At 35.5% G+C, this 137,505-nt stretch overlaps 14 protein-coding genes, 2 long non-coding RNA genes and 1 other non-coding gene across 24 annotated transcripts; 8 read left to right on the plus strand and 9 right to left on the minus strand.

Annotated features, from left to right (window-relative positions):
• Window positions 1–15,831: 15,831 nt before the first annotated feature.
• Window positions 15,832–17,112, minus strand: LOC127064363 (uncharacterized). The gene is made up of 3 exons (XR_007781660.1): window positions 17,060–17,112; window positions 16,578–16,650; window positions 15,832–15,926 (listed from the first exon to the last, which is right to left on the minus strand). It is a non-coding gene; the product is annotated as an uncharacterized LOC127064363 (long non-coding RNA).
• A 1,737-nt stretch (window positions 17,113–18,849) lies between these two features.
• LOC127064817 (39S ribosomal protein L32, mitochondrial) lies at window positions 18,850–20,163 on the plus strand. The gene is made up of 4 exons (XM_050996392.1): window positions 18,850–19,032; window positions 19,203–19,454; window positions 19,540–19,679; window positions 19,801–20,163. Exons 1-4 carry the CDS (start codon window positions 18,942–18,944, stop codon window positions 19,918–19,920), a joined length of 603 nt encoding a protein of 200 aa, XP_050852349.1. The 5' UTR covers window positions 18,850–18,941; the 3' UTR covers window positions 19,921–20,163.
• LOC127064813 (protein spindle-F) lies at window positions 20,097–22,762 on the minus strand. 4 transcript variants are annotated; one of them, XM_050996385.1, is made up of 7 exons: window positions 22,423–22,762; window positions 21,942–22,195; window positions 21,574–21,850; window positions 21,237–21,501; window positions 21,061–21,152; window positions 20,767–20,959; window positions 20,097–20,680 (listed from the first exon to the last, which is right to left on the minus strand). In XM_050996385.1, the coding sequence occupies exons 3-7, from the start codon at window positions 21,799–21,801 to the stop codon at window positions 20,388–20,390; spliced, it is 1,071 nt and encodes a 356-aa protein (XP_050852342.1). In that variant the 5' UTR covers window positions 21,802–21,850; window positions 21,942–22,195; window positions 22,423–22,762; the 3' UTR covers window positions 20,097–20,387. The 4 variants fall into 4 exon arrangements, with proteins under 4 accessions (XP_050852342.1, XP_050852340.1, XP_050852343.1 ...); XM_050996383.1 differs by lacking the exon at window positions 22,423–22,762 and adding an exon at window positions 22,275–22,418; XM_050996386.1 differs by lacking the exon at window positions 22,423–22,762 and having other exon boundaries at window positions 21,574–21,822; window positions 21,942–22,327.
• On the plus strand, window positions 22,441–26,825 carry LOC127064815 (pyridoxal phosphate homeostasis protein). The gene is made up of 5 exons (XM_050996390.1): window positions 22,441–22,489; window positions 22,762–22,861; window positions 25,500–25,857; window positions 26,336–26,577; window positions 26,644–26,825. Exons 2-5 carry the CDS (start codon window positions 22,790–22,792, stop codon window positions 26,716–26,718), a joined length of 747 nt encoding a protein of 248 aa, XP_050852347.1. The 5' UTR covers window positions 22,441–22,489; window positions 22,762–22,789; the 3' UTR covers window positions 26,719–26,825.
• Window positions 23,504–25,305, plus strand: LOC127064811 (signal recognition particle 54 kDa protein). Its single transcript, XM_050996380.1, has one exon. It carries the CDS (start codon window positions 23,508–23,510, stop codon window positions 25,026–25,028), a length of 1,521 nt encoding a protein of 506 aa, XP_050852337.1. The 5' UTR covers window positions 23,504–23,507; the 3' UTR covers window positions 25,029–25,305.
• Window positions 26,826–26,945: 120 nt separating the features above from the next.
• On the minus strand, window positions 26,946–28,151 carry LOC127064814 (myosin regulatory light chain LC-2, mantle muscle-like). Of its 2 annotated transcripts, none has more exons than XM_050996388.1 (5): window positions 28,008–28,151; window positions 27,664–27,918; window positions 27,424–27,590; window positions 27,224–27,316; window positions 26,946–27,138 (listed from the first exon to the last, which is right to left on the minus strand). In XM_050996388.1, exons 1-5 carry the CDS (start codon window positions 28,059–28,061, stop codon window positions 26,946–26,948), a joined length of 762 nt encoding a protein of 253 aa, XP_050852345.1. In that variant the 5' UTR covers window positions 28,062–28,151. The 2 variants fall into 2 exon arrangements, with proteins under 2 accessions (XP_050852345.1, XP_050852346.1); XM_050996389.1 differs by having other exon boundaries at window positions 28,011–28,129.
• Window positions 28,152–28,227: 76 nt separating this feature from the next.
• LOC127064809 (uncharacterized) lies at window positions 28,228–46,711 on the plus strand. Of its 2 annotated transcripts, XM_050996376.1 has the most exons (20): window positions 28,228–28,330; window positions 28,454–28,644; window positions 36,579–36,801; window positions 36,876–37,041; window positions 37,117–37,336; window positions 37,411–37,690; window positions 37,810–38,256; window positions 38,342–38,581; window positions 38,649–38,739; window positions 38,816–39,066; window positions 39,140–39,314; window positions 39,390–39,661; window positions 39,715–39,826; window positions 39,899–39,985; window positions 40,080–40,214; window positions 40,294–40,568; window positions 40,659–40,783; window positions 40,847–41,002; window positions 41,069–41,531; window positions 46,563–46,711. In XM_050996376.1, the coding sequence occupies exons 1-19, from the start codon at window positions 28,278–28,280 to the stop codon at window positions 41,155–41,157; spliced, it is 3,588 nt and encodes a 1,195-aa protein (XP_050852333.1). In that variant the 5' UTR covers window positions 28,228–28,277; the 3' UTR covers window positions 41,158–41,531; window positions 46,563–46,711. The 2 variants fall into 2 exon arrangements, with proteins under 2 accessions (XP_050852333.1, XP_050852335.1); XM_050996378.1 differs by lacking the exons at window positions 28,228–28,330; window positions 28,454–28,644 and adding an exon at window positions 35,921–36,341.
• LOC127064816 (myosin regulatory light chain 2) lies at window positions 29,778–32,932 on the minus strand. The gene is made up of 5 exons (XM_050996391.1): window positions 32,788–32,932; window positions 31,067–31,297; window positions 30,673–30,856; window positions 30,520–30,592; window positions 29,778–30,457 (listed from the first exon to the last, which is right to left on the minus strand). The coding sequence occupies exons 1-5, from the start codon at window positions 32,788–32,790 to the stop codon at window positions 30,304–30,306; spliced, it is 645 nt and encodes a 214-aa protein (XP_050852348.1). The 5' UTR covers window positions 32,791–32,932; the 3' UTR covers window positions 29,778–30,303.
• LOC127064818 (uncharacterized) lies at window positions 34,372–35,872 on the minus strand. Its single transcript, XM_050996393.1, has 6 exons — window positions 35,745–35,872; window positions 35,549–35,665; window positions 35,397–35,480; window positions 35,303–35,335; window positions 34,673–35,239; window positions 34,372–34,543 (listed from the first exon to the last, which is right to left on the minus strand). Exons 1-5 carry the CDS (start codon window positions 35,870–35,872, stop codon window positions 35,032–35,034), a joined length of 570 nt encoding a protein of 189 aa, XP_050852350.1. The 3' UTR covers window positions 34,372–34,543; window positions 34,673–35,031.
• On the minus strand, window positions 41,550–46,709 carry LOC127064812 (choline-phosphate cytidylyltransferase A-like). The gene is made up of 8 exons (XM_050996382.1): window positions 46,561–46,709; window positions 45,650–45,758; window positions 45,398–45,514; window positions 45,167–45,318; window positions 44,830–45,051; window positions 44,550–44,717; window positions 44,058–44,179; window positions 41,550–43,943 (listed from the first exon to the last, which is right to left on the minus strand). The coding sequence occupies exons 1-8, from the start codon at window positions 46,669–46,671 to the stop codon at window positions 43,841–43,843; spliced, it is 1,104 nt and encodes a 367-aa protein (XP_050852339.1). The 5' UTR covers window positions 46,672–46,709; the 3' UTR covers window positions 41,550–43,840.
• Window positions 46,712–53,810: 7,099 nt separating the features above from the next.
• LOC127064810 (importin-5) lies at window positions 53,811–59,934 on the minus strand. The gene is made up of 9 exons (XM_050996379.1): window positions 59,779–59,934; window positions 58,589–58,738; window positions 57,965–58,191; window positions 57,793–57,889; window positions 56,988–57,553; window positions 56,547–56,655; window positions 54,494–56,241; window positions 54,184–54,403; window positions 53,811–54,092 (listed from the first exon to the last, which is right to left on the minus strand). Exons 1-9 carry the CDS (start codon window positions 59,857–59,859, stop codon window positions 53,997–53,999), a joined length of 3,294 nt encoding a protein of 1,097 aa, XP_050852336.1. The 5' UTR covers window positions 59,860–59,934; the 3' UTR covers window positions 53,811–53,996.
• LOC127064916 (small Cajal body-specific RNA 8) lies at window positions 57,639–57,768 on the minus strand. The gene has a single exon (XR_007781870.1). It is a non-coding gene; the product is annotated as a small Cajal body-specific RNA 8 (non-coding RNA).
• Window positions 59,935–60,334: 400 nt separating the features above from the next.
• Window positions 60,335–61,321, plus strand: LOC127064889 (ubiquinol-cytochrome-c reductase complex assembly factor 2). The gene is made up of 3 exons (XM_050996533.1): window positions 60,335–60,546; window positions 60,800–61,080; window positions 61,212–61,321. The coding sequence occupies exons 1-3, from the start codon at window positions 60,476–60,478 to the stop codon at window positions 61,235–61,237; spliced, it is 378 nt and encodes a 125-aa protein (XP_050852490.1). The 5' UTR covers window positions 60,335–60,475; the 3' UTR covers window positions 61,238–61,321.
• Window positions 61,079–62,885, plus strand: LOC127064888 (probable methyltransferase-like protein 15 homolog). The gene has a single exon (XM_050996531.1). It carries the CDS (start codon window positions 61,087–61,089, stop codon window positions 62,257–62,259), a length of 1,173 nt encoding a protein of 390 aa, XP_050852488.1. The 5' UTR covers window positions 61,079–61,086; the 3' UTR covers window positions 62,260–62,885.
• Window positions 62,273–69,842, minus strand: LOC127064887 (C-1-tetrahydrofolate synthase, cytoplasmic). 3 transcript variants are annotated; one of them, XM_050996528.1, is made up of 13 exons: window positions 69,785–69,842; window positions 67,508–67,579; window positions 66,645–66,980; window positions 65,774–65,866; window positions 65,561–65,702; window positions 65,334–65,445; window positions 64,522–65,087; window positions 64,141–64,444; window positions 63,838–64,055; window positions 63,289–63,752; window positions 62,918–63,170; window positions 62,622–62,807; window positions 62,273–62,543 (listed from the first exon to the last, which is right to left on the minus strand). In XM_050996528.1, exons 1-13 carry the CDS (start codon window positions 69,808–69,810, stop codon window positions 62,454–62,456), a joined length of 2,862 nt encoding a protein of 953 aa, XP_050852485.1. In that variant the 5' UTR covers window positions 69,811–69,842; the 3' UTR covers window positions 62,273–62,453. The 3 variants fall into 3 exon arrangements, with proteins under 3 accessions (XP_050852485.1, XP_050852486.1, XP_050852487.1); XM_050996529.1 differs by lacking the exon at window positions 69,785–69,842 and adding an exon at window positions 69,422–69,453; XM_050996530.1 differs by lacking the exon at window positions 69,785–69,842 and adding an exon at window positions 67,668–67,787.
• A 15,164-nt stretch (window positions 69,843–85,006) lies between these two features.
• On the plus strand, window positions 85,007–88,374 carry LOC127064692 (uncharacterized). Its single transcript, XR_007781771.1, has 4 exons — window positions 85,007–85,239; window positions 85,532–85,603; window positions 85,853–86,205; window positions 86,284–88,374. It is a non-coding gene; the product is annotated as an uncharacterized LOC127064692 (long non-coding RNA).
• A 449-nt stretch (window positions 88,375–88,823) lies between these two features.
• LOC127064793 (uncharacterized) lies at window positions 88,824–105,133 on the plus strand. The gene is made up of 3 exons (XM_050996349.1): window positions 88,824–91,519; window positions 91,803–91,839; window positions 92,512–105,133. The coding sequence occupies exons 1-3, from the start codon at window positions 91,314–91,316 to the stop codon at window positions 92,644–92,646; spliced, it is 378 nt and encodes a 125-aa protein (XP_050852306.1). The 5' UTR covers window positions 88,824–91,313; the 3' UTR covers window positions 92,647–105,133.
• Window positions 105,134–137,505: the final 32,372 nt, after the last annotated feature.

A 137,505-nucleotide genomic window follows, 5' to 3' on the forward strand; every position in this document is an offset into this window, starting at 1 on the left:
AGAGTCACCGTTCTTCTAACACTCCCGGGAGTGTTCGGGCGCGATTAAAAGTCCTACCGATATGGACTACGTTTGATAGCTAAAAACGAATAAATGACCGGTCGTGCTAGTGAGTCGGTTTATGTGCTGCCGAGTAGTGTGGTTTGCTATCCATAAGAGTGGGCAGATCCTCCTTCAGTTAGCCGCCCGATATCTTGGTTAGTGCATAGAACGCCGCGAACGCGAATTTAAAGTAGAGTCACCGTTCTTCTAACACTCACGGGAGTGTTCGGCCGCGATTAAAAGTCCTACCGGGGACTTCGTTTTATAGAACGTCGATTATTTGATCACGCCGGTCACGCGAATTTTAGAGTAGAGTCCCCGTTAGCCCGTGGGTCCCCAGATGCAGCAACCTCCAAGCGGTGGGACCTGGGTCGGTAGAACTTGCAATATATTGAAGTTGTATCTAAATTACATCAAAAGTTTATAACTAAATTATATATAGAAATTTAAATAATTATATAGCGCAAGTACTACCGGGCGAATGGCTGCATATTAAACTTAAAACAATTATTTTTAATTTTTGGTTAAATTGTTGATCAAGTACTCTATCTTCTATCGGGTGGGACCCTTGGGAGGGGCCCTCGGGTGTGGGCCTTAGGCGGGTATGGTTCTTTCACTAGGGAAAAATCGAACTCAATAATGGTACTCTGATCTTCCTCGAGCGAAATGATTTTCGAGATGCAAATACTCTACGTTTCTTTTTCTATTTTTCTCTACATCGTTTCCTTTCCTTTCTTCTTTTTCATTTATCTCCACATTTTTTTTTACTCCTTTTCTGTTTCAGGTTAGATCATCGAGGGAGCAATCATCGAACGAGCGATCATCGAGGAATGGATCATCCTGAAATTAAATTTTTACAGGGATCTTTTTGAATATAAATGTCTTTTTGCATATAATATTACATATAATTTTTGCTCTTATATTTACTTTTTATTACATTTTTAATTCTTGCTTTTATATTTAATTCTTATCTTTTTAATTTTTACTCATATTTTACTATATATATATATATATATATATATATATATATATATATATATATATATATAATATTCTTTTAAATATATATAATATATTTTTTTAAATATATATAATATATCCTTTTGTCCTTTTTCTGTTTCAAGCTAGGTGATCGCTATACTTATCGTCGTGGGATTTTTACACGGGAGTTAAAGGAACCTCTCTGCATATAATCTATATTATATGCAGGAAGGGAATGACTCCTTGCTTCCGTACGCGAATGATAGGGAAAACACTCACGCGCGTGACGGCCGGCACGCGTATGGGTGTTCGCGATCGCGAGATTGTCCTACCGAGGACTACGTTTTGATTTTTGAAATCGAAATGTAGACACGACCGGTCGTGTCTCGAGGTATCTGAAGCCGACGGTGTGGACGGTGGAGTAATCTGTAAGCGGGGTTTTATACATCTCCAGTTTGCTGAGAAGCTCGAAGCTCCCGAAGCGAAAAGGCATCTCGGAACGTGGATTTTAGAGTAGAAACCCCGTTAGCTCGTGTATTTCCACGTACCGGAAGCGTTTCATCGACCAAGGACCATGGAAGGATTTAGATTTTTATACGGGTGTTTAAAGAATCTTTCTACCTCAGGCGTGGAAGGATTTCTTTTATCCCGTTCGGGCAAGATAGAAGAACACTCGCTTACGTCGGCTGGCAAAGGCGTTGGTGTTCTCGGTCGCGATTAAGTCCTAAATTGGCTCTAACGAATTCAACATATTCGCGTGAGTGTTTCTGGAATGCTCGCGTAAGTATCGTGACTGCGGTAAATTCAATTTTGGGTTCCGGCGTTTGTCGCGAAAGCAAGACCGGTTGTGCTCAAGTGGTGATCGAAGCTTTCGATGTTGGATAGTTGAGCTATGCGTAAGTCGGTTCCCAAATGCGGAGACGCATGGGGCTGCAATTTTAGCATTTGGAGGCTTGAATTCGTTGGGAATGGAGATCGCCCCGTTGCTTTGCTTTCTTGATAGTAGTAGAAATAGTAAAGAGTAGAGCCACCGTTAGTTCGTGGGTCTCCAGAAGCAGCAACCTCCACGCGGTGGAACCTGGGTCGGAAGTACTTGTGATATGTCGAAATCTTGTAGGCTGCAAGTACAACCTTGCGAATGGCTGCGTTCTTCAAGATTTTTCCAAAATCTTTTCTATGAAATTCCAATTAAACATCGAACTTCGTGCATTTTACATTGTTTCATACATCTTTCCTATACTCGGAAATAAAAACTCAAGGTTCATTATTCTAATTTCTTTCGGGTGGGACCTATGAGTTGGGCTCGTGGGTGTGGGCTTCTGTGCGGGTATCCCCCTTTCAGTATCGAAAAATCGAGCTCGATTTTCGTACCCCGGTTTTGGTCAAGTGTAGCTACACTCTATGTCCATCTTTTCTTTTCCCTTTCATCGTTCTCACACGTGCACGTGTTACTTTCCGGATATGCCTTCTTCTTTCTCTTCCGAATTCTATCCCCCTCACATGCGCGCATGTCCCGGCTTTCTTTTCTTCTCTTTCTCTTCTGCTTCTCCTCCAGTTCATGGACTTCGACATATCGGCGAGGGTGATCCCATAAATCGTCGAAATGTTCGTTTCATAATCGATTGCTAGACGCGAATACGGGTAAGATAGGAAGAACTCTCACGCCTGTGTCGGCGGGCAGAGACGTGGTGTTCTCGGGCGCGAATAAAAGTCCTACCGATATGGACTACGTTTGATTGCAAAAACGAATAAATGACCGGTCGTGCTAGTGAGTCGGTTTATGTGCTGCCGAGTAGTGTGGTTTGCTATCCGTAAGAGTGGACTCAGCCTCCTCCAATTAGCCGCCTGATTTCTTGGTTAGTGCATAGAACGCCGCGAACGCGAATTTAAAGTAGAGTCATCGTTCTTCTAACACTCCCGGGAGTGTTCGGGCGCGATTAAAAGTCCTACCGACATGGACTACGTTTGATTGCTAAAAACGAATAAATGACCGGTCGTGCTAGTGAGTCGGTTTATGTGCTGCCGAGTAGTGTGGTTTGCTATCCGTAAGAGTGGACTGATCCTCCGCCAGTTAGCCGCCTGATTTCTTGGTTGGTGCATAGAACGCCGCGAACGCGAATTTAAAGTAGAGTCACCGTTCTTCTAACACTCCCGGGAGTGTTCGGGCGCGATTAAAAGTCCTGCCGACATGGACTACGTTTGATTGCTAAAAACGAATAAATGACCGGTCGTGCTAGTGAGTCGGTTTATGTGCTGCCGAGTAGTGTGGTTTGCTATCCGTAAGAGTGGACTGATCCTCCGCCAGTTAGCCGCCTGATTTCTTGGTTAGTCCATAGAACGCCGCGAACGCGAATTTAAAGTAGAGTCACCGTTCTTCTAACACTCCCGGGAGTGTTCGGGCGCGATTAAAAGTCCTACCGACATGGACTACGTTTGATTGCTAAAAACGAATAACTGACCGGTCGTGCTAGTGAGTCGGTTTATGTGCTGCCGAGTACTGTGGTTTGCTATCCGTAAGAGTGGACTCACCCTCCGCCAGTTAGCCGCCTGATTTCTTGATTAGTGCATAGAACGCCACGAACGCGAATTTAAAGTAGAGTCACCGTTCTTTTAACACTCCCGGGAGTGTTCGGGCGCGATTAAAAGTCCTACCGACATGGACTACGTTTGATTGCTAAAAACGAATAACTGACCGGTCGTGCTAGTGAGTCGGTTTATGTGCTGCCGAGTACTGTGGTTTGCTATCCGTAAGAGTGGACTGATCCTCCGCCAGTTAGCCGCCTGATTTCTTGGTTAGTCCATAGAACGCCGCGAACGCGAATTTAAAGTAGAGTCACCGTTCTTCTAACACTCCCGGGAGTGTTCGGGCGCGATTAAAAGTCCTACCGACATGGACTACGTTTGATTGCTAAAAACGAATAACTGACCGGTCGTGCTAGTGAGTCGGTTTATGTGCTGCCGAGTACTGTGGTTTGCTATCCGTAAGAGTGGACTCACCCTCCGCCAGTTAGCCGCCTGATTTCTTGATTAGTGCATAGAACGCCACGAACGCGAATTTAAAGTAGAGTCACCGTTCTTTTAACACTCCCGGGAGTGTTCGGGCGCGATTAAAAGTCCTACCGACATGGACTACGTTTGATTGCTAAAAACGAATAAATGACCGGTCGTGCTAGTGAGTCGGTTTATGTGCTGCCGAGTACTGTGGTTTGCTATCCGTAAGAGTGGACTCACCCTCCGCCAGTTAGCCGCCTGATTTCTTGATTAGTGCATAGAACGCCGCGAACGCGAATTTAAAGTAGAGTCACCGTTCTTCTATCACTCCCGGGAGTGTTCGGGCGCGATTAAAAGTCCTACCGACATGGACTACGTTTGATTGCTAAAAACGAATAAATGACCGGTCGTGCTAGTGAGTCGGTTTATGTGCTGCCGAGTAGTGTGGTTTGCTATCCGTAAGAGTGGACTGATCCTCCGCCAGTTAGCCGCCTGATTTCTTGGTTAGTCCATAGAACGCCGCGAACGCGAATTTAAAGTAGTGTCACCGTTCTTCTAACACTCCCGGGAGTGTTCGGGCGCGATTAAAAGTCCTACCGACATGGACTACGTTTGATTGCTAAAAACGAATAAATGACCGGTCGTGCTAGTGAGTCGGTTTATGTGCTGCCGAGTAGTGTGGTTTGCTATCCGTAAGAGTGGACTGATCCTCCGCCAGTTAGCCGCCTGATTTCTTGGTTGGTGCATAGAACGCCGCGAACGCGAATTTAAAGTAGAGTCACCGTTCTTCTAACACTCCCGGGAGTGTTCGGGCGCGATTAAAAGTCCTACCGACATGGACTACGTTTGGTTGCTAAAAACGAATAAATGACCGGTCGTGCTAGTGAGTCGGTTTATGTGCTGCCGAGTAGTGTGGTTTGCTATCCGTAAGAGTGGACTGATCCTCCGCCAGTTAGCCGCCTGATTTCTTGGTTAGTGCATAGAACGCCGCGAACGCGAATTTAAAGTAGAGTCACCGTTCTTCTAACACTCCCGGGAGTGTTCGGGCGCGATTAAAAGTCCTACCGACATGGACTACGTTTGATTGTTAAAAACGAATAAATGACCCGTCGTGCTAGTGAGTCGGTTTATGTGCTGCCGAGTAGTGTGGTTTGCTATCCGTAAGAGTGGGCTGATCCTCCTTCAGTTAGCCGCCTGATTTCTTGGTTAGTGCATAGAACGCCGCGAACGCGAATTTAAAGTAGAGTCACCGTTCTTCTAACACTCCCGGGAGTGTTCGGGCGCGATTAAAAGTCCTACCGGGGACTTCGTTTTATGGAACGTCGATTATTTGATCACGCCGGTCACGCGAACTTTAGAGTAGAGTCACCGTTAGCCCGTGGGTCCCCAGATGTAGCAACCTCCAAGCGGTGGGACCTGGGTCGGTAGTACTTGCAATATATTGAAATTGTATCTAAATTACATCAAAAGTTTATAACTAAATTATATATAGAAATTTAAATAATTATATAGCGCAAGTACTACCGGGCGAATGGCTGCATATTAAGCTTAAAACAATTATTTTTTATTTTTGGTTAAATTGTTGATCAAGTTCTCTATCTTCTATCGGGTGGGACCCTTGGGAGGGGCCCTCGGGTGTGGGCCTTAGGCGGGTATGGTTCTTTCACTAGGGAAAAATCGGACTCAATAATGGTACTCTGATCTTCCTCGACCGAAATGATTTTCAAGATGCAAAATAATCGTTCGGAATTCTATTTTTCTCACGTTCACTTACGCAAATACTCCACGTTTCTTTTTCTATTTTTCTCTACTGCGTTTTTTTTCCTTTCTTCTTTTTATTTTTTTCTCCACTTTTTTTTTACTCTTTTTCTGTTTCAGGTTAGATCATCGAACGAACGATCATCGAACGTGCGATCATCGACGACTGGATCATCGTGAAATTAAATTATTACAGGGATCTTTTTGAATATAAATGTCTTTTTGCATATAATATTACATATAATTTCTGCTCTTATATTTATTTTTTATTTCCTTTTTAATTTTTGCTTTTAGATTTAATTTGTGTTATCTTTTTAATTTTTACTCATATTTTACTATATATATAAATATATTCTTTTAAATATATGTAATATATTCTGTTGTCCTTTTTCTGTTTCAAGTTAGGTGATCGCTGGACCTATCGTCGTGGGATTTTTACACGGAAGTTAAAGGAACCTCTCTGCATATAATCTTTATTATATGCATAAAAGGTATATCTCCTTGCTTCTGTACGCGAATGATAGGGAAAACACTCACGCGCGTGACGGCCGGCACGCGTATGGGTGTTCGCGATCGCGAGATTTAGTCCTACCGAGGACTACGTTTTGATTTTTGAAATCGAAATGTAGACACGACCGGTCGTGTCTCGAGATGTCTGAAGCCGACGGTGTGGACGGTGGAGCAATCTGTAAGCGGGGTTTTATACATCTCCAGTTTGCTGAGAAGCTCGAAGCTCCCGAAGCGGAAAAGCATCTCGGGTCGTGGATTTTAGAATAGAATCCTCGTTAGTCCGTTTATTTCCAGGTGCAGCAATCGTTGCGTCACCCAAGGACCATCGAGGGACTCAGATTTTTATACGGGTGTTTAAAGAATCTTTCTACCTCAGGCGTGGAAGGATTTCTTTTATCCCGTTCGGGCAAGATAGAAGAACACTCGCTTACGTCGGCTGGCAAAGGCGTTGGTGTTCTCGGTCGCGATTAAGTCCTAAATTGGCTCTAATGTATTCAACATATTCGCGTGAGTGTTTCTGGAATGCTCGCGTAAGTATCGTGACTGCGGTAGATTCAATTTTGGGTTCCGGCGTTTGTCGCGAAAGCAAGACCGGTTGTGCTCATGTGGTGATCGAAGCTTTCGATGTTGGATAGTTGAGCTATGCGTAAGTCGGTTCCCAAATGCGGAGACGCATGGGGCTGCAATTTTAGCATTTGGAGATCTTGAATTCGTTCGGAGTGGAGATCGCCTCGTTGCTTTGCTTTCTTGATAGTAGTAAAAGTAGTAAAGAGTAGAGCCACCGTTAGTCCGTGGGTCTCCAGAAGCAGCAACCTCCACGCGGTGGAACCTGGGTCGGAAGTACTTGTCATATGTCGAAATCTTGTAGGCTGCAAGTATAACCTTGCGAATGGCTGCGTTCTTCAAGATTTTTCCAAAATCTTTTCTATGAAATTCCAATTAAACATCGAACTTCGTGCATTTTACATTGTTTCATACATCTTTCCTATACTCGGAAATAAAAACACAAGGTTCATTATTCTAATTTCTTTCGGGTGGGACCTATGAGTTGGGCTCGTGGGTGTGGGCTTCTGTGCGGGTATCCCCCTTTCAGTATCGAAAAATCGAGCTCGATTTTCGTACCCCGGTTTTGGTCAAGTGTAGCTACACTCTATGTCCATCTTTTCTTTTCCCTTTCATCGTTCTCACACGTGCACGTGTTACTTTCCGGATATGCCTTCTTCTTTCTCTTCCGAATTCTATCCCCCTCACATGCGCGCATGTCCCGGCTTTCTTTTCTTCTCTTTCTCTTCTGCTTCTCCTCCAGTTCATGGACTTCGACATATCGGCGAGGGTGATCCCATAAATCGTCGAAATGTTCGTTTCATAATCGATTGCTAGACGCGAATACGGGTAAGATAGGAAGAACTCTCACGCCTGTGTCGGCGGGCAGAGACGTGGTGTTCTCGGGCGCGAATAAAAGTCCTACCGATATGGACTACGTTTGATTGCAAAAACGAATAAATGACCGGTCGTGCTAGTGAGTCGGTTTATGTGCTGCCGAGTAGTGTGGTTTGCTATCCGTAAGAGTGGACTCAGCCTCCTCCAATTAGCCGCCTGATTTCTTGGTTAGTGCATAGAACGCCGCGAACGCGAATTTAAAGTAGAGTCACCGTTCTTCTAACACTCCCGGGAGTGTTCGGGCGCGATTAAAAGTCCTACCGACATGGACTACGTTTGATTGCTAAAAACGAATAAATGACCGGTCGTGCTAGTGAGTCGGTTTATGTGCTGCCGAGTAGTGTGGTTTGCTATCCGTAAGAGTGGACTGATCCTCCGCCAGTTAGCCGCCTGATTTCTTGGTTAGTGCATAGAACGCCGCGAACGCGAATTTAAAGTAGAGTCACCGTTCTTCTAACACTCCCGGGAGTGTTCGGGCGCGATTAAAAGTCCTACCGACATGGACTACGTTTGATTGCTAAAAACGAATAAATGACCGGTCGTGCTAGTGAGTCGGTTTATGTGCTGCCGAGTAGTGTGGTTTGCTATCCGTAAGAGTGGACTGATCCTCCGCCAGTTAGCCGCCTGATTTCTTGGTTAGTCCATAGAACGCCGCGAACGCGAATTTAAAGTAGAGTCACCGTTCTTCTAACACTCCCGGGAGTGTTCGGGCGCGATTAAAAGTCCTACCGACATGGACTACGTTTGATTGCTAAAAACGAATAACTGACCGGTCGTGCTAGTGAGTCGGTTTATGTGCTGCCGAGTACTGTGGTTTGCTATCCGTAAGAGTGGACTCACCCTCCGCCAGTTAGCCGCCTGATTTCTTGATTAGTGCATAGAACGCCACGAACGCGAATTTAAAGTAGACTCACCGTTCTTTTAACACTCCCGGGAGTGTTCGGGCGCGATTAAAAGTCCTACCGACATGGACTACGTTTGATTGCTAAAAACGAATAAATGACCGGTCGTGCTAGTGAGTCGGTTTATGTGCTGCCGAGTACTGTGGTTTGCTATCCGTAAGAGTGGACTCACCCTCCGCCAGTTAGCCGCCTGATTTCTTGATTAGTGCATAGAACGCCGCGAACGCGAATTTAAAGTAGAGTCACCGTTCTTCTAACACTCCCGGGAGTGTTCGGGCGTGATTAAAAGTCCTACCGACATGGACTACGTTTGATTGCTAAAAACGAATAAATGACCGGTCGTGCTAGTGAATCGGTTTATGTGCTGCCGAGTAGTGTGGTTTGCTATCCGTAAGAGTGGACTGATCCTCCGCCAGTTAGCCGCCTGATTTCTTGGTTAGTCCATAGAACGCCGCGAACGCGAATTTAAAGTAGAGTCACCGTTCTTCTAACACTCCCGGGAGTGTTCGGGCGCGATTAAAAGTCCTACCGACATGGACTACGTTTGATTGCTAAAAACGAATAAATGACCGGTCGTGCTAGTGAGTCGGTTTATGTGCTGCCGAGTAGTGTGGTTTGCTATCCGTAAGAGTGGGCTGATCCTCCTTCAGTTAGCCGCCTGATTTCTTGGTTAGTGCATAGAACGCCGCGAACGCGAATTTAAAGTAGAGTCACCGTTCTTCTAACACTCCCGGGAGTGTTCGGGCGCGATTAAAAGTCCTACCGGGGACTTCGTTTTATGGAACGTCGATTATTTGATCACGCCGGTCACGCGAACTTTAGAGTAGAGTCACCGTTAGCCCGTGGGTCCCCAGATGTAGCAACCTCCAAGCGGTGGGACCTGGGTCGGTAGTACTTGCAATATATTGAAATTGTATCTAAATTACATCAAAAGTTTATAACTAAATTATATATAGAAATTTAAATAATTATATAGCGCAAGTACTACCGGGCGAATGGCTGCATATTATACTTAAAATAATTATTTTTAATTTTTGGTTAAATTGTTGATCAAGTACTCTATCTTCTATCGGGTGGGACCCTTGGGAGGGGCCCTCGGGTGTGGGCCTTAGGTGTGTTTCGTTCTTCCGCTGAGGTGTGTTTCGTTCGAAATTTCATTTTTCTGACGTTCACTTACGAATATTTCCCTTTCAATATATGCTTTCATTCACTATATTGATATTGAATAATTTCATTGAATATATGATTTCAATTCACTTACAATATATGCTGACTTTACTATGCAAAACGATATGAATTGTAATATATTAGTATAGTATTTTAAATAATAATCTATTAGTATATTTGTTTTATTCGTATTTATTTATAAATAATCACGAAACGATATACAATGCACCACCTACCACGAACACACAGATGCAAGGTATATCGTGCGCAATCACTAACGCTATGACAGTCACCAATATAGGAAAACTTAAAATTAAACCCATACTAACAATTTCTCACTCATACGAGTAACACCTGGGAACACGCATTGAGGAGAATGCAGAAAACATGGGGGGAGGGGAGGAAGAAACAGGAATTAGTTTGTTAAAAGCTGAAAACCCTGATCTAAAAATTTATTAACCTATTCTAGATCCTACGGGCTATGAATCTACAAGTCTCTTTGTTTTTTATTAGCAATGATTCTACTCGACTTTTTTCTTTCAAAAACAATGACTTTATTGAGACTTCTTTTATCAAAAAAATTAATTGAATATTTATTTAATTTTGTATGAAAGAATAATCAAAAAACCTCGGACGATTCCTTTTAACAAGTGGCTGTTCTAATTAAAAAGTTAAATCATGAACTACTGTTCATTTTCCAGAATCTATCTGTCGCGCTTGTCTTCTGTTCGTTTTTTCTTGTTCATCTACATCGATACATCGAGATAAATCGCGATTAAATAGACCAAGTACGAAGCAATGCATAAAACGTATATTACATGCTTTTTTGACGAAATCGAAAAAATTGATATCCAATTTCACTGCTAATATCGCGAGCAAATACAAATAAAAAAGTGCTTATTAATTGAACTATTAATTAATCCAATCTATGAAACAAGAAGACCCTATCCTAAATTAATAAAATTTAATTTTCTATGTATGCAAAGTCGAAAATAGATTATATTAGCGAATTCAACGATGATCATCTGAAACAAAACGAAAATATATAATGCTATAATACAATAGAAGGTAATATAATACGCCCGTTTGACGTACCAGTATATAAATGCATTTTTTATTTCTATTATCAATCTATTTCTATAAATCATTTAAACGCGTGATTCTACATTTTGATATATGATGCAATCGAGAAATCGAATAATTGAGGAATCTTGAATATATACTATCAATAAAAATATAAAATATGAATTGCTTTTTTATAAAATACATTATTTAAACAAAAATTATAGATATCATTAGATCAACGATAAAAATTGTAAAGGCAAGATAAAAGATAATTACTAAGATGTTAATGTTCATGATAATTAAGTTTCAAATTTTAATTAAGAATTTGTGCATTTTCTGATAAAAAATAAAACATATGATAAGACAATCCATTCTCGAAAGATATAGCAGCAACTGGCTCCTCTTAATTACTTGAAAGCCTAGACGTAATTTTTTATTCAAACAAACATTAATTTACACATACAATTTTGTTATCAATAATATATATATATATGAATAAAAATATATGTTGCATATGTATATATGTATTTAATTTTATGTATTGAATATGTATATATATACTATAATAATGAGTTTGTAAAATAAGAAATTAATTTACTTATATCTCTATTGAGATACGAGCAATAAACAAAGTGGAAAAATAGTTAAAATCATCATGGAACACAATAATTTTTGATTGAATTTAAATGTAGCCATTAGCTCGACAGTACTTACGTTATTTATTTTTATCACATATCGTAAGTAATATCGATTTCCAGGTCCCACCGCATGGAGGTTGCTGCATATGGAGATCCACGGGCTAAAATAACATTCTAATTAATCACGTTTAATAAAAATCTTCTATCGACCCGATCGTGGTCGATCGAAGATTCATCAACCGCGATTTTGCCCTATCCTACCCGGGAGAAAAAGCTTGAATTTTTTACTAATAATCTTAAAAATATCTTTACACGATCTTGATATAATTAATTCACGCAATATGATATACATATAATTTGTATATCCCGGAAATATACAACGTACATGTATTTTATAATCACTACTATGTTACATTTATAATTAATATATTATGTTATTGAAAAATTTGGAGATTTAAAAGTTAAATAAGGTAATTGAGAAAATTATGAAACAAAAATATGTTAATTCATAAATAATTGCCACTTTGCAAATAATGGCATTCATTCATGAATCAAGTGTATATATATATATATCCAAGCTTTTTTAAACTATCTTAATTACTAAGCGGCAGATAATTAACTGATCTACCATTTTTGTCTTAAATTAGCCTTAAAAATAAAAACCTTAAAACTAGAATCCTTAATAGTACTATTAAGAAAGTGCTAAAGCGTAAAAAATCAAACATATAATCCCAACATGTCTTATGAATTATTTACCATGTCTTATAAATTAACATGCAATAGAATTATATTTTGAAAAAATAATTACTTACTAATATATTAGTTTGTAAAATAATGCATAATATAAATTATTCTGAGTTATATATATAATTTTAGTATTTAGTATACTTTATATTATTCTTTGCAATTAATATTTTGAATTTATTCATTATCAAATACCTGAAAAATTAAAAATAGTGTATATATAATGAGTAAAAACGAACAAAATAAAACTGCAAGAGTATGCAATTTTATTCTACATGCTGTTGATATTATTAATATAAAAAAAACAAACCACACATAAGATGTATGCAACGAGACCTGAAACACATATAATGAAACATTACATTAATAAACATCTTCAAAATGTTTGGAAGTTCCTACAAATATTTGAATATAATTCCTGCAATTATATTGATTATAATTAATATTGAAATTATATAAAGAATTTTTAAAGAAAATATCTTTTATATAGCAGCCAGTTTAGGCGCTCTAATACGCGAAAATCGAAAAAAAAACTAATGTTAACAAATCCAACGATGTTCACCTGTAACAAAAAGAAAATATATTAATCGTACAATCAATATGCAAAAACATGAAATGTAACAGCACGTCCATTCGACGTGTCAATATGTAGAAGCACTTTTTTTTCCTATATATTTTTATGAATCCCTACATCATGTTGTTAAAAAAATGTTAACGCGTGACTCTACTTTAGCAACATTAAATGAAATGATCCATCATCTCCATCTGTAAAAATTATTACTGACGAGCAAAATGACAACGTGGTAAAAAAAATGTGATAAGACTACGAGCCATTATCAGAGGAACATGTTATGATCCTCTGAAAAAATGACTCGTCGTCGATAGTTGCCCTCTTGAGCCACAATATTGTGGGGGCCTCTTCGGCATATAGCCTCTTCTTTGCTTCGTGCCCTAATCACTGCTTTTTAAGGGCATTCCCTACTCGCGACGCAAGAAAAGTTTATGCACCAAAAAGTATCCATCGTTCTAACTGTGTAATTAAAGAAATCAACATAGTACTCCGGGCTATGACACAGAATAAAAACGTCCCTGTTCTTGAAAACCTAACACCGTGTCCCTAATCTTATTTACGTAATTAATTCTTCCTTTTTGTCAACGGCAAAAATAAAAATTTTTACGTAAATCTTCGTTTCTAATCCAATGACATAGCCGTAGCAATATGTCAAAATCAGTAAGTACAACAGCTTGAACGACGATTCGATGTTATCTGACACATATCCTTGACTACGTATTATTTCATATTTTATAAATATTTAAAAAATAAAAAAATTAAAAATAAAGGTATTATATATCCCGCGAAATATCCTAGCCTGTGGACAATCAATGGACTCGAAAAAACCATTGACCGTGCACATTAACACAGGCACATTTACTCGAATGCCCCAGCAGATATTTATTCTAATCGATGAACCTAGAATACTAATTCTTCGCACTTCGGTGTATAAGAAATAATAAAAATTATAAAACTATGAAATCTGTGATATATCTTTATATATGTATATATCTATATAATAAATTAAATATTATAGAAACAATTATTACAAAAATCATCATTCTGCGAAGAGTTAATATACTTAATACTAATTATCGAACATATTCAAAAGCCTTTAGCAATTCGAAAAAAATGAATTTCTAAACAAATGCAAAGACTTTCAAACTGTTTGATAATAATATATCACGCAATACAAAGTGTCAGCAAAATATGGAAAAAAACTGAAATTGAAAAATATTAAAAATATTAAAATTGGCTGAAACTTTGCATTATTTCCGAAGACGATACTTTCCACTCCTGAGTGGAAATATATCATCCGGTCCTACCTGCTTAAAATTAAAAACACAATCACACAGAAAATGGTATGCTACCTGCCTGCCTATAACCTATATTTAAAAAATAGCAAAGCATTCACACCAACACACACACTCCACGATTCTCTCACATACCGCCAGGGTGCAAAAGCCTAAACTAGAGAGTATGCCCCGGGGCACCTCCGACACCCTAGCTCAAACGCGTATGATTTATAAATTAAGGAGTACGTACCAATTGCTGTAATCGACTGTCATGGCTAATGATTATTGCGTAAATGATTAAAGCAAAGAATACTAATATATACCAGTATATCAACATACTAGTAATATACGAGTATTTCCATATTTCCACGAAATGTGGTAACTCTACTATGCAAAACGATATTAATGATAATATATTAAATATGTAAGATATATAATTATTTAAAAATTATCGCGAAACGATGTACTATTTCACTACCTAACACGATCACACAAGCGAAAAGTACATCGTGCGCAATCACTAACGCAATGACAGCCGCCAATAAGGGGAATTTAAAACTAAACCCACACTAACTGTTTCTCACCCATACGTGTAACACCTGGGCACACGTATAGATGAGAACGCAGAAAGCATGAGGGGGAGAAACGGGAATTAGTTTGTTAAAAGCTGAAAATCCTGATCTAAAAATTGATTAACTTATTCTAGGTCCTACGGGCTATGACTCTACAAGTCTCTTTGTTTCTTTGGCAATTACTCTACTCGACTTTTTTCTTTCAAAAACAATGACTATTGAGACTTTTCTTTTATCAAAAAAATTAATTGAATATTTATTTAATTTTGTATGAAAGAATAATCAAAAAACCTCGGACGATTCCTTTTAACAAGTGGCTGTTCTACTTAAAAAGTTAAATCATGATCTACCACTCGTTTTCCAGAATCTATCCGTCGCGTTTGTCTTCTTGTTCTTGTTTTTCTTTGTTCATCTACATCGATACATCGAGATAAATCGCGATTAAATATATCAAGTACGAAGCAATGTATATAACACAGATCATATTACATATTTTTTTGACGAAATCGGATAAATTAGTATCCGATTTCATTACTAATATCGCGGACAAACACGAATAAAAAAGTACTTATTAATTGCACTATTAATTAATCCAACCGATGAAACAAGAAGACCCTATCCTGAGCTAATAAAAATAAGCATGCACGATAGATGTAAACAATAAAACACATAAACAAATAAAAATGTACCACTCGCGAGTAATTCCAAAAAAGGAATTACTCACGGTCGCGCTCGTCAATAATTTATTTAAAAAAATTACAACCAGTGACTCTTGCCGATTCGGACCTTTCATCCTCGGCATGATCGAGCACTGGAGGGACTTTAAATTTATTTACTCACTACTTAAGAAGTTCTGCGATGGCTCCAAAACACTCGTCCGCGATTTAGGTCGAAATTGAGGATGGATGATTCGTTGTTGGTTGAAAATGAGGTAGGTCGACATCGACGTTGGTTGAAATCCTCTTCAATGATGCACTGATTCTAATTCGCGATAGTTATTTATTGACGGACGGTCACTGAATTTATTTCGTGAAAAGCTACTCTGTTTTTATAAATACAGTCTGTGCGACTGTTAAAAAAGCAAAGTACTTCGCGAACAAACACTGATTCTAACGACTGCATTGCACGCAGTCCATGTAAGAACATTTATTGTTTAAATCGCGAAACGCGTACGAACAAACACTGCTTCTACTTCGCGATATTTTTTTAATTTTAGCGACACGAACACTCGATTACTTCATTGCTACGCGCGCGATCGCAATAAAGTTCTGAAACAGAAAAATAGAAACAAATTAATTTGTACCAGAGTTCAAGAAACTGTATCAATTATTCAAGAAATTATCGAAAGTTTGAAATGTATTAAAATATGCAGTTATTTGCTCGATTGTGCTTGCTTCGTATCTTAAGATACAAACTCAAACAATATCGATTGCCCAAGTCTCACATTTGGAGGTAACTCCATATAGAGACCTAATTGTTAATAAAAATATAGTAAATTACGTCATAATATATAATAATTCTAAAATGAAATAATAGCTGCAAGAGTAAATTCAATGAAAAATAACCTAAAAAGTATACGAAATCCTATAGCATCATACGAAATAATAAAATTTCTATAATATTAAAATAATCGTAATAAAGTTAGAATAAAAATTTTTCATAATAAAATACATAATTAAAACGAAATTAGTACTTTCGTAAATCTGTACTCGTTCAAATATTATACAAGAGTAAAGATCTTTCCTCTGACCTTTAGAGAGTTCGACGCTCGACTGTTTTTGTTTTGATCTCAGTCGGTGAATTTCTTGAAAATATATATATACAACAGAGTAATACGATCTCCATGTCGTATATACCTATTTCTTTCTATTCGCTTTATTTTCTATTATGCCTTTGTTATTAAAATGAGATAGACTTACCCATCGTATCGAAGAGATGTATAAACTGGTGTATTCAATGCTCTGTATTCTACCTCGTGAAATTCTTGGAAATCTGAAAAAATAAGATCGTATTATTATATAAAATAAGTCAATTGTGCGTATACACAAGTAAGGTGTGTGTGTGTGTATGTGTGTGAGTGCATATATATAATCGTATATGAAGATCGAATTTAATACAAAATATCAATCGATGACAACTATTAACGCAAAATGATTGATTAAAATATCGTTAAAAAGTGAGAGAAGTATCGATATTATGAAAATAAAGCAGGAAAATTGAAGAAAAAGTATGACGCAATAGCTCCTCGAGCGATCTACGAAAGGCCGATTTTATTTTCGCGAATATCTTTTAAACGCGATGATGTCTCGACTTGCGAACGCGGCCTCTTACAAATCGCGTGATTAGCTATCGATTGATATATTGGAAAGGGGTGTATGTTAGATAAAAATATTCTAATTACCTGTAATTATGCGGAGCACTGTGTACACTTGTCACTGCGTCTATGATGGCGACCAGACTACTGGACTACTGGGAAGTGGACCCCGTCCGTTGTTCTATTACGTCATCACAGGTACTATGCTAGTCAAATCAAATATTATTTCTTTCAATTAAAAATAATAAAAAATATAATATAAGTGCTTAAATAATACGATATGGATAACAAAGGTAAATAATTCGAATTTTAAACATAGACAATAATTTTCTAATGAAACAATTATATTTTCTAAAGATATAGAAACGTTAAATAAATACGCACTTGTATCACAAGTACCTAGATTATCCCAATGCTTTATATATTACGCGCGAAATAATGAGCTATTGTTAAATCAAAATAATTCGATGGATGTATTTATGCGTATATATATATATATATATATATATATATATATATATCTGTATATATGAGTACATATATATTTTATAAACACATGAAAAAAATAATACTTCTTTAAATTTTTATTTAGACATATCGAATAATTACGTAATTTATGATCGAAGTAATGTATCGATAGATTAGTATCTGTCAATAATAATTGTACATAATTGAGAATCGAAAAAAAAGGAACGAAGAAATGATACATATGTAAATAATTGGCTTTAGAAGAAGCAGAGGAAGCTGCAACGAACAAGAAATTAATCGGAATAAGGTAAGAAAAAAAAAAAGATTTAGTCTAGATTTTCGAACATTACCGATCTGTAAGTATTAGAACATTGACCAATATCATTCTTTGCAAAAATATCTGTATTTAATCGCAAAATATACGTACAAAAATATTTTCTCTCGTATTATCACACAGATGCTGTACACATTCACACAAATACATGGAATCGAGCATAATGATGAAGGACATTGTTTCCAATCTGTGATTCTAACCTATGTAAATTGACACATTGTATACATAACTTTTTAGAAAAATTTGTACTTTCAATGCAAAGATAAGTACAAACCAATACTTTTTCATTTGTTTACATACATTTACTATATAGCTACGTAAGAATTTCGAATTAGTTTTGTATTCCGACGAATAAACATCGAAGATCTTCAAAGACGAAATTAATATTTTCCACAATTTTTCTATTACTTAAACAGTTTTTAATGTTCGCGGAATACAAAAAACTAATATTCAAACAATAATACATTCGTTCAATAACACAAAGACTATAACATACGAGAAACAAAATAATTTCGTTTGATTTCTAAAAACGAATAAAAGACCGGTCGTTTAGTAGTCTGTTTATATGCTGTCGAGTAAAATGATTCGCTATTTGTAAGTGGAGACTGACCTTTTTCGAATAAATAAGTTGAATATATGAAAATATATCAAAATTCTAAGTTAGTTTTTTAAGAAAACGCACAGAAAACTTTTCTATTCTTTTATTTCTTTTTTGTTTCGTGACTACATTCCGACGAATGAACTTAGAAATTCTCAGAGAATGCTATCGGTGCAAGTGATAACGAAAAGTTAATGCAAGAAAAATATGATCGAAGATTGTTATCAATTGTTTTAATTGAAACAATAAACAATTCTTTTTTTTAAGATACCTAATGTAAGTTCTCGCCACACATACCAGATTCATGCGACACGTACATTTGGATAAATTAAACTAGAAATAAAAGGTATAAAATTTGTACAACAAATACTTTTCAATTAATTTATCTTTAAAAATGTATAATTCATTATATGGTTTTTTCTTGCTTTCATCAAATGTAATAAACAATAGTGTTTCTCTATTGCGTTTGTAGTTCATATTTTGTCCATACGGTATCGCTAAAGTCATTCGCGTTTCGAGCACGAGGTAATAAATAAACTTAATTAAATTCGTCATAGAATTTTTACATAATGGCAGTTTCTATGGTAAGAAGATTAACTTCTGCTTTCCGAAAAATTGAACAAACGTTGAACATAATTTTTAATCGTAAATTTCCTCCAGGTAAATAAAAATTTCATCGATATTTTAGGTTAATATTTACTTTTATATATGCATGTATGTATTTATATAAGGAGAAAGGTAAATTATTACATAAGCTACATTATAATATCTGCTCTTTAATGATCAAAAACATTATCATCTTTCTTATCAATTTTCTTTAATTTCTTTAGAAGCATTATATGCAATAGATTGTAATGGCTTAAATCTTCCATGTAATGTAAACAATCGTAGTCGATTTTCTCTAAAAGACATTATTGGAGATGGATTTTTATGGGGAGTTCCAACAGTAAGACGTACCATTGAAAAACGTATGAGTAGAAGATTTGGAGTTCCAAAATATAACTGGAAACCACATGTTCCAAAAACTAATCTTTTGATGTGTCCTAATTGTGGTAGTCATCATGAAGCTGGGCTTTTATGCGGTGATTAGTTGAATTCAGTATTAAATATTTTAATTTTAATTTAAAGTACATAAATACTTAAAAGTGTATGTACATTATTGCGTAGGATATTGTTATGAAAAAGTCAAAATAGAAACAAAAGAGATGCAAGATGCCATTCAACAAAAATTAGGATTAAGTGCAGTTGAGGAAGATGTTATTGTTATTTATGAAGGAGAAAATAACAAGACAGAAGAATTCTGGAAGGTATTTCAATAATTATTTGACTATAATAATAATAAGTATTTTAGGTTTATACTAATATAACAAATATGTTTATTTTACATTATTTTAAAATTTGATTTGTACCATTAATTTTTTTATTTAGAACCAAAAAGTAATAGAGATGCCAAAGAAACGACCTGAATGGTTTCATAAAAATCTTCTTGAACCATCTACGGTTGAACCTTCTGATAGTAAGGATATAAAACCTCCACAACTTGCTTAAAACAATTTAGACTATTTTCAAAAAAAGTTATTTGGACATCTATTGTATCCCTTTTTTTTAATGCCATTTTAATCATTACAGAAATCTAATTTTCATAAAACAATTTGTAATATCTTTGTAATGTCAATGTGTTATTTGATTTGATCTAGAAATATTTTTATTGTGAAAATAAGTAGTATATTTGTAAATAATTTCTATATTCAGCATTATGCAAGATACAAATATATAATCTATAGTAAAATATTTGTTGGCTATCCATTCTGTATAATTGATGCAATAATATATTAACATTTTATAGAATTCACTGATTGAGAACAATGTTATAAATAAGGCAAATAGATCTTTGAAAGTTATCAATTATTTACATATCTTACTATCTTGTACTTATCAACAGTAACTTAGACTGCATTAATAAATTGACAACAAATTTTATAGAATTACTTTTCATCACTTTTCTGTACATAGGATTAATGTATAAGTTCAAATCCATCTACAGATGTGTCTTTTGTAAAATGACTTAAAACATGTTCATGAAATTCTGCAAATGGAATAGACTTTCCATAGAAAGATCCACATAATGGACAAATTTTATCATTAGTATCTGAATTTTCAGCAGTACATTTTTCTAAAGATAAACTTATAGGTGGTAAACTTGTTTGTGTTGAACCATGTTCTTGAAAAATGTCACCTGAATTAAATTGTATTCCTATATGCACAACTTTTTTATTCGCATTTTTACGGCAACCATTACACATTCCTCCTATAAAAATATTATATGTTAGCTTACAAAATGATACTTTGAAAGATAATAAAAAAGATGTTATTTATATATATGAATTTATATACCTCTTTTAATTTTTTTCATATTCTGTATAGCTCTTTTCAATCTGTTTTGTTGTGCTAATAAGGCATCCTTCGTTTGTGATAATCTTACATCATGTTGCTTTAATTGTTCTAATGAGTCGGTATCAGAATCTTCTGGGTAAGTGAAACCAATATTTTGTAAATTTAAATCAGCATTGTTTTGTAATTCTACCATCTAATACATAAAATTATTGTATTATTTTTATATAATAAATATTCTTGATAATTAATTATATTCTTAAGTTAATGGCTTAAAAAAGAACACTTCATATTTACCTCTGCATACTGCTGTTCAAGGTCTGATTTTTCCAACATAATACTGTTGATTAGTTTAAGTGATATTTCTTCCAAACTTTGTTCCTTGTCACCTATATATATATTTTATTGTTTTTAATGTTGTTTAAAGAATATTTTATTTTAAATTAGCTTAAATTATACGTTTTTATATATACCATTATCTATACCCAATATACACTTATTTGTTTCTTGTTTAATAGGAGATGGAATATTATAAAAACTATGTGACATTATATCGAATGGTTGAGTAGAAGGATGCTGTTTTAATGCATCAGAAATTTTTGTGAAATGCATTTCTAAAGACTTATTAGCTTTTGATAATCTAATTAGTCTGTTCCATAAATGACGATTTTCTGCAGCAACCATAAAGACATGATGAGTTAATTGTGATTTTTGTTTTTTAAGATTCTCTACTTTTTCCTGTAAAATATGCTAATATATGAAAACAGACAATTTGAGATATATACAAATGCTAGGAGATACAATACGTACTTGTAAAGTTTGAATCACAGCTTTGTCATTACTATTGACTTTTACAATTGCAGTAGATCTATCGTTTCCACATTCCAGCCTTAAGCATAAATTTTCTTCTTCTACAGCAGCTAATCTAGTTTGTAATTGTTGACAACGTTCTTTCATCGTTTTGAATGCGATCAACAAAGCATGATAAGATCCAAAATTATCATTTTCAGGATTATCTTTCATATCCATTATATTCATGACAGTATTTATTGTTGTGTTCTAAATCGCATTAAAATTTACACAGCAGCTTGAAGATTAATTTTTAAAGATTAATTTATATCAAGACAAATTCGTATTACGCTTTGTGTTACAATTTGTATAATTTTTAATAGCCTTACTTTTGATGACAGGTCTTGCGTTTTTGTATTTTAAAACTCTCTAGATATATTTTTATAATATTCTATCATTCGTAGCAATAGAATAATCACTGAACATTTCACTTAGTTGGATACTTAGATGCATACGTCAGATGAATGACATTAACTAAACTTTTAAACATTGTTATCATCCGTCAAGATTAATTTTCACGCTGTCATAGCATCGATATGTTACAGCTCGTTGTAGCATTAGTAATACGAATTAATGATTCTCTCTGTTGACATATCAAAACTTATATGACTGTCAGCTATATATATTGCCAAGTGCAATGATAAAAATAATCTAATTCAAACCATTTATCATATGAAATTTTGCAATATCATGTTTTTTACAATGTTTTACGGAAACTTATCAAGGAAACCAAATATGTGGAACAGAATAAAAATTTTAGTTCTCTCCCGCTATCGATAGGTTCGCTCACGTTCTCTTAGTTTCACTTACGTTCGCTTAGGTTCGCTCAGATTGCGTTTACTCGTCTTCCTAAATCATAAAAGCGATAAATTCGAATGTAAGTAATAGAAGAATTTTTAATGCATTTGAAGGTACTTATTTTATGAAGTATTATTTTTATATTCAAAAATTTTCGTCTTTTCATAATATGGTAATATCAGTCTCCAACTATTTAAAATATTATACATTATCTTTCACATATACTTGTAAACTATATAGATAATATTCTAAAAGTAGTTTGAATCATTGTTAACTAAATAATGAATTAAATAATATATATCAACGAACTGATTCAATCGCATAATTTTGAGAATTTGTTATTACTTTTAGAGTTGTTAATCATATTAAAAAGTACAAAATGGAAGACGTGGTTGAAGGTCTGAAATCAGTTCGTGACAAAATCATCGCTGCATCTGCTAAACGAGAACCGGTATGTCGCCATTTTGTTGTTAAACAGATAAAAGGCGAAAAAGCGTAAAAAAGTGGGAAGAATACGTATATGACCACTGCTATGTTTTTTCGTAAAAATATAATGTTAACTTTAAATTCAAGTCATTTATTTCAATCAAATCCATTGTCCTTGGTTATACGTCATATGCACATACATACAAACGTATCCTTTACAATTCTATAAAAAAAGTTGTGTTTTGTTAGGTCGGTACGATACTTTCCATTATTTTATAAATATTTTATGCGTGTGCATATGTATTTTTTTTTTTGTATCAGAGGTTATGAACATTGTATGTATTTTTTGTTGTGGTCACACAGATGTATCATGGCGATTGTGAATGATAATCATTAAAGCAAAATACGAACAAAGTAGAGCACAAAGGTTTCACATAACGGGTTTACACATTCTCAGATATTCACAAAATACAAATCGGCATTTAAATCATTTTACTACAAAAATTGAAGTATCGTGAGAGTCTTACTTATTGTATAATCAATGACTAACCGGATGTGTCGTCATGTCGTGTTGGCCAAGTTGGAATAATCTTGACATATTTTTTCAACGTCAATTTTCTAACCACTAAACAAGAATATTCGTATTGAAGAGTGAAAATAAATAAACGAAAATGGTCTTAGCCGACCTAGGACGTAAAATTACGTCGGCTTTGCGGTCGCTTAGCAATGCGACCGTAATAAATGAGGAAGTATTAAACTCTATGCTGAAGGAAATATGTGCAGCATTGCTTGAAGCTGATGTAAATATTAGGTTAGTCAAGAAATTAAGAGAGAATGTTCGCACTGTTATTGATTTTGATGATATGGCTGGAGGTCTTAATAAGCGGCGTATGATACAAAGTGCTGTTTTCAAAGAATTGGTGAAATTAATAGATCCTGGTGTTAAAGCATATCAACCTGTGAAAGGCCGTCCCAATGTGATCATGTTTGTTGGCTTGCAAGGAGCGGGTAAAACAACAACTTGCACCAAACTGGCTTACCATTATTTAAAGAAAAATTGGAAAGCATGTTTAGTTTGTGCTGATACATTCCGTGCAGGTGCATATGATCAAATAAAACAAAATGCTACAAAAGCAAGAATACCATTTTACGGCAGTTATACAGAAGTGGATCCTGTGGCTATTGCTCAAGAAGGTGTAGAAATGTTTAAGAAAGAAGGCTATGAAATTATTATTGTTGATACCAGTGGGAGACATAAACAAGAAGAATCATTATTTGAAGAGATGTTACAGGTTGCTAATGCTGTTCAACCAGATAACATAATATTTGTAATGGATGCAACAATAGGTCAAGCATGTGAAGCTCAAGCTAAAGCATTCAAAGAACGTGTAAATGTTGGTTCTATAATCATAACAAAATTAGATGGTCATGCGAAAGGTGGAGGTGCTTTGTCTGCTGTTGCAGCAACACAAAGTCCTGTAATATTCGTTGGAACGGGAGAACATATAGATGATTTGGAACCATTTAAAACAAAACCATTTATTAGCAAGCTATTAGGTATGGGAGATATAGAAGGACTTATTGATAAAGTAAATGAATTAAATTTAGATGATAATGAAGAATTACTTGAAAAAATTAAACATGGTCAATTTACTTTAAGAGATATGTATGAACAATTTCAAAATATCATGAAAATGGGACCATTCTCACAATTAATGGGAATGATTCCTGGATTTAGTCAAGATTTTATGTCAAAAGGAACTGAGCAAGAATCAATGGCCAGGTTAAAGAGACTTATGACTATTATGGATAGTATGAATGATGCAGAATTAGATAGCAGAGATGGTGCCAAATTATTTAGTAAACAACCAGGAAGAATTGTGAGAGTAGCACAAGGTGCTGGCATAACAGAAAAAGAAGTAAAAGACTTAATAACTCAGTATACAAAATTTGCAGCTGTTGTGAAAAAAATGGGTGGTATCAAAGGCTTATTCAAAGCAGGTGATATGGCTAAAAACGTTAATCCAACACAAATGGCAAAATTGAATCATCAAATGGCAAAAATGATGGATCCACGTGTCTTGCAACAAATGGGTGGTATGCCAGGCCTTCAGAATATCATGAAGCAATTGCAACAGGGAGCAGCAGGTGGATTGGGTAATTTAATGGGAGGTTTTGGTGGTAAATCTTGAAAGAATGATGCAGGCAGTGCAGCTACTGCCATGACGTACTGCCGTACACAGCCATCAAGAAAATGTCGAAGAATTTAAATTGCCATCAACAGTACTGAAAAAAGGATCGTACTACAAATATATTCTGAATATATTTTACGAGCCTTGAGATTGTGCAGAATTAACATCGAGTGAAAAGTCACTGATGTACCATTTTAAATAAACTATTAATTTGCATATTAATTTGACACAATAAATGTTTTAATGTACATGCAATAAATTAGATACCACAGGGAAAGTGTTTTATACATCCTTTCTTATGATCCTTTTTTATGAAAATAGTTGTAATATCATCGTATTAATGAAGTATTTTATTCAAGTAATGTTAATAGTAGTTCCATATTGACCTCGCATTTCATGTATGCAAGTTTATTATTTATTTACGAATACATCTTTATAAAGAAAATAAAAAATCTTAATTTGTTTTCCCAGGAATATACCTATTTTGAACCTCGTTTAGTAGCTGTAAGCAAATTAAAGCCTCCAGAGTTGATTGTTGCTGCTTATGAGGCTGGTCAAAGACATTTTGGAGAGAATTATGTTAATGAATTGAAAGAAAAAGCATATGATACATCTATCATTGACAAATGCAAAGATATTCGATGGCATTTTATTGGACATTTACAAAAAAATAAAGTGAATAAAATTATAAGTTTGCCAAATTTATATATCATTGAAAGTGTTGATAACAAGCAACTTGCAACTGCAATTGATAATGCATTTTCAAAAGTAAATAAAAATAACTCACAATTGAAAATTATGGTACAAGTCAATACAAGTGAAGAAGAAGGTACAATAAAATATTTTATGTTGTACTCATCATATTCCATTATTATAACTAAATCTAAGAATAATTTCCATTTTATCTTCTCCATATATTATAGTAATAGTTAACAATTTAAACATATTTCATTCTATTCCAATTCTCTTGTATAATTGCAATATAATATGCTTAATTTATAATAAAATATTATTGCTTAATCACATTATTTATATATTTCTTTTCTTATACTTTACTATGTGTTATTTTATATATTCTAATTTTTCACAGGGATATAATATGGTTGGTTAATGTTTATATTCATTTTAATTTTTTATTACTGATATTTAAATTCAGTTGTACTAAAAAAAATATTAATTAATGTTTTTTATAATAGTGATATAAAAATTTATTTATGTTAATCATGTTGTAACAATAAAAATAACATGTAACATTCGTATTCCATTGAAGCGTGTATAACTGTATTTATGAAGTTTAATGTTTTTAGCAAAAAGTGGTTGCAAAGTAGAAGAAGTATCAGAACTTGTGAAGCATATTATGGATAACTGTAAGCAATTGGAATTTACTGGTCTTATGACAATAGGTATTTACGGATACGATACTTCAAACGGCCCAAATCCAGATTTTCTATGCTTGAAGAAATGTAGAGAAGAACTATGTAAAGAATTAGAACTTGATTTAAAAAAAGTGGAACTTTCAATGGGGATGTCTACCGATTATGAACACGCGGTAAATTTATGAAACATTTTATCTACACGAAATATAAATCAGGCAAGTTAATTAAATTTTTTATAGGTATTACTTGGAAGTACAAATGTAAGGGTGGGTACTGCTATATTTGGCGAGAGACCGAAGAAGGGTGCTCAATAGTACTTATTATTAATAATATGTAAAATATATAATTGATTACTATAATGAAAGAGAAGATTTTTGTTTATAAAATATACTTAATATATTGAAATAGTCATGTAATGTAATTACTTTTTTTCTTATTTTGCGATAAACGAAATTGTATTTCCAGAATTTGGATACACAGAATATCTTCGTAACTAACATTTGATTCTACATAATATTAGCGAATATCAGAACTATGTTTTCTAAACATTTTCTAAATTTTTCTGGTATTGTCTAGCTTCGGCAAGATTTTGAAAACCACAGATATTGTTGCTAAATTTAATATAATCTATCATTGCATTACCATCTTGCAAATAAATTGGTGCTTCCTCTAAGGCACGATCAATTTCCTTAATCGTAAATTTGTCACCAAATTTTTGAAGATCATCTCGTATCCTAAAAAAAGAAAAAAAAAAGAGAAAACAATATAATTTATTTTCATACTTGTATTAATTTTTTTTTTATTTTTAAGACTCATCACTTGTTTTCTGGAATCATTCCGATGTTTTTCATATCCCAAGTTGATAGTGCAGCAGTAATAACTTCTTCAGGGTCCATTTCACTAACTTTTTGTCTATTAATAAATTGTATGTGTGTATATACACACATAAATACACACACACAAAGTTAATCTTGTTTCTTCATATTATTTTTTACATTATATAGTATTTCTTAACTCACCCAAAAAGTGTAATAAACGCATCGAAGTCAATCGGAGTCGGTATTTCTGATAGCATACGTTGTAATTGCTCTTCAGATACGTCGGGTTGGCCCATGGTTATGAAAGTAAACTTTAAGTCTTCTAAATCAATGATACCGTCGCAATTAAAGTCAAATAATTGAAATGCCTGAAAAAATACACAATCCGTATGCGATTGTTACAAAAAAAAATTTTAAATTAGAACAAATTAAATAAGTTACTTCTTTTAACTCTGACAATTTGATCAGATCACTTTTTCCTACTTCATTTCTAATCTTTACTTCTTTGGGTACTGAAACAGCATTGAAAATCTTCGATTTCTCCACGGGAATATTATCTTGTAAATTTTCTGTTTTTATAGTTTCTGTATTAGGTTTTTCTTTTTCTTTTTCCTTTTCTTTTTTCTTCTCTTCTACTGATTCTTTAACACTCTCCTTCAATTGTCCTTCAGCTACCTTGGATGATTTTTTCTTTTTCTAAAGATAACATTTGAACATTTTTTATATTATTAATACCCGGTTATTTCACTGATCTAACATGTATAGTTGAGAAGTAATATTTGTACCACTTTTTTTTCTTGATTCTCTTTATTATTTTCTTCCTTCCCAGAATCCGGCATTTTTATTTTTTTTTTTTTCTATACTGGATTAAATTATGCTCAAACGACTATTTTGATGGCACAAAAACTTTAATAATCGACAAGATGTTTAATAACTATTAATTTATATTATCGTATTTTCATACTGTCCAGAAATTAGCAGGTCGCGCTCTTTTATAGATCTAAGATCGGCCCCCTCCATTGATACTGGTACCATCTCCAGTGAAATCAGTTTGGATGTCACAAAATATATTTTCCCAGGAATATCGTTTAACATGTTCATCGTCATGGTAATTTTTACATATCAATTTTTTGTTATCAATAAAATGTTTAAGCCTCGCTGTTCTCAAAGAGGTAATAAAGAAGACGTAATAGATATTACTGATAAAATTTTTTTTAATTAATGTAATTAGTATAAAACTTAGGAAGAAGCACTCGCCAAACGTAAAGTGCGTCACTTGGCACAAGTGCTTTATTGGGATTTCCGGTTTTCCACCTGTCTTTATGGCCACGTCCATGTGTCACTTTGCTTGCAACAGTACAACCTCTTCATTTCATCTGCACCCACTACGAGGAATACTTCGATCATCGGACTATCGACTTGGTAAGTCGTGCGTTTGAATTAATCTTTGTATTTTCTAAAATAGTACTAAAAATATATTTCTTTCTATAGAAGTATTATTAATTAATAAATGAATCTTTTTAAGTTCCATTATGTTATAAATGTATAATTTGAAAAACAGAACTTTAATAATAATTATCTACACGCACGATATTATTATTTCATTTATTTTCATATTACATTTGAATTGAAATTGAATTAGCGCCATTTGATACCTGTATCATTTCCATTTGTTATTAGAGCTTATTAAATTTATATGTGAAGTTTAAATTATTCAATCAATGAAACTGATTTCTTTTAACTTTTTTTTAATCTTTCAACATATTTTTCTCTTACATGTATAAGTATATAATGGTAAATGATTAGTATTCTATTGATTTTGATTCTTATTTGACTAAAACTGCAAATGTCACTTCCTTTTGGCGTCATATTTCATTTAATTTAACACGATCGTTTAATGGTTTATTTATTTATTTCATCATCATTTATTTCATGATGATAAGTAAACAAGAATTATATCTAATTTTATTAATATTTTCAATTTAATTTATTTCGATTTTATATTCGTTAGCGATTTTATATTGAGATCCGTAAGAGAAACTTGGTCTAGCGTAAAGAACTATGAATTCTATAAAAAAAAAAGTAAAAAATGGATATATATAGTGATGCATATCATATACATATATATAGTAATCGTAGGCAAAAATTGTTACATCTATCACATGTCATATGTAGGTGAATTTTATTAACTTCTCTGATATTCCAGAAAATTTCATGCTAGTTTGATAAAATAGTTGACCGGTGATGCTCGTGGCAGGCGGTGTACATATTAATTATTTGGGCGTAGTTAAATTTAGTCAAGTGTCATCAACATATACTTTGGTACTTAGCCAAGCGTTAAACGAGAAGGAGTCTTTTTTAGCATGATATAAAAAAAACTTATATTACATTATTAGATAAAGAAAACATTCGTAATTTGGGTCAGGTATTTTTAGTTCAATTCTTTCATATGATTGTATCTTTGATTTTCTTTTTCTTTGGAATGTAATTTCGATTTCGGAATAATTTGGGAATGAGTGTTTTTTGTAATAGGTAGTTCGCTAAATGAAAGACCATTTTACATTTACAATGTATTTGAAATATTTTAATATACCACAAAAATGTACTTTTTATTTTTGTCTGAAAATTCAGAAATCAAACAAGAATAACACTGATGTGACAAACAACCAGTTCCTCTCACACACAAGATCGCTCGTAATTCCTTGATGACTACTGCACAATAAGAGAGTCGTTTCGTTATGGTGTTTTAAAATACTTTTATTATATGAACGATAAATATGGTATGACTCGAAGTCTCGTTTATCCTCAGATTACGCAGTAAGTGCACACACCATGAAAAGAATTCTGGCAGATAATGTGTGTTCTCAACGGATTGAGATCGTTCTTTGTACATGTCCCTTTGAAAAAATTAAACCTCTGCCATCAAAAATAAGATAAGGGAATGCTAGGCGTTAGATTCGTGCCATACTTTTTGTCGTTATGTTCAGAAACGGTCTCGGCGAACCTGACGTAACAAGAGACTTCGTTTGCAATGAATAGAAATTTAATGTGTTTCTTTTTCCGGATGTCAGTAATATAAGTTTAATCTTCTTCTTCGTCGCCTGTGCCAGTTAACATGGCGATAAGACTTTGTGTATCGATGAAACCTTTGTCATCGATGTACATATGATCGTAGGATTCATCAACTTCCTTCGCGGTAAATTTGTCGCCGTAGGTCATCAAGGCGTGCCTCAGTCTGCAAAAATGATATTTCGATTTAATATTAATTGTTCTTTATCAAGTTTATCAACGACTTACCTTTCTCCATCGATTTTGCCATTCTCGTCAAAGGTACTGAAGGCATTTGTTACGACGTCATCGTCATCAGCGCCTAATAGAAAAACATTTTGATCAGTATATTCAAGAAGATTTTGTCTAATATTTTAGAAGATTTAACTTTTGTTTAATTACCTGATCCTGACATACGAACAGCGAATAGATTCAACAATTGGGTAAAGTTGATAGGTGCTGGTGCCTCATTGAGCATCTCATCGATTTCTTTGTCAGTGGCAAGACGACCGACCGAGTCGAAGGCCATACGCAGATCATTTTTACCGATGATACCATCCTTGTCGTGGTCCATAAGCTGGAAAGCCTGTAGATCCAACCAAATCAAATTATGCATGTTTGTTGGCAATTATCTTATCACTTTAAGACCCGAGTTTAGAGATTGACACAAAAGACATATATGTCTCGTCTCGTTTGAATTGAAAATCCCTAACTTTCTACTAATTGGTCTATGAAAAAGAAAGTATGCTATTCGTTCATCGTATCTTTCTTGACTTTTTTATTCGAGCAAACGTACCTCTTTGAACTCAGCGACCTGTTTCTGAGTGAACATAGAAAACACACTGGAACCGCTACGCTTAGCCCTTCGGCTACCGCGACTGCTCGCCCTTGCGGATCCAGATTCCTTAGGAGTACCAGTTGGGGTTGGTGGTTTTTCTTCAGCCGGTGCTGGCTCGGGTTCTGGAGGAGGAGGCGCCGGAGCTGCCTCTTCCTTCTTTTTGGTCTTCTTCTTCTTTTCCTTATCCGCCTAAAACGTATGATTTTCTTGTCGAATTAAATACTCCTCCGTCACAATATTATGATTTCTTTGAGAAATCAGTTTAATTTTTTTTACGTGAGACTAGTTTATGAGTTAAGATAATCGATTAAGTAAATCGATGTATTTATCATCATGAGAAGAGATCATCTTGAGATGATACCGACGCAACAGGTGGTCCCTCGTAATTTTATATATTCTCAAAAGTTTGTATCGTGTCCAATTGGAACTTGTTACACATGTAGAACGAAAACGGAGTACTTTGACCATAGATTTTGAATGAAACCAAGCGTTTCTTGAAACGTCTCTAAGATTAGACTTCATTTATTTGTTCGTTCTTGTATTTGTTTAATTTCAAAAGTGAGATATCGAATTAATTTCAAACTTATACATACAAATATTGCCAATGTTTTGGTAAAATTAGAACGTAATGCATAATTTTGTTCTTATGCTTTTTAAAGTATGTTGTAAATACTGTTTTATCACTATAGTACGAAAGGAGCTTTTTGTGAATTGATAAATTTAAATTCTTCGATAGAAGTTATGACTCGATCCGAAAGTCGCTAGGGAAAATTCAGAAGGCATCGTTTGCTGATACTAAAAATAGAACCACCCTATTAGTAGTACTGTCGACATGAAGCCAAGACGTATATAGACCGATCGTCTCGACAGTGCGCCGCCTCTCGAGTTACGATCATTACATAATTCTGATATTTTTATAAACAGCCATACGTAGTTGAAGAAATACTTGTTCGTTTATTATAGATTAGTTTGACTCTATAAAATGTAGAAATGAATGCTTCTTTGAATGATCTTCCTATAACTTTTTATATGAAAGAGATGAAAACGATGTTATAATTGGAAATTTGTTTTAGATTTGTCATTAATATAACGACATCGTCATCGTCTTGACGAATTTGCTTAAAAAACATGAGAACAATGCCAAGAGCATGATACATGAAATATCTTAAGAATTCAGAGGAGTTATTAAGAAAAATATAAATCCTTATGATTTTTCAGGTAAAGATAAATAATAGATACACCATATTCTAAAGGCTAATCAAAAGATAAACGGAAGTGGCACCAAAGTATGAAATGGCGAACGGCCAAGAGTCTAACGGAGACCACTCTTGCACTCCATTAACACAATTCGTGGGCATGGAGGCTGCAAGCTGCACTCCATTCATCGATACGTCACTTGGCATATCATTTACGACACACACCGCGTAATCCATCGATCGATCATCCTCGTGGAATCCAACGTCGTTGTACGACACGTCTTGGCATCGATTCTTCGGCCACTAATCAAGCTATCACGTATAGAAAACATGTTGCGTTCTTCCTTGATCTTCCCGCAAGGTAGAAATATAAGTTTAAATATTATACTTCGCAAGAAATTCCATAAAAAATCCTTTTTTTTTCCGCGATTAAGTTTTACGGGTTGTAATGGTACCTCGTTAACAACACCGGTACCTACTTACCATATCTACAGTTGGTTTCTAAGAGGATTGTACGAGATGGTCACAACTAACCAACTGTCCGAATCATAGAGGTGAACTTGTCTAAGTAACTTTGGTGGATTCCCCCACCATCGTGTGCTGCTCGAGCAGGGGTGCCCAGCCCGGGTACAACGCCAACGCCTATCTGACCATATTTAGTGCGAGCCACCTCAAAATAGCGAACCTTTCGACGTTTCGACTAAAACAGTTTGCCGAGGACCGTAGGAACGGCGGCGCGACTGGTGCCTGTCTACCGCCCTCTTCTTTCGCGCTACCGGGATTTGCTTTTCAGAACGAAAATATAAGTCAAGGGTGCCCCTGGAAACGAACGAAGATAACGGATGACTCCATTACCCTTCGTATACGATCGATACGATCTACTACGTTTATACATCGATCAGGAAGAAACTTGGTTTCCTCTCTTTGACTTTCCGCACACCCGCCATTAGCAATATCTTGCGACTCCATATTGTTGATCAGCCTACAGGTTTATTTTGGTTCTCACGCGAAACTCTCGGATTTTTCTCTCGTGCGTACGCGATGGTTCTTCTCTGTACTTTTGTTTGATCATACGTAATGCAGAACTATTCGGCTGAACTCATTTTTAGTTTTTATTTACGGATTGGAGATGGCAAGATGAAAAAAAGGACTGTTCGACCTGTGTTGCGTCATGGTTTACGGTTTTAGACTTATTTAAAAAGAAATATAATGTTTTTTCTAATCTGTCGAAGTGAATGATAAATATCCTCTATGGTTTTTTTATATATTGGCATATGGTAGAATTTTTATTTCAGCCAATTAAAGAATTGTAGTTTTTGATGATGACTCATTATTTTTGGCTTTCGTTTTCGATCTGTACTCCGATATCCAAAGCACGTGGATACCAAAAATAACTGCCCGATATTTGAGAGCCACGACATGCCACTGCACTTTCATGATATCGGGTAATCTATATACATTTTATTAACAATAAGTGATTAATATGGGCATTATGATCAAAGATTAAAATGGTCGTATAGCTTGATAAATATTAATTATAAAAAACTATCTAAAAGGATGCAACCCTAACACTGAAATTTACTACCATGCCCGATTTTATTCTTCATTATTTATAATGCCTACATTAATTTCTTAATTCATAATATATATATATATAATCATTTAAAGAAGATGAATGGAAAGTATCACATTATTTTCTTTTAATAAAATACTGTCATTTTCTTCCCAATCAATAAAAAGAACGATAATTTTTTTGGTGTCGGAATATAAGGATTACATAATATTATGTTTCCATCATATCAAAGTACAAATAGTGAGAATTATTGTCGCTTCGACAAATATTTAAAATATTATACATATCGATCAAAACAAACGTTTCTGCGGGGCCTTCTTTTTATGAAATTTCGTTTCGTCAAAGCGAAATTCTTTCTTCCATTTATAGATTGTCGTAAGCACATAGTCTTTGTTGATGCGCTTTTAAAAATATTTGAAGGCTGGCTAAAATATATGAGTATAAACATAAAATTCTATAATCTATGTTAATTGCATTTTTTAGATAACAAACGATAACGGAATGATTCGATTTTATATTGTATGTAATAACATTCTTCACATCTGAATCATACACTCACACATACACACTTACTTCTTATCTCGGCCGAATTCAATCTTGGAATCCGATTTAGAGACTTCATAAGGTGACTGTGAACATTTGGCTGCACTTGGATGCTTTGAAAACCTGTTAATAAAAAAATATTCATATAAGGATCGATAAAAATCGATTTATTCTACATCATCTTTCTTGTAAATTCTCTTTCTCGTAAACTTGGCAATTTAATAAAAAATATTCAAACAATATAATTCGTACTTGCTGATAACTTCAGTAATTGTCGAGTTATTCGTTTGCATTTCATCTATCTCTTCATTTAATTCCGTCAACGTATTACAAGATTCGAAATAGGAACAAGAATTTGACGATGAACATACGGATTTGGTTGGGATTGTTGTGCCATGTTGCAGCAACGGCATGCACGCTGCACTTTGCTGCATTTTCGTCCACCATGCCCAGCCATCCGAACGATCGAGAGCTTTCCTTCAAATATCGTCACCGTATTTCGTTGATCGTTATCTTTTTAATTGGCAAAAGCGCTCTTCGAACGCTCATTATCAAACTTAATGCAAAAAACTGAATTTCTAATGAAATTTATCATTAAAGGATTATGGTTTTTAAAGTTTTATTGGAACATTTAATAAGGAACACTTGTAACTACTGCTGGAAGCTGTCCAGTTTATGTGAAAAATAAATTTTGCTGTCAAACAGGCGATCCATGTAAAGAATAAGTATGAAAAGTAGATGATAAAATACACGTCTCTGTGATCCTGTGGTTGTGTGTGCTCCAAGGTCCACGAACGAACTTGATCCTTGTCTGTACAACTAAAACAACAAAGTATGAACTAAATATTTATACAATTATAAACAACGATAGTGCTCGCTTACCATATGAAATTATTGTCAATCGTAGTATTTAATCTGTAATGTAATTAAAGATATTATGCTACTGATAATAAAATATAATATGATTTATACATACATTTCATTTTTAGTTTGCCGATTATTGCAAATATTTGTCATAAAACCAGTTTCTAAAATGCGGCTATGAATATTTCTGTATTTACTGGAAGAATCATTCTTTTTGATTACATGCAAATATTTTCTATGATTCACGTAATATTTGTTACTTACGTGCACCTGTTACAATCACATTTACATTTAATGTTTTTGCCTCTATAATTGCAACCTTCAAAAAGTCGTTTTTTTCTTCTTTTTAATCGTCTCGTTATTATGTCTTTTTGATAATGTCTAATAAAAAATATTCATTAAATAATCTTTTTAATTAAAAATGTTAAAATAAAGATACGTACGATAGATCATTACTCACACGACTTTGTCGATACAGTTTCCTATATAAAATGTAATGCATCGTAGTAATTTAGGTATAAAATCAAAAGTTATAAATAGTTTCATCTTATTACAAACAGGTTGTAATTCTTCTTGACTATTAATCATTTCTATCCTCTTGTTTTTGATATGACGATTAATTTTCAGATCCAAGTAAGGTTATTTTATTAACATTCAAATTTTTGACAGATATCTAATGATATTTATGCAATTAACTGATAGTCAAATTTTATTTTTTCTCGAACAATAGGACAGATCTTTCCGATAATTCATAAAAATCATTGTTTATTGTTTCTTCGGTTTGAAAATCGTTCCTCAGATGACATACCGCCAGGTCCCACTTTCCTATGCAAAGGTCATCGTTCTCCTCTTCTCAAGACTCCCACCATACCCGTTTAAAGAAATAAGAAAGTACGAGGCGTTACCTTGACTGGCCACCGTTGTAAGTCTACAGTTTTCTACCGTATGTCGAACCATGTGAGTTAACGATTCAAAAGATCAATTTAAGACAAAGAAAATGCTATAAAAGATCTTTAATAATTATCGATAATGTGGTGGCTTTTTTTATTAAGTTATGGTGAGTGAAAGCGCTAATGTTCGTCGATATACAATATGATCGTTGTAAATTATCCCTCCTGATATATTATCAAAAATCATAATATATTAAAAATACACGCGAGGAACAGATTTAAAAATATTTATTCTGTTCAAGGTTTATTTCACTAGAATTATAAATTCGATGTAACTATTACTACTTTAACTAGATCTAAAAAGACAATATTTGGTTTTAAAACATTCCCATGTGTGTATACAGTGATATCAGGAAATGCACTCAAACTAGCAGCTTATATATCCGCTGGTGGCCTTCATGGAGAAGTCCGTTTTGAACAAAAAACAGAGAATTCGATAAGAATTCGATTCGCTTTACAAACGACACTTCAATATCCAGATCAACAATGGTTCTGGTCTATTACACAATTTCCTGTCGACTACACAGTCATAGACGATCGATGCAGTCGCCGTCATCTTGGGGAAAGGTATTGGAAGTGTGCTTATATATTTTTGATTAAATATATTTCTTCAAGTTTTATAATTGATCTATTGCCCGTAGTATAATCGATCTGACGGATCTAGTTGGTCCATTGGAAATGCCTGGGAATGAAACAGGTTCTGTTGAAGTTCCAGGTGTAACTCTAACTGGCGAAAAGGGATTATGGGGTAAAGGTCTGTTACTAAAAGACTCCTATACGTCTAGAGTAATCTGTGCTTCTATCACGGTAATTCATGATATTTTTCTAAATAAAAATTTTCTTTTATGTTAAACAATTCTTTTGATAATCGCCGGACCTTAGGTTTTTGAGAAAAATACAGAGAAATTCGCCGAAGCTCGTTTTTATGGTCCAGTAGCTGGAACAGTTTGGTTTCGATGGCTTGGTGGTCAAGCTGGTGACAATATTACCGATACTATCATTTACGCCGATTTGTATCATGTCAATAACCAAAAGTTACAGATAGACTATACAGAACATCACTGGAAAATTTATGTGACTGATATTTTTAACATTGGCAAAGGTAAAAAATGAAATATATTTTCGTCTATATAAGTCAATTTTATTAAGTATATAATTATTTTTAATATGTTTTAGATAAATCAAGTTGCAATATACTTCAAACCGTTTTTGATCCAGACAATGCTGGTCCTGGTAAATCTATCGGTGACGTTGACACGCGTTTAGGTAAAATAAAAGTTGCCGTAAAACAGAGTCCAAAATACAAGACTTCTTATAGAGATCCAGAATTATCACTCCTACCGGCTGATCTTCTTGGACCACATCGATTATTGTACTTAGTTATTTTTCACCCGACGCACGACGACTCGTTTTTGGCTTGTGCCAAGATCAATCATCGCAAACCGATTCTTGCCAAGTATGATTGGACGGAATATAGCTACATTTTTCTTTTGATATTAATATATATATTTAAATTTATCAGTACTGTAATTTTCAGCATAGATCGTAGTAAAAAATAAAAAATACATGTTTCAGAACACTAATTAGCTCTCGTGGCATAAAGGGTGAGGTGACATTAAGCCAAGAGACTCCGTTTAATCCGACATGGATCAACATATCTCTGATACCAGTCAATTTAGAAACCAGACTGCGTTATGCTACCAAAGTAGCATATTACAGGATACACGAACTACCGCCTGAACCAGCTAAGTTTTTAGAAGATGTCGGAGAACCATGTTTGACGACTAAAAACATGTACAATCCGACTAAGATCGACGAAAAGACAGTACCACCAGCAGGTTTAGGAACTCAGGATCAATATAGCATTGGTGATTTGTCAGGAAAGCTTCAAGGTCGCAAGGAAGGATCTTATCATACTGATATTTTACCTGGAAGTGCAAAATTGCATGGTATCTATTGGGACGTATATCTGCCACTGTCAGGGATTCATAGTATCGTTCATCGATCTCTTGTGATTCACAAGTAAGATAATATATTGGAATAATAGGTTCTCGATATAAAATTAGTTAATAATTTTGTTTTTATTTTTTTTTTTGTTTTTAATAAGGTATAATGAAACTGATAATAAGGGTATAATACCGTGGGTATGTGGTACTTTCGCTCTTCATTTACCACAAAATGCAGGACAAATGCCTATGTTTACGGCACAAGTAATTTTTAGATATCCGATAGTAGGAAAAATAATATTTCGTCAACCAAAGAACAATCCTGAAGCTGATACAACTATTATAATTGAAAATCTAGTTCATGCTGATGGTAGTGCATTGAATAACTCAGCCGAGCATAGGTAGTAGATGTTAGATAAACGTGAAAGTAAAATATATGGTAGAGATTGTAGTATGGATCGTTTTCAGATGGATGGTACATGATAATCCTCCTGGAAAAGATTATTATAATTGGACTGGCAGGTGTCTAAGCGCTGGTGCCCCTTATAATCCTCATAAAGTAATGATTACAAAATTAATTATCTTTAAAGAAATTTTACAAATAACAAATAATCAAAAGTATAAATATTTACTAGATCGACTGGGATCCAAATCAAACAGAATATTGTTCAACAGTTGAAGTCTCGTTATGTCGATTGGGTGATCTCACGAGACATGGAAAACTCGAAATCGCTGGGAAAAAGCTCTATGGACCTCTATTAACTCGAAAGCTTTTCACAGATACGATGTTGCCACTTTCTGGACGAAATAGTATTTTAGGAAAGAGTTTAGTAATTTACGATGATCATGGACCAGTCGCAAGAGGAGAAAGACTCGCTTGTTCGACGTAAATCAAAGAAAAATTTCATTGATTCATATAAGATTATTAAAATTAAACTTCAATAAAATATTTTCTACAGGATCGGTGGATTATATAGATTAAAAGCAATTGCTAAAGATTGGTTTGGTAATGGTGAACCTGTTAATATAAGAGGAAAATTGGAGTTCATTCAACAAAGCGAATACGATGTCACGGACATTGAAATTAATCTTGAAGGACTTGGTGGAAAAATGAGCGGATATCACATACACATGGTAATGTATTTCAATATAGTTTTTAAAAGAAATAATATTGATATTTTAAATGTTTTAAATATTTTATAATCGCAGACTCCGGTAGAAATCGATTTAGAATTCCCTTGTGAAGCTACATCTTTATATAATTACTGGAATCCGTTGGGTGTAAATTCTAGTAACATTCCAGGCTCTAAAGAAGGTACATCGGATCAATATGAAATGGGAGATCTTAGCGGAAAATTTGGTACTCTAGATAACAGAAAAAAATATACAACGAGTTATAACGACACCTTGCTTCCATTGTTCGGACCTAGAAGCATTTTTGGTCACAGTGTAGTAATTCATAAAAAAGACAAAAATTTAAGGTAAAATATTAGGAGCAAAAGAGTATACATAATAACATTATTTATTATTGTAGATGGGCTTGTTCTACGATAGAAAGAGGATATGCACCATCTGAAGCGGTAGAATTACGAGCAATTGCTTCGTTTCATCATCCACAAGGTTTTGCATACGGTTACGTTAAAATGGTAATATAATATTTATTATTAAATATAAGTTAGAATCTTAATAAATAAATTAAAATATAATCATTATTGTAGTCACAACTGGCATATAAAGATGGTAGCCAAAGTGAGACAGTGATTGAAGTGAAGCTACGACATCCGGGAAATCATGATCGTAATATTGTAAAAATATAACATTATTTTTTCTTTTCTTTATTCTGAAAAGTATATTTCACATATATAGTATGTATAATATGTGAGTTTCTTTATTTAACAGACAAGGAATCACAATTGGGCTATATACGTTAATCCTGTTGGAGTGGATGCGGCTGTAAAAGTAAAAGATACTAGATGTGTCGCAGGTGGATACACATGGAATCCTTATTTTACTCAATTAGCAGATCCTTTGAACGTAAAATTATTTGTATTTTTCTTGTTCATACATCGCTGATTATCTAAGCGTATTAAATAACAACAATAATTCGAAACAGGAAGATCTATACAGACAAGAGTGTGGTCCTGATTTGCCTTTAAGATGTCAAGTAGGAGACATTTCATCTCGTTTGGGACCAATCAATATAGGAACGGAAAGACGAGTTTTCACAGATTCAAATTTTCCATTAGATGGACCAGTTTCTGCGATGGGAAAATCGATCGTTATTATGGACAGAGATTTTGGAAGTAACAGATTTGCTTGCGCTAATATCGAACCGGACAACGATATAGTAAAATATGCAAATATAAGAAAACCACCTCGTTTTGTCGTGTAGATATATTTTGTAAAAAAAGAAGCAATTCAAAGCAACAATTATTTTTAAAAATTTGCTATATTTTTTTTTTTTTTTTTTTCTTTTAGAGCACAATTCTTAGAAGATGTAAGAAAAGTAATGGGTATTCCTGAATGGATGTTATCTATTGATAGTAGAAAAACTAAAATATTACACAATGGAGCTTGTATTCAATTTTTGATACACTTTAAAGGTTTGTATCAATTTGCTTTTTGTTCGGAGATGTTATTTTATATATATATTTTTTGATATTTAGGTCCAATAGCCAATAAATTAGAACAGGATTTCAGTAAATTAATGTCGACTGGAAAATTAGAAGCTCCGAGTTTATATATACCTGGGTATATACAGACAAAAAGAAAAGCAACATTGGGGCATCGGCAATGCGGAGTACGAGATCCTAATGACAAAAGTATGAAAAATAATTAGTACCTTATTACTTATTCCACATCAATTGATAATAATTAAATGGTTTCAGATTTTAATTTGTTTAAAAGCGGTTCCATTTTCCGCGCATCAAGATTGCTTACAATACTCCTACTAGTCTTTGTAAATAGACTAATTTAATATAAAATAAAAATGTTTGTTATGATCTCATTTATCTATATACTTTCTTATAAATTCAATATTCGATAATGTAAAAAGAAAAGACAAAGATTATATTTCGCGCCACATTAGTGTGAATTATTGTTTCGATTGATTGTTACAATCGATAGTAACATTGACCAATCCGCTTCAAGTAACCTAGCGATTCATTTCAGAACATAACCTACTTTGTACTAAACAATAGTAATAGTATGTAAACGTAAAAAAAACAGTGAGCACGTGGGGATATGAACGGTTTTAACAAATAATAAGTCAGTCTATCGTTGGATCCCGATGACTAAGTATCGTGTAACGAGATAGTGAACAGTAATAGTGATTATCGTAGTAAATAATAGGTAAGATAAATATATAAATAAATAAATATATATATATAATTAAATATATTTTACGACCAAAATATTTTATATACGATAATAAAATATATTTATTAATTACTTGTAATAAAAGCAAAGAGCGATGTCAATTGGCGATTGTTAGAAACTCGAGGCGTAGATTTTTGTCGATGAGACGAAACATTATTCGTTTAGAAATTGAAGCTTCAAATTGATACAAATTATATCAACAGTTATCAAACGAAAGACTTCTTTATAATGTACGTCTTTACAAAACAATCTTTCACATAAAAGCATATTTTATAAACAGATTTTTTACGTGATGATTTTTTATATTATCAATTTGAAACTATTATTTACTCGTTTCATCGATCGCAGTTATTGCTTTGAGTTTTCAGCGATCGCCACTTGTGTCGTTGTATATTGTTTAAATAATGGTAAATATGTATGTATATATATATATATTTCTATTAAACAAAAATAAAAATACAAATATAAGCAAAACTATAAGAAAACATGCATTCTTTAATCGAAAATATAGATATGTAGATAAAGTTATTTATTAAAGTTTTATTTATTCTATTTAATATTAGTTATTTACTAATTATTTAAACATATTTATATTAAATTATTTCATTAAGAGAATTATATGCCTTGAAAAGATATTAAGATATGGAAAAATTTACCCATCTGCCATAAAGTTGTTTGATTTGTAACTTTTAAAATCATGATTAAATTTAATTTTTTAGTAATAAATTCACTATAAATAATAATGTTTATCCTCTATTTAATAAATGATAACAATTATATTGTTATCATACACATTATTGAAGACAGTGATATTCATATAACAATAATGGTTATTGCATTATAGGCCAGTGTAAATATATGGCAATATCAATATTAATATATAATTGACATTGCATTATACAACAACTATCTTATTAATATCTTCGAAGGCATTTATAATACTCAATATATGTACTCCAGCTACAGATATTAGACTGAGGCACAGGTGATATATTACAAGAAATGGAAAATTTGTAATGCATGCAATTACATATGTTTTTAAAAGATTAAGCACTTCCATTAAACATGATATAATGTTTTTGAAAAGTATTAGTTTCGAAAATATTGAACGCAAATATATCTATAAAGAGGCACCTTATAATTTTTTTGTCATAAAAATATTTGTCGTATTTAGTTTATGTGAAATTGTTTTGTTTATTTTTGAAGATGAACTTGTTCATTTTTGTAATAAATAAAATCTTAGAAACCTCACTATAAAAATAACTTTGTTATATATTGCGTTCATTACTTATATACAAAATGTTACCATGATTATTATTTTTTATGTTATTCTTCTTAATTTTCTCCTCAGTTTAGAGTAAATTTTATAGACTTTAATATGTCTGCATATATAAACTATTATATTTTTAATGTACCATTTTTATTATTATATATTTATAATAAATTAGTATATATTGTTCAATATAATTAATATGAATAGGCTCTATAAAACAATGTTTCTTTTATCCTGGAAGTATTATTTATCTATTTTTTGCATACTGGTTCATTTGTTAATAATAATCATCATTTCTATGGTCAATTATATTTTGTAAGATTTTATATATATATATATATTTATTTATTTATTTTATAGATCACTTCTAGGGTTATGCGTTATTCGCAACAATGTAAAAGTAATATGTCTTTATAGATGAAATATTTACTCTCTATCTAAGATATCTGTACAATGAGACATAAGATTATTCTACAATATGTTCTGTACAAAATTGATGATAAAGTAAGAGAAATCGTTATTGAATATATGTATACATAGACCAGTTCTTTCTACAGATTATTTGTTTAAAAATAAATACTGGAAACAATATCTTGTTTAGTACATGAAAGTATAAATACTAATATATGTAAAAATATTTAGAAATTTAGAGTAAGTAAATAATTCATTGCTGTATTAGGAACATAATACAAATAAATAATACCACAGCAACAACTGAAAAAATTATAAATTTGATGTAATAGATATCTTAAATAATCTACATATCTTTTGTAGATTTAAATGTCTATATTCCAACTTGCATAATTCATAATTGTACTAAATTTCCATATAATAACAAATGTTTTGCTTTATGTATAGTAGTTTTACCATACAAAAATTATGAAGCAAAGTGCTATTCTCTGTAGAAACAGCTTATATAGCTGTATGAAAATATGTCTAATGTTAAAAAAAAATAGCACACTAATTTTGGTCGTAATAAGAAGATACATTGCATTTATATAATGATTTATCACTTAGATTGTAAATTTTCTTCTTCATCATCACTATAATCATCGCTTAGATATTGGGTACTTTGTGAAAATTCGTAGCGTCCAGTCTTTTTTGGTGGAGGACTATAAATGCATAATATTTTTTATTACTTTAGATTCATAAAAGGCTTATATATAATAAACTATATTACATGCATTAATTAATTGATTGAAAAACATTGTAATGTTGTAATGTACCTTGTTTGATCCTCATCGTTGTTGCTACTATTACTACTATTTGGACTGCCATCTCTTTTTGGACTTGCTGGAGGTGAAAGTGCTTGCATCAAACGTCCTTTACTTTCATTCCAAATTGTTGACTGCAAAAAAAGAAAAAGTTAAAAGTAGAATTAATCACTCATCTATTTTTCAAGACTAGCACTTGTTTTTCATTGTTCTGTCAGTATGTAATATATATTAATATGATAGAAGTACTATAATAAATACCAAATTTGTTCTGAAATATTTTATTTTATTTTTACATACACAATGGTATGCAACGAAATTGAAATAAGAGATCTTCAAAGGTGTAATTTTTCAAAATCATTATTCATCTAGGAATAAAAGAGAATTCATTTGTATTGTTATATAGAATATTTTTTATTCCTTTTGTGAACATGCTTTATATTGAATTATTAAGATAAAATACAAAATAATTAACAGGATAATTCCTCCATAAATACTACCCACCAATCTTCCTTCCCTTCCGAATAATAAAAGAAATGCATCAATAAAGTCTCGTGATTTTTCTTCCCATTTACTAATCATGTCCATACGTTTTTCACCTATGTTTTCCATTACTCGTTTACCCTTATCTTTGAGGTCATCAAATTTATTTTGTAATCGAAATTTCTTTTCCTGAAATTACAATTTCTTAAAAACTGCTTTTTCATAATTTTAGTTCAAAAAAACTTGTACTACTAGAATCAGAAACTTCAAAATATATTAATGCTCCTTGTAAATGACTTACATTAAGGAAAGAAACATTGAGTTCTTTGGCACTGTAACCCCGTGCTAAATTTCTTCTTACATAAATATCATAATCTTTAACAATTCTTGCAACAATATCTGATGTAGATACTCCTTCTGTTCTTTGTGTAGCTACAAACATACCTTTAGCTTTTAATGCAGCATAAACATCTGAACCATCATCTGTCATGTAAGGTATGTCATCATGTGCTACAAAATCGATCTATAAAAACAAATGATTACAACTTTGATATAGATGATATAAAACATGTATTACACATATGATTTTTACTTTATACAATTAATAGGAATTCTTTCTTGTAATAAATAAAACATACTTTATGTTTCTTAATGAAATCATCATCTATTTCCCATGGAGCATCCCTTACTACTTCATCCACGTAGCGACAATGTCTTACTGCATCATATCTTTCAGCATCTGTCATAACAGTTCTTCCTTTTTTGCTATGTGTTAATTCATCGTTGCAAACTATAAAATAAAAATGAATAAAGAATTATAATAATCTTTAAATTCTTTAAAAAATTGTAAATAGAATCGAAGATCTCACCTCCAACAATGAGATATACATTTGGAAATATATTTTTAGCTTGTAATAATTGTCGAGCATGTCCCTGATGAAAAAGGTCATATATACCATCAGCATATACTCTAACCCTTCTGGGTGCTAAAAAATATATCATGTTATAAAATACTGTAATGATATAGTATAATTATAAAAGTACAACTATGATGATAATGTTGTTAAAGTTACAACATGCAAGTAATAAATGTCATTACATAAATATTTTTATAAGCCAACCTTTTCCACTACGTGCCATTCTTAATGTAATTTGAGTATTATAATCGCTTGCATCTCTCTCAGCAATTGCTTCTGGATCATCACTGAATGGAGCCTCTTTACAAATTGACTGAAATAAATTTAGATATAATTTCTAATTTATTTCAATAATAATATAACTTAGATTTTTAATTTAAAGTAACTCAAATTTGAAAATTCCTGCAGATTATAAATTATAGAATTTGTTATATTAATATTCTAACTTATATGCTTATTAAAAATTTCATATTGTAGTTTTAGATTTTTATATGCATTTGATTATTATAATTATGTTTATGTGATCATTACATTTTTTATTCCCTCAAGACATTGTATCTAACAATTCATCATTTTTTAAAACAAATAATTCACTTCATTTTACACATAAAATAGAATGTTTGATGAAGTTTATCAATATTAATGAATGTTTAATCAAAGTGTAACAAAAATATATTTAGACTTCTACCACTTGTAAAGTTTTCTTACTTGACATTTATTTATGTCAATATTATGTCATGTTCACAATGTTATCAGTTGATATTGAGTTATATGCTTTCTGTTGACTAAATAAGACATAGTACATGTGATTTTAGTTATAAATAGTGTCAGTGGTATTAAGAGCATGTGTATGCGTGCACGCGCGCGCGCGCGTGAATATGTAAACACATACAAATTAATTATATATTATCAATTGTTAATATCAATCTATATATAAAAATCACTTTATATTTTCAAATATGAAATTGAATGTTCTAAATTGATTAAAATCAATGTTATATGTGTATAGAGTATTGTATAGTATTATTAAATATAATTTATATCTTTATAAATAGATAAAAGATTTAAATAGTCACATGTTTAGTGGAATGTTATTTAAGAAATTTATTACTTACAGGATTGATGGGGGAATTTTCTCTAGAAGAAGACGTACTTTCTCCATTATGATTATTTGTATGTGATACAGAGTTCAACATAGTTTCCTCTCTACAGCGCTTCCTTGACATGATTTTATAATAGCAACTTTAAACCCATGAAGTGTCCTTTACACTAGAATTAAATACACACATACATTCATTTATAAATTATATATGACATTTTAAAAATGTACATGAATTAATAAGAAATTATAATGATAAAGACATTAATTCTACACTTATTAAAAATAGTAAATGGAAAAAATTTACTAGTACATGTTACATACAAAGCTGTGTTTACTAATACATGTTACATACAAAGATATATATATAGATATATATTTAACTTGAATAAAACAGATATATGTTTCTATCTACGATTGAATTGTTTATATAATGGCATACCTGTGCACACATGCAGGACACATATATATTATATTTTGTGCACAAATAAATTCGTACACAAAAAGGAGAGCCATGAATATGTATAGTGACACCACTGGAAAATATATCTAATATGTTGAATTTATTTAAAATTTATATATATACAGTGCTATAAAAAATTTTTACACTTTTTCAAATCGAGTAATTGTACTCCTAATTATACCAAAAGTTTTAGATATAGAAAAATTAGTGTACTATACGAAGTATGTGAAAAATGAAAAAAAGAGAATGTTTTTTTATTATAACAGTGATACAAAATATAATATAAGCAATCTAAAATATTTTTTATTAAAAACTTTTATAGAAAATCAATACACTTGAGAAAAACTAAAAAAACTTATTTTATATTTTTTATCATTGTAAAATAAAGGTAGAAAAAAAATCTTTTGTGTTATGCTTCGTATATATAGTACATTAATATCTCTATATCTACTTAAATTTCAAAGTTTTTTGTTTAATCGCTATACATAGAAATAATTATTTCAAAACATGACTAGGCACTTTTGTGACCAATTGTAAGTATACTTATATCTGTCAAATATAGATTTACAGGATTATATTCTCTACAAAAACATATATATATAATATTATAAATAATTCCATACAGACATAAACCTGTGATGCAAAAGAACAACATAGACTTGCATTGTATATATTGGTGATAGGCTTTATATATCATATAAAACATTTAATTTATATACGTATCTTTTATTTTTTATTAAATTTTTTCATATACTCATTTACAATTGTTTACTTCGCTATAATAAACAGATTCTATATTGATGAATCATCAGTATGAATTTTAAAATGACTAAGATGTTATCCTATTTGAATTTGTTACTAAAATATGTTTCTTTTATATTTTTTATTTGGAATAATTTTTAAAGTTATGCATATATAGTTTTAATGATACAAACATGACGCGTAACTTCAAGGAAAACGAATGAAAACAAAAATCAAACCGTTAGGAATAAAAGAACAATGCAGCAGCAGCACATTGAAAGATAGCTATGATACTTGCACATTTAACGGTTATGTATCGTATTATATGATTATCGTATAGAATTTTTTCAGTGATCACAATTCAGTCTCGTCGAAACCAACGAAAATTTGTATGTATATAACTATACTAACCTTTTCACGCCCTAATTTTCTATCTTCTAATTTGTTGTGTCCGATAAATTTTGACTACGTACGCAAAATTTTTATAAAACGTGAAGCGTTCAAAGCAATTTCTTCGAGTATATTATTAAAAAGGGTTGCCACAGATACTTTTTACGTGATTCATTGAAATTCGTGTATTTTTTAACGGAATTTTAAGTTCCAATTTTATTGTTGCTCCATGATAGATCAACAGCTGACCTAGCAGACGTCAGTAACAACGCTTGTCGTGGATATATATACATATACTACGAAATATTCGTGTTGAGGCAGGGGCGGAATAACGGTACTATGAACCTAGGGAGGGGGGGTCATAAAACAAAGTACTGTTTAGCAGATACTCTCTTTCTCTCGCTCTATGCAGATATTAGAAACTTGAAATGTTTCAATCCAGGTAAAATATTTGTTTATTCATTAATATTATATTTTACTGATAGAGGAAAGAACATCCGAGAATAAAAGTAACTTTCAAAAATATAAGTGTGTATATATATATATAAAATAGATTGTCCCTAACTACATTACCCTATGATATGCATGATAGTCTTTTTTACATCGCAAAACAGACATTTTGTGAAACGGAGCGCAATGAATGAAATTACATCCTTGCTTAGGAATGTAGATATCATTTGCCGATGATACAAATGGTGTCACGTGATCGAAAGAGCATATCAAACCGGCCTGCATTTCTCTTTTATTTAGCTTAATGTTTTCTTTCTTTGTTTTTTAATTCATAAAAAGCATATACGATGAAAGAGTTATTTTTGTGACTGCATTTATACGTGTTTTGGTGTTCTCGAAAATTAAATGTATTTTTATAATAAATATCATTCGAAATGTTTTAATATCATCAAACACTGATAAACTATCGTTGCTTTGGTCATAATAAAAAAATGTAGATAAACTAATTGGTAAAAGTAATATTAAAACTGCATGTTAACCACGCCCATATCTATGTATATACGATATGATATATATATACACACACACACTAACACAACACAGGTGCATTCTTTTTAACAAGATTAACCCTTTTTTTGCGAAAGCATTGCGCCGACCGATACAATCCTACGTGAAATATCACTTGTTTATGCTCTCTTATATTTCAGCTGTGTTGGGTATAGTAAGGTTTGATTTCTATTTGAAAACACAATCAAACAGTAGAGATTGATTAAAGTTAAAAAATTGTGCATAAGATTATGTCTTGTTCCGTTGAAAGCATTACAAGTAATATGCATTATCTTCGCATTAGGTTAAGTTATCATTGTTTATTATTAATTATTAGCTAAAAATAAATATCATAGTTATTTAAACTGTTTTGAATCCACCAATGTATGTAACATATCCTAGAAGTTATTTTGTAACGAATTCTTATTCTATCGACTATAATTTATGCATAATAGTCGCTTGTCAGTCAACTAGAGCATGCTGTTCTTCGAAAGTCGCGTTTTTTTTTTATCCGAATTAAAATGTAACGTTCTAGTTGGCAAATAATCAGAGATTTATTTATTAATACACAACGTTATTAGCTTAATGTGACTTCATAGTAATAATAATCTGATATGTCTATAATCTCACATTCTGTAGAATACGATTTAAAAAAAGAACAGACCTCATGATTTTTGGTAGGTTATCTAAACATAACATTTATGATTCGCTGATAAAATAAGCCGGTGTTATTACGAATGCGAGATTGTGTTAATTTGAACATTCCTGGCTTCTTTATTTGGAATTAATCGCAGGACAACGTACGATTTTTAATTCAACTTCATCACTGTATAATAATAGCAAATTACATAATAGTAATTTCTTTTCAGTCTAAAGCATAAAGATAAGATAGATATTCGACGATAGTAATTAATAAAGTCTATTCAATTAGAAATTATTTCGCCAAACATTAAGCAGCACATTTAAAACACGATTTTTCGGCAAATTCCGATGGCATGTGAAACAAAGGATAATTTTTCGTATTACCTTTTGAAAATTGCCGCGAGCTTTGCCACGAACTCTGGTGACGAATATCACTACTTGCGCTTTTGGGATTTCTATAGGTCGAGCATGCGTTTGTGTTGAATTAAACTTTTTGCCAGATCGAAGCAAAGTCGAATAGTAGTGCGTTAGTGCTGTCAAATCTGTTGTCGCTGATAATAATAATTCTCCTTCGAGTTCGTCCGGCGTTATCGAATTTAGCCGAAAAATTACGAGCGCACATAAGAAACTTCATTCGTATACTTCATTCGACTGTCGACGCGTGCGACAGCAACACGATACGCTCCGTCTTTCTCTATGTTTTCTCTCTCTTGCTCTTTTGCGGCCGGAGAAGGGAACAACGATGACGTAAGATCGGATGATCGTATACGTCATGGATGTAGGATTCCACGTGCGCGCGTCTATAAATTTGAACGGAAAAGATCATCGCCCGATAAAATCAATCATTTCATGAATTTCTCGTACATTTGCATTTCAAGGATTTCGTCTGTTCGATGTCTAGTGCTGTAGATTTTTAATTCATTACATAGAATGTTTTTTACTATTACAATTACGTGATAAAGAATGCAAAAAAAGAAAAAATTTCGATTATAAATTTTTTATGTACTTTGAAGAATTCAAATTAGTAGTCTATTCTTATTGTCATCATACTGTTTTAGCTTTCTTTTTTTGCTTCTTCACGTAGCTTTTGTAATTTATATTTTTGTTATTCTGTAAACGATGTTAGATAATATAACTTGTATCATCATTTTGTTTCTTATTTTTTATTTTATTATTTCTACGTTCTGTCGAAAAATATTTTTGCCCGTTTCTTACCGTTCGTTTTTTGTAAATGAAGAGCATATAAATATATATGTGTGTGTTTGTGTGTGTGTGTATTTATCCATATTATTCATACATATATTCATCGCTTATATTAAATAATTAATTAATGCAATTTTATTAATGTGAATAATATATATCAGGTCATGAATATATACATATATTCATGGCATGATGTATTTGTGTCATTAATCTTGTCACCGAAAAAAAATTTCATCGACCATGCATCAACTTTTTCTTTCGTTTATGTACCTACCGAAAATTGTATTATTTGCATTATTAATCATTTATATTATAACGTTTTTAAAATTCGAAGAAAGAAGATATCCTCTGTCTTTTTTTCTATATGTTATAAGTATGTATTTATACTTAATAAGAAATATTTAAAATTCAAGTTAATTATATATGTACATGATTAGATGCTTTTTTTTATACTCCGTCACAATATGGTCTTACGCAAACAATTTTAATGGAGTATTTTTTGTCCATATCAATTTTTTGTTTGATATTTCTATGCAGTAATAAAATTGAGATATATGGAATTATAATTATATGCGTTTTAAAAATGAGATCGCTATAAGAATTGCTTTAGAGGTACATATATGTATATTATTGCACAGTTTGATATGACGCCAGCATCAAATCACGAAGTACATATAAGTACTCGTGTTGCACAGTTTATATTTATGTATATGTGTTGTGTATATAAGTACGTATTAGAGTCGGATGTTTATAATTGTTTTGAACTGGCCGTATACCTGCAAAACGATACATCGTTACTTAAAGTGACTTTCGTAACTTATGCAACGGTTGATACAAGTTAAAATTTTTTTACAATTTCCGAATATCCGTGTCAATTTTTTACAAACGTAACCAGTAGCCGTATTTCGCAAAGTCATTAATCTTTTTTATCATGTAGAATTTCTATGAAGTAGAATGATGAAATGGAATATAAGATTTTGCAATCTATAGAAATACTTATATTTTATATTATTTTAAATAATTCAAATGCAGTGCAAAAAATAGAATGAAAAATAAGATCTAATGACTAACTAATCGTCCGTATTTCACTTTTATTTGACTTTTATGAATTTCATTGATATCGCAGATAACGGTAGGGAAAAGAAACGAACGATTATAAAGCTGAAGTTTATTTTTACTTAATAATAACTTTAAAATAATCTCTATATATATATAATAAGAATTATAGATATATATTTCTTACGTATTCATTTTTTTATTCCTCTTTTTGTTGTTATATAACGCATACGCAGTCTCTTTTATCGTTTTTGATAAATGTTACAATCGTTATGCGTTTTATTAAAATCGTGATTTGATCTACGTAAAATTATGGTTAAGGCAATGTTTGCCATAGATTATTTATATTCGTAGTCAAATAGTTCGACCCTATATACTTGTTAGATATTTATATACTTTGTTGTATTTACACATAAACGTTTGACCATTATCACTATTATTTCGCGCGTTATAATAAAAAGAATGTCACCGTTTACGAGTGTTTACATTATAACTACTCACAAATTTCTTCATGGTATATTTTCCATCGCAAATTTTAATGTAATAATACATATTACAGGATTTATAGTATATAAATAAATAGCAACAAGAACAGGGAGTTTGTTTAACACTATTTCTTATTCAGTCATTTTTGCATAACGTCTCTGTTCACAATCCTTGTAGGTTTTTTTTTTTTTTTTAATCTGTAATGGAAAGAAACGTAATGTCTTAATAGTGCTACGTTTTGTTAAATTATAAAAAGAAAAAAAAATAATAATAAGAATAAAAAAAGAGGAATAAAACACATAAATATAATCATAGAAACATTAATCGATTATAAAATATACGCAGTGTTGTTATTTAATTTCCAATTGGTAAATAAAAGGAGGAATATTTTGTTCATATAATCTGTTTGAATATAGTTTTTTTTTTTTTTTTTCATCAAAATTCGATTTTGTAGATATAGTTAATTGGGCAATAACATTACGTTTCATTCGAAAGGCAATCGTATACAGTTCCGTCCAACCTCAACACTGCAATATTATCGATATTATCATTAAATAACATTTACTGTGTATCTAAATTTAATAATAAAAATATCTAAATCACAATGTCACGACGTTATTTCAAAGCGATGTGTGTTGCTTTTTTCCAGTCTATTTTTATATATTTTCATAAGATGTATCGTTCTGCCGAAAGAACCGGCGTGCAGTTCCAGAACAATAGATGCAATAAAGAAATGTGCGAGATCGCAGTGACAAAAACATCGTATTTCTTATAATTACATTCGCATAACAAAACTGTGTTAGTGTTCGTAAACACTATTTGATTTATAAAGCTACATTTTCCTTTTACAGATTTAGCATCACTCGAGTTTCAATATTAGAGAATATTTCAAAAATTTTAGTAGCTCTCTATCTGCCTTATTCATGTTTTTTTTTTTTTTTTATATAATATATAATTATACAGACACAAAAAAAGATTAGCAAAAGAAGATCCTGTGTATATACATCAGATTAATATCGTTATACAATTATCATGGAAGAGTATTATTAGAAAATTTTTTTTCAAATTCGTCAATGCAAGTTCTTTCATAGTTGTGACCTTTACATTAGTATATTACACGTATATTAATATACTGCATCGGTCAGCAGTGAATAAAATTATCGACTTAACGATTTGATTTTGCAACAATCCCGAATACTAAAATTAATGTCGTTAAAGAATTTGATGATGCTGAAATATACAATCAACAATAAGTAGATTACTAATAATACGTTAAACAGTTAATATACCTGTCTGTTTGTTGATAATTAGGCTGGAGCGAAAATCCCATAGGTACAATCTAGCTACCTAAAATCTCGGTAATTTTCCCATAATAAGGGTACCTTAACGCGAGTATGGTGTTTTTTTTTTTTTTATTATTATTTTTTGTTTTCTTTACACTAAAGTGTTAGAAATTTAACGACGAAAGCAGGGGGCTAATTGGTAGTCTGTGCACTGAGTGCCTCACTCAATGCCTGTTGTTGATCTGTCGTTAAAGCATTTATACATGCTTGAAACATAGATTCGTTGTTCTGAAACAATATTACAATGATGATTATTCTATCTATCTATTTATTTAAAGTAAATAGATTTTATGTTATTAACATCAATGTTATTTTGTACTTGAATTTGTCTAACGATACTAAGAATCCTGGCCATAACCGGATTGTCTGTAGGCACAGCATCTCTGTAAAGGGCTTCAGCAAAGAAACTTATTAATCTAGGTAGATTTGCATTATTTGGTCCTAAAACTACTAAGTGATTCGCTTCGATTAAATCACATAAATATCCATAAACATGAGGAGCTTCATCTTCGTCCTCTACAACCGGCAGCCAAGACAGCCTATAAAACGTAGTAATAAAGATTATTATAGCAATTGAAATTTTGTATTGGTTTTAATGTCTTTTTTTATTCATATAAAATGATATTTACCAGTGTGGAAGAATCTCATCTACGTTGATAGCTTTGTTATTATATTTAAGAATTTTTGTTACTGCTGATATAGCATTTTCTGTAGGATTAACATTTTCCGGTGATCTAGATTCTGGATCATTGATAACTTCCATTAACCTTGGTAATGCTTCTGCACATGCTTGAGCAAATGCTTCTCCTCCAAACTGTCCTAAAACTCCACAACCATATGCCGCCGCTTGTCTAACTTCAGCAGATTTATCTGACACATATTGGATCATTGGTCGTAAAAAGAATTCTTGATATTTCGCACAATCAGGACCTCCAAATTCTATTACATCATCAAAAACACACAAAGCCCATTGATGATCTGACCAAGATCTATCAGGGTTTAATAATTTTACGAAGTGTCCACAAATTTGATCAAAGAATGGAAAAAATGATGATTTGTGTGTAGTAAAAAGAGCGTGTAAAATATCTGCAATTTTACTCAGAGTGTATATGTCTTCGTTATCTTCATCCTCAAGTTGTTCTTCGACTACTTCATCGTAATCTTCATCTTTTCGTTTTTCTAATCGAGCTACTGCTCTATCAAAGTGTTCGTTGAGTAATTTGTCCAAAATACGTAAAAGTTCTGCCATAGGTTGAGCACCTAAGCAACCAGCTCCCAACGTTTCTATACATTTGGCCAGAGAATATAACAATTCTAACAATACTTCAGATTCTGGTTCTGTGTCTATAGCTTTTAATAAATCAGGACAGATATAAGCCCACATTCCTTCTAAATATTGTGGTCCTTTGATTTTTGCACAATCAAGAAGACATGGTAAACTTGATGCAGCTGCGGTACGTACACCATCGTGAAAATAGAATTTTAACATAGGAACCATAAGTCGCACTACCTCTTCGGCATAATCCGCGAAACCTTCTTTTAATTGACGCGCATAACAAACTAACATTTCACATGCAGATGCTTTGTCTTCTAGACCAGCAGTTTTAATACCGAAATTTTGTTGTTCTCCGAGAGAAACAAACTGCCAATCAAGATCTCCTTCTATACCTTGCATATCTTCATTGTCTAATAATGCAACTTCTGGTTTCATTGCCGCAGTACGTAGGACAGGACCCATTACTAAAGGCAAGTATTGTTCAAACTGTTTTCCAAGAATTTTGCAAATACGAACCCAAGCAGAAATTAAGTAACTTGTTTGAGGATCGTCATCAGGAAGATCTTCCGAATGTGTTTTTAATAACATGTCCATCACTTCATTGGCGTCGGCAATAAATTTTTCTGGGCCAACAGCTACACCTATGAGACTGACACATTCAATCGTCTTTCCTCTTAGCATTTTGTGTTCTGGTAGAGTCGCATTTTGAATTATATATTTTAGACAAGGCATTAATCTGTCATAATAAGTGACAAATTGCTCTTCACACGTATCGGCAACAGAAGCAATAGTTGTAACAACTTGTTCCAAAACAAGTTTAGTACCCTTCTCTACTAATTCTTGAAATTTAGCAGTGAGTATCGATTCAAGTTTTGCCATAATACCATCAAGGTATGGAGTTAGTATATGTTTTGGACAATCCTCGCTAAAATTTACCAATGCAGCTCCTGCATGAGCCTGTACCCTAGGATTTGCATTATCATCCAATACCATAAGTAATCCAGGTATAACTTTATCATGAAATTTCTTTTCAAACGTAGGAGCAAAGTCTGTTGACATTTGTCCTACTGCATTACAAGCTGCATATCTAACACGAGGATGCTAAAAGAAAAGCAATAGAAATTGTACAATGAAAATAATACAAAATATAACTTTTATCATATTTTTGTATGTTTCAACACTATGACTATCTTTGTTTCAAAATAATCAGCTCTCAGAAACTTCAAAGTCAAGATTATGAAATTCATGTTGCTAAAACAGTGACATGAATACATATATTAACTTTTCCATTATTCTGCCAAGAATGTTATAACATTATTTTCAAAATTTTGATGATGCAGTTCATTCCATTCATGGCCTTTTATTTTCTACGATAACTCAGAATATTCTAAACTAAAACAACTTACAGGGTCTTGTAAGTATTGTATAACACCTTCCATAATTTGTGGCAATATAGCTTCCATTTGTTTGTGACACCCTTCACCAACAGCAGATATAGCCATGAGAGCTGCATGTCTAAATACAAAATTTCTTTTGTTAGTAATTTAATAATCAATAATTTAATAAATGTAATAAAATAAAAGTGTTTGTTCCAATGCTATGATGGTAATTTTTTATTAACATCAACTCTCTTAAAAGGAACATGCAATGAGAATCTCCGAATTCTATCTATCAAAACGATAGGATAGAAATAAGAGTTATCTCATTGATTACTTTGCCACAGATGTAACGCGATTACTTATATTAAATATATAATCGCTGACTATTCTGTGGCCTTTTTTTAGAGAAGAAAATAATATCAATTATTTTTCAGATATTTAAATAAATTTTATACATTGCTATTTTACCTATATTTCCAGTCAGTATTACTCAACATTGAAGGGATATTTTGCACTATCTGTGGTAGCATGGTTTTACCACCTAAACCACATGCTAATCTGTCTAAAGCACTTTCAGCTACTACGTTATTACTGTCATTATCTTCTTCTATAATTTCATCAGAGAAACTCCATTTTTCATCCTCTTCCAAGTCTGTCATCATTTTTAAAACCAAAGGTACTAATGCTGCAATGTATTTTCCACCAACTTTACGAACCATTGCTGGTGCAGTTTCTGCAAGTGTTACTAAAACTTCGAGAGCTAATTGCCTCCAAGAATCTTCCATTTCTTCGTTCGAAAAAATTTTCATACACATTTCCATGATATTTTCTAACTGATGTCTTAAAAATTTTGGCGTAGATTCAGCTAAATCGATCAGTACTTTTAATAAAGCATCATCAACTTGTTTCTCTACAGATTGAGCAGTTACTTGCACAACTACAGGTAAAAGTTCAGAAAAATGTTTTTGTATGTTTTCTTCTTTATCATGTAAAGTTATAAAAGCTCCTATTGCTCTTACTGCTTGGAATCTAACCTGTATAATCGAAAAATATATTTCATTTAGTGATGACTACAAAATTTTCTTTTAATTAATAAAAATGTAAGGAATTCACACATATATATGTATGCCCCGTATCTGTCTGCAAATTAAAACTTTACAAGCTACAGTCATCAGAAGGCAGATTTTTTTTAGGAAGATTTTGTGACGAGAAATTCTAAACTTCTGGTATCTCGTGTATCAATCTTCCAAATTTGTATAAACTAATTATTTACCTCATAATTTGTGGTATCCATGACTGACTGTTGTAACATTTGCTTAATAAGATTAAGGTAATTTGCTTGCTGATTTCCAAAAACCCCAGGGACGGATCTATTATACATATTTTCATTTATTTCGATTTTTCAATCTTTAAATTCAATTTGAAATTTAAAGCAATGAACTTACGTGAACATTCGTAATGCACTTTCCTTTAATGCTGGTAAAGGACTATTTGCACATTGAAATAGGAACTGAAGAAATTCTGGCCATTGATTGTTTCCATCTTCATCTATTAAATTACGAGCAACTTCAGCTGCAACTTCGCATATTTTACGGCGAATTGTTTCTGTTTGTTCATTTTGAACATATAACAAAATTTGCTCTTTCAACTGTACTTGTGCTTCTGGAGGAATCTGAATGAAATTTAATGTTAAAATTTTTATATAAAAATACACAATGTATTAACGATTTTTTTTAAATTGAAGACAAAAACTATTACACACACAGAAAACCAATGAGACAAAGAAAATAACTTAAAATTTTGTTAAATTATAGATTATAAAGTAAAATAAAATCTTTATTAAGAAAGTTAACTTAAGATAACTATAGATAATATATTTATCATTGGCAATACTTGTTGGCACTAACTTCAAACATAATATATAGTTTGCTTGAAACTATTTTAGTTTGCTTCTTTGATATTATTTGATCAACTAAATTTTTATGTGCTTATGATTTAAAAAAAAAAAATTGTAGATATGTAAAAAACAATTATATAACATAATATGCAGATATTCTTATGACTATTACCTTAGAGTAAAAGTCCATAAATTCAGAAGAAAAAAGTCGGCGCAGTAGCACTGCAGCCATGGCACGCATCTCTTCTGCAAGGGCAGCATTGCAAATGGATGTCAAAAGAAATGTCACCTTAGTTTCCACTGGAAGATTGTTATATGCTTCCTAAAATTAATTTATAAACAATTTAATTTTGGTTATATATTTTGACAATGTACAATCTTAGTGCAATATATAATTTTACATTAATTATAATAAAAAATGAATTATATCTAATGAAATAAGTTTCCAAATTAAGAATATAAAAGATTATAAAAAAATAATATAATTGTATTAAATAATACAGTTATAATATTTTTATAATGTAATATAGATTTTTTTTATTCAATGTATAGTTTCAATAAAATAAAGATTACAGACTTAAAATAAAGATCGTTCGCCTTTAAAGGATAAGGATCGATTGTCGGATCGCACGTGATTGAATTTGGAAATAGAAAAAGGAATGAAATGAATTATGCTAGCGTATACGCATGTGTATAAATCTAATCCAATCAAATCTATGGGGGGGTGTGTAAAAGAAAAAATAAATATTAAATTGGACGTATGTAGATTCGATTCGATTTAATTTTTCGTACGAATAATTTTTAAATACCGGAACTGGAAATAAGAGTGCATGTGGGAGGGAACGCACGTTGGATGAACGATTACAACGAAAACTCCATGCCGCTTGGTATGCTATATTTTTATCCACGTCATTAATCATTTACATTTAGGAAAATATATGTATATATATAATTTGATCTTTCGAAGTATCCTTTGATTATTTCTGTCATAATCATATTAAATTATATTTAAAGGTGAATAAATGGATTTTACGAAGCACGCAATGCCGCGCGCGACACCATTTTGGATTTTTATTAGCTTATTCCAAACACTTGTTAGCATTCATCCGAGAAGCTGGCGATTCTTATTGATATAAATTTAGACATGACATTGTTAGGTGTAAATGCAATATCGAATTAAGATTTAAGAAAGGTAGACACTAAAAATGTGATAGCGATTTGAGAAATCATTCATGCTAAGCTCTGACATGTTGGCAACGTGCTCAAGGGGTAATCAGTGAATCATCATCAAAATCCGTACATTTTTCGTCTTGAAAATATGTTTGTTATATGCGTAAAAAAAATTGGATATAATATACATACTTCCGCTTGCGTTCGGGCATCGTTATCCGCGCTGAGAAGTGTGTTTAAAAGCTGTTGAAATTGTTCCAGGTCTGCCGCCATTGTCGCCGAACGAGTGAACACCACGCACGCTTACATGACTTGATCGTCGTTTGAAAGTGCCAAATCAACTGTTAGAAATGTCCCTTCTTTTTACCAACATTAGAAAATTTAGAATCCATAGTGTCTTGAGAGATATACGATTGATTTTTCACCGATATCAATTGTGTCATTCATTTTTTTTTTATACATGGAAGTATAAGATTTCCAATGATAATTTTATATTAATTTATAATCATTTATGAAAATATATAATGTTAGTGAGTTGAAAATGTGACTACACGTTCAAAATTTTTTTTTACAAGATTGGTACTATTGAGTACTTTAATATCGAGTAAGATCACTAGTTACATCATCTGTGATTGGAAAGTTCCTGTTATTGTATTCTAATGTACCAGTTATAAGTAAAAGATAAAACGTAAATAGTAACAATTGGTCGATCAATGTACACAATATGATATTTTGAAAAAAAGTGAGTTTTTACCAATCGCTTAAACGGCATCCAAATATATTACTCAATTATATTGGTTGAATTTTAACTTTGTAACCTATAAGTAATAATATATACATACAAAAGAAAGCATGAATTATTGAGAATTCCTATCACGCAAATTAAAACATGGCTGGTAACTATAGGAATTTTATGAAATTGTTAGAATCTTGGCCATTAGATAAGTCAAAACCTGGCAGGTAATTTTATATGTATTAGAAATCTTTTATTTACATATATATACGTATGTGTATATTATATACATATTAATAAGAAAAATATAATTTACATATATTTAATAAATCAAATCATTTGATTTATATAGGTACTGATAGGTTAGATATAATAGGTTAGATATAATATTAAAATTACAATTATCATGCAAATAAGTTTTATATTTCTTGAATTTTATTGTTACATGTGATATAAATGTTGTTCATATTTTTTATTCAGAGATTTAAGTCAACATATTCGTGACCAAGTGAAACTTACCTTCTCAAAAGGTGATATTACTACTCCAGTAGATCAAGAACAATGTGATCGATATTATGCAAGTTTGAAAAGGATAACTTCAAATCATTATGGACAAATATATAAACGTAATCTTACAAGTACTGCAAGTGGCTTAACAGCAGAGCAATGTAATATTGCACTAAGCCCTGAAATGAAAGAATATTTGGAAGAAGAAAATAAATTTTTTCTTAAGAAGCTTATAAGCAGCATACAGAATTTCCGTAAGGATGCTTAAATTTAAAGTTAATTTATTATATTTACGAGCTTTTCGTAGCAACAAACTATATCATGAAACAAAAATACAGTTATATCGTGTAGCAAAAATTAATACACAATATGTAACGAACAAAAGATATTTCAGTCAACAACAGGATATAGAAGAACAAGATGTAATTAAAAAGAGTAATGGACACATACCTGCAATGACAAAAGAAGTTTTACAATATTTACAACCATCTCCAGGTAAAATATATGTAGATATGACTTTTGGTGCTGGAGGACATACTACTGAAATTTTAAAATCAGCACCCAATGTAACAATTTTTACATTAGATAGAGACCCAGTAGCATATAATATTGCACAAGATTTATCAAAGAACTATCCTGGACAAGTGATTCCTTTGTTAGGAAGATTTTCAGATTTATCATCATTACTTAGCGAACATAAAGTTGAAAAGAATAGTATTGATGGCTTCTTGTTTGATTTTGGATGTTCATCAATGCAATTTGACAATGCAGAAAGAGGTTTTTCTTTGTCAAAAAACGGACCATTAGATATGAGAATGGATGGTTGTAGATGTCCTGAAAATCCAACTGCTGCTGATGTAATAGAAAGAGCAGATGAGATAGATTTGTATCATATACTGAAAATTTATGGACAAGAAAAGAAGGCTAGAAAGATAGCACATGCGCTTATTGAAGCAAGATACATGTATAAAAAATTGGAAACAACAAAAGAATTGGCACAGCTTGTTGAATCTGTATTTGATAATGAAATTAGAAAAGATCGATTAGGTAGATTTTCACATTGTGCAACAAAAACGTTTCAAGCTCTTAGAATTTTTGTAAATAATGAATTGAATGAAATCAATTATGGCATGGTGCTTGCACAAAATTACTTAAAAATTGGTGGTTGTTTGATAACAATATCCTTCCATTCATTGGAAGATACTGTTGTTAAAAGACACATGACAGGAAATATAACAGATAGTATGGCAAATGCTATGCCATTAAAATATTTAAATTATGATAAAAGTTTTTGTATTGACGAATTAAATGATATAGTCAGATCACCATGGATAATGATGCATAAGCATGTATTAACACCATCATCCGAAGAAATTAATAAAAATCCTAGAGTCAGATCAGCAAAATTTAGAGCTATTACTAAAGTTAAATAAATTACTCACAAAATTACGAAATATTGTTTTTCTATTTAAATTACTAATATGATCTTATTAGTTATTTATAAGATAATATTTTATATAGAATATACAGTATATATATGGAATATACATATAGTACATGGAGTACGAAAAATATAAATAGAAAAAGTTATTGCTATATGACTATAATATGAAAAATGAATTTATATTTAAAATAATCCTTCTATCTCATTCGTTTCACTATTCCAATCCATATCATAAATACTTGGCCTAGTAGAAAGACCTGGCATCATCATGATCTGCAATTTTTAAAAATGTTCGCGAAATAAATTTTTAAGTTTAATTAAAATTTTTCAATTTATAGTTGAAAGTCTTACCTCTCCAACAGATGCTACGACAAATTTAGCACCAACGGCTACAAATATGTCATTGATATCAAGTTTGAAACCTGTTGGGGCACCTTTGATAGATGGATCTCCTGTTAGGGAGTTAGATGTTTTTGCCATACATATAGGATACTTATCGTAACCTAATGTGTTATATACTTTAATTTTTTCTTTTACCTAAGATTCGAAAAATAAGTAAAAATGTATTATTGCTGTGTATGTGTTAGTACTTCAAATATATAATTCTGTAGAATATTCCAAATATTTCTTCATTTAAATTTACTCACTTTGTTTGCTAGAATAACTTCTCCAGCACCATACATTTCTTTAGCAATGACACTTATTTTCTCCTCAATACTAAGATCTAGATCATACAATGGCTTGAAGTTACTTGGTTTTTTTGTTGCAGCAATAACTGCATCTGCTAAAGCTGTTGCACCTCGTCCACCATCAGCCCAGTGAGTGCAAACCACTGTATCTGCTGCACCACTGTCCAATGCTACTTCTTTGATAAGTTGTAGTTCAGCTTCTGTATCGGTACTAGTAAAATAATAAATATTTATTTTTATTGCAATAGGAAAAACGTATTCTCGCGATTTATTTTAGAAAAAATTTATTATGAATTTCAGATATACTTAATGCAAAATGAAATACTTACGTGTATGAATTTATAGCTACAACAACGGGTACTCCAAATTTCAGACCATTGCTAATATGCTTCTGAAGATTTGGAAGACCTTTTCTAACAAGTTCGACATTTTCTTCAATGTATTCTTTTTTTAGAGTTGCACCTGGAGTTACTACTGGACCACCACCATGCATTTTCAAGGCTCTTACGGTTGTAACAAGAACAACAGCATTCGGCACGAGTCCAGATGTTCTACACTTAATGTCAAAGAACTTTTCCATGCCTATATCAGAACCAAATCCAGCTTCTGTCACTACAATACCATTTGGTCCCACTAGTTTTAATGCAATAGTATCTGCTATTATCGAGGAACAACCGTGTGCGATATTAGCGAATGGACCAGCATGAACCATTACAGGTGTACCTTCCAAAGATTGCATTAGCGTTGGTTCAATCGCATCTTTCAGAAGAATAGCCATAGCACCAGTCATGCCCTATTAAATTGATAACAGTAGGTAAAGAATAAATGCAAATAGATCAAAATATCTCAACTTCTAATATCGTGAACTAAATACGAACAAAATCTTCAGCAGTTAAAGGCTCGCCGCTCTTACTGAATCCAACTACTATATTGCCCAATCTTTGTTTCAAGTCTTCGACGTTCGCAGCTAAAGCAAGTATCGCCATTATCTCAGAAGAAACAGAAATTTTGAAAGAAGTCTCCCTTGTCTTATTCTTTTCGGTCGAACTTTGACCAATAGTTATTTTACGTAGGAAACGATCATTTATATCAACCACTGCAAAAAAAGATAAGTTTTAATGAAAGTGTACTCGTTCAACTAACGTTAAAGTAATTAATTTTATTTTTCTTATTGCATATACCTCTTGTCCATGTAATATTATGTGGATCGATGTCCAATCGTGCGAACTTGCGTTGTTCTTCTTCCGTCAAGGAATTTGGATCGGTTTTTGTGATCCCAAGTTTTTGCAAACGCTTTAATTGAATTTTGGAGAATTTTCGAACACCTTTGATTGTAGGTACTAATCTGTCGTAAAGAGCCTTGTCATTTTGAGTGGATTCATGAAAGTATCGAGCATCGATTTGAGCTGCTAAAAGATTATTTGCCGCGGATATAGCGTGAATGTCTCCGGTTAAGTGAAGATTGAATTCTTCCATAGGAATTACCTAGAAAGGAAAAAATAAGAACATATTTCATTATAACAATAAGACTTCAAATTTTATAATTTTATTTTTGAACATACTTGCGCATATCCACCACCAGCAGCTCCTCCTTTAACTCCGAAAGTAGGACCTTGGCTAGGCTGTCTTAACGTAACAAAAGAATTTGTTCCTTTATGCGCTGAGAGAGCTTGCACTAATCCAAGAGCCGTCGTACTTTTACCTTCACCGAGAGGTGTTGGCGTAATACCAGCGACGACCACGAATTTTCCATTCTGCTGATTCTTCAGTCTCTTTAGGACACTTAAACTTATTTTACCCTTATTGTCTCCATAAGGACTTAGTTCATTTGGTAACAGACCGATTTCTTCAGCCAAGTTAACAATAGGTTTATATGTCTGACTTCTAGAAATAGCTATATCACTTGGAACTGGTTTCTCTGGATTAATCTTCAAAATCCTTAGTTTCCAATCGACATTAAGAAGATTTTCAGCTGCTTTTTTGGCCGACGTTACTGTATTTTTCATCAGCATGGCTACCGTCATAGGACCAACACCACCAGGAACCGGCGTAATGTATGAAGCTACTTTTGAAGCTTCCTCGTAAGCGACGTCGCCTACTAAACGCTCACCGGTTTTTTTTCCAGAATCTGGAAAACATGTTAGATGTATTATTCAATTTAACGTGAGAATATAATCGTTCTTATCATATGCGTTAATTGAATTTGAAGAGATTTTTATCGAACAGTATCTCGAAAATAACGACTTGAACAGACACATTACAAGACAAAAATTTTACTTTATTACTATATTTTTATCGATATTATCGATTTAAGGTATTTTTCAATTCTAAATTAAGTATATAGGCAATTGAGAACTTTTTCCCTTTATCTTACCCGGAATAGAATTGATGCCACAATCGATTACGACAGCGCCTGATTTTATCCAACTCCCTTTGACGAATTCAGGCTTACCGATAGCCACGATCAAGATATCGGCTTGAGAGACCTCAAAAATTAATTAAATTGAGAAATAAAGCAATTTTTTATTATTTGTAATTTACATTTATCTTCATATCGTTTCGAATAAATTCATTTTCAAACTTCTTGCTCGAAAAACTTACTATTTCTGGAAGATTTTTCGTTTTTGAATGACATATCGTTACTGTCGCATTATGCCATTTTAATAATTCAGCTGCTGGTGTACCTACAATTTTACTTCTACCCAAAACTACGGCTTGAGCACCGACGATTGGTACACCGCTCCTACAATATAATATTGAGTTTAAAAACGTTAAAGCAGTTTTATACGATTTGTTTTATACATTTTCAATTACTTTTTAATGAGCTCGATACAGCCATTAGGTGTGCATGGTACAAATCCTGACATATCGCCGATTGTAACTCTTCCTTCGTTAATCGTGTTGAGACTGAAAAAAATGTTTCATAATAAGTACACACACGCACACACACATTTATATATCTATATATATTTTATTTCTACGTGTGTTATATTATATACATATGTACATATGTATATTTTATAATTTTTCAAAATTATTATTGTGTGAAACTGCTTAATGTTTTAAATCACCGGAAATACGAGATAAAAATGTCTATTCTAAATTTCATGATTAAGATTAAGATTTGTAGATTATTTCGGTGATTCTTCCAATTGTATTTAATATCGTATATACGATCGATATTTTTGTTATTATGAGAGAATGTGTAAGATCATAGATCTGTAAAAAATATTATGTTTTTTTCGCGAGATTTTTTATTCTTTTTATCTCATATTTTGCGTCATTTCATGTCAAAGAGCATGCCGATTGTAAGGACTTTTATATTTTATATAAAAGCACTGTTTTCAGTGAGTTTCGTAAAACATATTTGTTGCAAACTCATGATATCAAAAAAATTTTATCTATAGCTGTGCGATAACGAAATATTTATTGTTCGTAAAAGTAACGATAATGACGTATTGTTTTTGCGTCAAATAATGATATTGATTCTAAATTCTGATAATTACATTTTGAGAAGAATGAAAGTAGCAAATTATTAATATTCCATTAAATTTAATAATCATAGATTTTTAAATCAAATGGATCGATGAAACTTCTATTTTTTAGAAGTCGATAAACTTATATTTTTTAAATTGCTTAGCTTATATTAAAAAATAAAAATTTTAAAATAAAAATATTAATTTACCCATCAACATCTTTAGAAGGAGACACTGTATTTGTGATTAAATGAGAATTAATTTCATTAACGGTGTCGAGCGGCATTTGAACAATGATACCGTGAGTGTTAGGATCATTGTTCAATTTGTTCACTACGTTGATCAATTCAGTTTCCGTTATGGTGTTCGGAAGTTTAACGTGCTGTACGTTTATGCCAATGTCGGTAGCTGCTTTGATTTTCATTCGTATATAAACGTTAGAATCTTGTCTACCGCCGACTTGGACAATAGCCAAACCAGGTGTAAAGTCTGGTAGCTTTGTTTTTAAATTTGTTACATCTTGCGCCAAGGATGCACGAATTTCTCTGTAAGGAAAAGCTTCTATGAGAATTATTTGTTGAATTTATTATTTCATATTTAAAATGTACATTATCAATCATAATTCATTATATATAATAAACATATATATTATGTGTTCATGTGAGATTTTTGAAATAATTACAGATGATGGTATTCGAAATGATTTTGAATGTGGTAAGAGCGATCCCATTTCGTTTTTTTCCCGCCTTTGTAGGAACCATAACCTTAAATTTTACTCGCGAAGGAAATAACTCGTAAGACAGGTTAGTCCATGTTTTTCATAACTAATCTTAATTATTTTGACCTTGAGCGAGTGTACAAATAACAACATTTCATAATTTTAGATCAAATTAGCCAATTGTTAATGAAATAAATAAATTAATTATCGTTATATATCCTATCGTTATGCATATATTAAGACACATGTTGAATACGAAATAGAACATACAGATATGCTACTCGTTCGAAAGATGTATGTCAATACATCTAATTAATAAAAAATAAGTACAAATGGATAATATTTATAACTTACTTTGCCAATTGTGTACCGGAGAGTACAATTCCTCGGACGTCCTCGCACGTGGACATGACTCGTTTAAAAAAACTGCAAAATTCAACGACAATGAAAACTTTAAAACTTTTCGTCTTCGTTTCTTCGATTAGCACGATTTCATTCGTCGAGAGATACTTGCAATAATACTTGATTTCTTATTATGCACGCCAGTTATAAAGTTGTGTGTGCACGTATACACATATAACGCTTGGCGAGTGAATGTATAGAATGAACGCCGTTAGTGTCGACAACCGGCTTTTAGAAGCAGTCTCTGCGTAAATGAATGTATATATATAGGGTGATCCATTTAAGACATTATATTATATTTTTTACATGGTATATTAAACGTTATTATAGACTTTATAATCTTTAATATAGATATTCTTTAAATAATTTCAAGAGTTTCTTTAAAAATATATAACTAATAATTATATTAAAAGTTTACTTTGTATTTTAAAATATTCAAAAATGGATCATCCTGTAGCCATTTATCAATACATCATTATATATGTATATATTTTTTCTGATATAAGGTATCTGTTTCTTTAATCACATATTTAAATATCATATAGCTTGTAGGTGATTGGCAGATAAGTTATATTTTCTTCTGTAATTTTAAGACGTTTAAGCAATTCTATATGTTTGCAAAGATTTACACCATGAATTTTTACACCAGGTCACATTTTTTTTCGATTTTAATATTCATTCAAAAGATAAAGATTTTTTACACGAATTTATTGATTCCGATTTTTGGAATATATTATTTTTTTTGTCAAAAAATAGATAATTTTCACACAAGTAAAAATTTGCTTTGGAAATCGGAAACGATAATCTCGTATAAAAAAATGTTTATTTTCCAAAGGAGTCATTGATCATCAAAATTAAATAAAAATTGCGTCTATAAGAATTCATGGCATAAACTTTGTTTTTCTTTCAATTTATGAAGCCGCAGTGGCGCTACTTCACATTCGTGTTAAAAGAGTTGAAGCTTCTTCTCCCACTACGCACCTACGCGACGTGGATATCTGTGCCTTATATAGTCGATCATTCAGAGATTCCAAAAAAAAGACGTCGACATGCTTCATAGCTCTCTGATATAGCGTAAATAAATATATATACTACATGAAGGGATTCTCTTGCTATGCGTTTGCAAGCGTTTACGCCATGAATTCTCATGGTTGTATTTTTTGTTCGATTTTGGTAATCAAAAACTCATTCGAAAAATAAAGGTTTTTTTTTTTGAAGACAATTATTTAAAAAGAAAATAATTTTTAAAAGTAATTTTTACCCAAGTAAAAGCCTATTTTGAAAATCAAAAACTATGATCTCTTGTAAAAAATCTTTATTTTCCAATTCAGTTATTGTTTATCAAAATCGAATAAAAATAGCGACTACAGGAATTTATGGCGTAAACTCTTGCAACATGCTGCATGGATTTTATGTAGATATGTTTGTATCGTTTCGCTATCCCGTATCGAAAAAATAATGCATATAACTTTTAATTTTAACTTATCACGTTACTTTGAAGAAAACAAATAAGCTATAGGTTGCTAAGTAATTATTCTTATAATGAATAGATTTAATTAAACACATATCATTGATTATTATCAATTAGTGATAATTATAATTTAGAATAACGTAATATTTATTATCGCGTGTCTATCTGTTAGTGATTTGTTTTCTTGTTATTTTAAATATATCAGTAGTTTCTTTTAAATAATATTATTATCAGTTTATTATTATAATGAATTGCAAATACAAAAAAGTTATGCATATAAAGTCAGTCGAGTATGGAAGAACATAAACGTCTATCTAGAAATCGCACGTTCTGTTTTTCTTACGGAATACGTATTGACTTCGTACTAGCTGTTCTATAAAAATTGACAATCATACATTGTCTGATGTCCCATTGTTAATTCAGTTCTTCAATTCACCCGCGCCGACAGCATGAGAGGTATAATGTTCCTATACGAGCAAACACACCGACACAATGAATCGAGAGAAGAGACAGGTTTCTCCTAACATGCTTTTAATTCATTTTTTTCCGTATTCGTCACTGAAATTACAAATGTCTCGGTGCAATATTGGTTAAACAATTTTAATTTTCTGCATTATCCTGACATATTCCGAGATTTGATTATTGAAAGTGACTATATCTCAATCGATGAAACGGTAACAATAATATGTTTATATAAATATATAAAATAGTCGATGTTTCTTTCTAACGAAATATTAACTATAGAATAATAGTCTTACTTAAAAGCTCGGAGCGTCCTGATCATAGAATCGTTTATCGTGACACTATTATGAGAACTGTTAGCTTACAGAACTAACATGCATATTCAGGAAGGGTTTAGGAATCCATAATTATCGAGAATAATCAACTCATTTATGGGCCATTTAAGTTGCGTAACCGTTAGCGATAAACTTTAGTATTTATCGTGACCTTTGTCCATTACAAGACTTAAGTCTACGTATTTGATGATACAAGTTTTATATTTTTATTTTTACACGTTTATAGATTCGATTTGTAAATATACTGATCGAAAAAAATGATTAATAATTAATGCGTTTAATAGTTAATTAAAATTTTTTAATTTTAATTTTTAATATCAATTTCGAGCTAAATTATTCTTCGAATTATTGAAACTTAACTATAGATAATTATAACTCATTTGACGATCCCACAAGTTTCAAATACTCTTAGTAACTTCATCAAGCATTCTGCAAAAGCGATTTGGCTTTTTGCTATGTTGTATCCTTGAATATTTCAATAGATCAAAGTGAGTATTACTTCTCATTTCGTATTTACTTCCCTATAGTAAATACTGAAGACGGCAAAAACAAAGATTATATTAGGTAGAATTTGCTTTGATGTTTCTAATAGTTTTAATCGAATTATTCAATTCAGAAAGTTTAGTCAAGAAGATATAATGACAAGATATAATGACATAAGAAAAATAAATTATTAGAATCATTGATATTAAATGAGAATTTACTTTAATTGTAAGCAGATAGAATTATCAAGTTAATTTTCAATGTTAATAGATAAATAGGTAATATCAACAACTCGTGTTTTTTAAATGATCAACAACGTATTTCTCTTGATATCGCAAGGCCCACTCGTTGATCGTTCTAAGATTAGTAAGATTAACCAAGATTCTCTTTCCGGCTCGTTCTCTCGGCTAGCTGTTAAACGGTGAGACGCTAGTCCGACAAAGGAGTTGCGTTTCGTGGTCGCATTCGTGATACTCCCCTTGTAACGTTACTGAGGGCCAACCGAAAGCAAGCTCATCCCCTGGGACAAGTTTATGCTCTCCTGCGAACCTACGTACTTCCACCGGTTCTCTCCTTATCCCTCTTGCCCATCGACTTTAATTACGTCTTATCTTCCTGGCTTTCCTGGACTCACCGCTGATTCCGAATTCCGATTGTCTCTCTGCCGAATTGTAAATTTTCTCCCGAAGAACTCACTTTTATTCTCTTCGATTTAACACACGTTATGACCCTCTTGAAGGCCGTAGCAAGAATCTTCAATTCGATGGAATTCACAGAACAGTTAATGACAAATATTTGCTTACTTTAGACCCCTTCGATCTTATAACTTACTACTCAAGTAAATGAATGTTTCTCGAACGTTCGTTTGGCTGTTTGTTAAGATTAATTGATTTTAAACTTATATCTGAGAATTATTCCAAGATGTTGGGTTTAATGTTTTTGAAATTGTCGTTTCGATGCCAATTTGAGCATTAATTATTTTCTCTTAGCTATTCGAATCTTGGTAAATTTTATCAAATTCGAGCGATTCTTTATCAAGTAATTCTGTCTCGTTTTGTTTTGTTTTATCATTTATTAAAATTTTAATTTTAGGATAAACAAGAACAGCGTGAAATTTTAGGTTTCTTTTTTTTTTCTATCTTTCAATTTCAATCTCGACTTATGAGAACGGCCTGAGGCAATCTTAGGTAGAATCGATATTAGCACGAGTTGCCTCCACCATCATATACTCCCACCCTAAACCATCCCGTCCCTCTTTCGTAGTTCCCTCGATTGGCCACCCCTTTGGTATATTCCCGAACGTCTTTCGATGGCGTTCTTCTCTTTTATCGTTTTAGTTTGTTCCGAATTATTCATCCTATGTTAGGTCCACGAAAACCGTTGAAAAACTGAGATACTCTTCTTATGGATGACACGTGTGTTTCTGGCATCACGAGTTTACCGGTTCGCTACTTATAAGGGTGGAGAAAGCAGGATCGTTTAAGCAAGACTGGTTCTATTGGATGCATAACTGTCGTTATAATAATTGAGAATCCAAACCGGAATTTCTCGCTTATATTGATATTGGGATGAAGAAGAAGGAGATGAAGAAGGAATGAAAATTTTGAGAGAACACCAAAGTTGAATACTTCATTATTGAAATACTCTATACATTTCAGTCTATTTCATTTAACTAGGAAGACAGCTTCGATTCCCAAGTTTCTAGGAACTTTGTAGATTCTAAACGTCAGGCTTATTATTTCCATGGCGATATTCTCTCTCTCTTTCTCCCACTCTCTCTCGCTCTCTCTCTCTCTCTCTCTCTCTCTCTCTCCTTTCTCTTTCTCTTTCTCTATTCATTCTCCTTCTCTCCATCTTAGCTTCGAGCGCCGTTTCGAGCCCTCTATCCACCGTTTCTCCTTTCAGCTTGCTTTTGCAACTAATATAGCCTTCGCGTTCGAGACCCGAACGAAAACGATGGAGGTTGGGAATGGAGCTAGAGGGGTGGTTGCTCTGAAAAGGGAGGCGAGTTCGTAGCTTCGTCGCAACGAAAGTACCTACGGATTCCAACTTGTGCGGATAGTTATGCTTAAGGGTTCTGCGGAGAAACTAGCCTTGGGGTGACCGAGGCCGCGAATCATCAGTAGAAGGAGAAGTAAAGCGAGAAAGGAGTGCGTACAAGCGAAGGAGAGGATTTGCTTCGAAGAGTAGGACAGATGCTATGGAAAGGCAAAAGGTTGCTCTATCTCCGCGAGGAACGCAACTTAAACCGCAAATTCCTTTACGGGGTTTCAGTAATGCGGTGCATATCCACACTTGGCTTTGCCAGGAGCCAACTCGATTTCGTTAATAGAACTCGCATTTAACTTTGCACCGATTTCCTTCGAGGTACTTCGAGGATGGAAGGAAGGTGTACCGTTCCAATTCTCTAGTCCTGTCTCGTCTTCGTTGGTCCCTTTGAGAATCTTCCTAAAGTTACTCGAGTCAAGGGTTGACTCTCGTTTCTTGACTTCTCGCTCGATCTTTTAATCTTATTGGACTTCGTAATTGTAAACGGTAAAGATAGTATTTGATAGTATTTGATAGTTATTTGATGAATTTAATAATTTTTCTTTTTTTTCTTTGATGTTTATATTTTACGTCAATATATTACGTATTTGAAATTGATCAGACACACACACACACACACACATACATACATACATATATATATATATATATATATATATATATATATATATGGGTGTGTGTGTACTGTCTTATTAGTTTCTCATATCGGTCGACGATTCTGTTTTCAATCAAGTTTCCTTAGAGCGGACTAATCGAAATTAATATCCACTTGGCACTCCCTACCATCTAGGCGATATCTCGAAGAGGGCAGAAGATTGGATATACGTCGGTAATAAATAGACGATTGAACGTACCGTCCGCGCATCAGACTGCGGAAGGGATATGAAATTAATACAAGTCCAAAGTGTCTAGGCCTATCCTGTAAGGCGCGCTTCAATATATATCTCGATAGTAAGGTATTTCTGGCATCCTTAGGTTCCTCGAGCGGAAGGACCCTTCGACGCGAATATCAAGGAAATTAGGGACAGCACGTGGTACGTCTGAATTATAGACGCTTCACCGAATTATTATGCCTTGATCATCGGGATTTCACGATTCGATATAATAGAACTGAAGGTCGTGATATCTTTTAATGTTCGGGTCAAGCTAGTTCTCTAAAATTATTTAAGATCTTTAATTTTCAAAACGTTTTAGACGTGTGTTCGTCATTTGGCAGATTAATAGGAATGATTTTATTATTTCTACTATGACAATATATAATTAAGTAAATGAATAGATAAAAAATTAATTTTATTTTGTCAAGGATCCAAGATAGATTATTTAAATTGAAATTTCAGTCATTTTTGTTTACAGATTCATGAAAATATTCATGTAAAATGTTTGGGATAATGAAAATATATTTTCGCGACATGTTTTCCTGCGTTATAGTCGTTACTTTTCTCAACGCGAGAAAGTTTGTTGAATCAACGAGATTGAAAATACATCAACTGTTCGTACCGAAACGGACGACCGCGGAAGCTTATAGGGGAACAACTTTGGATTAGAAGTTCGAAATTGGATTGACATTATCATCTCGACGCGAGGTACTCGCGGTGATTGGATACATAAAATCAATGTCTTTGTAATGCGTAAACTTTGCGAGTGCGAGGTGAAGGATAGCGTTGAAAAATGAAGGAAGTTTTTTATCGAAATTTCTTTTCCATCGATCACGATACTTTATATATTGTGTGACAGTAATTTTCAATTACGGTTGTGTCGATATGACGCTAAAATTTCCTTTTGCTTATATGATAGATTATTATAACTGTCTTTAGAATATCGTAGACACTGTTTTATAAAATTTAAAGCACAAGTATTGCAATTGAACTATATTCAAATATTGAGTATATTAGATCTATTTATATGTATATTCATTTATTTAATTTTTATATTAAGAATATAGTGAACGGTAAGAAATCAGAAAACGTATAAAGAAATTCAACTTTCGTGAAGCAATTGCTTGCTACGATAGTAGAGAGTGTTTCGGTCAATAGTTGAGAGTTCGGAGAGTACCCTAACTCTGTTCGGGGTAGGAACAAGAAAGATAACTTCGTAGAGAGGGTAAGACGTGCCTTACAGAGGGTTGATTGGGTGTCCGCGGACCATCTCTGCTCCATACAGCATCACGTTTAACCCCCCGCTTCTCCGCGATGAAAGCGTTTCCCTTGTACTTCTCCTCAAAAATATGGCCGCGCCTACACTGATCTAAGGGGATTCGAATCCTTCACCCTAACGATCCATAGATTCAATGGAAGGGGAAAGTTGTAGGGATCTTAACTGCCGAAGATGGCAGGAAATCTTTCCAAGTTAGATTTGTGTATTTGCATAGTCTTATTTGTGCAGTCTGTTCGACGAATTGACGAGAAGATATTTATTTAAGGGATTAATAAATTATAAAAAAGAATGACACGTAGAAAACATAAGATCGTTAATATCAAAAATGACGGATATATGTTAAGAGATTGTAAATTTATAAAATTTTTTAAATTATCTACATCTACATTAATTCATATAATTGAATATTTGATTAAATCTACTGTCAACGTTATCCTTTCTTATTTGTTAATCATAACATGATTATATTTTTCGATAATTAATTTCATTATATCAATTTATAATACTTCGAGTATACAAATTTTTAGTAATTCGTATTCAGTTAAGGCAATATTAAGAAATGTATTTATGAAATTGTATGTTAACAAGCAAAGATTACTTTGCAAGGGATGATAAGAGAGAAGAGATAATCGCGGTCAATTTGAAAAAATAGGCTCACATACTATTTTTATACGATTTCATGTTTTATCATGTTTTATGTAGTACTATATAAAACTGACGTAGGTCAATCAACTCGATTAGATATAACGAGTTGTAATCTAGTGGCTGTCTAGAATCTATTTATTGATTACTCAAACGTACCATTGAAAAATGGGTTCAATTTGAAAAAGTTTAATTCCATTTTACAATTTAAGGAATCTTGATATAACTATTTAAAGCATCGAGATTTCTTATAGTGAAACAATGGTATTCCCTCTCTCTGATTTTCATCTTAGATAACATCTGTATATCGAGGGTGCAGTAGATGATAGAGGAGAGGGTGCAGGAAAGGGTTCTGCAGGCCATTTGCAACCCCCACGGAACTGAGTAAACCAGACATAGAGTCTCGAGACTCCTATCATCTTAACAGCCATATTGAATTATGGTTATTACGACGGCCCGTCCTTACGATATTTCGTGTCCTTTGAAATACCGGGAAATTGGCCGATCGCGAGTTACGCTTTTTCAATATAAACTCGAACTCGCTCGAAGGTTAAAGCTCTTTCACAGATGAGTAAGAATATTTTGTTTTGTAACTTTAAAATGACTTTCAGATGTTATGTTATGTTATAAAGTCTAACGTTTCAATGCTTTGATATTATCGTTTCTTTTTTATGAGTTGAACGCTTCGAATGTTCTTAGTATATTATTTACAAATACTTTACTATCTCACGTAATTATAATAAGAATGCGTAAAACTCGAGCAAAGACACGCAAGCATCATTTTCTTAAAGTAGTCGAAGGAAGAAGGTCAGAGGTAAAGGATCGAGAGGTTTCCTCTCAATCACGACTCTTCGAGATTCTCACGGGAACGATCGCTCGAGTAGGGAGATAGCGCGATGCAGAATCTCACGGTATATCGGCTGCATCCCTTCTCTTTCAACCCCTACCTACTATACTCACCGTTTCCTGCGCTTCTCTCTACGAACCAGCGAATAACCTTAGTTACTTTGCTCGACTGTTAGGTTCCTGAAGCCAGAGCTGAGGCTGAAGTAGGAAACTCTCCGTTCCTAGGAGAGTCCTAGGTAATCACCGAACTTCGTCGCTCCCCCAGGAACGGGCTACCCCATCGACGTTCGTCTCTCACCCCTCTTTGCAACAGGAGCCGATATAACTTTGTTCCTGGGGGTGCAGTACTGCTTCACGAGGCTGGCCCTCGGTCCTACGGTCATCTCGCTCGCTCACTCACTCTAAGGATGATGACGACGATGGCGAATCTTCTCAACGAGTCTCCATGCACGTTCTTATAACGTGTGTTTTTGAGAAAACTAGAAAAGACTAATTATTTTTTATTTTCTATAGGAATATTCTTATTATATTTAATTCTCTCTTATTATAAGTAATGTATAGGATAATTAATTTATGAGTCTACTGTAGGAAAAATCGGATATACGATTAGAAGTTCGATTAGTTGCTATGTTTCTTCTTAGTACGAAGTTTTGTACATGATTAAAATATTTTCAACCCTTTTGAGCAGAAACGAATGATGATAACACGGTCGAGAACTTCTCTCTTATCGTAGAAATTCGAAGCAAAGCGGGTCGATGAACAATAAGGTCGACGGATAGATCCACCTATCTTAACAATGGTGGCTTATTATCTTGAACAAAAGCGCCTTTCTGCTTACCCTCAAGGGGGTGGTCCAAGGAACCCCAGGAAAGACGCGAACACCGTAAGCCTACTAATGGATTCCTTCAGCAGCAGCTGTCGTCTTAAGATTGACCGACTTCAAACGGATTAATCTCGACCTCCGTGACACTCGACTTTCTATAAATTAGGGATCCGAATTCAACAAAACTTTCACGCCAATGAATGTTGACCTAACGACTTCTCTCGTTCTTGTTGTTTGTTTTTATACGGAGGATGCTTTTCCGAACTGTTGTTTACTTTTGACTTTATATTTTTAAGACATTGAAAACAAAATTTTGCTTTAAGTTTATCAGTGAATGTAAGAACGTAAGCTTTAATAATCTTTGTTATCTATATCCTGAAAAAGTGTGATTATTTATTCAATCAAGTGTAAATTTAATTAACAAAAATCTGTGAGATAAACACTGATAATGGAGGGATTTTAAAGTTAGAAAAAATGAAAAAATGAGTGAACGATTGATCGAAAACCAATGGAGTTAACGAAAATGTCCAGCCATCTTCTACGAGATGGCGTAGGTTACCATTTTGTGTGCATCTCCGATAAATTATTGATTCTGACCAGTGTCCAGTTTACTAGAGCCACCTACGCATCCTTAGAGTAAGTTTGAACAAGAGCATTCCAAGAAAGCAAGAAATTGATCGGTAATATAGTTTCTTCTATAATGATAATTATTCATTGTTTATTCTTGTTTTTATTTAATTAATTATCAGTTCCAATAGATTTTGTTAGAAATTGATAGAATTATTAACATTATTTCGATTGATCGTTTTTGTTTTATTATCGATTATTAATAGAGAATTAAACAAAACAAAGATTACTTTTTTCATTAAAGGTTTAAAATATTTATTAAGTTTTTACTCGAGAATTTATTCTTAACATTTTTTTTCTTCTCAGATAATGTAAAATCGATTATGTTTATCATCACTGATCGATTTTATGTCACTCACTTTCTTCGTCGTAGATATGATGTTCACTGATCGCTGAAATACTTTTCTCTTTTTTTTATTTCGTATTAAGATATACAATACGATATCTAAGCTAAGATTTTCGTTAAACCAGTCGACACCCTATTTCGACGTTAAGAGGCGGTCTAATATAGCACTGGACAAACTGGTCAGTGAGACTGAATCGCAGCATCGAGATGGACCAGTCATGGACAATGATGAATCAACCGGTCGTGAGGTGAAAAAAAAAACGCAAAAGCGCGATGTAAAGACTGGAAATCAGTGAGAGATGACCAACCGGTCTGGCAGATGTTGGTCCATCTGCGTGTACGATTCGACCAGTTAGGAAAGATCATCAGGGATGAGTTCTTTCTTAATAAAATTTTCTTTTGTTAATACGTATAACACATAAATGGTGATATCGATCGTGAAATAATATAAAGCATATTTAAAAATCTAGAGCGTGAATAAATGAATACACGAAATAGGTATATTTAAGTAGAAAACAGATTTTTATTCGTAGTTGTTTTTTTTTTTTTATAGATGAAATTTGTTATATATGGATTAGTAAATCATAATGCTAATCAAAATATCGTTTCAGAATCCCCTTACATTTATCATTTATCATAATTTTAAAATCGATGTCTGTGAAACATTGCTGTTATCTATTTTCCTGCAAATTATTAGAAAATCGAAGTAGATTTGCCTTCATTCTATACCGTAGATTCACTGTTTATTTATCTACCATGGCTTTCATTCTATATCGTAAATTCACTGTTTATTTATCTGCCGTGTGTAAATGTTATTAGTTTCAATTTAAATAGTATACATACAATGAATACACAATAATTTGAATAGGAATAGAGATAATAATTATACGTTGTGTATAATATTAGAATTGGTTCTGATATCGGCAGAAAATTAGTATGGATTCGATTTTGCGTTAAAATTACAATTATTTAGTGCTTTGTTTCTATCGAATTATTATCTTACTTTCTAACAATGTTCAAATTGATTTCATTATTATTTCAGAATGTTATTAGTTATTCGGTGAAAGTTATTTTAATGTTTTATAATTAATATATTCTTTGGTTGCAAGCGTGAGAATATTAAAGAGTATTTCAATAGGAACGATTTTAAAGGTTTATAAATACTAGCGACGATACAAAACGCAATTATTGACCATATTACAAAAGAACGTTAAATTTCGATTGATAAAATGGAAATTAGTTAATTTTACATTGTTTTGCGTTATTCAATATTTCGATTTGATCTATCTTTATGACTTTTAAAATATTTCATTGGTAAATATTAAAATATTCTAATATGCAATAATGAAAAAATATTTTACAAACGAAGCTTTACATTTTCACTGGATTAATTTTGAACATAGATTATTAATCCTTAATATCTTTTACATGGAATTTAAGGATACATTTTTTATAGGAATTACAGTCTAATACAATATTGATTCTTTTTAGATAAAGAATTAAATAATTGTTGAAATAGATTTGTTTGAAATACGATTAGATTTCGTTTTCAAGCGATCGATCGAATAAAAGATATTTTTTTAAGGGTCACCAGCGTCGGAGTATCAGTCTCTCCTCTTTAATGTTCGTTCTTGTCATCGAGATATATAGGGTGAACCGAATAACGTGACCAACTGGAAAGTTTCATTTAGAAAAGTTTGAATTTCCGATGGACTCGAACTGAATAATTGTGATCGTATTAGAAAATTTAATTTATTTTTCATCGCGGTATGCAGCGGCATATATTCAATCAAAATAAAAATTACCCAAACTAGCGTTGTTTTGTTCTGTTTGATTGTTAAAAAAAAGAATATAATGATTAGAAAATAGCAAAAAAAGTATATAATGATTAGAAAATAGCAAAAAGATAAAGGCAGAGTTTCGTGAGAAAAATTTTATGCGTGATTCTTGGTAATAGAATGTGATAAGGGATGAAACCATGCTGTGGTTGTAATCCGGCAGAAATGAAGTCGTTAAATAAATAATTGAATAATAATTATTAAATAAATAATTAAATATTAATTAAATGATTATTTATTTAGTGGTCAGGAGTGAGAAAATTGGTGTCGCTGATTTTACTCTTACGTTTTTTTGCCTTTGGTACTTTTCTAGAGAGCGGAAGTTGGAGGAAGAGGAGGTAGAGAACCGTTTAAGAGTTTCGAAAGAGTGAAAGAAAGAGAAAGAAAAAGAAAGATGAAACAGGTACGACGGATGGATAGGCGAAAAGACGGGAAAATTTTGTCCGCGCGAAAATGTTCGCGGATGGTCACGAAGGGTCGATGCTATCTTTCAGAGAGCTCCGCGGTGTGAATTTCTCGTAAAGTGGTAAAAACGGTGAGCTCCTTGCACACGGTGGCTCTCAACTTTAGTTACTTCTTTCTGCGACGATTTCGATGGAGATAAAAATTCAGGATTTAAATTTCTTTTCGATACAAAATCGAAAGACTTATTACGTATCGAACCTTGTGTAGAAATTTGTCAAGATTATTCATAAAGTCGTACAATTAATGGACGATCGTTTGATACAATTAAACTTTGTGAAAGACAAATATAAAAGCTACGAAAGGTTCAATGAGTTCTTTAATAAACAAAATTATTTTTCGTTTCTAATTGTTTCAATTAAAGTGTTTTTCCCGAAGAAAGCGTCGAAAAATATTAGTCAAATAATTTGTTATTGTTGTCTTTGGCAATAATTAAAAAAATTCAAGTATATCATATCATTACAATTTGTATATAATGTTTAATACGAAAGGATGGAAAACTGGAGTAATGGAAACATTTTTTGAGAACCATAAGAGGTGAGAGTCGTCAGGGAAGCAGAACGCATACGAGGCATTACGAGCTTCTCTTTTTCTCTTCTCCTCTCTTCTCTCTCTATAATTCTTTCGTTCGCTCTTTCTCTTTCGAACGTGTTTCTTTACCGCGCTCAACTTTACCGCCTTACGGGAGCCGCGCGAAAAAGTAAAATGAATAAAAGAGCAGGCGGTGAGAGCACGTCGCCTGATGCTTTGCTATCTGTGTGTTGGTCTCTTGGTGGTGACACTAGTGATATATGTGTGTGTTGCCCGGCTGGCAACGTTTTATCGCACGGTTTATGTTGCTCTCTCGCGTCCTCCCAAGGCCGGCATTTGCCAACGGACCTGTAAGGAGTAAGAATGCTAATTGGAATGCCGTTGGCTTATCTTTCTTTCGTCTTTCTCTTTTCCCAGTCGGAATATTTTCCTTTGCCGCTCAAATTCGCTCCATCCGAGATCATCCTAATCAGTTTCTCAAGCTTTTAAATAACATCTAGCGAGTGGAGACAAAATGAGAAAATTTATTAAATTGTTTCTTCGTTCGGTTTTCTTGTTAATCAAGTTAATCGTTGATCTTTGTGTTTTATTAAATTTTATTATTATTATTTTTTTATACTCCAAACAGATGTCGTATGAAGACTATTTTTTTTCGAATTTTCATTAAAAATTTTTTCGAATATTTTCTACTGACTAATACGTTCTTTTTTTCATTTTACTTTGTCGAATTCTATTCCAAATTAGTACTTTTGTCATTCTTCAGGAAATGCAATTTACATCTGTTTCGATTTGTAGACGTTTCAGGTCCGTCGGATAATTTCGAATCGATCGTAATGTCCCGGACAGGGTGTATTTGTAATTCAAAAGCTGAGCGTTTCACGTTTTTAATGCATTTCGTTATGTGAATATGAATGAAAATTGATAAAGGCCACGCGTGTGTATATGTGTGCATGTTCATGTGCAATCGTGTACAAAAGAAATATATCGAACGATTTTATAGCTTATCGTTAGAAATGTAAGACTTCGTAATATCATCGTCGAATCGTTCGTAATTTCATAAATTTTTTTTTTCTTTGGAAAATTCTTTGGAAATTGCGTGTCGATTAAAATTATTGTAATCCTTATAAATTAGCAAATTACTTGTTGCTTTTGTCGACACTCACATTGCTCCGTTTTGATAATAGGTCATGAAATTTTTGAAATAAATGTAGATGTAGGGTATTCTCATTTTGCTCCTTTAGTCTTCTTATGATCTTCAAACGATGAAAATCATAGATGAATGAGGGTTCAAGTTTTGTCAGAGAGTGTACAAGTAAATCGAAAAAAATGTGAACAAAAAGGTTCTACTTTTGGACAACCCTTCTCTCAAAGATTGGGCGAAGGGAGGAGTATGTTAGTCGGCAGGGGGATTTAAAGGGTTCGCATAGGTGTTGCAGGAAGTTAAGGATGGTAAGTTGGGCGTGGCAGACTTGTAAGTGTTGTTGGACCTATAATCCAATGGCATGGTATATTAATAAAAATGAAGGATCTTCTTTTCTTCCAAATAGCAAGCGCTTAGACAAACAAATATTCTTCGTTTAATATTTCCATCTTATCGACGATGAATTGCGATGTAGATATTTTATCTTTAGAATTTTTTCCGAAAAAATCGATTACTTTTCTTTTCTTATTTTTGAAAATTCAGAAAATATTTTTCAAATTTTTAATTCGACATTATTAAATCTTCTTATGTTTCCAACCAATTATCATTTTGCTGAAGTATTTTCATTTTTTTTTTCAGAATTTCTCCAGAAATTGATCGCTCATTTGTTTTACTTTCTTTTTCGGAAATTCGCAAGATTTGTCTTGCGACATTTTTGAAATTTTTTATTCAAAATTGAACATCGGTTTTCCTTCTCTTTAAACAGAAAAATATCTTGTCGTTGAAGTGTCTTATTTTTCAGGATGAAATCAGTGAAGAAAAGGTCGGAATCGTTTTCGGAAGGGTCGCCACGTAGAAAACGCTTGAAGTGGCCTCCACTTTTGCGTGGGTTTATGTTTTCCGGTTCCTCCGTCGCTATTATCCGGGCTCCTCTGTTCTCGAGTTGTCGGCGTTGTGTCCTGAAACAATAAAACACGTTCATGAATGAAACCCTTCTCGGAGTACCTCCGCGTTTTCTTCTAGCGTCACTACCACCCCCAGAAGTTCACCTCGCCCTTCACCCTTCGGATTCATTCCAACAGAAGCGCGCGCGCGCTCGTCCCTTAGGATGGGAGCGCCACCCTCTTTTAATGCGCTTTATCATACTCCTTCCATTCATTCGCGGCCTCCTCCGTTAATAAACTCAAAGGTACGCCGTGAGATACGATCTTTCTGCGTTTCCGCACGAACGGCGAGAAAAGGACGGATGAGAGATCATCGTTGATCTTGGGATCGATGTGATAGAGTTAACGTACACCTTCTTCCTTTCAAAGCTTCGAACTCTTCGTGTATGTATATAAAATATATCAAAGTGTAAAATATGTGTATATTATATATCAAAGATTATTCCACTTCTTTGAACGCGATTCGATTTTTCTAGTCATTTAATGAACTGCATTAAATCGCATGATTAAAAGTAAATGAAATTGTTTAATTATTGATACAGCTTTCTTCTTCGAACCCAAGCGAGTTACAAATAATTTCTAAATTCAGCTAAGAGCCAAGTTCTTGATATATGAAGCAGTGCATTTAATAGCGAAACGACCCTGAAGACGAAAGAGGAGAGCGAAAGATGGAGTAGAATTAGAAGGGGAAGGGAGAAAATAGAAAGGCAGAGAGAGATACAGATAGATCTGCATCTCATTCGTAGTACGAAGCTAGAGATTGTAGTGGGCATCCATTGGCTAAAACTATGGGGTGGGTTGCCAACGCTATGGGCCACTATCGGTTCCTTGGGGATGTTTCCACCCCTATTTCTAGCAACTACCCTCCTTTACCATATACACCGAATACACTGGTATAGTTATACAGACTCGTACGTGCCGAGCTGTTGGGTATTGATCGTCGTTGCCTCGAGAATAGCACGTTCTACCTACTTCTCCTTTACCTGCAACAACGCGTCCTTACACATCCTCACTCGTCCTTGCTCGTCCTGTGTCCTGGGACTACGTATCGCGGCGTTCGCCGTTCGAGTTCAACCTCGGTAGCAAAACAGGCTAGCCGTTTAAAGCTTAGATGTCTACTCAGGTTTGATCGATCCTCAACTTTTCTACGTTTGAGGATTTTATGTAGAATGTTAAATTTACGAAGGATTATGAAGAAAAACTTTTAAACGTGTTCGTGATAACACGTACATGATCATTTCATTATTTTTATATTTTGTATTTGATATTTTTTATTACTTAACATGAATTAATGGAAAAAATGATAATGGCGATAAAAAGGAGAATTGTGCCATTGGAACCTTCTTTGAGAAATTTATAAAGTCCTCCTTGGGAAATGCTTTGAGGTGAGGCTATGAAAAAAGGTGAGAGAAAGAAAGTGTGAAGAGGAATCGAGAAATGCGAGAGGGAGTGAAAACCAACGCGGCGATCGAAAGTTCTCATCTTTATTGCTGAATTCCACGTACTTTTGGGCGGAAAAGGACGGATAGAAATGAGGACATTCCGTTCTCCTCCTCATCCGGATTTGGTTTCACCGATTAAGGATCCTTCTAATCCTTTCAACTTGACTTTGCGTTCTAGAGCTCGTAATGCTAACCTTTTTTCCCTCTCGTCTTCTCTTTATCTCGTTTCATTTTGTCTTCGCTTTTTTCATACGAACGACCGATAAACTTTAACGATATAACTTTCGCAATCTAATTTCTTTTAGCACGTAAATAATATATCGCAAAGGAAAATATTAATTTCATAATTAATAATAATATTTAATAATTTTTATATTTAATAATATTAATTCCTCATTATTTAAAATAATATTGTCGATCCAAATATTATATTATATCTATATATAAACAATGTTTAATTAATATTTCATCTATTACGACACGAAGTAGAACAATTACTTTAACAACGTAGTTTTAGTCGTGTAAGAGTAATTCACTTTGCATAATCCTTTCTTCTGAAAGTATACATTGGAAAGTCCGAGATTCATTAAATAAAACATCGGCACGGAATTGTTTCTTCAAAAGTTTTTAACTCCTTTTCTAATGTTCTTTGGTGTTTAAATGCGTCGAGTATTTCATTCCCCTTAACAATAAGCTGAAATTACCCAAGCGCTATTGGCGCCTTTCGACGTTTCCTTCGTCGTTTGGAGGGGGTAAGTCGGAATGGTGAGTCAAGGGGGCGGAGGGTGGGGACGACCGACCTGGGGAGCCACATTTTCAAGCGAGGGTAAGACGAGGAGTAGCGATGCTGGCGGTGGTCCTAGTGGTGGTGATAGTGGTGGTGGTAGTACTGCTGTTGCTGATGGTGGTGGTGGTAGTGGTGGAGGTCTAACGTTTGTAAGGGGAATACGTGGGGCTTTGAAAGGAAAGGCGGGGTAACATGATGGCCGCGGCTACCGCCAAAGTAGGGGAAGTAAGACATTTATCCATAAACAAAACTACCAGCATACTGCGATAAATTCTACTTAAGCCTTTTAAGAACTCGTGATGTATGTACACTTCTATAATTCTTGATACTTCTTCACTATTTTATGTCTTGACTTTTAGATCAATATCAGATCGATTATTTTATATTTGAAAGATTTGTTCTTTCAGCAAAAGTACTTGGATATTCCAAGGTGCATTGCTTTATTTTTCGATTATTGATAAAGTTTAAAGAAACACTTGGAATAAATTTAGCTTCGTTATTCGTATCATTAGATAATGGTTCGGTAATTTGTTTAAAATTCTTCTATTAATTGTTTGGTAAAGGTAGTAAAGCTCATTTGAAATGTCCTCTAGAATGCTGTCGTCCGTTCCAGATGTGAGTAACCCTGCGGTCAACCCTACACACACTTCTGCATTAACTCACGGGTCTGTTCTGTTAATTAATCTCATTAATTTAATATCTTTGTGAGTCTGAATATCATGAGCGCGGAATTATTTTTATTGGAATAATATCAATTAAATGTGACATTATAGAGTGATATTTATCGATGGTTTGATTTGCCCATTATCTTAATTTATTCCTAATATTTTTTATCCAGCTTAATTAAACTTTTATCGCCCATTGCTTTGCTTTCTCTTCTATACGATTTAACGATCGAAATTTACGGATAACAGGGTTGAGATAGTTAATTCTCGATTGGAACGAATAGCTCGAACGGAATCGCTCTCGTTCTTCATTACGCGATAGTGGCAAAGAAATAGAAGGACGGACAGCCTCGACTGGCGAGCTCCGGAAAGGGTTAAAGGCGTTCAGGTACTCAACGCTGGAATTTCGAAGCGGCAGGAGGATCAATGCAGAGAAGTAACGCGCTCTACTTGGTGTATTCGGACTAGAAAATAGCGTTCGCATTCGATGTTGACTACGGGCGTTCTAACCCTTCGACAACTCGAACGAGAATGCCCTTGGTTGGATGTACATAGCTTTACAGGAAGTCACTCTCTGCCTTCGTTGAATGACCAGCACATAGGTAAGCTACACGTCGCTTGCTTCTATCGGTGGGAATCCCTACGAATGAGTTTTCTCGTGTTTGTACATGTTCACGTAGCTATCTCTACGCGAGTGAGCGAACGAACGAACGAACGAACGAACGAGCGAACGAATGGATGAACAGACGGACGGATGGACGGACTAGCGGACAGAGAGGGTGGTGGTGGTGGTGGTGGTGTTACTAGTAGTGGTAGCTGCCTGGACAGAGAAATGAGAATAGTGTCGGTCTACGAGCTGAGTGGAGTTGGTGAGCAAATTGCTCAAAGTAATTAATCGCTTTTGCCGGGTTGGCTAGCCACGTTGCCGGCTGAAGCTCATCCAAGGGGTGGCACCAGGTACCCTACGAAAAGCCATCGAAGGACTTGCCCAAAATGGCCGACTTAACGAGTTCGCTGATCTAGGAATTTCGACTTTTTCCATCGATCGACGATGAGAATCTTCTTGTGCTTGATTACCCTTCGATCCGCCCTCTTCGTTCGAACGTGAAATCGTTTGACTCTGATAGCGATAGAGGAAAGATATTTTAGTAGCACAGTTTTGAGGATGGAGTCAGATATGAAAAATCCATCTAATTTCAGCTCATTAGTAATTCATCTTATTATACCTACAAGAAAAAAATAAAGTCCTCTTATTTCCTACAACCTTCTATATTGAGAAATTATAATAAAACTTTACAAAAAAATTTTTCAGATATGTTGAATTATATACACTGTAATTATCATTCTCAAAGGCTTAAATATCTCGTCAACGCACGTGGAGAAGTACCATTTCAGAATAACCTCTGCGTCGCGATATTCTCGGCTGGAAATACTAGAGTATTCCGAGACAAGTACGGCATAGAGTAGGGAGTCCTCGTTTTCCTGAAAGAGTCCTTCGATATCGTGCGTATACGTCGCGTTGCAGATCCGTAGGAAAAAGAGAAGAAAGAGAGAAAGGGAGTAGGATATCTAGAGAGAAAGAGAGAGCGCAAGCGCTTTGCCGTAGAGTACTGGAAGGGTGAAAAGAGAGAGAGAGAAAATATAAGGCAAGGATAGGTTGGCTATTTGAGACGAATGTGAGGAACAAAGATAATGGGAGAGAGAGATAGAGAGAGAGAGAGAGAGAGAGAGAGGGAAGGAGAGAAGTGACACAGAGCTGGAGAAGGACGAAAGTACTTCATGAAAGAAGGAGGGGAAAAGTGGAGTACGGAAAAGGTGGAAAAGTGCCAGGAAAACTCCCCACCCACGTCGAAAATCTCGAACGTTTGCGACCCTACCGTCAGGAGTCGTTGCCGCGAGCTTTTACGCGGCTAACGCGTCGAAGAATAAGAAGACGAAGAAGAAGGGATTTGAAGAAGACGACTTTACACCTCTGGAAGGCGACTACTTTACCACCACTACTAGTAACACCACTACCACTAGCATTACCAGTTTCATTTCCACCACTACTACTCTTGCTTTCTCGAGAGAGAGAGAACTGGGAAGGGTGGTGAGGGGTTCTCCATCCGCGGAGCTGGGCGCGACTAACCTCTATCGATCGTAAGAAGACTTCCACACCTACGATCCTCACACTTCTACCAAGCCAAGCCATTTCTACCGGGTGAATTGTGAGCAAATAAATAACGAAATGCTAATGATCAGTATCAATGAATATGCGACACTTATATATTTTGGCGATTTTAGGGAAATGGTAATAAATCGACTGTTTCCTTAAGTTATCCTAAGTTTTAATAGCTCTTTCAGGAATACATGTCCAGCAATACTTATGAGATGTTAATAAGACTTCCAACCAATTGGGACCAAGGGATGAATTCGATTGGGATTACTTATGTTTTCATTGGATTTTTTTTAATACCCTTCCAATACTTTCAAAAACAAATTTATTGTACTTTGTAATTCAGTTTTTCATGATCCTATATTATGTTTATTTTTCCGAACTTTTACTATCGTACTTTTTACGTCTTATATCTTTTTTTTTGGTAACAAATTAAGGGTGGACACCCGTTGGATCCGACCGAGTTGTTCGTGGGTTTTGTAGTCCGGTAGATTCGTAAGAAGCGAAGCTTCGCCGTAGTGTTCAGCGACATAAGAACGTCGGCGGTCGGTAGAGTAGGGATGAGGAGGTTTTGTAGTGAGGGGTAAGAGGGGAAAGTAAGTTGTATTGATCCTAGGCTGCAGGGGTGGAAAACCAAGCAGGGTTAGTACGTGTTCTTAATCGTCAAGTGACCGCCCACCCTCTCCACTCCTCTACCACCCCCAATCTCCTCCTCTACCTTCTACAGCTTCTCCAGCTTCTCCAGCTTCTCCTTCTTCTCCTCTTTCTGTATCTCCACCTTCCACCTCCAACCTCGGACACATTCGACCGGCTAAAGGGGCTTCTCTTCTCGCCCTTGAGAATCGTCCACCCCCTCGTTTTGCCTTTGCCTTGGCGACGACGCTCGAACAAGGTATTGTCTCGGGATTAGGTAAGGGCTCCGTTCTCTCTTCTTCGCCATTCTAGATATACTCCTGTTTTTGTAGCTAGCCGCATTGTCTCCTCTTTACGATGGTACGTTGGGGACAAGCAGGAAGATCTTACGTTAATGTATTCGTTCTTTGATAACGAACCATGACTCGGCGCTATGTTATAATTATTCGTAGAGATAAATACGTTCCTCTTTAAGATCTTTTTATCTCTTAATTCATTTATCATTACTAACTTTATCTTTAATAAAATTTTATTTATTTAATTTGGAAAAAGATATCGTTGCTTCGATTGATAGGTTAGATAATAATTTGATAAAGTAAAAAAAATATAAGAATAAAAGTTAGAACATCTACGCAACAACGTTGACATAACCATGACCAGTATGTAACTTGATCCTACGAGAAAAGTGCTCGCCAATTTGAGAGACTGACGTGTGTCGGCTAGCATATTACGCCGTTTAAAATTCAAAATGGTGAAAGACATCCGGAGAGATGTCAGCATTAATTGGATTCTGTTGAAACTCGTACGTTATTGTCTGTAACGGTCAGAAATGTAGAACAGTGACGGCGTACGAGTAGGGGGTGAAAACGTAATTAACGAGGTTACCTAGCAATTTTTAATCCATGGTGTTAGACATTCAACATTAGAAAGAAGAATCGTTTTAGAGTGTTTTTAAAGGAAACAGCTCACTTTCGTGGTATAACGACTATTCTTTCTTTTAAATATATTCTTCGTTCCACATTTCCATTACTTCTCTTTGCACAGTTCGCGAATGATCAACTTTATCAAGTGGACTTTCGTGTCATGTTTAAGACTAGTTCGAAAGTTCGCCGAGTGTCCAGAGATGCTGGACCAGTTTTCTAGGAGAAACCTCTCGCACGACCCTTGGCTTGGACGAAAAGCGGTTCCCCTTCTCGCTCTAAGAGGCAAGTTACTCTCCTCTTTTGGAATCCGGAACTCTGCGGTCCAGAGATTCCAGTAGAGGAAGATGTCCCGTGGGAATCGTCTTGGATGCTACTGTGATGTACTACTTCTTTCTGACATTTCTTTTTGTTTTTTCATCACAGAAAGAACTTGGAAAATCCTTTTTCATAGAAATTTCACGAACTGATTGTATTCACTAGTAAAAGCATTTAGGATTTCGAGGCGAAAGCTTGCATAGTTTCTATGAATCGTTGTTTCAATCAGCAGCAACAATAATAATGGGTTAGAATTTGCTCTTTCCCTCTCTTCCTTTCTCTCTCACTCTAGCTCTTTCAAATCGCAAGCAGCAATCGAGGGTGTTTTCATGGTACGTTTTCGAATCGTACCGGTAACGCGTCACAATCGCGAACTCGTAGCGTTGACGCTCAAATTTCTCTCCCGTGTGTTCGTGTTCCACGCTAATATTCCGACGGTGGCTCATTGGGCAGCGCACGCTGCACTTTGCCCGCAAACAAACCCCGAAACAACAATTGATTCCGGCAAACACGTCGCGCCGAGTGGACCAGCAGCGTGTAAAACATCGAACAACTGGCTTTTCTTGCTTCCTGTTGAACATGGAGGGGTCCGTACTGCCGAAGAAATTTACGGGATTGTATCCGTGCAAGAGTCTTTTTGCGATACTTCCTTCCTGCCACCCAATCTATCTACTTACTACACACTCTTCGATAGCGGCAAGGGTGTAATTTCATTTGATCCTTTCATTTATCGTTAATATCGATAATTTTTTTTCTACACTTATTGCTTATTTTGACTTTTTTTTTTAAATAGATATAGATATTATCATCTTTATATAAGTAATCTTTGTACTTATATTTACATCTCCTTTTCCCTTGGTTCATTCATTCGAAGTTGAAAATGTTTTTACGATAATAAACGTACCTAGTCGTGGATAAGTAAAGTGCGAGCTTTTGTTGGGTAATTCGAGTACAATTTGCCTTTTACGAAGCCATAACTGTAAAAGCGTCACGCTCGTTGGGTGAATTGCGATCGTCCAATTGGTCGTTTATTCTAACCTTCGTATTCGTCGTTTGATTTGAGCTAGGCGCTCGGAAGTTCCATTTCAATAAATAACTCCGACTCGCTTGAACTTTATTTTACAATTGAAACAATTTCTTCGGTCTTATAACGATGCCTTGTTTATGAATGCCACGGTTATGATAATTTAATGCGAAATACGCGTATGCGATGATTCAGCATGAGGAATACGATAACGAAAACAATTTGCCTCTGCATGCAATAATTAATACGTTGTCCGAGCTTCTGGTTGTCATAGTTATTCCCTAAATCGAATCACGTACGTATTTTGATGTGTACTCGTACAACAAAATTCAACGCAACGAGTTTCACGGACTTTGATCAAATTTTGGACAACTTCGAAAGAAAAGAACGTAATCGATTAGCATATAGATATAGTAATCAATAACTTTACTACACGTTTATCATATATTAAAAATAATAGTGAAATAAATGTAGTACGAAGTATAAAATCTCGTTAATTTTTCGAGAAATCGATTTCAACATCTTTTAATTCCTTCATTTCCAACTAGAATCACGCGTAACGTCTCTCAGATATGAAGATCTCGTTTTGCAGGTTACAGTCCAGCCAATCTTAATCGCGCGACGGAAATACGCTGTGAGATGTATAATGCTCGGTAGGAAATGACGTCATCACTCAGTGCAGTGTTAGAGGAAGATAGAGAGAGAGAGAGAGAGAGAGAGAGAGTGAGTGAGAGAGTAAAGAGACAGAGAGGGTCGAAGTGGGAACACGATAGGGTAGTGAAGAGGAGCGAGAGGGTTGAAGAGGGTGAGAGAACAGGCTGGTGGGAAGAGGAAGAAGGGAGGAACGGAGAGGGACACAGATTTTAGCGAAATACCGGCAGGTAGGATCGGTTGAGTTATGCTCGTATTTCCCGTCAACACATCCGATGATGTCTACGGTAATGTAACCGAAATGTATGAACGTTCCGTACTGCAAGATTTGCCTGTGTAAACGACCACTATTATAAACGTGCTTTAATGTATGTGTGAGGAAACTGATCATGGTACGCTGTATCGGTTCTTCGTATTGCAAAGCGTACGTATGCTTTTCAAAAGTCATAGATCGTGCCACGATAGAAGTCAATGTGGTGATTAGAGGTTGATTCGTAGCATGAATGAACCTGTTTCTCTATTTGTAAGTCTGAAGGTAATGCAGTGGTCTCGTTATACGTAGAATATAAGAATATATGTATTAGCACATTGATACCAGGTACATCCGATTAGATCTCAATGAAAAACTCGTGCTTTTCAAAAAAATTTTTTCTTAAAATTCTAGGTCGATTCAGTAATTTCTTATGGCTCTTTTCACTTTCTACGGATTAACTTTACTCCAGTACGTACTCGAACGTACAGACGTGAAAAAGAAAAGAGAATAAGAGAGTGAACGTGTGAGTGAGCATCGAGAGAAAAAGAGAGAGCGATGAACGCAGACTAGCGAGGTTCGATTCTCTTTCAACCCCACCACCAACGACAGCTAGCACCGGTGGTGGTCTTTCTCTCGCGAGTTAGCCGCATGCGCCGTAAAAAAGTACGGCCGCAGCGGCAGCGTTTCACTCTTCGAGCTTCGTCTACCCGTTGGCCGATAAAAAAGCTCTCCGCCGCGAGCTTTCGTCGGGACATCCTCGTCGCGTACAAATCTACCTTTCTACGGCGTTCTTTCTTTCGTCGCGTCGCGAGCATTCCTTTGTGATAAGAACCATGGGAGGTTCTCCTCGCTAGGAAGACAAAGAAGAGAGCTAAAAAACAGATTGATTTCAGAAGAGAAAGAAAGAAAGAAAGAAAGAGAGAGAGAGAGAGAGAAACAAAGAGATAGAGAGAAAGAAGATTCAACGTCGTCGTACAATGTCTTCCATGCAAGTCGTCGTTCGTAGTCGTCGTCGTTGTCGTCGTCCATGGTGCTCGGCCTCCGACGTCGACGATAAGGGTTGCTTCTCCGTGGAAACCCTGGGGGTGAGAATACGAAGCAGACCACGCCTCTTGTCTAAGGTTACTCCCACCATTGCTAGATCTCTGCTCTTCTCCGCCAACGCTCCAGGAACCTAAGATTTTTCCACCCCTGCATCTCTCAACCCTCTCTTCCTCTCTTCTTCTCTCTCTCTCTCTCTCACTCCTTCTCTCTCATCCCTCTCTTTCTCTCTTGCTCACTCTTCGCGTCTCACCCTTCTCGCCAACGGCGACGACCACCGCTCCGTTGCCGACTTCCCTCCCACTCGGCACCTCAGTCCGGGCGTCTACCACCCCCCTTCTTCTATTGATCCGGCTCTAAGGGGTTGTTTCTTGTGCTCCCGGAGCTTCTGCATCGCCGTAATCCCCTCTTCTTCCTCCTCCACGTACCTCCGGCGCTCGCGTCGATTTTCAACCGAGACACCTTCGCTTCGTTTCTTTTTTTTTCTATTTTCTTTTTTCTCTTTGCTTTTTTCTCTTTCTTTCCTTTTTTTTCGTTTTCTTTTTTTCTCTCGGCCTTGGCTTTCCTTGTTTTTTCTCCTTCTTTTTGTTTCATTCCTTCGAGAGAGAAAGTCCATTCCGATAAAATCGATCGTATCCTTTCGTTTTATTGTCGACGTTCGTCGTATTTTTTCTGCGTCGTGTAAAGTGTATCGAATGAATGTCGATAATTATCGAGATAATATGAAATGATTTTACATACGATATTTATTACATTCGTATTTCAATAATTATAACAAATCGATAAATAAACATAATCTCAACCGAGATCACTGATGTTATGCGATGATTACGAAACTAATTAATCTTTCTTCGAATAGAATTTCATTAATGCATAAGAAGTTTTTGTAATATTTTGATTATATTTAACAAGTTCATCGAAGTTGTAGGGCTACTTTTTGGAGAAGGATTCAGAGCGTAGGTAGTTGCACGAGTCAAAAGTGAGATCGTGGCAAAGTTTTCGCGTTTTGGCTTATCCGTGGAGCGTTACCAGCAAGCGCTTACCTATGTGCCATGTAATATACAGTTGAGGTTCTACGTGTAGCGAAGTAAAGGGGTGGAGGGAACTACGGAAGGGTGGTGGGTGAATGGGAGGAAGGGTGGCTTTAGCCGGGGGCTGTTAAACACGGTGGGTCTTATCGGTAAAACTGTTCGGTACAGGCTACCACGTTCAGCCATTGGCCGCGCGAGTATCTCTGACCTTATACTCCTTGTCCGGTGGATATGCATGCTGGTACATTACGCCACATTAATGTCGCCGCTCTAAAATGGCTTATAGAAAGAGAAGGTTATAGGTTAGGAACGGCGCTAAGCGAAAGATTGTACCTCGCGGTTGACGAGGCTCGATCGAGAATATTCGTGCGTTTATAAACGCACGAATATTTGATCTAAACGACCGAACAAATACAATCAACTTTTCAATTAAATTTCAATATTTTATACTCATCCGTTATCTAAGAAATTTCAAAAAGAGTCAATCAGTTTTCCTATTTAGAAACAAAATTTTTTATTGAATACGTCAAAATGAATTAATTTATGTATATCCGATATATCAATTGAGGTAAAAAGTATTTTTAATTTAAAGATTACGATTAAGGAAAGTTGGCGTCTTACGCAATTTATATCGTTTCTTAAAGATTTTATATTCAGAATCTCGTAATTCTTAATCATTTATTAATACTTGTAAATATATTTTCTTCTATTTTATCGAGATATACATAATACAGTAGATGCAGAGGGTATCGATAGATACATAGGTAGGATCACTTATAAGCCTGAAGTACATATGTGCAGGTGGCAGCCTTTCTGGGCATTAGACGGTCGGGCTAAGGTCTTAGAGGTCTCCTGGCAACCAAGCCTATCAAACTATCTTACGGTCTAACCCTTACCAACCCCTTATACCCTAAAAACCTTCCTCAACCCCCTGGAATCTCACTTCGAGCCCTTAACGACCGACCCCACGGGAGACACTGCGAAATTGAGAAAATTATCCTGCCTCGCGTTATACATAGACGATGACTGCACGATTCTCACACTGTCGTAAGAGAGTAAGTAAACGTATGTACGTGCATATACATAGAAAGGCTTCTACGTATGAGTGTTCGCGATGCAAGTTGGAACGTTGAACGGGAGGGTGAAACTAAATGGCCGACGGGTCGGCTGCCATCTTAGTTGCGAATTAAGGAAAGGGTGCCGGACCCTCGTTGGAAACTAACTCTTGCACGAAAAGGGGATGGCCGCGTTGTGCTGCATCGTACTTCCCCTTGCGGCTTAGCCTGCATTGACGCCATTATGTGCGTTACGCTACCTTCCTGTTTAGAGCCCTTTTTGGAAGGCGAACATTGCAACTGAAAAGCGATGCAAATTCAAACGCGTTGGTTTGGAATATGAGAGAAAGTACAAGGATATTGTTAGATCGTAATTTATCATTACTTTAAATAAAATCAATTCTTTTTTTATCTTTTCTCACTTTGTAACGCGTTATAAATTTTGCGAATATTAAGACGAGATCTTTAACAAATTCGTGGTTTGAAACGTTTCGAGAGCACGCGTTGCCGCATATTATTTTTAGCGCGGAACCATGTTTCCGCAGCAAATTGTAATATAATTTGGACTTGAGTTAAATGGCACGTGGAAATGATTCCACTCCATTACTCTAGAATACCACGAACTTGGTACAAACTAGATTTCTCACTCCGTATGGTAAACGGCTGGACTTGTATTAAGATGTAAGTTCACCATTCGGGAACGAGCGAAGCTAAATTGATATTTAACCTGTCCTTCAACCGAACCTAAGAGAGGTAAGAGCAAGGGAAGAAATCGTAAAATAAAGTCGGTTTTTATTTAACAAAATATATGATCGAAATGTCGGAGAAACAAATAAAGGTATAAGATCTTAAACTTGCTGAAGTTACGAGCTTTTCGAAATGATCGTGGTTGTTTTCTCGAATACAATGAACGTGATTATTAACTTATCGTGTCTCTCTTGCGTTAACTCCTATCTGCATGTAAGTTTCATCTAGGTGAATGACAGAGACAGAGACATAGAGAAAGGACACAAGTGTGCGGATCGTAGAGGAACACCAACGACCAAAGGGGTCGGCCTGTCGTCATTCTAGCACGGTTACAGCGGCCGCGAAGGCTGACAGAAGTTGTAAACTTTATGGTAAACCGTGGCGGCGACTGCCGGCCACGGCCGGTAAATGGCGAAGGTGCCGGTGCAGCCGTGTGCTTAATCCAATCCGGAGTTTGTTCTTTCGGCGATCGACGTAATCACTGGCCACACGTAGTTTCTAACCTGCTAGTACGACCGACCTAACGCTTCGTTCTAAGGTACGAGAAGCCACCACCGTTGCCGAGTATGTACCTCGTTTACAAGTGTTTACCGATTGAGCCCTTTTCAGGATTATCGATGTTCCCTAATTGACTCTACGGTTTGGCAAAGTATGAAAAAACTATTCTTTTTTATTTTTACTCGTTTACAAATCTTGGTGTTTAGCTGTTTCGTGAAAAAGTTAATTCCTTTTTTGATGACACTTTTCCATAAACGATTTTGTTTCCGTGATCTTTCGTATATCTAGAGTTTCATTAAAAAAGTTTTATCTTTATAACGATATTCATATAATTAATACGATATTTTGCATGAGTTCGAATTTATAGGTTGACGGAACATACTATATGAATTTCAACGTACTATAATTTCAAGCGAATCCATTGCAGAAATATCGCAGTATTAGATTTCCGTACTTTTAGTCAAACGAAATTGCGATCTATCGCTCTTCGAATGCACACATAGACAAGTAAATGGATGTAACGAGGGGATGCACCAGCTCGTCACTATATTTTCGATCAATAATATACCGCAGCAATATTTATAAACGCTCGTATTGCAAACCTTTCTAAATATTCAATTACCTATCATTTCGATGAAATTAATGAGAAAGCAAAGAAACAATCTGATTTTCTCTATTTAATTTGTGCAGATTATCGGAGTGTAATTAAAAAGTCCGATAATCCTGGATTCAACAGGTTACATGGATAATTAGTGTGTTGATCGGTTAATCCTAAAAGCTATAAAGAACGATTGTTGCCAATGAAATTAAGATCTTCCTTTTTTTTCGAGAAAGAATACACATGAATTAGTAGAAACAATTTCTTGAAAAAAGTATTGTCTTATTGTCTACTTCAGTTTCTCCCTTTTGTGTGCACGCATCCATAGGGAATTCATTTAGGTATAGTGAGAAGCTACCTCTATTCGGGGGTGTTTCGGCTGGGACGCGATTAATTATGGGGTTCCTTTTAGGGCTGCCGAGCTGGAGGCTTTGAGCCCAGTCGGGGGTGGCACGTAGGGTGGGAAGTATAAGATACGTTCACGGCCAACGTAGACACCCGGCTTAGCTTCCTCGAGTATTAGATCAATAATTCTAACCTCGGATTGCTCAGACACGAATGTCGAAAGGGATCCTCGATGTAACGCAATATTAGTTCTCGTCCGACGATACTCGTACGAGACGAGATCGGTTTACCACGAAAGTATGGTATTTCGAAGTAAGATCGAATGATTTGTTTTCATATCAAAACGTAAAATGAAAAGTAATTTTACCGAAATTCGACGAAGACGTCCATCGATAAGGTTGTACGTAATTAATGTATGTAATTAATAAACTACTTAAAGGAGAACGTTGATTCAAATGGGTGAATATTTATCACTCGCGTTTGAAATGAAATAAAAGATTACTCACTGTAGTTTCGTGCAGGACATCAACTTCTTCGATTTGGTCGTCCAACGAAGTTGCGTTTGACGTTAAACAACAATTAAAAAATTTGTCAATGCGTGAAAAATGTCTTTACGAGCAGAAGGGATGCTGCGTGGACTGCAGCATCCCTCAAACTGACCAACAAACCGAGATTTCCGTCTCTTGAAATACACCGAACCAGTTTCCGGTTCCGATAGTTTCCCTCGCCAATAAAATGGATTTTTCATTTTAGACTTCAAAATGATCCCCACTACTTTGTCGTTTCTTTCTTTTCCGAAGAATGCTGCTTGACTATTGGTCCATGGATTGGTCCAGGGATCGTGAGAACTCGACTGGTAACGGAACTTCATTCTTAGGTCCAGCAAGACAGGTTTCTTCAATTGGAAATCGAGAACGTAGGAAAGAGTTACCCTTCGGAATCTTTTCAATTGTGTCGTTTTTCACATAAATATTTAAGAAACAATTATTCTCAAGTGCTCATCTGGAAATCTTTACTGACGGATGTAGGGCTCGTTTCTGTGATGATACTATATCGAGAAAAAGAGTATTTAAGAACTCGTTTAAATTTGCATATAAGTAGTACGAATAATCTATTTTAAGTTTATAATAGAAAACTGACGGTTAACAGATATTTTAATATTATTTGATTACTTTTATTAAAAATATAAAATTTTATTTATTTAAAAAACTAAAAATTTTTTAAATATAAAATTTTATTATTACCTGCATTGTAAATAGGGAGCTTATTGTCAAATAATTTGGATAGACATTTGAAGAATTTCCGACACAAGAAATGTTTATGTTTAATTATTAATTTAAATTTTGAAAATGTAATAATGAGATATGAGTTAAATACTCATCATATTTTTTGACGTAGGAAATACGGAATTATGTAAATGTCATTCATGGATTTGCGTCGTAGATGTATCGGTGGTCCTGAATGACCAGTTTCATCCCCTCGCTCCTACTTCTCATCGGATGCGCGTCATCCATACGCATCTCGTGAGATGACCAATGGTCAGTACCGTGAGAAAACTCTGGACCAAGGTTGCTCTCGATAAAACAGGTTTTTCAAGAAATTCACTGTATCTACAAAAATCATAATGCGAGCTGTACGAGCTACTTAAGCCAAAGATTTAGGGTGCATAAAATAGTGTGAGAAAGCGTTTTCATACCATGCTAAATTTTTATTCAAGATATCTTGTAAAGTATCTTATAACTTTTATGTATATATATGTACGTGTATATATGTATATATATATATATATATATATATATATATATATATATATATTCACACACACATATAATATCAAATATTAAAATATTTTATTATAAATAAAACGCGTAGAAACTATCTTTACGCGATATGACGAAAACATTGATCATTATTTCGTAATTTTTAACAAAAAAAGAAGGTTTGTCATAATACCTTCAAACATGAAGCTATCACCTCCTTCTTTGTGCGTGTCATAATCCTTGTCGGATTACGTGGATGTATCGTTCATAAAATCACATAATACCGTGATGGTGCTTAAACGTGTAAGGGTTGAAACGTGGATTTAGGGTAGATGCCAGAGCGGCAATGTCCGTATCATTAATCGAGCTTCGAATAACTTGGCACAAAATGTACTTTGCCCTCAATGGAATTTTACGTAAGCCGAGCGATCCTATAAAGACATTGAACGCGTTGCCGTTGAACGTTTCGCTTCTCTGAATGAATTTATGTAATCACTTCGCTTTCGTTGCCTCTGCTTAGAAACTCGTTCGGCCTTTATATTTACTTTTGACATATTCATTCAATAAACGATCCTTTGAAGTATATTCGTGGAATGATGGATCATAGGCCGATTCATGATGAAATAAAAATCAAAGCATGTTATTTTCTTCGTTCAGGAAATTTATAGAACTTTCAATCAGATGAATTTTTTTTCAAAGATTACAATGAATAAAAAAGGAATTATATCTTGAAAGTTCTTTTCCTACGTTGAATTTATACATTGGAAGATGCATAATGAAGTTATTGTATCGTTTTTGTACAATCTTTAGAATATTGGAACTTCAATATTTCCCATTCGCTTATCCACAAGTTTCGCGTTAAACGTTTCGATTCATGGTTGGTAAGAGGAGCTTAGCCGCGACATCCGCGGCTCCGCAATTTCAGCTAGTATCCTACGTGAATTTTGATTCTAGATTGTAGTGGTGAGCACGGTAGCAGCCATATTCGTGTGGGTTGGACGACGGGAATCGAGTCCATTAATTTTCCGTGGGCTTCGCGCGAGGAGGAAGGGGGTGTGGGCTCGGTCGAAGAGAAGTACCACATTTCTGTTCGTACGGGGTGGGTTGAGGGAGGTAGAAGGCTAGATGGTTGGGGTAGAAGCTGACTTGAAGACGTCGATATTCACGACGCCGACGCCGACGCCGAAGTCTCGTCTCTTGTTCGACGTTCTCTCGCTTTTGTCTTCTATTTCGTTCTATGTACGTGTCTATGTATAGTTTCCGAGAGAGGAAATTGCGAAGAAACGAAAGCTGGATAATATTGACAAAGATGTTTGATGCAACATACAATATCTTCCTGGTATTGTAACTATTATTTCCTTAGATATTTGTAACATATTTAGCTTGTTCATAGGAATAAATATGATGAAAAAAATACACAGAAACTCGTGCAATTGTCAGGTCATATTGACGGAACTTCGAACTATTTGTTACGATTTAAAATTATTCTATACCATCTCCTGGGTCTAGTCCGCACATCGATTAACGGACTAATCCAACGGTTCTAACTCGACGAACTTGAGGATCGTAATCGAAAACGGAAACTGAATCGGAATGTCAATCGTACATATAGATCGAACCTGGTAGTTAACGATCGTTTGATTGGAGAATGAAAAACGATGATGAGATTGGAGTTTCGAAGGTGCATAAACACAGCTGGTTCATACATTTCCGAGGAGAACAAAAACAATATAAACTTTTAGAAGGGACGGACAAACTCGGTGCAGTAGCATCCCAGCGAAGATACACAAAACGTCTCCGAGGGTGCAGTTGGTGTTCGACTCTATGGAGAGATAGAGGTAAAGAGAGAAACAGAGACAGAGTAGTACGTTGTGGTGGTGGTAGTAGTAGGAGAGGTAGGAGCGATGCCTGGCACAAGTTTACAATTTAATACCGGTGCGAGAATACACGAAGGAGGAGCACGGCGTTGTTGGTGGCAGTTGGTCGTAGCGAGAGGTGGCAGTGTTGAGGTGGGTGGAAGGAAAGAGAGAGGTGCTTCGGGAGCTGATGGGGATGGTTGGGTGGAGGCCGTAGTGTTTGGAGGTTAGACCGCAGTTACAATATCGCTTGATTAGAAATGTACATAGCGTATATGCGCGCAGGCCGCATATCCAGATGGTGGGTGGTTGGGTTGGGTCGATGCCTGGGCAACTCCATAGTTTAATGCACGGACCGTGGAACTTGCAATAAGGAAGGGTGAACGGAGAGAGAGAGAGAGAAAGCAAGAGAGAGAGAGAGAGAGAGAGAGAGAGAGAGAGGGTGCAGGGAACGGAAGGTTACCGGGGTCGAAGTGACGCTAGGGGTTTTGTGTAGGTGTCCGTACGTATCGACACATACGCTGGCAACAAACTCGCGACCAGCTCTGCGTCATAACGCGATCGCACTACTTGCACCAGCTTTCTCGTTTGTTGCTTCTCCAGAGAGAATGCAGTGTCTCCTCATATCCTCTACTAGCACTCTTTCTCTTTCTCTCTTTCTCTTTTACTTTTGTTTCCTCTGATAGTCTAGTGATGCCGTTCTTACTCGTCTTTGATATATCTATATCTTTGTTTTCTAACAATACTAGGATAGTCTTATCTTCTTTGGCGAAAAGATCACTTTATTCGTAGCACTGCAGATAATGATGCAGAAGACAATGAACGATGAAAATCGAATAAAGGTAATGGTACATAAGTTTTCCTTACGGCGTGGTTTATCTTACATTAGTAGATTTTTCAATAGCAGAAAAGTTTAATTGCATATTAGTTTCTACTAAGTTTATACATTTTGTAGAAAATTCTTATTATCGAATATAGCTAGTTGTAATTAGTTGACATTTTACTATTTGGAAATCAGTTTTGAGATTCGTCGATATAATGTTAAACAGAATGTTCAATAAACTGTTGGTTAATTATCAGATCAAATATTAATTAGAAACGTAATTTGTGAAAGATACGTGAGTGAAGTTTAAAGGAATGAATTTGATTTTAAATGAATTATAATTTCTTTCAATACATTTCTCATCGGCGATCTTCGCTATATTTAATAGGATCAGAAAACAAAGAGATATTCGGGAGAGGAACGCTATAAATATTATCAGAAATATTTATTTCGTTTTTCTCATGAATGGCTATCATCGTCAAATTTATTACATCTCAATCAGAGTATTGACACAAAGTGAATGCATCAAACAATTTTCGGTGGACGGAATCGAGTCCAACGTTTTCCTCGTCATGTTCTTCGAGAATACTATACGATATTGCAGTGGCGTTCGGCGTTTCCTCTCAAGCGCGAGCTCTCCAAACTTTGACCGAATCGAGAGAAGGTGGGTCGGATGGTAGTAGAAGAGGAAGTGAGAGGAGGGTGACCAGAGGGTTGGTTAGGATGAGGTAGAGAAGGAAGCAGCGGTAAGGGAGAGAAAGAGAGCGTAATTGAGAAAGCAGAACAGCGGTTACCTAAAGAGAGGTGGAGGAGGATGAGGAGGAGGAGGAGAGGCAATGGCTGAATATTCCTCGAGGACGAGCTGCGGAAGTAGCGACAGTCGTTTCTCGAAAGCCCAGTCTAGAGACCAAGGCATATCACTAATATGCTGCCATCTTGATACTATATACGTGTTTCTGCTTTCTATACTGCTATTTCGAAACTGAATGCTACGTATCCTTATTCTCATCATATTGTCGTGAGTTCTTTGAAGATGTCAAAGATGCTAAAATCTTTAACGTTAGATATTTCAGAGTTACCGACATCGAGGAAAGGAGTTGGAAAGGGATGGAAAAATTAAACAGTTCCATCCTTCGTTCTATTTAAAATAATTTTCTTCGACTTATCCACTTCGTGAGAAACGCAGAAGTGGGATTTCAAGTATTAAAATAATAATAGCATGGCAGAATGCGGATAATAGCGGTCTCGATGTAGGTGTCTTCGGGTATGGCCGTAAGACAAACGACGTCGTTCCTAGAGAGATAGCGAAAACACCGACAGAAGCGTTCCTAGCAGTTAATTAGCTGAATAATGCAGCGTTAATCTAGTCAAAATTGCATGCATTTGGACCACGCACGTAGTTTCGTTCTGGGAAACTCACGAGCTCGGACGTTCGCACGCCAAAGTATACGCGCTCGTTCGTTTGCGCGAGCGCACATACAGATATACATCAGAATATGTATACAGGTAGCAATACGATTACACGGTGAACGGAGATACACAAAATTGTTAGATTTACTTCGGCCGGCTCACCAACGAGTTCCTTCGTTTTGTTGAATATTGCATGAAAATCCTTGGTAAGTCTCTACAGTTTGCGATTGTTTACTGGATATTTACGTTTAACCAAAGTTATTCATTTCTAATTTAGCGTATATAAGTAGATGAGTATTGTTGCTGCAGTGGTAGATTGTTATCTTAATAGATAAATGTATACGTATGTATTTTATAATTTTCAACTTAAATATTTATATTTTTATTTATTTCTGTAAGATAAGAAAGATTGAAGTCTTTAGTTTTCTTCATACGTGTATTGGTACGTGGACACACAACCTCCTTCGCTGTAAACCTCTTTCCCCATCCACCATAGCATACAGCTCTTTTCCTCTACCAGTCCGCAAATTCACGACAGAAGCAGTCTCTCGCTCTCTGTGCCTCCATGTAATCGAAAGTAATTATATTAATTGCATTGCACATCCCTAGAGCTGTTACGCGGAGTATTGGCTCGTCGCCTCGTCGGTTAATTCATACACATATACACGTTTAGAATGCTTTTGTGTATCTGTGTGTCTGGGTCTATGCGTGTAGATTCGCGTTACCGCGGCTTAGAACCTAAGTGTCAGAGGGACCTAAGTGCGCAATTAAACGTTAACGATTTCGCGTCTGCTAGAGACATCTGCGGTCTTCGACAAGGCGACTCGCGCTTCGCCTGAGTTTAATCGCTATTTCGCGATGAATTTTCTAGTATCGTATGATTTCCACGAGTCTAAATCTTTTATTTGTTTTCATTTATTCTTCTTCATTTTTCTTGAATTCGTTTAAGAGTAACGTTTGAGTTCTATCATCATCAGATCATCGTATAAAAACGACATTCTTAAAATAATGATTACGATATTGATTCAGGTTGTTGTGATAATAAATGCGGAAGAAATCAATAAACGGGTATAAGATTAATTATAAAGTTCAATCGATAGTCGGAGAACTTCGTCATATGTGTTTGAGGAATGATAAGGGATCAAAATTAGTAATATCTTTCTCTCTCTCTCTCTCTCTCTCTCTCTCTCTCTCTCTCTATCTTTCTCTTTACCTTTAGATACGTTTGCATTTCCCGGAATTACAATATAATTCGAGTAGCGTAAGAAGATTCTAATAGCTTGAAGATAAAGTGTATGGGTTGGGTCAATACGTCCGATAGATACGAGTTCCGTCAAAGGTTTCAATGCTAATCCACCACACGGGCGACGCCCGTCATTTCCTTATAATTACTCCATTTCCTTTTGCAACTATGGTTCGCGTCAATGGGCTGCTAACAGTGGAGAGTAGGAACGAGAAAAGGGCAGATATTCGAACGTTACGTAGATACGCACACACGATCGTTGAAGCCAATGGATGACACGCGGTCGCTGCTCCCAAGATATCGAGGAAATGAATGGAATTGGCTGCCGAGCAAAATCGCACCGTGATAATTACCTATTAACTGCACTGTGCCTGCCATCGACTGCTACCACAAAGAATCTCGTTCTAAGTGCATCATTTTCTGGTAATCAGCCAAAATTCTTGAATCGAAAGCACATATACAGATTAAAACTATAAAGTGTTTCTAATCTCATTTTGTATCTCTGCAAGCGTATCTTTGAGATCATTAGAAGAATTCTTTAAGTCGACTTCAGAGAGATTATATACGATTCTTGTCTTAAGGGTAAGGATTCAGTACGAAAGCTCGGTCAAAGGCCTTGAGTATCGATATCGTGTAACTGGGTCGCCGTGTACTCTCGAGCTTTTAATCTTGAACGCGGACTGCCTCAAAGAGATTCCGCAACAGCAATGTTGCTGAGCAAAGCTTCGAGAGAACTCTGGACTGGCAACGGAAATAGTAACGTAGTAAGGTTAACGCTTCGGTACTGGCTGTACTCTCTCTTTATCTCTCTCTCTCTCTCTCTCTCTTTCATTCTTGGAGATAGAGAGACGTCTCTCTAAAGACTGGCAAAGCCGCGATCCCTGGCGCGGACCGGCCGAAATGCCTGGGGGTTGATTGATTAGAGGGTACGACGTAGGAGAGAGAGACTACTCGTAGAGAGACCGGCCAGAGTTGCAGGGTGTGGGTTTAGTTCGGCAGGGCCCTTGGGTTATTTGGGGGCGGTGTGGAGACGGAGAGTCGGGCGTTCGAAGCGAACGTAGACGGTGAACGGTGCTATAGTGGGGTTGTCCAGGAAGGAAGAGGAGGTGGCGAGCTGGAGACTAACCGGGGGAAGGAAGAGTGGAAGGATGAGGAAGAAGAGAGGAGGAGGAGATGGGAAGGAGAAGGAGGACCGGAGGCGGTAGTTCGAGGTGCTACAGTTTATAATAGTTGCCGCCGCCCTCGGGCCAACCGACCCTACCCGCAACTTCCACAGAGTTGCTTAAACCTAGCCTCCTCTTCTAACCGGGATGATCAAGTCTCGTCCTAACGCGATCCAAAAGAATTCCGTCTTTCTATCTTCACTTTCCTATAGATTGATATTTCTTCTTTACCGGTAAAGCAACCGTCTCAGGATCTACAGCCTTCCTGATCTTTCCAGGTCGAATGATCGACCGACTGAGAAAATCAGGCAAGCGGAATATTTCCCTCGAGGCAATAGCATATCCGCGGCCACAAGTGTGTGTGCGAGCACGAGCGCGCACGCCTGTGTCGTAGATTAGTTTGTAGTTCCTCGAGAAAAGAAAAAGGGCGAGTTATTAGTTGCGGCTAAGGGTCAGAGGAACTGAGAAGGAAAGATGACGAGGTCAGGTGTACCGTAACCATGTCGACGATTTAGCCCGCTTATCTCCAACGTTCCGACAACTTCCGCTTCTACTTTGATCAAGGAAAACGAACTTGATAATTGAGTTTGCGTTTGGTGATTACTTCCTTTCCGACCTTCGGCTCTATCCTATTTTTTTTCTTTTTTCTTATCCAAAGATTATTTTATACGAATATGATCACCATTTTTCTTTTTCCAGTACTCTTTATTTCATTGTATAAGCTTTTTTGCATCTGATCATCGATACCATTGTTAATCAAATTTCCATAACAATAGAATTTTAATACTAAATAGCCCATGTTAGAGGTGCAATGGTTACTTAGAATTTAATACGTACGCGTAATCCATTGACTATAACATTGCCAATGTGTAACGTTTAAACTGTACACACAGACATATATACATGCGCGCATGCATACAGAGTCGCCCGGTACTATCGAAATTGGTCTCTGTGTTTCCGAATCAAATTCGAAGAAAGGAGCGATTTATATGTCTACGTGCGTACGTGCACACCTACGAGCATGCTTCACGGTTTCTCGGTCCTGTGACAGTGGTCTCCGTTATAATTCTCCGTTATCTATGGAAATTCTAAACCGTACTAAACAACAATATATATCCCAAAACTATGTAATTCTCTGTACTACGATTGCATGGTATGCAATATGCCTTGGTGAAGGATTCTGACCGATGGAGGATCTATCTTTGTTTTATGTTACTTTATCTTATCGCCAAAAAACTTTATTTAATCTGTTTCTTTTTATTAACATTTTAAGTTGCAGTTAAAAATTCAAAAGAAAGTATTTCTAGAATATTTCTCCTATTATCAAATATATGTGCCTTTATCATTGAACGATTAAAACATATACATAGATAAGTCTGTATTCAAACGATCTATTTTCTCAATATCGAATCATATTAATAACTAATAATAAAGATGTATGTTTCAATATATTATCGACAAAAAAATATGATAATCATCGAGGAAGTTTCCAGAGGAATGTAGAGAAAAAGGTACAGACTCCATGATCTCGAAGCAGGACATGGAAGTGGACTCCAGACTCAAGTCCCATGGCAATGTCCTTGAGAGCTGACCGTGCCTTAGGACAGCACGTAATCACACCAGTCCGCTATTACTTCCTATAACGCTATCTACGCCAGGAAACGCCATTGCTCGGTCGTTCCTACGTAGGTACGTGGTTCAGGGAAGCCGAGGATGATGAGATCTGCAGGCTTGCATCCTGATGAGACTATTAGGATGGCTTGATAAGTCCATAATATTCTGGTCGATGCTGGGCAGCGCCGTCGACTCCACCCGGTGTCCTCGCCAAACCGCTCACCCTCTTCCATCTCGAATCTCTGCAAGTCCCGACTTCCTTTACTATACTCGTCTCTCACTCTCTCTCTCTCTCTCTTTCTCTCTGTTCCCCAATCCCTTCACCCATACTCTATATCTTTCTCTTTCTCACACTATGGTACTTTACTATGTACTTGAATCTATATATGTATACATTTACGCTGGCTCTTGGTCAGATTGACGGCGAGATAGCTGACGCTTCCATCGACTTTGTCAACCTCGAACACCTATCATTTCTCAAGATAGAGGATGTATCGAGATTTTGCTGGAATATAGATTTCCCATCGAACAGATATATATCTTTTATTGCTTCTTTCTCAAATCAATCAGATTTGTTTTTATTGCTAGCGTTTTTCCGTGAGAAATGTTTTTGTAATACGTCTATCGGACGAGGTCTTGTAGTTCTTTGAATCAAGTGTTTGAAGTTCTAATGAGTTTTTGTATCGTCGAATACGTTTATCACTGTTCCGTTTTCGTCTGCTCTCTCGAAACAACTGAGAATTAACTTTGAGCATTACAAATGTTGAGGCGTACCGCGGTGAGAAGCTAACACCTTGTTAGCCTGACAAATTCGGTCCATCTCTACTCTCACTCCAAATACTACCTATCTTGATCTTTGAATCGTCACTCCTCGAACAAGTTTCGTTTAGATTTAGATAATTCTTTGTATTCATAGTTTTTGTGTAATTATTATTCCACATAATTTTTGAAACTTTATAATTGTTATGTGATATTTCTGAAATATGTAGGAATATATTAAAAATTTTCATTCTTTTTTTCCTACCATATTAAATAGTTAAGAATCGTCGAGAAATTCCAAAGTTTTCGTCGCTGACAAATATTGGCAACTTCTTGCGCGAATTCCATGGCTGCTCTTCGCCTCGAACGATAGTTCGAAATTGGCGCGAATGGAATCTCAAGCAGTTTCGAATCGGCGAATTGGTGAAGGGTGTCGGTTGTCGAAGGATGACGGCTCTTGCTCGCTTAATCGTGTCGCATTCTAATCCGTCATACCCTTTCGCCCTTGCACGACTTCACCCTTGAATCTTCTCTCTTTCTCTTCCCTTCTCTTCACCTATCCATTTCATTGCCTGCCTATTTACTCACCCCATTTATCGACGTTCCATTTTTCACCTCTCTTCTTTTCTTTTTTAATCCGTTAATTTAATTATAGTGATCACGCTGTCATATTGGCTGATTCCAAAGGTAGTAAATTTTATTCTTTTTTTTTACTTCTCATTCTTAATGACGAGGGAAAGAGGGAAAGGCGATGGGGAGGAAGAAAGAGAGAGAGAACATCAGAAAGTGATATTGAGGATTTGAAGGAGTTCGTTCAAAGTCAAACGATTTCGATAATACTTGCTTTATTTCGAGTCAAGCAAGGGAAGGAAATCGGTGGAAGGATGGACGATGAAGGAGGAAGAGAAAAGCTCTGTACGGACGATCGTTTGGGGGTGAATAGGAGTGGTGATAGGACTGGCAGCGTTCAGGCGGAAGGGTAATAGAATTGCATACCCGAGGAGTACCAATATCCGGAGCGGCCTTGTCGGCGGCGTTTAATTGCATTAGTATTTCATTGCGAGACTAGCTGTCGAGAGACTTTTCGATTGAGCTAATGTCAGCGATATCGTTCGATTTTATATTATGACAGGGAATGGAAATCAGTTTGCAAATGAAGACGTTTTTTTGAAAGATATACTTTATAGAATCGCATTTTGTTTTATACGTAAGATAATTATTTATATAATTGTTTTCAATATGTTACAGGGAATAACGTGCCAAAAGGAAAGTTCCGTAAACGAAGATTTATCGAAATAACATCTTAATGTAAGGATAAAATATTTTCAGTATCATTCGTTTAAAATGTCAATGTCATATTTATTTCCTCATACCCGTTAAGTTCCCTATCCACTATAACTTAATAAAGATATATTATTCATGCAATGCAAAATGCCTCGTTCAAACTCATTCTATTCGACTGACCTGACACTTTGCAGAGCATCGAAAGAGATTCAAGGGTGAGTACGAAATATTCGTTGGCAGGGTTACTAGCCGGAGAAAATGATGTGAAAGCTTATGAAATGGCGGTCTAGTCCGGTGAGATACTGTAGTATGGTGTGTTTCCACCTTGCACTGAGAGATAATATGCCGGGATAGTAATAGTTAGAGCTTTATCTTTGTTGGACCATAAAACTAACCCCTTCTACGCTTGACGACGAGTCCACGTCGCATTTCGTCCTATAGTCACTTCTAAAACTTCTACAAAACTTTAATTCTCTTTATGCTACGTATATACATTTTTCCTAATCGTCGATATCATTGTGGTTTTATATTTTAATCATCTTTTTGCTATCTGGTAGAAATGATAAAAGTAAAGATTAAGTGTTAATTTGTCAAAGAAGTTGTACATTCGGTACATTAGTAAGACTTTAGAAACATTTCTTAAGTCAACATCTTTAAGAATCCAAGGTAAAAACTACGAAAGCTATCTTACTCGATTTCTTCAAGATGATAAGTAAGAAAATTTGGAAGATAAGACGAAACGAAGATACTAGCTAGGTTGTTATTTCGATGACGTGTGTAGTAGGTGATCGTAAATTGTAAAATCTATCAAGAGCAACGCGGTCGACATAACTCAGGGGGTTGCTATCCCGGGTGGTATGAAGCATGGCGGCCAGACTCGGCATAAATACCCCGCTTGCAGAATAGTACCGGAGCAGAGAGCAAGCCCAGACCCGTTGTGGCGTGGCAACATCATCTATCTCGAATAATTTATTATCGCGCGACTACCGCGTCCTCGAAATCCGGACAAGAACGCGACTATAGGAACTGCAGACAGGAAACAAGTATCCTGCCGACGAATCTGGACGTTCTCGACTTTGGACTCGATTGCGAGTCATCGAGATCGATAAGGATATCCTTTCTTGACTCTTTGTGGGATCACACTGGTATTTTGTGGTTTTTAGAATCATGCAGTTCTATTAATTGATTAATTAATTAATTAAGTTTATATATACAACATAATTGATTAATATATTTTACTTCTGAACAAATTTCACGAATCGACGAGTTATAATATAGATACAAGGAACATTTAAAAAGTTAGCGGTTTTTTTTTATGTATAAATTTAATTCTTAAAGTATAACATATATCTTAAAGTGAAAAGTAAAAAAAAAGGAGCGATTTTTTAAACGACCCTACTACATTTTTACATAATCGAAACTTTTTACAAATGCGTTTATTTATTTATTTATTTATTACTTTGTCATATTTCTTACAGTTTCAATGAATATGATAAGATTGTAAGATCGATAAGCTTTTTCGAGCTTGCAAATGCGCGACCGTGCGAATCGAAATCCTGTGACGTAAATGCACGTTGACGTTAGAGGCCGTGCAACAGGCTGTTAATAGGTCTAAACCAATCGTGAACGAGTACGATTTTTAGTGACCTCGTACACATTTCGGTCGACGTTGTTAATCTATTTTTAGTTGTGAACTTGATTGCTAATATTATTTTATTATATGGATCTGTTGTCGTTGAAGATATAACTGGAAGAAATTAAAGATATCGAAAAAATGTTATTACTGGAATTATGTAATTCACTTTATTTATTGATATATGATCTAAATTATATACATTGACTTATCATTACCGAAAGTATCGATAAAGAATAGAAAAACCATTAATTAAAAATTACACTAAATTTTTAAATGTTAAAAAAAAAGACGATGAAAGGTGGAGAAACCTATGTAGCTTCTATTGAATTCATAAGCGTTTAGCAACTAGTGAGAGAAGCTGAGATTTGATCATATATCGATTTATACTATATTTAAATATCACTAACTCAAGAAAAATATATGCTCATAATGAAAATGGATTAAAATATCTTTCTTATTAAGACTTTGTAATTTCGTTTAAACTTGTGCCATAAGCGACTAACAGAAAGCAATTTACCTATTTATCGCATAATGCTATTATCTGACATTTTTAATTCTAATGATACGGAATAAATTAAAATTAAAAAAGTACGTGAATATCGACAAGTCGTAGTCATTACTTGAACCTAATATGATTATTTGCAATAAAAAATCAATAAAAAATTTTTTTAATAGCCTTAAGATACGTGGCGCCATCTTACAGAGAATGCTCGAACCCCGTCGTGCTTGAAGAAAGCACGAAGCGTGAGAAAGTGAACTTGTAAAAAAATTCCACTAGATGGCAGCAGTCTTCTATTTTTTCCTCTTAAACGTACATCTTTTTTTTCGTTGGTGAATCGAATTTTTCGCGGGAAGAGCAGGTACTATAAAAATTAAGAAGTCTTGGTATTTTTTCAAAAATCTTAAAGGATCGTTCAAATCTTGCTATAAATATTAAAAGTTATAATTGTTTAGGATGGAAAATAACGCATGCAAGTATCGATCGTTTTATAAAAGTAAGTCGATTTTAATTTTTTTTCCTTCTGAGTTGGAGCTACCTTTGAAAATCGAAAAGCTAGAATGGTTAATATCGAACATCCAGCAATATGGTGTCTGCTCGACATCGCAAACGCTTCCCATCTTGATATGCGGTTCAGGTGTAGACACCGCAGAAGAGGAGGGGAGCGGAGAAGAGGAAGTACCAGGTTGGCGGGTAGATTTTCAAAAAACCGGAGAGGCTGCGCGCGCTTCGCCTTCATTGATCGGAGGGTTGTGTCCAGAGCGGTCACCCTCTCTCCGTTCTGCTACGAACGCAAACTACCCTCTTCGTCGGCAGGGACACGGAAGAGGGACTCGCGCGGTGCCGACTTTCAGGGCGGAGCCCAGGAATCTCCTACAAATGTGTTTTCTCTCTCTTTTGATAAAAAAAAGTGGAAAAATTAAAAAAAAAAAAAAAGAAGTAGAAAAAATCACAAAATATTAGAAAAATTGGTATACAGTTGCTGTCTCATTTTTAAAGACTTTTTTCACTTTGCGTATGCTTCGAGTCCTCATAAGGTTTTATGTAGAAGAATACAGATTTTTTCGAAAAACAATAATTTTTTCGTAAAATCGCTTTAAAGAAGTAAAGAAAGGGGAAAGTGCTTAAAAAAATACATCGCTTGATCAAGCCTGTTGAAATCTCCGTTTTAAAACGATCGTTATCGTTTCTTTTTTTCGTCGAAAAAGCAAGTTTTCCGAAATCAGCGTATACATTACGATCTGTCGAGTTTATCTCGGTGATTCGGAAGTTAGTCGGCTATACGGATCGAAAATCGGTTGGTGAGAGAGTTTCTCATTACAGTTTTGGGATGATTTCGAAAAGAACCTTCCCTCTCCCCCTTGTGCTCGGCCGGTACACCGCAGCATTTTTCAGTCTAGGGTACCAACCCCTACCGGGTCCTGGCTTTCGTTCTAAAGGCAACGAAATAGAGAGAGAGAGAGAGAGAGAGAGAGAGAGAGAGAGAGAGAGAGAGAGAGTGAGAGAGAGAGAGGGAAAGAGAGAGAGAGAGAGAAGAGAGAAGAGAGATAGAGATAGAGGCAACGAGAGATAGTCGAGCGGAGAAAGGAGGAGGAAGAGGAAGAGGAAGGAGGGAAATGACGAAGTGAGGGAGAGAGAGAGAGAGAGAGAGAGAGAGAGAGTTAACCTAACCTCAAAATTCCAGCATCAATTCTGGAGCCCCTCTAGTGTCCTACCCACCCGGTGCAATTAGGAACTACCCCTTCTATCCTATTCTGCCTCTATCCTCACTTCCCTTCGACCTCCCACTCCGTCGAGAGTGCCGAGACCACGTGATCCGGCAACTACACTCTTGTTTTTAGGGTGGCGGCCCGGGAGTTGGCGGCGTAGCGGGGCGGGGGAGGATGGACTGATGCGAGCCAGAAGGAGGGTGGTGGCTCCAGGTGGAGGGAAGGAGGGAGGGAGTGTTCGAGTTGCCGGGTAGGAATACCACGTCCGCGTCGCCATGGCTACCGTAGGGGGTGGTTTATACTTGAAGGGCTACCCCGCTGTACAGTCTCGGCAAAATCGTGAAAACTCGCGAAAATTGGTTGCGGCCGGACGCGGAAAAAGTTCGGTCAGTTCTGAGAATACTTTTGGCGGCGCTTTTACCCCGTTGCTTTCCCTTTCGTGGCCTTCTGTTTACATCGCTTAAACGTCTAAGACAATTAATGACTGAGCCTTCGCGGTTTTTCAACGGATTTCTCGTTTCGCCCTACCAACTTATACTCGTACTGGAATATCCGACGTTTTGAGTCACCTCGACACTCGATGACGATGTGTCATCGCGATGTCAGTAAATCTGTCATTGTCAGTTTTTATTCTTTTTTTTTTCATTTTTTTATTTTATTTGTAACAACATCAGGAATCATTAAGTATTTCGCGATTCTTTTTTGTCATGTACAAATGCAACAAAATTTTGACAAATTCTTCAAGATAAAAGAAAGATCAATAGAGTGGTTTTTTTATATCGATGAGAGCTTTAGAGTTCATCGGTCCACGCATTTTACATGCGTATCTTTGTAGCATCCTATCCTTTACGAAAATGGTTATGTTTATTGGCCACGTGGTTAGTACTAAAAACGAACGATAATATCTCGCCGTTAATGTTTAGGAAACACAGCATCGTACTCGTATGTGGTAATATGAACGTATTCACATACCTATATATTATCAATAAGATATCATGTATAAATAAGAAATCATCGAAAATGTTTGGTATATACTATACTAATAGGATACGAATTTCTAGAGTGAAATCGTATCAAAGCTCACAACTTTCCATTTCCCGCACCCTCGTCTTCAAAGAGTAACATCGATCCAAGTCTGTAATGAAATGTCATCAAAGATTCATGGTCTTTCCATTAGGAACATACTAATTATTTTAACTTGCGTCGCGTCGTTCGCGATTCGATCATTGCGGCAAAATTGAGTCACTTCGTCGTCTTCTTTGGTGTATTTGTGATGTTTTAAAAAACACTCATTACAGACTTATAAATATATATAAGATGGATCAAATTCATATATTAATTAAAACGCTAAACGATCGAAAAATTACTTTAATAGATAAATAATTAAAAGAAAGTATATGTAAGATGATAGACAAATAAGAATTAATTGCACTAAAATTGAGAAAAAATTGATGCGGGAATGTATTAGCTTAAAATAATTCTCCTGTTAAGGATATAAAAGGTACATCGAAGAGATGCAGATGTCGTTAAATTTTATTCCCTATGAATGATACAGCTAGCAACAATTTACCTATCGACAGGGCTATCGTTAAAACATAGAAATGTTACGCGGTGTCTGTTGAGGTGGGGGTAGTAGAGGGTCCAAGAACACCTCGCGGTTTTAGACAATGCACTCGAGCGAAAAGGTGGCGTGCCTTAAGCTCGTTAGAGGTACACGGCCAGTGCTAAAGGCACCAGCAGAGGAGGATGCGGACTTGTCAACACTCAACCGACTGAATTCGCTAACGTGTTGAACCTAGTCGGACGCCTCGAGCACAAGCCACAATCTAATCGTGGCACGCCGCATTCGCAACTTCCCGTTTTGCGAAGGCACCCCTATGACACTACCCTCTTTTTCCAGCTTTTTATACTCCTTTTTTGGGAGTACATGTATATCTATTTTATTTATTTAAAACATCTTTCAGGACACGTTCAATTCTGCAGTCGTTTTTGTGTCCTTTGGAGTCTAATTGAATTTAGTAATGTACGTACTTTAATATAGATTTCATTTTAATATTTCCAATAAGCAAGATTCCTCTCTAGCTTCACTTTTTAACGAAGCGATAAGTTTCGATCCATTCGCGTCGATCGTATTTTCCTATATTTTCTTTCTCTTTTCCTCTCTTTCTCTCTCTCTCTCTTTCTCTCTCCGCCTCTCTCTCTCTCTCTCTTTCTATCTCTTTCTCTCTCTTTCTCGCTGTCGCGCTCTCCGATTTTGGTGAAGAGTCGCGATGGAGTACGAATTGGACTTGCTTCGATCGCGCTAACACGCCGAGGCTTTTAATCGCTTCGAAATGATTTTTGTGGTCCTACCGTTTTGATAAAATAATAAGCACGGTCGGATAGGTTTGGAGCGAAGTGGTCGCGGTCAGTTTTAATTTGATTGACCTCCATAGGACGCGATCTATAATATTCCAACGTCGAAATTTACACGGCGGTGGTTAAGCTCCGCGCATATCACCTACGTATAGCTTAGGTATCGATGTTTTAAATCGCTAGCGAGAGCGACTATTGTTCTGTGTTATTTCTCTAAATTCAAACACATTTTTTTTCCACTGTACTTAATAAGGAGATATTTGAAAAGATCTTTTTTATTTTATTTCACAATACATTTCTATGATTATAATTCTATTGACTCATGCATACACACGGACACATGGGATTTCTAATTTTTTATTCTTATTCCCAAGAAAGAAATTTTAAAAATACATTAAAAATATTATAAAAAAAATAATGGCATATCTAACATTTAGTCGTGTATATTTTTGTTATATGACCCAGTTGTTCCGGCGTTTCTTACATTTTTGTAAGTATCTTATCGAGAAAGAGAGAATGACGCACCCTGGTTCATAACAGCGCCGAGGGCAGAAGGTAGATCATCTTCAGATGATCATCTGCTTCGCTCACTGTAATATCTAGGCGGCTATCGTGCAGCACTATAGCTAGTAGACGAAGGCGGAGTCTACTTTCCCCTTTCTCGCTACTCCCACCCCACTCTCACCGACTCTACCGTAGGTAACATAGCATTAGGTAAGCTTTTCGTTTTATTGATTTTTCGAAAAAGCGCGTGCGCGCCCGGAGTCGCGCTCTCCGCACTATCGCCTACGAGCTGCATCGTCGTCGTGAAAAGCGCACCCCCTCCCATCTTCGTCTCTTTCTCTCCTTCCAGGACTCCTATCTGGTTGCGCAAAACACCCTGTCTCTCTCTCTTTCCCTCTTTCTCTCTCTTTCTCTCACACATTTTACTTCCCCTTCAACCAGTAGAGCGCTTCACGCGCGTCGATGTTCGCTTTTCCCGCGAAAGAAGTTAAAAATTTTTCACGATTTCAAACTCGTTTCTTCTCTCCTTCTTTCTTAGGAGTTCCTGTCTACAAGGGAAAAGAAAAAAGAACGATTTTTTTCTGCTTTTATGATTATGTGCTTTTTTTTTATTTTTTCTTTAAATTTTACAATGACTTTTATTTCTCCACACAATTTCAGATAAATTAGAATAAATTGAAATGAAAACGAATATTTTATTCTTTTTTAGATATAATGACAGTTAGAGTATTATTAGGTTTGGAGTTTTTCAACCTAGTTATATCTTCTTCTCTTGTGTTGAATATTAAGGATAAGAAATGACACATACATTTTTGTACTGAAAAAGTCCCGATTTTATTATAGACATGTTTTATATTCAGCAAATTTCGATAACGAGATGCTAGCATAGCAAGCGATATTGAAAAACCTGGCTTGCTTCAGCCTCTTTTGAGTCAAGCGAAATTTAAGCATCGGAAATGAACGATAATGATTAATTCAAAATCGTGCGTGAGACATAGCAATTTTAACAATAACAATTGAGCTAGACTAAGCGTGTATTGAATTTCGTAAAATTCTCTTAAAGGACGAATGTTTATTCCGAGCGATTTTATTTTACAATTTTTTTGACGAATAATATTTCTAAATATTTCTCATTTTATCAGTATGTCGGCTTTCGTGTCTTTTTATCCATTCCTTCGATATCTTAAAGAATGCTCATCAAAGAAACACGCGTTCCTCAGGAAGATCATAGAGAAGTGATCGATATTGGGAATGCTTCGATTTCAAGCATTGATAGGAAGAGGAAGAGAGCGAGAGAGATAAAGAGGAGAAGCAGTACGTCATTACGAAACGAGGGAGAACGAATCCTTGGCCGCCGGCAACGAACATTCATTATTACTCGGCACGAAACGCTAGCTCGTCCAGCAGCCTCCTCTCCTCTCACCCGTTCAACTACCCCTCGTACACCTCTTCGAACTCAACGCACCACCGTCATCCCACTCCGTCATTCTCTCCTCTCCACCCTCTGCTTTTCTCTCTCTCTCTCTCTCTCCTTGTCTTCCTCGCACACCGTCTCATTTCGTCATCGCGTATCGCTGCCTCGCCCGGACGACTAGACCGCTCTGCCATTGGTCGACACTGCCGGCCGTGTTTTCCGAAATCATCGGCCATCCCGCGCGCGTACACGGAGCACAGCAGAATGCACGTGCACGCTTAGGAAGAGAGCGAGATAATAGTAGTGGTGGAAAAGGGATGATGAGAAGTAGGAGGTGGGAGGGGTGGGAGAGGTTGAAGCTCTCGATGAGTATGCAAGAGGCGTACGCACGTATACACACACACGCACACGCACAAACATACATAATCGCACATACACGCGCACAAATTCTCTCTCTCTCTCTCTTTCCCTCTCTCCCTCTCCCTTTCGCTCTTTCTCGCTCGCTCGCCCTCTTTCTCTTTCTCTCTCGTTGTGAGCTCGTAGTTTCGCCATCGTCATCAATCATCGAATGCCACCGGCAGCGTCGACATTTTCCGCGAAAAGCACACGCACGCACGCACGATCCGAAAGAGGCCACCTCTCTCTCGAGCTTCCTCTTGTTTCCTCTTTCTATGCAATGTGCGGATATGTACGTGTTGCTATGTAAGTGTAACCCTTTCGTTCCTCCGTCCGGTCCCTTAATTTCAAGGTCACGTGGAAAGGCGCACGCAAACGTGAAGATTAAGAAGAAAGGACTCGAGTTTTTTGCTTTTCGACAAGAAGAGCGAGAAAGATCTGCGAGGTGGTTACCGCGGCGCGTAAAAACGCAGAACTGAATTCGCGAGTCCGTACCCACCAGGCACATAGAGGGGTACGGCCGCGGCAACGTATGATTGGCAACAATCGGCACTCTGATCGAACGTTTGTTTCAGAACACATATGCATTCGTCTTTCTCCTGCAAACGTACCGGCCACTCGCTCCTTCCTTTTCGCACTCTCTTCCTCTTTCTCTTTCTATCTTTCTCTCCCTTTCTCTCTTCATTCTATCTAGCAACGGCAACCTGGCCTGCTCTCACTTCTTTCCCCTTTCCTCTCACTCTAGCTCTATCCTTCTCCATTTCTCTCTCCCTCTCCCTCTCTCTCTCTCTTTCTCTCTCTCTCTCTCTCTTTCGATGAATCTCTCTTCACACTCCTCTCTCTCCTCTTTCCTTCTCTTCCCTCTCGATCAAACTTCCCACTCTTTCATTCTCTCTCTCTCTCTCTCTCTCTCTGTGTCTGTTTTTCTCTCTTTTCCTGTACCTATCTCTATCTGTCTTTCACACATACACGACTATCTTTTCTACCCCTGTTTCACTCTCGCAGCTTCCCATTGGATTCTCTCTCTCTCTCTTTTTGCTTTGCATTCTTTCTCTCTCCCTCTTATCTTCAGCCGCGCCTCGCTTTTTCATCTCCCCTCTCTCTCTCTCTCTCCCTTTCATTCCTCCTCCCACCACCGATCCTCCCGATGTTTATGTATCGTCAGAGCTATGCGGCGACGTATATTACGTAGGGAGGTTTTTGTGTATGTGAGAGTTGCATATTCTATACATGTTTTTCTTTCTCTCTCTCCCTCTCCCTTTCCCTCATCTCTCTCTCTCTTTCTCTCTTTCAGGGATACATGAAAGGTTGGTAGAGTCATGTAGTCGTTAGGCCCTGTGTGTATACGTGCGCGTGCTCGCGAATAATTTTGTTACCCGTGTATCTACCGACGAAAAAATGGACGAGTGTGTCGTTCCACGGCTGTCACCGTTCGCGCCGGAAACCACGTGTAAATACACACCATGGCTAGCATTAGTCTCGAACGGCGCAAGCGTGCATGTTGCAGTAGGTCAGTGGAGGAGATTCTTTCCTTTCTTCTCATTATCTTTTTTTATAGGGTCTTACGTAATAGTTATACAAGTTTTATCAGCAAGATGTCAGTCGCGTTGAAATAATGTCATACTGTAATGTAAGGATTCATAGTATTATACTAGGAAAAAAGTTGTCTCTTTTTTTTTCATTTTTATAATAATTCCAGAAGACATTTTTCTCTCCAGGAGAACAAATCGAGCATCAACCGATATCTGGCATAGTCCATAATATTGCGTATTTTACTACTTGCGGATAGGAAACCGTCATCGACCTCGTCACTCGTCGAATTTTAGAGTTCGAATTAATTCTTTGAGAATAGCGAACGCACGTTTTTTTTCCATGTTATATGTTTTAACGATAATAAAGTTATTTATATAAGAATTAGTATAATACGAATAAGTAAATGTATAAAGAGGTATTTGTACTCTCCATCAGACATGTAATATATCACGAGATATACAGTGCAAAAGGTTAGGTCAGTGACATTATTGATTCGGTCTTAGGACACGTACGTCACCTACCTGTGGAAGCTCTCTACGCGGGAGCTTGCACGCTTTACGAGTCCTGGGAGGTCGTTCGTTCGCGCAATTTTTACCGGAGAACGCGAGCTTTCAACGCGGCGAGTGCAACGACAATGAGTCGCATATCTGTCAGCTACCCTGAAAGTTTCTCTTTAGAAAAAAGTGGGGGTTGTCTAAGGAGCGCGAGGACTCGTTCTTTTTTTTTTTTTTCCTTATCAACCTTTTCCACGAGAGTGGCGACGCCCGCGTTTTATTCGTGAATTCGTTGAGGATTCTTCGTGATCGGTAAGGTAGCTTTCTGAGTAGACCGACCGAGTCGGTAAGGATACCACAGTAGTGAAAACTAGAATCATATGATTCGTTCATCGACGATGTGGATCGTGGGAAAGGTGATTTACCAGCGCGAGTTTCAATTTATTGGAATTTGAGAGCCGTTTAATTGCTCGAAACGAGTCGCGGTTAATTTCTTGGGTGAGCCAAGCGACGCCGCAAAAATATTCTCCTGGCGTTTCGTGGAGAGAAACTGGAAACGCCAATTATTCGAACCTTTTTCTCTTTCTCTCTCTTTCTCTCTCGATCTATAACACCCTCACAACCCACCCCCTTTCTACTCTTTCGAGCTATTCTATTACCGCTTCTGCGTCCGAGACAAACCACACGTCGATTTTAAAAGCGTTCAACGCCGTCGCGACGATTAAAGCGAACGGTGAGCCGCGTGCATTTTTTACGAGCTTACTGGGGAACAAGCGCGGCCACGAGCCATTATCATCGAATTTCGCTTCGCCGAGGCGCATTATCGTTATGAGCTGCGTCAGCATCGCACCACGATCGCTGATTCGACGGCGGCTCGTGAGGGGAAAAGAGAAATAAGCTAACGCTCGATTTTTGATGAAGAAAAGGAAAAGAAAGAGGAAATAAAAAAAATTAACTCTTTCGATCCGACATCAGTCGAATGAGTGTATGAAGTCAACTGATCTAAGTCGGAGAATAGAAGAGACAAAGAGGAGAATGGATTATGAAGGAGGTCGTTTATCGCACGACGACGAGTTTCAGGATGGATAGGCGTTACTTCGTGGTGGGAGATGAATCGGGGTGGTTCGATGGGAGACAAGGATCGTTGCCGTGAATATTGTCACGAATCGGTCCTCTTCGTCTCCTCTTCTTTCCCTTTTTTTCTGCTCGTTTCTATACCGACACCGATTCCTAGGTATATGCGAGAATAAATCGTATCGACTCACGGATGTCACATATTTACGCTTTCACTGTCGAATCTGTCGGACGCATCGATGGCTTCAAATTGATCAAAAACGAGGAAAAAAAGGAAGAAAAAAAATAAAAACAGAGTAAGCGTCGTTCTTCTGATTCGCGTCGAGTGTCAATGTGTTTCGTGGACGATTTTTGTATCTAGGCCGGTGATCATTAAACTTCTGAGAGATCGATTTATATCATGGATAGTAAATATCATTTTCTTATTGTATATCCGAGAACGGTATCTTTTATCTATAATAATACCTTTTCTTTTATAAGAAAGCCAATATGATATTTATCGGCTTGTCATTATCATACTATCATTATCATTCTTTCATTAAGAACCCGAATGTCTGAAGCATTTGAGGAGTTAGCGTCACAATATGGCGAGAATCCAATAGCTATACTTTGTTTCTAGAATAGGTATTTGGCTATCTTCCTCTATGTCCCATAAAACCGACATGGAAAATCATCTCTTAGGATGAAACGATGCGTGGGTAAAACGTAAAACGTTAGGACGTAAAACTGTCTCCTTCCATTGTTATCTCTCTTTTTCTTCTCTTCCTCTTTTGCTCGTCCTTCTATCTCGACAACGGAAATGCAGAATCTAAAGGTAGTACTTCTGGTACCATGGTGACGAAGGAGGGTTCTAACGTGTCGCAGAAACATGGGAAGCACATGGGTTAAGATCGACCGGACGGTAATCGTGAGTAAGAGCTTCGAACCGTCCTTCGAACTTAAATTTGTCTGAAAAATTTCTTGATTTTTATATTCTATTATAATAGCGATATTCTATCATTTTTATAAATTTTGTTTTATACTTTATTTTTTATATATGAAATTAAATTGTATAACGTTATCTTTACACACACACACACACACACACACACACACACACACACACACACACACACACACACAATAACACATGTAATGCCATACACACGTATATATATATAAACATCTATAATAAAATTTAATGAAATTAGAATTTATAAAAACTATTTTATTCGAAACAGATACATTCGTCGTATGTAACATACATTCAGCAAAAGAGTATGTATTTACGGTATTGTGAAAAATAAGAGCTACGTCTTGAATGGATCGTGCATGGCACGTAGCTTTCACTAGTCAATCTTCACGATGTAGACATCGTATAACACAGAATTGCACTTTCTCGATTGAGTGTCGGTCCAAGTGCAAGCACTTTATTCTCTTACCTTCTTCCGTTTCTTTTTCCAAATGCATCCTTTATTATCTAAATGTGATTTCTTTGCTAACTTACGGACATAGAATCATGGGTAAATCGAGAAAGATATATAAATCGTGAATCTTTATCCGGCCGTAATATTTCACCATCGCCAAAGTTCAAGCAATGGAAGGACACAATCCTCGCGCCTGATTAAACAGCACGCTAATTCGGCAAACTCATACATCCTGAAGCGAACGCACGGTAAACTGACGTCGTGTAAACAGGACACCCGTTGTATCCTACGAAAATATTGATTGGCGGTGGAGTTCTGCAGACATGCCTCTGATTCCTTTGTACGTGTGACAAATAATTGTGGTTCCTGCTGTTCCCGATCGATATCTAGTGTGCGAGAGATCGGAGATTGAATTTTATCATGGGATTTTGTGAGAGCTTTCGAAAAAATAATGAAACTATCACGCGCGATCGCCTTCCGATACTACGTAATTTAGTTCGATGAGCTTCGACTTATGTTAAAGCGATTATACGAATGTAGGAAAGGGATAATGCACAACAGAAAGACTACAAAAATGTTGAAATTTATTTATATAACGTAGTTACAAAATAATAATAATTGTTAACACTTTCTTATGTGGCAGGCTTGTAGGACAGTCCATACTACTAGATAAGTCTGAACGTCGGCTAATTTATATTACTCATCTCACTATAGAGTGGCTTACGTTACTTTGTCAAATTAGATATTGACAGATATTACTTGGCTTATTAGATAACGAAGTATATTATTTATCTAATCATAAATGTATTTACGCTATTAACTCCTTATCGAAGAAATTAAAGATCAGGGAAGATTTAGCTGGACTACCGTACAAAGTAAAATTAACCAAGAACGGAGTGACGTTATCGCGAGATCCACGGACCCTTCCCGTAATCGTCGTTCTCGTTAGACGTTTCTTGTCCGTCGAACGAGCACGTGTACGGGATACTATAACGAAAACCCTAATGTTTTCCGTCGCAACATCCCCAGCCACGATGGAGAAGCAAAAAGAAGGGTCCGAGGTAGTAAGAGGAGGAGGAGGAAGAGGAGGAAGAGGAGGAGGAGGAAGAGGGGGAGGAGGAGGGGAGGTGATGAAGGAGGTGGGAAGCATTTTTTCCTCTCGCATGAGAAACGGAATGATCAGAGGGGTTTCCCTCGAGTGCCGCACGGAAGGACGTTGGGTTTCTAGGCTGGCCGTGTAACGTGTAACGTAACCCACTGCTACAATAGCCAGACGCGTGCTGGTGATGGTGGTGGTTGTAGAGGTGGTGGAGATTATAGTAGTGGTGGTGGTGGCGACGGTGGCGGCGCTATACCCTGGCCCAGGCTCTCTTCTCTCTCATTGATTACGCGAGAAAGAGGGAAAATTCCGGACGGTGCGTATACAACGGCGGAAAGGTAGCGTAGGCGTGGCAACGCGTCCGCGTCGGGACGCCTTATTCGTTGAAAACTTTGCGCAAAAGCACCGCCCCACGCCGATCGCCGTCTCATTTTCTCTGTGTGAGTTCGTTCGTGCAACTTGCCGCTTCGTTCGGACGCCTCGCGCGCATTTAGGAGTGAGCACGAGGAAGGAAAGAAGGCCCCATGAGAGGCTGTTGAGTGTGCGTTAGAGAGAAACCGAGAGAGAAAGAGAATGAGAAAGATAGATAAATGGGGGTAAGTGGGGGTGCACCTACACCGACGGCGCCATCATTCCCCGCCAATTTTTTTTAGATGGTGGCTCCCTCTCGACGCTCGGCACTCGAACCATACCGTTCTTTCACCCTTTGCCTCCCTCATTCTCTCTTTCTCTTTATCGAGACGATATAAGTCTCTTTGTCGAGACACGCCAGGACTCGATTCCATGCTCCTGCCACTTTTTTCGGCAGAAGGGAACTCGGACGGACGACATAGGGCCGTTTCTACTTTCTCTTCCTGGCTTTCCTCCTTTTACTATCCTCGAGCTGCAATTGACGAGTCCATTACCTTTACGTAGGGACAGGAACAAAGTGATCCTGTTCACCTGGTTACACGAACGCTAGTGTCCTTTGGAAGAGAAATGTTTTCTTTCTTGCGAGAGCATACATTTCTATAGAACCCACGATTAAAATTATCTTTTTCATTATATAGCATATTCTGTTCACTTTGTAATTAATCATTTTTAACTATTAATTATATCTTCAACTTATACTTTTACTTATTAAGTCATCGTATTTTCATGTATTCCAATATTTTCTAACAAACTATATTTGTGGACATACACTTGCATTATACATGAATATAATTAGTTTGTATTCTTATAGTCTATCTTAATGAGTTAAGAAGGTTTCTCGACAAAGATCGAAGGAGAAGCCGATAAAGAGAAAAATACTTGGAAGGGGGATGGAAATAGTGGATCGCGGCGTGTTGCATCGTTCAACGCACGTGTGACGATGTGGAGAACGCATGCGCGTATTGACACGCGCGGATCGAACTCGTTCACGTATTAGTGGAATACGGGTTAGGTAGAATCGGTGCCGTGTGGAGCACGTGCGCTGCTCCACGTCGAAGGTATTCACGCGGCACTCTCTCTCTCTCTCTCTCTCTCTCTCTCTCTCTCTCTCTCTGTATCTCGGGAGGAGGAGGGAAAGTTAATAAGCAGTCGTCGGAAGTGACTGGACACGAAATACACGCGAGTTCGAGAGCTAGAAGGGGCGTGTGTTGAAAAATTAGTCTCCTTACAAAAAAGGCTCATTGAAAGGGAGCGGAAAAGTAGAAGGGGAAGAGATTCTCTGCTGGTACGGGTGGTGAGGGGGTTGAAGAGGGACTATAGGAGGTGGTCTGTCGGTCCTACGGAGATGGAACGCGCATAGAAAGAGTCGAGGGGATGAAAAAGTTACGGGGTGAGCCGGGAAATCGAGCAACGTAAATACGCGGCACGTTGCTATGCGCCGTAAGCACCCGCCCAGTCGACCCTCTTTACAAAGGGTGATCCGAAAGTAAGGTACGTGATACCGCCAAGTAAAAGGGAACGAATGAATAAATTAAGCCTCCGCCCGAGCGCCCAAGCGGAAGGGTCGCATGCACTGTCTCTTTCTCTTTCACTTTACTCCCACCCTTCTGCGAGAGTTACCATCACGACCGCCATTTTGGAGAACTTGGATCTTCAGCTAAAATAGACGAAGGTAATGGGTTCCGTTCGGTAGGAAGCGTCTATCAAGAATTTTCCTTCTTTTTTATGCACAACCGACACTCCAAAGTAACTCATTACATTTCGTTTTTTAATTTATCCGACGTTCAACATTTGATGCTCCGAGAGAAGATCTTTAACTTTTTCTATGAAAGAATTTAAAAGGGAATCACGTCGATAAAACCCCTATGAATATTCGTGACTCTTACATAGCTGCAGGCTCGCATCTATCCCAATAATACTGATTCGATCGGCGATGCGAGTTGTCATGAATTCGAAATGGTAAATAGCAATAATTAAATCGGAAGTCGACCGAATTCCGCGCGCTACGCCGATGAATTCGACGTAATCGCCGACAGATTAACCAATAGCGTCGCTAATCACTGCCTGGCACGACGGCACTGCACGCTAGTTTCGTTTTAGTAATAAATCGTAGTGATGTGTACTAAACGATAGGTTTTGGTAGAATTAAAAGGAAGTTTTGTTTTTACATGCAAGTATAATAATATTTAAGATAGTCTTGAAATTGCATTCATTCGATGATATATTGTAATATACTTAATAACTAAAAGGATCTCTGAATTTGTAATTAATTTTATGTTTGGATGATTTTAATGACGTCCGGCAGACTTAACATTTCATTCCTATCGAAAATACTCGTTCGAAGTTAAACCATTCGCATGATAAAACAAAAGCGTGCGATTCGTGCTTGTATTCATAATAAACGGTTGGGAACCGAAGGACAGAATTGTAGGGTCCTGGAAATTGGGGGAGGGAGAAATAGGGAGGAAGGAGGAGGAGGAGAAGAGAGTCGAGCCGCGAGGAGAGAAGGAAGGAGAATGACGAAGAGAACAACGACGAGGAGGAGAAAGATTCGTTTAATATCCAATTTCCGAGACGTCAATCCCTTAACAAATTACCATCTGTACCAACCTAAAGTCTATCTAACTTTCTATCTTTCTTTTCTGATCGCAGAAGGATGAGATTCCACGCTGTTATCATTGATATCAATTTAAAATTTGCATCTTGCGTTAGCGTTGCCCTTTGACGAGCTCACAAATCTCTTCGGTATTTGGCGTGGATAAAGAATCTAGTTCTCGTAGTTGGACCGTTTCATTTGCTGACTTATTATTGCCTCTGTGAAAAGAAATAAAAACGATAATCAGTTTCTAACATTAAATTACTTCTATGTTAATTTTAAGATGAGATGCAATTATTTTTATTCGAGTTTTCAAGAAAATGTAGATCTTACTTCCAATCTCATAATACTTCGTCTTTTTCGTTCTATCATCGACATTTGTCGGTTAGTATAGCTTGATAATAACAAAAAAAAGATTTTCATCGTACATTGAGGTACCGTCTCTACTCTGGTAAGTAAATTTTTAGTGGAAACGCATCATCCGAGGAACCGTCCATTATGCTCGATGTGAAGTGGAGGTATTTCGAGTACTCTATTCGCTTTCCTCTCTCTCTCCCTATGCTATTTAACTAAATACATTTCAGGAGGCTTTTATCTAAAGAATTATGAACGTGCCTGGAGAATTATATGGACTCACAAATGTCAAAGAGAATGATCGGAGAGAGTCCGAATTTAGGAAAGTCAAAAATCTTAATTAGGAATTTAATCTGCAAATAAAGTTATTTAATATTTTCGAAAGGTACTATGTAAAGTACGCATCATACTTTCACTTTTTCTCGTTTTACCATCATCTAACGAGCATTAAATTTTCATTCTCAAGTGGATTCTTTTGAGGATTGAAATTTTGGAGCGACGAATTCGTTCACGTTCTCCACGCAAGATTATTTTCCTAGAACGATAGAAGGATAGAGAAGAGTAGAGGAAACGTGCGAAAAAAATTACTCCAAGGATTTCAGGGAAGCGGCTTTGGATATAATCTTCGACAAAAACTTCGATCTAGTTATGCCTTTTTTCTTTCTTTTTCTCTCTTATGAAGAAGGGTTGAGAGAGAGAGAGAGAGAGAGAGAGAGAGAGAGAGAGAGAGAGAGAAAGAGAGAGAGAGATAGAGAGATAAAATGCATCGTGAGCTTTAGGGACGCTCTCTCTTATGGATATCTGTGAAACGGTCACTGATGGTAGGAAAAGTCGTCGTCCGGTGATAGCGAGCTCATTTGTTCGTAGGGACGTGCTTGCGAAGTAAAACTGTTGAAAAATGATATCCGAACGCTTGGGGGATCGAGTGAGGGAGAAAAATGTAAGAGTGAGGGAGCGAGAGAGAGAGAGAGAGAGAGAGAGAGAGAGAGAGAGAGAGAGAGATAAAAAAGAGGATGCATGAGAGAGAGAAAAAGAGAGAAAGAGAGAGGAAGAGGTGCAGACTCGGCCTCCTCATGGCCGTTAGAACGCGTTACCATCCATGTTCTCTCGTACCTTTTGGCCCTTCCCCTTTTCCATGCCGTACTTTTGCAATCTCATGTCGCATAGGATAGGAAATTCTATCCGTGGATTTTTCGTTCTTTCGTTTGCAGTAGCCGAACGTTAAAACGTGGATACCATTATTAAATGGCTTATAGCGTACGGGCTTAAATATTTTTCAGGAATATTTCAGTAAAGAATTCAACGTTTATCGTAAATATTCACACTTCTTTTTAAGAGATCTCTTCCATTTCTTATAGCACATCCGTTAGATACTTAAAAGAGTTTATATGTGAAAGAAGAAGTATCCGACATTGTTGGCTGTACCTTAGTAACATTGCCCGGAACATCGTTAACAGGACGGGTACACATTAATACCTCAAAGTACACCTCCTCCGTTTGGATGTAACAGAAATGGAAACCAGAAGCCCCCGTACACAGAATTCGCTTTGTACTTGGAAGACTCTTGATCGTCAAAAGCATTCTTTCGAGCGTGTAGAGAAAGGACCGTGGTAGGAGGATGCGTTGAGACTGAGGAGGATAAAGAGCGAGAGGCTGGGAAGAGGAACCGAGAAAAAAGAGAGAAAGATAGATAGATAGGTAGAGAGAGAAAAAGAGAGAGAGAGAGAGAGACATAGGAAGAAAGAGACGGAAGAATCTCTGGTAAAAAGAGCCGGACGAAGGTTAGATTAATGGTTGAGAAATGCAAATTGTCCGGTAACCCCGTAGACCGGCTGGGTGGCTGGATAACGCCGTCTCTCGGCCGCTTAGCAACCAGCAAAAACCCCTTAGAAATATATCGTAGGTCATTTCCCTTGCTAAACTCGAGGGAAAAAAAATGAGCGAGCATGGCTCTTGCTCGGCGTTCCAGACTGCAAGCTTTCCAGCTTTGGCATTCTAGCTTCGTAGCAGGTCCCGGTGGTAGCGACGAGGACGTTCAGAAAAGAGTACCAAACACGTATTCGGGAGCCAACAACTTTTTCACGCTATGAATCGTGTGCCTTCTCGCGAATTCAGCGCTGAAGCTACGGAATGGAAAAATGGCCGCGAATTTGTTTCGACCACTAGTGAGGGAGAAGAAGTGTTAAAGGGTGAGAGAGACTGAGAGGTAGAGGGAGTGGAACCTAAGGATGGGATTCGTGCGTTGCGGACAAAGAGGGTCGGATTGTTCAGGGTGGTTTATAGTTCAGTTTGGAGGGAGAAGGACTGAGGCTGGCCGACTTATCGATTAGGCTCGATCCATTTTGTTAAAATTCTTTTCTCGTTTTTATATGATTTTCTTTATTTACGATTGATATTCTGGTCCCATATGTCGCATGTATAAGTCATCTGAAATTATAATTATGATTTGGTTGATTCATGTTTTGTTTATTCGTTTTAATCATTAGCGTTGGTGAATCTTGAGTAACTTACCTGCGGCATATGCAATATATACAGTTTACTTTTCGCTTTCTTGATGCTTATTATTCTCATGTATTTCTATGGAAGGTATTTGCTTTGATCTTGAATCAGCTGAGAGAATGTTGGATTATGGAGAGTGGTCTAAATACTTCTAGGTCGGGATTAATCGGATCGATCGATTGAGTAAAGAGAATTTTTATTAATAAATGTACGTCCTAGAGCTTTTTTTTCAAATGGAACTGGGTTTAAATCAACTTGATGAGAAACATTCATATGAAATTGAATATTTTTTTTGTTTCATTATGTGATCTGATATTATTAATGATATAAATCAATAGAAATGTTAAATTTTTTAATGATTATAGCGACGTGAAAATCGATGAGATCGTAGAAGAATGAAGTTTTTATGAAAATCATAGAAGGAAGAAATTATTCGCGTGAAGAAACTCATGTTTGCCATTTCAGTTGCCTATCTTAATTCATTTTAAGATTCATTAAAGATTATTGCTAATATTATAGATATAAAATGAATTTAAACAGCCAATGTAAATTTGTTCATTCACTTTTTTGTAAAACTATTCCGCGAAAGATCGCAGCGTTGGCGAGGGAGAAAGGTATATTGACTTATACCACTTACGTGTAGACGAAAGTACAAGCGCAACGAATGTTATTGATTTTTATCACTGCTTCTCCACGCGTTACAATGGTATATTTCTCGTGGTAAACACTGTACGGATATATCAAACAAACGAGCGGCTGATCGTTAACAAAAATGCTTCTGCTCTGCAAAAATCTGCATATAGAAAATAGAAATAAGAATAAAAATGAAGAAATTTTTTCGCAACACTTGTTAAAAAGCGATCAGAAAAGTTTTAATGAATAATCGATTAACGATAAGATCCGTAAGAAAATGAAGGAGTTTAATGTGAAAGAATTTATCAAGCAGAGAATGAGTAGTGAAATCCGTAAATCATAAGCGAGCCAAGGTCTCTTGATTGCGTCACGAAAGGACGCAACTCGGGGTCAACCTGTAGCACCCCTTCGGCAGAGTAGTGGCTATCCATCGACGTCGGCGCGTCTCGATCGTTCGGACATTGTGTCAACCGTGTCACTTTGACTGTATACATCGGCGTATTCTCATCCCACCCGCCATTCCTCCGCATTCACCGATACATTCGTTTCTTTTCGCGTGTATTCGCTTTGGCGTACAAGTTTATTAATCTTTTCCTACCGACCTAAAATTCGATAAAAATCATAAAGTCAATAATACTTTAAAAGGAATTTTCTTTTCAGCTATTTTATGAAAGCATTATGTAAATTGTCTAATCATAAATATGAAATATTCTATAAAAATATAATGTCTATTAATTTAGTTATTTCAATTACAAGGATAATTGCAATAGAAGAATAGGTCGATCGGAGAAAAATAGTTCATGTAAAATTGGCGATGGTAGTACCAAGGGAGTAACATTTTTGTATAATAATACAGGAAGTAGCGAAAATGGCGAAATAGGAAGTTTCCAGTACCAGTATTTCGCAATTAACGTGCTCCTTAATCCTCCTGGTGAAGGCAAAAATATTTTCCCTGGAAGGCACTACTTCGGCTCGTTCTTTCCTACGGCGGACATTTTGCGAAAGTTGAGCTTACGTCCGGCAAAATGGTATTAACGCCCGGTCGTTGGTTTAAACTTGCTTCGTTCTACTTGCTCGATTGTTAAAAAGACATATAGATATATACATATATTTTACTTTGTAGTTACCTTAAAAAGTACAATTTATTGTCTATTATTTAACGTAGAAAATAATGTTGCTTCAATGGGAATGGGAGTGTAACTAAAAAAGTAAAAAAAAGAAAATAAAATAGATCTATTTATACGACGAGTATAAATAAAGTTCCTTTATTTCAGACGATTAAATTGCAAATATTTCTAGCAATAGTATCTTATCGATAACGTCAGCGCGTCCATAACACGCGCTGACCAACCGCATAAATCTCTCTGGGTTGTTCTTGAAAATGGGAGTCATAGGAGAGTAATAAAAAAGTCGAGGGAAACGAGGCTTCTCCGAGGCGAAAGTACGAAGGGAAATGAAGAAAAAAGGTTGGGAGGACGAGAAGTGGGATACACTTATTTTCATTCTCAGTCGGAAGAGAAAGAGAAGAGGAGAGAGAGAAAGAGGAGAAAAGAGAAAGAAAGAGGAGAACAGAGAGAGAGAGAGAGAGAGAGAGAGAGAGAGAGAGAGAGAAACAGAGAGAGAGAGAGAGAGAGAGAGAGAGAGAGAGAGAGCGAGAAAAAGAAAGAAAGAGGAAATCCTAGTGGAGGAGGACCACGTAGTCTCATTTGTTACCCTTAATGTCCTCGAGCCTCGTTCTCCGGTGCACCCTCTGCCGGTCGTGGATCTTACGAGAGGGTGAGAAAGGACCAGTGTGAAAGGGACCAGTACACGTATGCACTCTCCACGTGCTATCACCTATTTCTCACCCTCTCATCCTTTCTCTCTATTCGCCTAGGATTTCAGGAATTCCTTGTCATCTATACACAATGTTGGTATGCCGATAGTTTATGACGTCATTGGTCACCACTGTAATAATTTTCTTTTCCTTTTATTTTAATTTACGAGTAAAAACATTTTTTAAACATTTCTTTTTGTATAGATTTCTAAATCTATTCTGTTTTATATATTTTATATACGTATTTTATATATTTCTATGTGATATATATATATACACAATTAATATATAATATACATACAATTAAATGTATTTCAGTATGATTTTCTGAGAGGGTCTGTTTGAAAATGGATGAAATAGGAGTTCCTCGAGAGAAAGTTGCCGAAGTAATTAACGATTACCAATCAACAGCTTCCACTTGGGTTAGCTCGAGGATGGGAGTCAGGAGGGTTCGCACAGCTTCAACGAGGGAATCGGAGGAAGGAGGAGGAGTGGATGGAGACCGAGAAAGAGAAAGAGTGGACGATGTGTGGTCGTTCGCTAATATGAATGTCCTGTCAGTAACAGCGGCTCCTTGCCAAGAACGTACCGCTTGCTAATAAGCCCGCTTGAAGGGAATATTTACGAGGGTGAAAAAAATATCGCGCGATATCCCCAACCTCCTTTCTTCCTTCATCATCTCCGATAGGTACTTCGGATATACAGAAAGAAAGAGGGAGGATGAGCGCCAATTGATTTTCTCGATATCAATTAGAGTCTGACTCGAGCGAGGTTCCTCTTCTTAGATCCTCGAAGGAAATTAATTGGAAGGACTTATAAGCAGCATATTCGATTTATTCTGACCAATGACAGTTTACGTTTTTATATCAAATGCACTGCGATCAAGCTTTATTGGAAGTAAAATTTTTAATTGGCGTACATTTAATGATATATTTAATATATTTTAGAAACAGATATCTATAAATTTAATTGTAGATCATATTGTATTTTTCATAAAAAGTCTCTTTCTCTTTCTCTCTCTCTCTCTCTCTGTCTCTCTCTTTAGAAACTTCTTTTAGAAAATATCTTTGCTGTCATTTATTGTACGAACTTATAAATATAATTATGAGAAGTCGATGTTTGTTATTATTAATGAACGTACGGCTTATCGACGTGAAGTAATTTATATCGAAATTAGATCTTGCCACGTGTTCGATCATTTAAAAGACAAAATATAAAATACGATCGTAGTAATTATACGAAAGTGAAAAGTAATATTGGTCGATCGGTGATTTAGTCACCTTTAAAATTTATGAACATTTAATAAATAGTACAGTACCATTATTGCTCGTTTATCGGAATATGTTTTTCATGAGAATATTCATTCGTGTAACTCTTTAGCTATCTATGCAGGTGGTAATAGTGATTGTGATCGGACCCTTTTGTAATGATAAAGTTAACTCAAAGAGGCAACCTTACTCTCGATATTCTCGTATATCAAGAAAAATACGTGCCTGTATTGTTCTCGCCTCACGTTTCCTTGCGATATAAATTACATGAATTTTCGGCCACATACGCGAACCCCTCTTTCGATTTATCAATAAACAAAAAGGAGAGAGAGAGAGAGAGCGAGAGCGAAAGAGAGAGAGAGAGAGAGAGAGAGAGAGAGAGAGAGAGAGAGAGAGAGAGAGAGAGAGAGAAAGAGAGAGAGAAAGAGAAAGATCCGCATTGTCGTGGCTGAGTTTCCCGAAAACCGCTGGGCGTTTCTCGTTTCTTTTTTTTCTTCTCTTTTTTTTCCTTTTTTCTTTTCATGTAAATTTTACTGCGCAGCGGAAGGAGGCCTAATTTTTTTCGCAAGGGCGGTTCCCGCCGCCATTTTGTGCGGCTGAAAGGGTCGCCCGGAGCCCTTGAATTTACTCTAATTACTTTCCCGGGATATTACGGCTCTGCAAAAATGTTATTGATAACAACGGCTTGCTCCATGCGGATTCTATAGCTTTTTCTTTTTTTTTTCTTTGTAGCCACGATGGTAGTTGTAAAACGATTATTTGTAATTTCGTAGAATTATACGAATTACATTAGCAATTACGTAGCCACATTCGAAGTGAAGATAATGAACGTGTCTTTCTCTTTCAGATCTCTCTTTGTCGGTTGAAAATGATTTGTTTTATCGATTATTTTCATCTCACGTTTCTGTCACTGATAGCATATAGAAACACACAAACGTTCCTTATTATATTATAAATTTGATTCGTCTGATAACGTCATTGTCTTTTGTATAGGTATGAGTGAATGAATTTTCATAATTATTATGTTTATTATCGATTGTGTATATGTTTTCTTGCAAATAATTAAGTTAAAATGGCAATTTCTTTAGTATTTTATAAGTGATATCTTCTTATGATTCTATAATGTTATTTAATTTTTAATAAATAACTGTATAATTATGATACAGTTTTAAAAATATTTTTTCATGGTTTTATTGATCTTAAAAGTTCATAAAGTTAAACACGTTTCAACCACCACATTGATCACTTTATTATTTATTAAAGGTCAATTAATTATGTATTGCAATATATATAATTTAAAATGAGTATTTTGTAATAAATTTTTTTATATTTTTTAAGCTTTCGTCCGGGAAAAATACAATGGTAGTGTCGATGAATGAACGCTGACCGTCGGATAGGCGCCATTGAAGAAGACATTTTGTTTCGTCGTTTCGAAGCACAAAATTTGCGAAAATCTTTGTTAATAAACTCAATTTTTTCTTAATTAATACCAAATATGTCAATACTGTAATTATAAGTAGTTAAAAAAACCTACTTTTATAGAATATTAATTTTTCATTGTTTCTTTCGAAATAAAATACAGTTACCTTATGTTACAATGATAAAAGATCCATAAAATAATAAAAAATATATTCTTTTAATTATCATTAACAAACTAAATTTTTTCTAATTGTGTACCTTGAAGTTTCGGGATTGTTACATTTATTGATATTTTTGTAACAAAAGTAAAAAAGAATAGAGATGATACATTTTTAAAGATTTTGTTAAAAAAAATCAAGAAACAAATTTTTAAATCTATTTTAAAGATACCGATGCGATTAAATTTCCCGTGCTTTACGAATAAAGAAAGGAAAAAGGAAAAGACGAATATAGTATGTGAATGGATAAAAGATTGGAAAAGAGATCTACCTCTAATCGCGGCACATTAAATTCATCCTCCACAGTTCATCGATCGACTGTTATATTGATATAATCGCTCGGGTAATGGAGCGAACGAATCCATTTTCTGTAACCACGGTTCTTCGATCGACCAAAGTCAATACACAAATACCGTGATATACACCTGTGTACGCTCGGTTTGATTCATTATTCCGATAGCTTTAAATGGAAAAGGAAAAGAAAAATCGTAAGTATAAAATGTAATTGTCTAGAAGAATGAATACACTAGTGCAATAAGTTAATTGTGAATATGTATTATAAATAGGTATTATATATTTACGTTATAAAAGTGAAATTACGTTAAAGTGAATTACGTTAAAAAGTGAATTAGACTTATGTAGTTAAACGTTACATATAAGTATGAAATATAAGATGAATCTGATTAATACATAAAATTTACCAAAGCGTGAAACTATCTATACGTTGTTGTAGTATTGCAATTGATCGGACTATGGGAGAAATTCGGCATATAAATTATTTTACTTGCTATTTATCGGCTTACGATACTTCGAATAGAAGCACTAATGTTGTTGCACGTGTAACGACACAGATTAATCCGGTTTGTCGGTAGTATCTCGATCGTGAGTAGAATCATCAGTTACATATACATGGTTCTTCATGTAGTCTACGATTTTTAAAGAATGATCTGTATCAATGAAAAATCTCGACAAGATTTTTATTCTTTTCGATTGTTTATCGATATCAATTATTTTTTATTTTCAAAAGATAATTTTTTACTCACATCTTTTTTTTCATAGAGAATTCTCCTTTCACGATTGAAACTGTTTAGTAACGATTGAAAATGTATGGTAAACGTTTACCTGGTTACGTCCTGTTAGTTACAAAAATAATTTTATGCAAACTTATAAGTCTTTCTAATCTCACTGATTTAACACATCTCGTTATTTTGTGTTCCCCTGTAAAATTGATCAATCGAAAAAGCGATACGTTAAAGTATCGATGAATAACCAAAGATAGGAAACCTGGCAGTTTCGAGAGCGTTACGGTTAGCCGATTCGACGAGAGAGAAATCGATAGAAATCAAGATTATTAGATTGGACGTTGTATTGTGGACGGACAAGCGATCGCTTCCAAGTTCCAATGTGGTCCACAAGAATTCGATATCAGCAACAACTTCCTGGCCTATCTCTTCCTCACATGATACGGATTTCATCGAACCTATTCATCGTTCTAGTACAATGTGACTACGGTCAAATCTTAAATTCGATTTCCCATTGATTTGAGTATACGTCATAATTACAAATTTCACACGAGAGTTAAAAATAATTTTGACGATAAAAGATCTATTAATTATTTAGTTCGTTTTGTATGAAAGATGGTATTTCTAAAAAAATAAAGAGCGATCAATTGATATCTCAACCGGTTATCTAGATATCAGGATGAGAGAGAGAGAGAGAGAGAGAGAGAGAGAGAGAGGGAGGGAGTGAAGGAGAGAGAAATCGAAAAATATTTGGTATATCGATGGAACGGTCCTACTGACCCATGTTTCACGCGCGATGCATTGAATCGAGCCCTCCCATTGTTCCCCGATCACTGTGCTCCTAACCACGCGGGATTTTCCAATCACACGCGCTGATCCCGAAGCGCGGCTACGCTTAGGTTAATTCGAAAACGACGAACGGATGGCTACCTCGAAAAAGCGGACTGGGGATACCGTGAAAGACAGAGAGAAAGAGAGAAAGAGAGAAAGAGAGAAAGAGAGAGAGAGAGAAAGAGAGAGAGACAGATAGACAGAGACAGAGAAAGATAGAGTGAGTTTGTGTGTTTGCTGGAGGGAATATCGTGGAGGCCATCGTTGAGGATGGGTAATCCTTCGAGGAATACGACTCGTCCAGGATATTTCGTTGTTCTCCGGAGGTCTCTCAAACCCTGGGAGGGGCTCGAACGTTGGACTCCAGGACGCAGTGCCGCATAATAAGCATTATCCCTCCCGTTATAATCGTGCGATCGGACGCTTTCTCTTGTCCAGGGCTGCGCGTTCTCTGGCCCTTTGTTTGCGGAGATGCTTTTTCGGGGAAAATGTGCGTGAGAGAGAGAGAGAAAGAGAGAAAAAGAGAGAGAGAGGTGGGTGAAAGATGGAGAGAAAAAAGGGAGAAGAGACACAGGAATCGAGAGAGAACGAGATAGATAGAAACCAACTCCCCCCCTAGAAACGAAAACGACGACGAATGCTAAACGATCCCTCAACCTCAGGCCAACCCTCGGCAACCCTCTTTTCCTCGTGTTTCTCCACGTTGTACGGCTTCGCTGATAGGGCAGAGCTCCGGCCTACGTCGTTGATGCGAGTCTCATCGCAAAAGATGGCTGCTCTGCCCTCCATTGTCCCGCCCGTTATGGTTAGGCACTTTGAAATATTATGCTGGTTGTATACCATCATCATCTTCATCGTCGTCGTCGTCGTCGTCGTCGTCGTCGTCGTCGTAGGTAGTTCGACCGTGAGATTTGAACGAATCGTCCTACAACGACAATGAAACGATATCGTTGAGAATGTCACCTACGACGATGATCATAGCGACAACGCCGTACTGTAGGAAAGTGGTCCCTTTGTCGGCGAACTTTCCTTTCGGTTAATTTTTAATTAATTTTCAGCCCCTTCAGTGCAGCGTCCATCAAACCATTTTACGCTTTTACAACCCTCTATGTTTTTCTCAGTGTGTCAGATTCTATTTTCTTTCCTTACTGTTCTCTCTATTTCTTCATCTTTGTTATTTCTGTTTGATCATAATCAATTTAGTCACTATATGACCTTCTATTTCTGAAATATTTTTTTCTTAACACATTTTGTACCTTTTTTTGTTCTTTTTGTTCTTTTTGTTTTCAAAAGAATCAATGAGACCCTTTCAAGTTTGCATCGATATTACCGTTCCGTTCTCGATTAGCTCGCCTCGAAGCCCGATGGATTCAGGTAACGTCGTGGCTAGCTCACTATATGACTCGTTACTTCGTCGTGGTGCCGCTCACGCTTGACGTTTGCAGAGCTTTCTCTCTCTCTCCGTGTGCCGGCACGATGCCGATCGATCGGATTAGCTCGGTGCGATGAACAGACCGAGAGAAGCGACCGATCGA

Source organism: Vespula vulgaris, chromosome 6, assembly GCF_905475345.1.
Source record: "Vespula vulgaris chromosome 6, iyVesVulg1.1, whole genome shotgun sequence".
Lineage (NCBI taxonomy): Eukaryota > Metazoa > Arthropoda > Insecta > Hymenoptera > Vespidae > Vespula > Vespula vulgaris.

What these genes read in the sequence shown, in the direction of transcription:
- LOC127064817 (XM_050996392.1), top strand. Translation starts at nt 18,942, where the DNA reads ATGGCAGTTTCTATGGTAAGAAGATTAACTTCTGCTTTCCGAAAAATT. An exon ending in TGAAGCTGGGCTTTTATGCG is followed by an intron (nt 19,455 to 19,539) that starts GTGATTAGTTGA and finishes ATTATTGCGTAG; the next exon opens with GATATTGTTATGAAAAAGTC. An exon ending in AGACAGAAGAATTCTGGAAG is followed by an intron (nt 19,680 to 19,800) that starts GTATTTCAATAA and finishes TTTTTTATTTAG; the next exon opens with AACCAAAAAGTAATAGAGAT.
- LOC127064813 (XM_050996385.1), bottom strand. Translation starts at nt 21,801, where the DNA reads ATGAATATAATGGATATGAAAGATAATCCTGAAAATGATAATTTTGGA. An exon ending in CTGTGATTCAAACTTTACAA is followed by an intron (nt 21,502 to 21,573) that starts GTACGTATTGTA and finishes CATATTTTACAG; the next exon opens with GAAAAAGTAGAGAATCTTAA. An exon ending in TATGAAAAAAATTAAAAGAG is followed by an intron (nt 20,681 to 20,766) that starts GTATATAAATTC and finishes ATATTTTTATAG; the next exon opens with GAGGAATGTGTAATGGTTGC.
- LOC127064815 (XM_050996390.1), top strand. Translation starts at nt 22,790, where the DNA reads ATGGAAGACGTGGTTGAAGGTCTGAAATCAGTTCGTGACAAAATCATC. An exon ending in CAATACAAGTGAAGAAGAAG is followed by an intron (nt 25,858 to 26,335) that starts GTACAATAAAAT and finishes TAATGTTTTTAG; the next exon opens with CAAAAAGTGGTTGCAAAGTA. An exon ending in CTACCGATTATGAACACGCG is followed by an intron (nt 26,578 to 26,643) that starts GTAAATTTATGA and finishes AATTTTTTATAG; the next exon opens with GTATTACTTGGAAGTACAAA.
- LOC127064811 (XM_050996380.1), top strand. Translation starts at nt 23,508, where the DNA reads ATGGTCTTAGCCGACCTAGGACGTAAAATTACGTCGGCTTTGCGGTCG.
- LOC127064814 (XM_050996388.1), bottom strand. Translation starts at nt 28,061, where the DNA reads ATGCCGGATTCTGGGAAGGAAGAAAATAATAAAGAGAATCAAGAAAAA. An exon ending in AGAATCAAGAAAAAAAAGTG is followed by an intron (nt 27,919 to 28,007) that starts GTACAAATATTA and finishes TGTTATCTTTAG; the next exon opens with AAAAAGAAAAAATCATCCAA. An exon ending in GGAATGATTCCAGAAAACAA is followed by an intron (nt 27,139 to 27,223) that starts GTGATGAGTCTT and finishes TTCTTTTTTTAG; the next exon opens with GATACGAGATGATCTTCAAA.
- LOC127064809 (XM_050996376.1), top strand. Translation starts at nt 28,278, where the DNA reads ATGTCACAAAATATATTTTCCCAGGAATATCGTTTAACATGTTCATCG. An exon ending in CATACGGTTACGTTAAAATG is followed by an intron (nt 39,827 to 39,898) that starts GTAATATAATAT and finishes TCATTATTGTAG; the next exon opens with TCACAACTGGCATATAAAGA. An exon ending in AAACCACCTCGTTTTGTCGT is followed by an intron (nt 40,569 to 40,658) that starts GTAGATATATTT and finishes TTTTTCTTTTAG; the next exon opens with AGCACAATTCTTAGAAGATG.
- LOC127064816 (XM_050996391.1), bottom strand. An exon ending in TGTTCGTATGTCAGGATCAG is followed by an intron (nt 30,593 to 30,672) that starts GTAATTAAACAA and finishes TTTTTCTATTAG; the next exon opens with GCGCTGATGACGATGACGTC. An exon ending in GGCAAAATCGATGGAGAAAG is followed by an intron (nt 30,458 to 30,519) that starts GTAAGTCGTTGA and finishes TCATTTTTGCAG; the next exon opens with ACTGAGGCACGCCTTGATGA.
- LOC127064818 (XM_050996393.1), bottom strand. Translation starts at nt 35,872, where the DNA reads ATGATTAATAGTCAAGAAGAATTACAACCTGTTTGTAATAAGATGAAA. An exon ending in AACTGTATCGACAAAGTCGT is followed by an intron (nt 35,666 to 35,744) that starts GTGAGTAATGAT and finishes ATTTTTTATTAG; the next exon opens with ACATTATCAAAAAGACATAA. An exon ending in CGGCAAACTAAAAATGAAAT is followed by an intron (nt 35,336 to 35,396) that starts GTATGTATAAAT and finishes ATTACATTACAG; the next exon opens with ATTAAATACTACGATTGACA.
- LOC127064812 (XM_050996382.1), bottom strand. Translation starts at nt 46,671, where the DNA reads ATGTCAAGGAAGCGCTGTAGAGAGGAAACTATGTTGAACTCTGTATCA. An exon ending in AAAATTCCCCCATCAATCCT is followed by an intron (nt 45,759 to 46,560) that starts GTAAGTAATAAA and finishes AATTTATTTCAG; the next exon opens with TCAATTTGTAAAGAGGCTCC. An exon ending in TCAATGTTTCTTTCCTTAAT is followed by an intron (nt 44,718 to 44,829) that starts GTAAGTCATTTA and finishes TTGTAATTTCAG; the next exon opens with GAAAAGAAATTTCGATTACA.
- LOC127064810 (XM_050996379.1), bottom strand. Translation starts at nt 59,859, where the DNA reads ATGGCGGCAGACCTGGAACAATTTCAACAGCTTTTAAACACACTTCTC. An exon ending in AGTGCATTACGAATGTTCAC is followed by an intron (nt 57,890 to 57,964) that starts GTAAGTTCATTG and finishes TATGTATAATAG; the next exon opens with ATCCGTCCCTGGGGTTTTTG. An exon ending in GTATCGTTAGACAAATTCAA is followed by an intron (nt 54,093 to 54,183) that starts GTACAAAATAAC and finishes ATATTGTTTCAG; the next exon opens with AACAACGAATCTATGTTTCA.
- LOC127064889 (XM_050996533.1), top strand. Translation starts at nt 60,476, where the DNA reads ATGGCTGGTAACTATAGGAATTTTATGAAATTGTTAGAATCTTGGCCA. An exon ending in GATAAGTCAAAACCTGGCAG is followed by an intron (nt 60,547 to 60,799) that starts GTAATTTTATAT and finishes TTTTTTATTCAG; the next exon opens with AGATTTAAGTCAACATATTC. An exon ending in AAGCAGCATACAGAATTTCC is followed by an intron (nt 61,081 to 61,211) that starts GTAAGGATGCTT and finishes AACGAACAAAAG; the next exon opens with ATATTTCAGTCAACAACAGG.
- LOC127064888 (XM_050996531.1), top strand. Translation starts at nt 61,087, where the DNA reads ATGCTTAAATTTAAAGTTAATTTATTATATTTACGAGCTTTTCGTAGC.
- LOC127064887 (XM_050996528.1), bottom strand. Translation starts at nt 69,810, where the DNA reads ATGATCAGGACGCTCCGAGCTTTTAA. An exon ending in AAGTTATTCTAGCAAACAAA is followed by an intron (nt 62,808 to 62,917) that starts GTGAGTAAATTT and finishes TTCGAATCTTAG; the next exon opens with GTAAAAGAAAAAATTAAAGT. An exon ending in TCGTAGCATCTGTTGGAGAG is followed by an intron (nt 62,544 to 62,621) that starts GTAAGACTTTCA and finishes TAAAAATTGCAG; the next exon opens with ATCATGATGATGCCAGGTCT.
- LOC127064793 (XM_050996349.1), top strand. Translation starts at nt 91,314, where the DNA reads ATGACGTCATCACTCAGTGCAGTGTTAGAGGAAGATAGAGAGAGAGAG. An exon ending in GGAGAGGGACACAGATTTTA is followed by an intron (nt 91,520 to 91,802) that starts GCGAAATACCGG and finishes GTTGATTCGTAG; the next exon opens with CATGAATGAACCTGTTTCTC. An exon ending in CTCTATTTGTAAGTCTGAAG is followed by an intron (nt 91,840 to 92,511) that starts GTAATGCAGTGG and finishes AGATAGAGAGAA; the next exon opens with AGAAGATTCAACGTCGTCGT.